General features: G+C 43.5%; 2 protein-coding genes across 3 annotated transcripts in view; both read left to right on the top strand.

The window, feature by feature from the left end:
* Positions 1-34,483: 34,483 nt before the first annotated feature.
* XPO1 (exportin 1) lies at positions 34,484-92,620 on the top strand. Of its 2 annotated transcripts, XM_025353485.1 has the most exons (26): positions 34,484-34,591; positions 35,123-35,148; positions 38,799-38,930; positions 46,144-46,245; positions 49,931-50,003; positions 67,659-67,720; positions 67,937-67,981; positions 70,089-70,270; positions 71,412-71,460; positions 71,536-71,655; positions 73,646-73,774; positions 75,059-75,217; positions 76,538-76,735; positions 77,571-77,709; positions 77,873-78,054; positions 78,140-78,296; positions 78,371-78,534; positions 79,699-79,833; positions 81,044-81,227; positions 81,539-81,645; positions 83,853-84,047; positions 85,725-85,893; positions 86,712-86,846; positions 87,228-87,387; positions 88,808-88,904; positions 91,676-92,620. In XM_025353485.1, the coding sequence occupies exons 3-26, from the start codon at positions 38,805-38,807 to the stop codon at positions 91,820-91,822; spliced, it is 3,216 nt and encodes a 1,071-aa protein (XP_025209270.1). In that variant the 5' UTR covers positions 34,484-34,591; positions 35,123-35,148; positions 38,799-38,804; the 3' UTR covers positions 91,823-92,620. The 2 variants fall into 2 exon arrangements, with proteins under 2 accessions (XP_025209270.1, XP_025209271.1); XM_025353486.1 differs by lacking the exons at positions 34,484-34,591; positions 35,123-35,148 and adding an exon at positions 35,501-35,990 and having other exon boundaries at positions 91,676-92,044.
* A 34,001-nt stretch (positions 92,621-126,621) lies between these two features.
* The window catches only part of USP34 (ubiquitin specific peptidase 34), a 288,446-nt gene continuing 275,067 nt past the window's right edge, over positions 126,622-140,000 (top strand). The window contains exon 1 of the mRNA XM_025405742.1: positions 126,622-126,748. Coding sequence (XP_025261527.1) covers positions 126,706-126,748 — 43 coding nt within the window. The 5' untranslated portion in view covers positions 126,622-126,705. The remainder of the gene's footprint in view (positions 126,749-140,000) is intronic.

Here is a 140,000-nt window from a genome sequence, read left to right as displayed (position 1 = left end):
GAGATCATGTATCATCTCTTCTTTGACTATAAGACGTTGATAATTGCAAGTTCAGTTTCTGAGCCCTGTCATATGGTAGGTTCTTTGGATCCTTGGGTCTCTGGAAATTGTTCCTTCTTGCCGACTGGTCTTACTAATTATGAGCTTCGAGAGAGATGCATCTGACTCATCAACAAATCTAGAAAGTGAACCCATCTTCTCCATTGTCATCCTGGCATAATACTTGACAATTATTCCAATATTATTTTCAGTGACTTGATTAAGTCTTTCTACCTTTTCCCTCCACACCTTTCCCTGCATAACCAAAAACATCAGTTGAAAAATTATCAAGAATCTTTTCTTACTTCCATTCCACAAATATGGCCCAAAGCATCAACTCCATGGTGACAAAAAAAAAAAAGCTTGCAAAGAACTATATGCTAGAAACTTCTAGCTATTTGTCACTGCTTATTCAGTAAACTTTATCTTCTTGCCAAAGAGGAGCCAGGATAACAAGAAAAACAGCTGGATCTTGAATACAGGAGCATCACAGAAGTGCTTGGGTATAGTATGGGAGCCTTTGTGCTGACCCGATCGAACTGCTAAGTTATAAACTGACCGTTTAAAGACTAGTGAACCAGAGAGGTTCAAGATTCTGAGCAAGAATGATTAATTGCGCAGAGCCCAAGAGGACGGGGGTGGAGAGAGTGTGATCCACAGCATAGGTAGAAAAAATAGCCTTAATAGGTGGAAAGGAAGGGTGTTATTTTGGAGGCAGGAAGTTGGGGGAGTTCCTTTCAAAGACTTCTGTTTTCTGTAAAGTTGGAGGTGAGGTCATTCTTGGAGGGAGGGGTGGGTGGGTCAGAGGTTTGTGGAGACTTGAAATGGCTGTTGTGGATAATGGGAAGCACTGGCTTAGCCTGGGCCCCTTTACAGGTGAAAAGGCAAAGGAATGAGCAAGGTGATAGGCCAAGAGCTACAGGATGGAGAAGGAAGAGATAAAGGCAGAAGGGACTTCAAAGGGAGAAAGGAGAAGGGCCCAAACACTAGAGTACAGAGAGCAATTGAGGAAAGGGCTGAGTGGGAGAAAGTTTGGGAAAAGGATGGGATGTCCAAATTCTGCTTGTCATTTTAAGTTCAACAAACAGTATCAGCTTAAAACAAAATTAAATATAATGCAATTTTTTTGGTTTTGTTTTGTTTTTGGAGACAGGGTCTCCCACTGTTGCCCAGGCTGGAGTACAGTGGCATAATCACTGCTCACTGCAGCCTTGACCTCCCCAGGCTCAGGTGGTCCTCCCACCTCAGCCTCCTAAGTAGCTGGGAATACAGGCCTACCTATGCCACCATGCTCGGCTAATTTTCGTATTTTTCGTTTTCTGTGGGGTTTTTGTTGTTGTTGTTGCTGTTGTTGTTTTTCTGAGACAGAGTCTTGCTCTGTCGCCCAGCCTGGAGTGCAGTGGCACAATCTCGGCTCACTGCAACCTCTGCCTCCCAGGTTCAAGCGATTCTCCTGCCTCAGCCTTCTGAGTAGCTAGGACTACAGGTGTGTGCCACCATGCCCAGCTAATTTTTGTATTTTTAATAGAGACCGGGTTTCGCCGTGTTGGCCAGGCTGGTCTCGAACTCCTGACCTCAAGTGATCTGCCTGCCTCAGCCTCCCAAAGTGTTGGGATTACAGATGTGAGCCACCAGGCCTGACCCAGTTTTTGTATTTTTTGTAGAGACAGGGTCTTACTATGTGTATATATGTAAATATATGTGTGTATAATATATGTAAATATATGTATATATAATATACATATATGACATATATAGGCATATACATATATAATATATGTAGGTATATATAATATATACATATGTTATATACATAATACATAAATTAAAATATTTTTACGAGATGGAGTCTTGTTATATTGCCCTCCAACTCCTGGCCTAAAGCAGTCTTCCTGTCTCAGACTCCCAAGTAGGTGGGACACCAACTACTGTAGTATTGTACTCTTAATATAATATAAAAAGATAAGACAGAAAACTTACTTTAGTTCTGGGACTGTACACCACCATACCCAGCATTCTTTTTCTTCTTGGACTTCTGAGTTGGGCAGCTGCTTAGGTTTCTCTAACCACAAGTTGATATAAAAATTTTTTGTCTGTAACCCTAGCACTTTGTGAGGGTGAGGGGTGAGGAGTGCTTCAGGCTAGGAGTTCAAGACCAGCCTGGGCAACAGACTGAGACCCCATTTCTTTCTTTCTTATTCTTTTTTTTTTTGAGACAGCATCTTGTTCTGACACCCAGACTGGAGTGCAGTGGCACAGTCATGCCTCACTGCAGCCTCGAAGTCTTAGGCTCAGGTGATCCTCTGCTTCAGTCTCCTGAGTAGCTGGGATTACAGGCATGAGCCGCCGTGCTTGGCCTAATTTTCTTTGTTTTGTAGAGATGGAGGTCTTGCTATGTTTCCCAGGCTGGTCTCGAACTCCTGGGCTCAAGCAATCGTGCCTTGGCCTCCCAGAGTGCTGGGATTACAGGTGTGAGCCTGTACAGTGCTGGGATTACAGGTGTGAGCCACTGCTGACTATCATGCTGCTTTTTAACAACAACAACAACAACAACAAATATATATAATATATGTATATTATATTATATATTAATATAGTATATATATTTTGATTTATATTTATATATACATACATATATACACATACATAAGTGTGTATATACATTATATATGTATATGTGTATATATACACATATGTTATGTATGTATATATACACATATATAATATGTTATACATAAAATACACATGTATATATGTATTATACATATAATATATGTACAACATAATATATATATGTAGGTATATATAATATATACATATGTACGTATATGTACACATATATGCATGTATAGACATACATATTATGTGTGTATATACACATGTAACATATATGTGTATACATATATAATGTATGTACACTTATGTATGTGCATATATACATATATAATGTATGTACACTTATGTATGTGTATATATGTATGTGTGTATATATAAATATAAATCAAAATATATATACATATATTAATATATAATATACATATGTACATATATTATATATATATTTGTTGTTGTTGTTGTTGTTAAAAAGCAGCATGATAGTCAGCAGTGGCTCACACCTGTAATCCCAGCACTGTACAGGCTCACACCTGTAATCCCAGCACTCTGGGAGGCCAAGGCACGATTGCTTGAGCCCAGGAGTTCGAGACCAGCCTGGGAAACATAGCAAGACCTCCATCTCTACAAAACAAAGAAAATTAGGCCAAGCACGGCGGCTCATGCCTGTAATCCCAGCTACTCAGGAGACTGAAGCAGAGGATCACCTGAGCCTAAGACTTCGAGGCTGCAGTGAGGCATGACTGTGCCACTGCACTCCAGTCTGGGTGTCAGAACAAGATGCTGTCTCAAAAAAAAAAGAATAAGAAAGAAAGAAATGGGGTCTCAGTCTGTTGCCCAGGCTGGTCTTGAACTCCTAGCCTGAAGCACTCCTCACCCCTCACCCTCACAAAGTGCTAGGGTTACAGACAAAAAATTTTTATATCAACTTGTGGTTAGAGAAACCTAAGCAGCTGCCCAACTCAGAAGTCCAAGAAGAAAAAGAATGCTGGGTATGGTGGTGTACAGTCCCAGAACTAAAGTAAGTTTTCTGTCTTATCTTTTTATATTATATTAAGAGTACAATACTACAGTAGTTGGTGTCCCACCTACTTGGGAGTCTGAGACAGGAAGACTGCTTTAGGCCAGGAGTTGGAGGGCAATATAACAAGACTCCATCTCTTAAAAATAATTTTTTAAGATTTAACTGGGCTGGGCACGGTGGCTCACGCTTGTAATCCCTGCACTTTGGGAGACTGAGGTGGGCAGATCTCTCGAGGTCAGGAGTTCAAGACCAACCTTCAACATGGTGAAACCCCACCTCTACTAAAAATACAAAAATTAGCTGGGCATAGTGGTATGGTGGTGGGCACCTGTAATCCCAGCTACTCGAGAGGCTGAGTCAAGAGAATTGCTTGAACTTGGGAGGTGGAGGTTGCAGTGAGCCAAGATCACGCCGTTGCACTCCAGCTTGGGCAACAAGAGCAAAACTTCGTCTCAAAAAAAGAAAGAAATAAAGAAAAAGATTTAATTGGCAGGGCATGGTGGCTCACGCCTGTAATCCCAGCATTCTGGGAGGCCAAGATGGGTGGATCACAAGGTCAGGAGATTGAGACCATCCTGGCCATCATGATGAAACCCCGTCTCTACTAAAAATACAAAAGTTAGCTGGGCATGGTGTCACGTGCCTGTAATCCCAGCTACTTAGGAGTCTGAGACACTTAAACCTGGGAGGCAGAGGTTGCAGTGAGCCGAGATCAAGTCATTGCACTCCAGCCTGGTGACAGAGCGAGACTCCGCCTCAAAAAAAAAAAAAAAAAAAAAAAAAAAAAAGACAGGTAAAGCAAGAGAAGGAGGCAAAGAATATGAACAGAAGAGGAAACATAGCCACAAGAGAGGAAATCCAAGTGATCAGCAAATATATGAAAACAGTAGTCAGGAAAATAAAAATAAAAATAACAACCCATGCTGGAGGGAGAATTATGGAAATGGGTATTTTAATTTTTTTTTCAGAGTTTCGCTCTTGTCACCCAGGCTGGAGTGCAGTGGTGCGATCTCAGCTCACTGCAACCTCCACCTCCTGGGTTCAAGTGATTCTCCTGCCTCAGCCTCCCAAGTAGCTGGAATTACACCTGCTCACCACCACACCCAGCTATTTTTTGTATTTTTTAGTAGAGATGGAGCTTCACCACGTTGGTCAGGCTGGTCTTGAACTCCTGACCTCAGGTAATCCACCTGCCTCAGCCTACCGAAGTGCTGGGATTACAGGCGTGAGCCACCTTGACCAGCCCGGGCACTGTAAAATTTGTTGAGCGTGCGTGTGTGTGCATGCATGTGTGTGCGTGTATGTGTGTATTACTAGAGCCTTCTAAAAGTAATCTAACAATATCTATAAAATAGAAAAGTTAGTAAGATTAAAATAAAAGTACACATATGCTTTGTCTTTTGATGTTGTTTTGAGACAGGGTCTCCTTTGTTGCCCAGGCTGGAGTGCAGTGGTGAGATTATAGCTCTCTATAGCCTCAAACTTTTGGGCTCACACGATCTTCCTGCCTCAGCTTCCCAAGTAGTCAGCATTACAAGTGTGTGGCTCCCACATCTGGCTAATTTTTAAAATTTTTTTGTACAGATGGAGTCTCACTAGTTGCCCAGGCTAGCCGCAAACTCCTGGCCTCAAGCGATCCTCACACCTGCCCCTCCCAAAGCCACCATGCTCCGCATATCTTTTAACCTTTAAAAACTTTTCATCAGGTACGGTGGCTCATGCCTGTAATCCCAGCACTTTGGGAGGCCAAGGCGGGCAGATCTCCTGAGGTCGGGAGTTTGAGACCAGCCTGACCAACATGGTGAAACCCCCTGTCTACTAAAAATACAAAAAAATTAGCCAGACGTGGTGGCACATGCCTGTAATTCCAGCTACTCTGGAGGCTGAGGCAGGAGAATCGCTTGAACCGGGAGGCGGAGGTTGCAGTGAGCCGAGACTGTGCCATTGCACTCCACCCTGGGCTACAAGAGCAAAACTCTGTCTCAAAAAAAAGTTTAAATCTATGGAAAAGTTGCAATAATAATACACTGAATAACCATATACCTTTCACAGATAGTCACCAGTTAACATTGTGTTACATTTACTTTCTCTCTCTCTATATATATATAAACACACACACACATATAATACATAAATATGCCTATATAAAAAGTACTTTTAACATACAAACAAGAAAATGTGGCCGGGCGCGGTGGCTCAAGCCTGTAATCCCAGCACTTTGGGAGGCCGAGACGGGCAGATCACGAGGTCAGGAGTTCGAGACCATCCTGGCTAACACGGTGAAACCCCGTCTCTACTAAAAAATACAAAAAACTAGCCGGGCGAGGTGGTGGGCGCCTGTAGTCCCAGCTACTCGGGAGGCTGAGGCAGGAGAATGGCGTAAAAACCCGGGAGGCGGAGCTTGCAATGAGCTGAGATCCGGCCACTGCACTCCAGCCTGGGCGACACAGCGAGACTCCGTCTCAAAAAATAAATAAATAAATAAAAAATAAATAAATAAATAAACAAGAAAATGCTTAAACAAAGATATTTTTATGATGAGGTCTAGGTCTGTCAGTGTCAACTAAAAAATTAAATGTAATCAAGTTGTATGCTCTGCGCAAAACAAACTATTAAGACAAGTGGTTTTATTTTTGCAGTAGGAATTAGGCAGATGGGATGACATTCTAGTCAGAGGAAGCAGCATTCATTCATTCCAACATTTACAGTGCTTACCATGTACCAGTTAGTGTTCTAGGACCTGGTGAACAAGACAGAAAAGTCTGTGTCCTCCTAGGGGAACAGATAACAGATAAGTAAACAGGGAAGCAGGATAAGGGGTGAGAGGAGGTCTGGAGTGGTGTGTGTCATTTTAGATAAGGTGGTCAATGGAAGGACTCTCTGAAGAGACAGCATTTGAGCTTTAGCAGACGTTTGAGTGAAGTAAGGGAGGAACCATGGAAGGAGGAACAGCGAGTGGAAAGGCCCTGAGGTTGGCAGTGGGTCCAGAAATGAGAGAGTGGGAGAGCAATTCATCAGGAGATTAAATCAGAGAGCCATTCAGAAGAGGTCATGGAGAGCCTGGGACTCATCATCATGGGACTCTGATGCAATCAGCGAGGAAATAAGCGTAGAGCTATAAGAGCAGCCTCAGAACCAATATTTAGCAGTCTGGGAAAAGAGAAGGATCCAGAAAAGAAAACCAATGTAGGAGGAAAGCCAGGCATGAATGATGCTCTGGAAGGGAAGTGAGATTTGTGTTTTAAAATAGAGGTTAAGCCTATAATCCCAGGACTTTGGGAGGCTGAGCCAAGAGGAATGATTGAGGCCAGGAGTTTAAGGTCAGCCTGGGCAACAAAGTGAGACTCTGTCTCTACAAAAAAAAATTTTAAAACTTAGCGGGGCATGGTGACCCACACCTGCAGTCCCAGCTACTTGAGAGGCTGATGTGAATGGACTGCTTGAGCCCAGGAGATCGAGGCTATGTGAGCTACGATCATGCCGCTGTACTCCAGCAGGGGTGACCAAGCAGACCTTGTCTCTAAAGACTAAAAAAGGAAAAATTGGGCTGGGCACGGTGACTCACGCCTGTAATCCCAACACTTTGGGAGGCTGAGGTGGGTGGATCACGAGGTCAGGAGTTTGAGACCAGCCTAACCAACATGGCAAAACCCCGTCTCTACTAAAAATACAAAAATTAGCCAGGCGTGGTGGCACGCACCTGTAATCCCAGTTACTCGGGAGGCTGAGGCAGGAGAATCGCTTGAACCTGGGAGGCAGAGGTTGCAGTGAGCCGAGATCGTGCCATTGCACTCCAGGCTGGGCGACAAGAGCAAGACTCCATCTCAAAAAAAAAAAGAGAAGAAAAGAAAAGAAAAGAAAAAATTGGCCAGGTGTGGTGGCTCACGCCTGTAATCCCGGCACTTTGGGAGACCAAGGCAGGTGGATCACTCAAGCCCAGGAGTTTGAGACCAGCCTGCCCAACATGCAGAAACCCTGTCTCTACTAAAAATACAAAAATTAGCTGGGCATGGTGGCACGCACCTGTAATCCCAGCTACTCGGGAGGCTGAGACAGGAGAATCGCTTGAACCCGGGAGGCGGAAGTTGCAGTGAGCTGAGACTATGCCACTGTACTCCAGCCTGAGAGCAGAGTGAGACTCCGTCTGGGGAAAAAAAAAAAAAAATTAGCCAGGCATGATGGTGCCTGTAGTCCCAGAAGGCTGAGGCAGGAGAATCACTTGAGCCCAGGAGGTGGAGGTTACAGTGAGCCAAGATTATGCCACTGCACTCTAACCTGGGTGACAGAGTGAGACTCTCTCAAAAAAAAAAAAAAAAGAGGAAAAATTAAAACAAAAAAAAATTAAGAGAAATTTCTACCCCACAACTGAATACATGTATGGGGTGTCTTTTTCATTTCAGATTTTAATTTTAATTATAACTACTGTACTGTCCAGACCCAGGCCGGAAGTTTTTTGTTTTTGTTTTTGTTTTTTTATTTTGAGACAGGGTCTCACTGTGTGTCCTAGGCTGGAGTGCACTGGCGCAATCTCAGCTCACTGCAACCTCCACCTCCTGCTCTCAAGCTGTCCTCCCACCTCAGCCTTCCGAGTAGCTGGGATTACAGACCTATGCCACCATGCCCAGATAATTTTTGTATTTATTTTATTTATGTATTCATTTATTTATTTATTTTTGTAGAGACAGGGAAGTAACAGAGTACAGCTTAAAATAAACCATTACATCTGTAGTCTTAACGATTTGTAATTAGAACTACTAGTTACAATTTGTAAAAAGGAAAAAAATAAGAATATAGGAAAAGAATACTATAATGATGCATATTTGTTTTGTCTTTTGTTTTTTCCAGACAGAGTCTTGCTCTGTCACCCAGGCTGGAGTGCAGTGGCATGATCTCAGCTCACTGTAGCCTCTACCTCCCAGGTTCAAGTGATTCTATTCTCCCTGCCTCAGCCTCCTGAGTAGCTGGGGCTACAGGCATGAGCCACTACACCCAGCTAATTTTTGAATTTTTTGTAGAGACAGGGTTTTGCCATGTTGGCCAGGCTAATCTCAAACTCCTGACCTCAACTGATGCACCCGCCTCGGCCTCCCAAAGTGCTGGGATTACAGGCGTGAGCCACTATCTGCTCCCCCATCTCCATTTTTCATCATATTTTCTAATTACTAGTATCAAAATGGTCTTAAAGAGTGTATTTTCTTGCATCTTATTGAACCCAGCAATATTTTTCATTTATCTGGAGGTATTTCAATTAATTCTATTAATTTGAATCAATTTTAAACAATCTAGCTATATAATCAGTTTTGAATAATGATATTATTGCCTTCTTCGTTTTACTTTAATTTTTTAAATTTAATTTAATTTTTTCTTTTTTTAGAAAAAGTAGAGGCCAGGCACGGTGGCTCACACCTGTGATCCCAGAACTTTGGGAGGCCGAGGCGGGCGGATCACGAGGTCAGGAGGTCGAGACCATTCTGGCTAACAGGGTGAAACCCCGTCTCTACTAAAAATACAAAAAATTAGCCGGGCCTGATGGCGGGCGCCTTAGTCCCAGCTGCTCGCCTATAGTCCCAGCTACTCGGGAGGCTGAGGCCGGGGAATGGCGTGAACCCGGGAGGCAGAGCTTGCAGTGAGCCGAGATAACAACATTGCACTCCAGCCTGGGTGACAGAGCGAGACTCCGCCTCAAAAAATAAATAAATAAAATAAAATAAAATAATAAAAAAAATAGAGACGGGGTTTCACCACGTTGCCCAGACTGGTCTCTTAACTCCTGAGCTGAAGCGATCTCGCCTCAGCCTCCCAAAGTGTCAGGATGACAGGCGTGAGCCACAGCACCCAGCCTGGGTTGTTTGGTTTTGTTTTGCACCATTGGTTTTGATCGCAACATTGCACCTGGGGGATTAGAGCAACACTTCGTCTCAAAAAAATAAAATAAAGTGAGAATTGAAGATAAACAAAATTACTGTAGCCAAGATTATGAAGAAAGTGTTGCAGGCAGAGGCAACTGCCTACCCAAACAACAGGCTTCCTACCTTTGGAGAGCCACAAGGCCTACATGGCTGACCCCTAGGAATGAGGGGACTAACGTCTGCAGTTTGAAGTCTGACTTGACAAAACTTATTAATGTGGGTGGGCTTGATAAGAACAATGCGTTTCCACTGAAGGGTTTTAGGTAGGATAAATTATTGATTAGATTTGGATTTCTTAAAATCTTTCTGAGCCTGGCGTTTTGACTAGTGCCTGTAATCCCAGCAATTCGGGAGGCTAAGGAGAGAGGATCCCTTGATTTCAAAAGCTTGAAACCATCCTGGGCAATATAGTGAGATCCCATCTCTATTAAAAAAAAAAAAAAATTCACCAGGTCTGGTGGCATGTGCCTTGTAGTCCTAGATACTTAGGAGACTGAGGTGGGAGAACCTGGGAGTTTGAGGCTGCATTTGATCCATGATGGTGCCATTGCACTCCAGCCTGAGCAATAGAGCAAGACCCTGTCTGAAAAGAAAAGAAGAAAGAAAAGAGGTTTTCTAGTTGCTCTAGAAAGGTTAGGAGACTTTTGTAATAGTTTCAGATAATGATGGTGAATAGATAAACCCCAAACAGTTCATCACCAATTGTCTTCAAGCAGTCTATAATACAAATTTACTTAGTTGGCACATTCCTTTATATTTCCCTGAGACTATATCCTCTTTACTTTAGATCTAGGAATTTTTGCTTTAGATCTAGGAATTCACAGATTTCTTCAGCTACAGATTATTAACTATTTTTAGGATGATTACATCCAGTTACCTGTAGATATCATTATGCTGTAGAGGACAATCCGATCTCGAAGCCCTGGAGAGACTTCTCCATCATACACATGCAGTTAGACCACACAGTCTTCATTCCACCCCTACCCCAACTGCTGCAACATGGCTCACTGCTCAAACATCACATAGTTACTCTACTTAGGAGAAGCATTTAAGAACTTTACCAAAAAATATGCAAGTATGTGATTCTGGCAGGTTGCAAAAGCAAATATGGAAACTGGGAAATACCAGAATAAAGTTAGTTTTTATCTTTGTTTTTTATTTATTTATTTTTTATTCCTGGGATGAAGACTAACATAGTTTTTGTTTTGTTTTGTTTTTTGTTTTTAATTTTTTTTGAGACAGAGTCTCACTCTGTCGCCCAGGCTGGAGTGCAGTGGCGCCATCTCGGCTCACTGCAACCTCCACCTCCCAGGTTCAAGCAATTCTCCTGCCTCAGCCTCCCAAGTAGCTGGGATTACAGGCGCCCACCACCATGCCTGGCTAATTTTTGTATTTTTAGTAGAGACGGAGTTTCGCCATGTTGGCCAGGCTGGTCTTGAACTCCTGACCTCAAGTGATCTGCCCACCTTGGCCTCCCAAAGTGCTGGCCAAGAAGACTGACATAGTTTTTGTCTTAATTAGTATCATTACAACAGTAACTCCTTGCCTGCTTTAAGCCTCTAGAAATCAATTTGGGTGACAGTTCAGAAAGCGGTGCTCTTGGAATTATCACACCATTAGGGAGTTTCTAGTCCATCAATAGCTATCTAATATAGTTGGCCAAAGTTAAGAGAATTAAAATAATAGGCCAGGCTCGATGGCTCACGCAGGTAATCCTAACGCTTTGGAAGATTGGGGAGGGAGGATTGCTTGAGGCCAGGAGTTTGAGACTATCCTGGGCAACATAGGGAGACCTCATCTCTACAAAAATAAATAAATGAAATGATATAACAACAGATTTTGTTATCTTACCAAAATAAAAATAACAGTACGAATACACAACTTAAAACTCTGGATTTACTTTTAGTCTGTTCTTCATCTTGTAAAGAATTTAGGCCAGGCGCGGTGGCTTACGCCTGTAATCCCAACACTTTGGGGGGCTGAAGCAGGTGGATCACGAGGTCAGGAGTTTGAGACCAGCCTGGCCAACACGGTGAAACCCCATCTCTACTAAAAATACAAAACTTAGCCAGGCATGGTGGCACATGCCTGTAGTCCCAGCTACTGGGGAGGCTGAGGGTAACAAAGTGAGACTCCATCTCAAAAAAAAAAAAAAAATAGAATTTAACAGTATTGCTGATACAGGTGCTGAGTAATAAAGTTCTGAATCTCTGATTAGAAGGTTATGACTTTAAAGGAAAAATACTTTTTTTTTCTTCCTGTGACATTCTAAAAAAGGGAAAGAGGCCGGGCGCAGTGGCTCAAGCCTGTAATCCCAGCACTTTGGGAGGCCGAGACGGGCGGATCACGAGGTCAGGAGATCGAGACCATCCTGGCTAACACAGTGAAACCCCGTCTCTACTTAAAAAAATACAAAACACTAGCTGGGCCAGGTGGCAGGCACCTGTAGTCCCAGCTACTCGGGAGGCTGAGGCAGGAGAATGGCGTAAACCCGGGAGGTGGAGCTTGCAGTGAGCTGAGATCCGGCCATTGCACTCCAGCCTGGGCGACAGAGCAAGACTCCGTCTCAGAAAAATAAAAATAAAAAATAAAAAAGGGAAAGAAGCCATTGTTTTATAATATAATTAGTGCTGTAGATATCAAATGTGGTGCTTCAAGCTGTGTAAATCTGAATCAATAAAAATTCTAAAGACAATGATCAAGATTTTAAATGTCTTCTTAAAACACATTTCCTCAACAGAGGGACTGTAAACACCAACTGAAAATGAATCTTAAATACTAGGATCCCCTTTCGGAGTGACTTGTTGAGAATGATAAGCACTCCCAATGACAAAATTATTCTTTGACCTTGAGGGATAGTTATTTGGTAATCTCTTTTTTAATTTTTTTTTTTTTTTTTTTTAAGACAGTCTCACTATCACCCAGGCAGGAATGCAGTGGCACAATCATGGCTCACCACAGCCTCAACCTCCTGGACTCAGGAGGTGATCCTCCCACCTCAGCCTCCTGAATAGCTAGGACTACAGGCACCCACCACCATGGGTGTAGTTTTGTATTTTTGTAGAGACAAGGTTTTGCCATGTTGCCCAGGCTGGTCTCGAACTGCTGGGCTCAAGCAATGCACCTGCCTCAGCCTCCCAAAGTGCTGAGATTACAGGCATGAGCCACCTTGCCCCATCTATTTGGTAATTATATAGAACTTCATTTTCTTGTTTTGTTTGTTTTTTATTTTGCTCCTTTCTTTTACAGGTTCTTAGATTTTTTGTTGTTGTTGTTTTGAACCAAGGAAAACACTGTGCATATTGGTCAAGTGACAAATATAATATTTTGTTAATATCTGAGTAGTTTATCATGGTTATTATTTATCAGTCAAATAAAAGCCAAATCATGAAAGCAGCATGTCTTTGGAATGCCTGAGAGTGCCTGGTACCATGGACATAGACATAGACCACCAAAAAACACTTAGTGACTGATAAATAGTGTTAATAACAGTACTTAATATTGGGTGCTTACTAAGTAGTAGTCAGTTTCATGTAAGCAATACCAGTATTACATGTGTTAACTAAGAATCCTCGCAACAGTACTATGGAATAGGTCATGTTGTTATCCTCATTTTACAGATGGGGAGGCTGGGCCAAAAGAGGGTGGATAATTTGCACAAGGTCATAGAGCAAGGAATACAGGAGTTGGGACTCAAAATCACATACTGACCTCCAGAGGTTTTGTTTGTTTGTTTGAGATGGAGTCTTGCTCTGTTGTCCAGGCTGGAGTGCAGTGGTGCAATCTCAGCTCACTGCAACCTCCGCCTCCCGGGTTCAAGCGATTCTCCTGCCTCAGCCTCCCAAGTAGCTGGGATTACCAGCACCTGCCACCACGCCCGGACACTTTTTTGTATTTTTAGTAGAGACAGGGTTTCACCATGTTAGCCAAGATGGTCTCGATCTCCTGACCTCATGATCCGCCCACCTCGGCCTCCCAAAGTGCTGGGATTACAGGCATAAGCCATCTTGCCCGGCCTGATCTCCAGAGTTTTAAATCGCGATGCTGCTGCTGCTTCTTGAAGTGTTATCTTGCCCAACCTGGGTGACACAGGGAGACCCTGTCTCTACAAAAACTAAAAAATAAATTAGCCAGATGTGGCAGCACATGCCTGTGGTCGCAGCTACTCAGGAGGCTGAGGTGGGAGGATAGCTGGAGCCCAGGAGATCAAGGCTGCAGTGAGCTCTGATCCAGCCACTACACTCCAGGCTGAGCAATAGAGAACTACTCTGTCTCCAAAAAAAAAAAAAAAAAAAAAAAAAAATGTTATCTCACTATGTTGCTCAGGCTGTTCTCAAATTCCTGGGCTAAAGTGATCCTCCCACCTCAGCCTCCTGAGTACCTGGGAGGATTTTTAATGTTCTCACCACAAAGAAACAATAAGTATTTGAGGTGAGAGATATGCTAATTACCCTGATATTATCATTATACAATGTATATATGTATCAAAACATCACACTGTTCTCCATAAATATGTATAATCATGTGCAATTAAAAATAAAATAAAATTGGCCGGTCATGGTGGCTCACGCCTGTAATCCCAGCACTTTGGGAGGCTGAGGCTGGTGGATCACCTGAGGTCAGGAGTTCAAGACCAGCCTGGCCAACATGGTGAAATCCCATCTCTACTAAAAATACAAAAATTAGGCATCGTGGCGCACACCTGTAATCCCAGCTACTCAGGAGACTGAGGCAGGAGAATTGCTTGAACCCAGGAGGCAGAGGTCGCAGTAAGCCAAGATTGCGCCATTGCACTCCAGCCTGAGCAACAGAGTGAGACTCTGTCTCAGGAAAAAAAAAAAAATTTAAATTTAAATATCATAGTTTAAAATTGTTTCCGTCTTTGGTTCTTCTTGTGACTTTCAATATTTTCAAGAAAGCATAAGCCAAGAGCAGTGGCTCACACCTGCAATTCAGCACTGTGGGAGGCTGAGGTGGGAGGACTGAGACCAGGAGACTGAGACCAGCCTGGGATACAAAGGGAGACCCCCATGTCTACAAAAATTAAAAATTAGCTGGGTGTGGTGGCTTGTACCTGTGGTCCTAGCTACTTGGGAGGGTGAGGCACGAGGATCCCTTGACACCAGGAGGTCAAGGCTGCAGTAAGCCACCATGTTTATGCCACTGCACTCCAACCAGGGCAACAGAGCAAGACTCTGCCTCAAAAAAATAATAACGGCCAGACGTGGTGGTGCATGCATGTAGTTCCAGTTTTTGAGAAGCTGAGGTGGGAGGATCACTTGCTCCCAGGAGCTCAAGGTTACAGTGAATTGTGATTGAGCCACTGCACTCCAGCACAAGACCTTGTCTCTAAACAACAACCAAAATAATAATAATCATAATGATACTCCTTTCCCAGTTTACTACCAAGAGTTATGCAAATGGAAGATGAATTAGTCTTCATGATTTTGTTTCTTTTCTGTGTATATGATTAATCATGACCTTGTTTGAAGATGTTTTGACAGGATATTGAATTTCAAAATTTAAGATTTTGCCATCACTTCTTTGATTGTGGAAATAATTAAGTAAAAGTTGAAGAATGAATCAAAGCATTCATTATGTAGGCTAAATGTGTTTATTATGTTAACTGTTAAGATTATTACTGGTTTTCACTAATGGGTTATTGATTAACTATAATGACCTCCTCCACCATACCTGGCACATCTTTTTGTGGGTTAGTTAGCCCTATAACTTCAGGAATCACAGTTCAATATTTTATGAGTTACAAGATTTGCAGAGGGAATCTGAAAAGCATACAGAATTTTTCTGTACAGAAAGTACAGAACACTTCTTCTGACATTTCTGACATATCTAAGTGACAAGATTTCTCAAAACATACATACTATATACTTTTATATTGCACGCCAGGCACGTGACTCATGCCTGTAATCCCAGCACTTTGGGAAGTCCCAGGCAGGTGGATCACTTGAGGCCAGGAGATTGAGACCAGCCTGGCCAACATAGTGAAACCCAGTCTCTACTAAAAACAGAAAAAATTTGCCAGGCGTGGTGGTACATGCCTGTAATCCCAGCTACTTGGGAAGCTGAGGCATGAGAATGGCTTGAACCCAGGAGACAGGGGTTGCAGTGAGCCAAGATCGCACCACTGCACTCCAGCCAGAGTGACAGAGTGAGACTCTGTCTCCAAATATATATATATGTATGTATTTTAATATATGTACTTGTAAATATATGTACTTTTCTGTATTTATAATATATAATACATTTTAAAATATATTTTTAAAATATATATACTTTTATATTGAATTGTACAAGGGATCTCTACATAACAGAATTCTAAGTGGCTGGTTGTATAGATTTTTCTCTTTGTACAAATTGTGTGAAATAGGATCCATTTAAGCATTTAGTTTATAATAAAAGTCTTTTTTCCTCCAAAGATGGAGCCTTGCACTATTCCCCAGGCTAGAGTACAGTGACACAATCTTGGCTCACTGTAACCTCCTCCTCCCGGGTTCAAGTGATTCTCCTGCCTCAGCCTCCTGAGTAGCTGGGACTACAGGCACGTGCCACTATGCCCGGCTAATTTTTGTATTTTTAGTAGAGACAGGGTTTCACCATGTTGGCCAGGTTGGTCTTGAACTCCTGACCTCAAGTGATCTGCCTGCCTCGGCCTCCCAAAGTGTTAGGATTACAGGCGTGAGTCACCCTACCTAACCTGGAAAAAATATTTTAAAGTTGTTTTTCTTTTAGAGACAGGGTTTTGCTCTGTTGCCCAGGCTGGAGAGCAATGATGTGATCATAGCTCATTGTAACCTCGAATTCCTAGGCTCAAAGGATCCTTCTGCCTCAGCCTCCCAAGTAGCCAGGAGTACAGGTGCACACCACCATGGCTGGCTAATTTTTTTATGTTCGGGTAGAGATGGGGGTCTCACTATGTTGCCAGGCTGGTCTTGAACTCCTGGGTTCAAGTGATCCTCCTTCCTTGGCCTCTGAAAGGGCTGGGATTACAGGCATGAACCACTGCGTCCATTTGTTTTATTTATTTATTTTTTTATTTATTTATTTTGGAGACAGAGAGTCTTGCTCTGTTGCCCAGGCTGGAGTGCAGTGATTTCTGCTCACTGCAACCTCTGCTTCCTGGGTTCAAGCGATTCTCCTGCCTCAGCCTCCCAAGTAGCTAGGACTACAGGTGTGCACCACCATGCCTGGCTAATTTTTGTATTTTTAGCAAAGACGGGTTTTCCATGTTGGCCAAGCTGGTCTTGAACTCCTGGCCTCAAGTGATCTGCCCACCTCAGCCTCCCAAAGTGCTTGGATTACAGACGTGAGTCACCATACCCGGTCAGTTTTATTTTTAAGAGAAGAATTTATCAGATGTCTTGCATGTAGCCATAAGTTTCATTCATTCAGTAATTCAACAAATATTTATTGAACACCTTATCTATATAGGTAGGCCCTGTAGCTAACTCAGTAGAATACAAAGACATAAATTGCAGAATTTCTGCTCTTCAAAAGTTTATCACTCAACTGGGGAGGGAAGGGCTGGGCTGGGTGGCTCATGCCTGTAATCCCAGCACTTTGGGAGGCCGAGGCAGGTGGATCACAAGATCAGGAGATTGAGACCATCCTGGCTAACACGGTGAAACCCCATCTCTACTAAAAATACAAAAAATTAGCCAGGCAAGGTAGCGGGCGTCTGTAGTCCCTGTTACTTGTGGGGCTGAGGCAGGAGAATCGTTTGAAGCTGGGAGGTGGAGGTTGCAGTGAGCCGATATCGTGCCACTGCACTCCAGCCTGAGCGACAGAGTGAGACTCAATCTAAAAAAAGAAAAAAAACCCAAAAAACTGGGAGGGAAGATGCACAGCCAATGAACCACCAAGTTCTGACAATTCTTTTTTTTTTTTTTTTTTTTTTTTTTTTTGAGACGGAGTCTTGCTGTGTCCCCCAGGCTGGAGTGCAGTGGCGCGATCTCGGCTCACTGCAAGCTCCGCCTCCCGGATTCACGCCATTCTCCTGCCTCAGCCTCCTGAGTAGCTGGGATTACAGGCGCCCACTACCGCGCCCGGCTAATTTTTTGTATTTTTAGTAGAGACGGTGTTTCACCGTGGTCTCGATCTCCTGACCTTGTGATCCGCCCGCCTCGGCCTCCCAAAGTGCTAGGATTACAGGCGTGAGCCACCGCGCCCGGCCAAGTTCTGACAATTCTGATTCCTTAACATTTCTTCAATCTTTCCACTTCCTGCCATCCTCAAGGCTGCTCCATTACTTCAATCCAGCCCCAGCTCTCCCTTGGTTTTCCGTAATAGTCACTACAACGTATCTCCTTGTCCTCAGTCTTATTTGCTTCAAATCTGTTCTTCAGAATGTTTTTTTTTTTTTTTTCGTTTCCCCCTTAACATGAGACAGGGTGTTGCTCTGTCACCCAGGCTGGAGTGCAGTGGTATGGTTGCAAACTGCACCCTGGACCTCCCAGACTCAAGCAATCTTCCCACCTCAGCCTCCCAATTAGCCAGGATTACAGCTGCACACCACCACACCCGGCCCAGAATGTTCTTTCTAAAATGCTAATCTAAAGCTCTTTAATAAATCACCATTGTCCTCAGGATGAAGTCTAAGTTGTCCAACTGACTGAAAGTATTCTTGCTTCTCCTTTTTGTCGCATCTCTGAATGTCCCCAGCCATTCTGAATTCCTTTTAGAGTCCCCAGTTCACCTTGCTTGCCTTCCCTCATGCTGTTCACCCTGCTTGGAGTGTTATCTGAAGAAATATATTCATTACTTCATTTATTTCCTCAAAACATCTTTTATTAAAGGCATCTTCATGTTAGGTCCTATGCACCACCCTGGAACTTCTCCATGTAGTCAGGAGATGGATGTTTAAGTAGGCCATTGCACTGCAGCAGGCAAGTCCCAGGATGGATGTAGGCACAGTAACAGTGAGGGTCATGGATGAATCAAGTCCAGGTAATCAGCAAAGACACTGGAGGGATGGGGTGAAGAACATTCTGGATTGAGGGAGTTGAATGCATAAAGGCCCAGAGCTGGAGAGCATGTTACTCTGGGAAACAGCAATCAGTGTGGCCTAAGTGGACAGCACGAGCAGGACTGAGGGAGCCAGTGCCCAGTCACCAAGCACCTTGTCTGATTTGTTAGGGAGTTGGGGTTTCTTTTCTTTCAAGGTAATGAGTAGCCACTGAAGGATTTTTTTATTTTTATTTATTTATTTATTTATTTATTTATTTATTTATTTATTTTTTGAGACAGAGTTTCGTTCTGTCTCTACGCTGGAGTGCAGTGGGGTGATCTCGGCTCACTGCAACCTCTGCCTCCCAGTTCAAGTGATTCTCCTGCCTCAGCCTCCCGAATAGCTGGGACTACAGGCACGTGCCACCACACCAGCTAAGTTTTTGTATTTTTAGTAGAGGCCAGGATGGTCTCAATCTCTCGGCCAGGATGGTCTCAATCTCTCGGCCAGGATGGTCTCAATCTCTTGACCTCGTGATCTGCCCGCCTTGGCCTCCTGAAGTGCTGGGATTACAGGCGTGAGCCACCACGCCTGACCGGGATTATTTTTTAAGATGGGGTCTCTGTTGCCCAGGCTGGAGTGCAGTGGCACAATCATAGCTCACTGCAGCCTCCTGGGATTCTGGGGCTCAAGTGATCCTCCTGCCTCAGCCTCTCCAGTAGCTGGCTACAGGCACACCATTACACCCAGCTAATTTTTGTATTTTTTGTAGAAATGGGGGTCTTGCTATGCTGCCCAGGCTGGTCTTGAACTCTTGGCCTCAAGTGATCCATCCACCTCAGCCTCCAAAAGTGCTGGGATTACAGGCATGAGCCACCATGCCTGGAAGAAGGATTTTTTTTTTTTTTTTTTTTGGCAGGGGGTAGTGGGAGGGAGGGATGAAGAGCTGGGGAAGAGAAGAGAAAATGGCATGGTCACATTCATTTTCTTAAAATGAACACTCTAACAGCAGTGCTAGAAAAAGTGGCGATTTGTCACAAATTGTTTAAATAAAAAAACAGTCTTAAATTATTTTTAAAAATCACTTTTAAAATTTCAGACCCATCTTATGAAGCTTGGGCAATTGACTAGCATGCTACAGAATTTTAATTGCATAAATGCATACTAGTTTAAAATTATCATATTTTAATGGACCCAAAAGTATGAGTTCTTGGAGGGCAGGGGCTCTGCCTGACTTATTTCCTACCCTATCCTCACCACCTACAACAGAGCATGGCACGGAGTGGATTATCAATACATATTTTTAACCAAGTGATTCTGAACTCTCTTCAAAGACTTCTTTCAAGATTATTCAGTGAAAAAACTCCCTGGTGGCTAGGCATGGTGGCTCATGCCTGTAATCCCAGCACTTTGGGAGGTCAAGGTGGAAGGATCCTTTAAGCTCAGAAGTTGAAGACCAACCTGGGTAATACAATGAGACCTCATCTCTACACATAATTTTTTAAATTAGCCAGGCGTGGTGGTGCACATTTGTGGTCCTAGCTACTTGGGAGGCTGAAGCTGGAAGATGGCTTGAGCCCAGATGGTCAAGGCTGCAGTGTGTCATGATCATACCACTGCACTCCAGCCTGGGAGACCAAACAAGACCCTGTCCCACTACCCACCACCCAAAAACAAAAACAAATAACAAAAAAACAAATAAAACACAACAGGCCAGGTGTGGTGGCTCATGCCTGTAATCCCAGCACTTTGGGAAGCCAAGGTGGGTGGATCAATTGAGGTCAGGAGTTTTGAGAACAGCCTGGCCAAGGCCGATGAATCACTTGAGGTCAGGAGTTCAAGACCAGCCTGGCCAACACGGTGAGACCCTGTCTCTACCAAAAATTAAAACACTTGGCTGGGTGTGGTGGTTCAAACCTGTAATCCCAGCACTTTGGGAGGCCGAGGCAGGTGGATCACCTGAGGTCAGGAGTTCGAGACCAGCCTGTCCAACATGGCGAAACCCCATCTCTACTAAAAATACAAAAATTAGCCAGGTGTGGTGGCATGTGCCTGTAATCCCAGCTACTGAAGAAGCTGAGGCAGGAGAATCGCTGGAACCCTGGGGGCAGAGACTGCAGTGAGCCAAGATTGTGCCACTGCATTCCAGCCTGGGCAACAGAGCAAGACTCCATCTCAAAAAAAAAAAAGAAAATTAGCCAGGTGTGGTGGTGAACACCTGCAATCCCAGCTACTTGGGAGGCTGAGGCATGAGAATCCCTTGAACCCAGGAGGCAAAGAATGTGGTGAGCCAAGATCATGCTACTGCACTCCAGCTGGGAGACAGAGTGAGACCTTGTCTCAAAGAATAAATAAATAAATAATAATTCCCAGGTATTTAACAACAAAAAATCCAACAATACAACTAAATGAACCCCCCACTTGTTAAGGATAAAACTTTAAAATTTAAACAATTAAATTTTAACAAATCTAAACATTAAATTTATAAAACAATGTGTGATTACTTTATTATAGATCCAATTATTGGAAAAACATTACTATTGTTCGGTCCTTTTCTGCCTACGGAAATAATCATTGTCTTCCCAGCCCCAGCACAGCACATAAAACATGGTGGGACTCAAAAAAATATTATTTAAGTGAATAATTGACTGAATTAGTATGGAAAATGCTTCCTTAAACTTCCTTAAGCTTCACATTCACAAAATTCCCAGTAGAAAAAAAGGTCTACACTTCTCTTTATATGCTTTCATCTTTAAGAAGAAAAGAATACACAGAAGTTAAGTATTATCATTGAGCCAGAAAAGATCTTAGGAACCTTCTAGTGGTTTGATCATAAAAGGCAAAGAGCTCTAATAAGGGCAGAACTGGGAGGAGAATCCAGATCTTCTGATTCCAAACATTTTTCTCTGTCCCATTTTACTACTACAATTTTTTTTTAATGTGGCAACATTTATAAAAATATTGTTTGGTCCTGTGAAATTCACTTTTTCTGGTACAGCTCAAACCTCTCTCTCCACATTGTGGAGTTATTGCACAGTCATATGTCTCCTGTAGGAGCAGAATTTGAAATATAGATGTGGAATTCATAAATAAAGGTGTTCTTGTCCTCTGAGTAAATCTTGTGTGTTTTTCTGTATGTCAGTTATTTCCACAGTATAAGTTGTTTGGTTGCAGCCTTCAACAACCAATGAAGTTATGTCATGCATAAGACCTTGCGCATTTCATGTTTGCTGGGGCCAATAAAAGCAAATTCTCTCATGCTCTCCTACCGAGAACCTCATTATGATGTCCGGCTGGTTGCCTTTTTAGATCTGCATGTGATTCTACTTCTTTCTCTAGATTCCAGGACAGGCAGAGTTTGTCTTGGAAGCTCCGTTTACTCTGTCCTCCTTACTGGCTCTCTTTTTGACCCTTTAGGTCCTTTAGGGGTCCTCTTTTCCTCCCCTAGCTACCCTTCCCCTAACCCCCACCCTCACCTGGCAATGTATCTTTCTTTTTTTTTTTTTTTTTTTTTTTTGAGACGGAGTCTCGCTCTGTCCCCCAGGCTGGAGCATAGTGGCTGGATCTCAGCTCACTGCAAGCTCCGCCTCCCGGGTTTACGCCATTCTCCTGCCTCAGCCTCCCGAGTAGCTGGGACTACAGGCGCCCGCCACCTCGCCCGGCTAGTTTTTTGTATTTTTTTTTTAGTAGAGACGGGGTTTCACCGTGTTAGCCAGGATGGTCTCGATCTCCTGACCTCGTGATCCGCCCTTCTCGGCCTCCCAAAGTGCTGGGATTACAGGCTTGAGCCACCGCGCCCGGCCGGCAATGTATCTTTCACTTGCAAATTTTTCAGTCCCACTCAAGCTTAAATGTCTGAAAGCACTCTTCTCACCCACACCATTCATCTGTGAGAAAAACTATAAGGGAGAAAAAACACTGGCTTCATCCTCAGTTTTGCTTCCCTAAAGGAAGAGACCAGAAGATAATTCTTCTAGGAGTTGCCCCTGATGGCCTTAGGGCTGCCTACAGTCCTCTGGGTCCTCTCTGGAGAGAACTGCTTTGGAATGTGAAAAGACCATGGCAGAAAGGAAAGGGAAGGCTTGTTCTTCCTTTCTTGGTTCCAGTCCATGGAAGGGCACTCACATCACTCACAACAAGGATTCAGCCAGAGCGTCCAGATAGCTGTGCTGAGCTCTGTAACAGGATAATAGGAAGGTTAAAGCCCCAACAGGCCACATTCCACATTTTCAATGAGGTGTTAGGAACAAGTAAACTCTTTTGATGGAAAGGTGATGAAGAGTTGTTTAAACGTCCAACGACCCCTTGCTGGTCTTTCCCAGGCTTACTTATTTCAAGGACTACCTTTTGTCTCTTTGTATCTTTCTCTAGCATCAGAGCTGACCCTACTAGAAAATAAGATTGTACACGACTGGGTGAAGAATTCCATTGACCTGCCTCCAGTCTTTTCTAGCCATGGAGTGGAAGCATGAACTTACAAAACAGGCCATTGTGGACCACCCTGGATTTTGAAAATGCTGGAAAGAGTCAGTGGATGGAAGCTCTCTAAACCTTTGGACTAATCTGTGTACAGCATTGATTTCTTGGCCTCCTGGAAATCTGAGAAGTTTGCATGTGATGGGGAGGTTTGTATCCTGGTAAGAGAGGAAGGGAGGAAGACGCTGCAACTGTTTATACTGCTGTCATTCACAAAATCTTCTTACTTCTTCTCCATAGCTTCCTTGAGTTGAGCCCACTGGCCTATCACAACCATGATGCTTCTGCCTGGAGGAATGCAAATACCACCTGGGTAATTAAGTCTGTGATCTTAATTATCTCCCACTTAATTGCCTCTGAAGGACAACCCTGCGCTGTTTTCTATTTCCTCAGCCTGGCATGTCTGCTTGTTTTGACTCAGCCTTCTGGATAGCATATGGCTTCCACTAAGCCTGAGCCGCCCAGCCTGCAATTACACAGCCCCTCCAGCCGCAGAGGTGGCCCAGTTGTTTCAGTGTTGCCATTCTGCCCCAGCCTCGGCTTCATGCACACTTGCCCATCTTACATGCTCATTTTGTGCTCTCGTTTTCTCAAATTCACTGTCAAACTCTTTTTTTTTTTTTTTTTTGAGAAGGAGTCTGTCACCCAGGCTGGAGTATGGTGGTGCAATCTCGGTTCACTGCAACCTCCGCCTCCCTGGTTCAAGTGATTCTCCTGCCTCAGCCTCCCAAGTAGCTGGGACTACAGGCCCGTGCCACCACGCCCGGCTAATTTTTTTTAGTAGAGACAGGGTTTGGGGTTTCACCATGTTAGCCAGGATGGTCTCGATCTCCAGACCTCGTGATCCACCCGCCTGGGCCTCCCAAAGTGCTGGGATTACAGGCATGAGCCACCACGCCCGGCCCACTGTCAAACGCTTGTTGGGGAATTCTGTTCTTACCTCATAAAGAGAAAGAAGCGCTGCTTGTCATGGTGTAAACACAATCTGGAAAGAAAAGACTATGTAGGACATTAGCAATTATATTTAGGTTCTATAGAAAACTTATAGTTAAATTATTAGGCAAATTACTTTCAATGTGTTCTTTGGTATAATTTGATATACATAGGAAAGACTTATGAAATATTTTCAAATACTTCAGCCTTCAATCTCAGAGTAGGTTTAAAAATAATTAAAATATATTAAAATACTTTTATTAAGGGTCCAATGAACTGGATTTTGGTAGGCAAAGAAAAATGTCATGAGCCCGGGCATGGTGGCTCACACCTGTAATCCCACTACTTTGGGAGGCCGAGGCGGGCAGATTGGTGAGCTCAGGAGTTCGAGACCAGTCTGGACAATATGGTCTCTAACAAGAAGTTGTTTGAGACTAGCCTGGGCAACATAGTGAAACCCCATCTCTACAAGAAATACAAAAATTAGCCGGGCATGGTGATGCATATCTGTAGTCCCAACTACTTGGGAGGCTGAGGTGGGAGGATTACCTGAGCCCAGGGAGGTTGAGGCTGCAGTAAGCCATGTTCGTACCACTGCACTCCAGCCTGAGTGATAATGCGAGACACTGTCTCCAAACAAACAAACAAAAAAACCCAAAAAACAAAAAGGCCGGGCACCAGCGGCTCATGCCTGTAATCCCAGCACTTTGGAGGCCAAGGTGGGTGGAACACCTGAGGTCAAGAGTTCAAAACGAGCCTGGCCAACATGGTGAAACCCTGTCTCCTCCAAAAATACAAAACCTAGCCGAGCATGGCTGGGCGCAGTGGCTCACGCCTGTAATCCCAACACTTTGGGAGGCCGAGGTGGGCAGATCACGAGGTCAGGAGATCGAGACCATCCTAGCTAACACGGTGAAACTCTGTCTCTACTAAAAATACAAAAAAATTAGCCGGGCATGGTGGCAGGTGCCTGTAGTCCCAGCTACTCGGGAGGCTGAGGCAGGAAAATGGTGTGAACCCGGGAGGCGGAGCTTGCAGTGAGCTGAGGTCACTCCACTGCACTCCAGCCTGGGCAACAGAGGGAGATGCCATCTCAAAAATAAATAAATAAATAATAAAAACTAGCCAGGCATGGTGGCGCACGCCTGTAATCCCAGCTACCTGGGAGACTAAGGGCAGGAGAATGGCTTGAACCTGGGAGGCAGAGGTTACAGTGAACCGAGACCATGCCATTGTACTATAGCCTGGGCAACAGAGCAAGTCTCTGCCTCAAAAACAAACAAAAAAGGTGTCATGAAATACTTATCTGGATAAATCAGGAAAATATTTTAGTTTAAATTTATAAAATCATACATTCTCTGGATTCATAGTGTTATGGCATAAGCAAGATTTCACTGTAAACAAGATTTTTAAAATCTCACTTTTAATTTTATTAGACATTCAAACATTTAGAAATTTTAAATGACTTTGGCCCTATTTCTGAGTTATTTATGACTCTCTCTCTCTATATATATATATATACACACACAAAGCATCTGGCAAGTAGTAGATACTGATAAATGGTAAATTCAGTTGTTTTCTTACAAGCAACAACAACTACTACTTGATATCCAGCAGATTATTGTATTCATCTAGAAAAGAGTAAGTATCCAAGATTCAGAGCCTAGTTTTAAAAAAAGCCCCTTTGACAACCTTCACAATGTTTTTTGGGGAAGTGTTTAGTGAGAAGAGAATTTTCCTTGATTTCTTCAATTCCAAGAGCCCTCCTTTTTTCTTTTTTAATATTACCAAGTGAAAAGAAAGAGGGAAGCTGGGCATGGTGGCTCACACCTGTAATTCCATCACTTTGGGAAGCTGAGGTGAGTGGATCACTTGAGGCCAGAAGTTCTAGACCAGCCTAGGTAACATGGCGAAACCCTGTCTCTACCAAAAATACAAAAATTAGCCAGGCGTGGTGGTGGGTGCTTGTAATCCCAGCTACTCTGGAGGCTAAGGCACGAGAATCAGGACCTTGAACCCAGGAGGCAGAGGTTGTATTGAGCCAAGATCATGCCACTGCACTCCAGCCTGGGTGACAGAATAAGACTCTGTATTTAAAAAAAAAAAAAAAGAAGAAGAAGAAAAAAAAAAAGAAGGAGAAAAGAAAAGAAAAAGAAAAAGGAGAAGAGGAATGAATGTATTCATAAACAAAAAATGTTTTACATACCCATGGAATTGAATAAATATTATAAAAAGAGCTGGTAAATAAGGATATTATGATCTTATGCTTATACAAATGCTCCTGGACTTAAATGATGGGTTACATCCCAATAAACCCATTTCAACTTAGGAGCTGAAAATTTTACTTTTTTGAAACAGAGTTTCACTCTGTTGTCCAGGCTGTAGTGCAGTGGTGCAATCTTGGCTCGCTGCAACCTCCCACTCCCGGATTCAAACGATTCTCCTGCCTCAGCCTCCTGAGTAGCTGGGATTACAGGCATGTGCCACCACGCCTAGCTCATTTTTGTATTTTCAGTAGAGACGGGTTTTTACCATGTTGGCCAGGCTGGTCTTGAACTCCTAACCTTGTGATCCACCCACATCAGCCTCCCAAAATGCAGGGATTACAGGTGTGAGCCACCGCACCCGGCCAAGTAAGTTGAAAATGTATTTAACACACATAACCAGGCTGGGCGCGGTGGCTCACGTCTATAATCTTAGCACTTTGGGAGGCTGAGGTGGACAGATCACCTGAGTTCAGGAGTTCAAGACAAGCCTGCCCAACACGGTGAAAACCTGTCTCTACTAAAAATACAAAAAATTAGCCGGGCATGGTTGCAGGCGCCTGTAATCCCAGCTACTTGGGAGGCTAAGACAGGAGAATCGCTCGAACCCAGGAGACGGAGGTTACAGTGGGCCAAGACCCCACCATTGCACTCCAGCCTGGGCTACAAGAGCAAAACTCTGTCTCAAAAAAAAAAAAGAAATACACATAATCTACCAAACATCATAGCTTAGGCTGGCCTACAGTAAAGGCACTCAGAACACTTACAATAGCCTATAGTTGGGCAAGATCATCTAACACAAAGCCTATTTTATAATAAAGTGTTGGATATATCAGCCGGCTGCGGTGGCTCACGCCTGTAATCCCAACACTTTGGGAGGCCGAGGCAGGTGGATCACGAGGTCAGGAGTTCAAGACCAGCATGACTAATATGGTGAAACCCTGTCTCTACTAAACATACAAAAATTAGCCGGGCAGTAGTGGCGCATGCCTGTAATTCCAGCTACTCAGGAGACTGAGGCAGGAGAGTCGCTTGAACCCAGGAGGTGGAGGTTTCAGTGAGCCAAGATCATGCCATTGCACTCCAGCATGGGTGACAGAGCAAGACTCTGTCTGAAAAAAAAAATAAAAAACAGTGTGGAATATGTCATGTAATTTATCGAATACTGTATGGGGACTCAAAGTACAGTTTCTACTGAATGGAAATTACTTCTATACCCCATCATAGAGGTGAAAAATTGTGTCACACCATCCAAAGTTAGGGTCAGGGATCCTTTTTACATATATATCATTTTACTTTTTTTTTTAGCTAACTGGCATACACTTTCATCTACAGGGGATTCAACTGCTGAAATTACGACTGTAATGGCTCATATATTTATGTAATTTTTTCATTTCACTTTTCATGTTAGAAGTGTTTTAAATATTGAAAATCTTCAGATTCTAGTAACGTTACGAATAAAGAGTTGTACTGCCAAATCATGCTATACCACTCTTAAGAAAATATTTCATGAACTGTGGCAATTTTCAGTGCCTGGGCAAATGTTATACCAGTTATTGAAATAAATTTTTTACTTTTGCATTTCCCTAGGTAAAGATAATAGGATTGAGCACGATGACTCATGCCTGTAATCCCAGCACTTTGGGAGGCCCAAGCAGGTGAACTGCTTGAGCCCAGGAGTTCGAGGCCAGTCTGGGCAACATGGCAAAACCCTGTCTCTACAAAAAATACAAAAATTAGCTGGGTGTAATTGCATGCACCTGTAGTCCCAGCTACTTGGGAGGCTGATGGGGGAGGATTGCTTGAGCCTGGGAGGTTGAGGCTGCAGTAAACTGTGGTTGTGTCACAGCACTCCCAGCCTGGTCGATAGAGTGAGAGCCCCATCTCAAAAAAAGAAAAAGAAAAAAAGACAATAGAATGGTTAAATAAATATTAAATAAATAAGTAGTAGTGAACAGAATTTCTTTTACTCAATATTCTGGAATTTATATTTGAATAGAAAGGAAGGGAAGGAAATAAAAACTAAAAGTTTATTCCTTCTAGGAAACTACTTCACATTTCATTCATTCAATTAAGTTATTAATTATTTTCTGGGATATCCTTGAATTCTTTTCATTTTATTTTCAAATACCTTAACTTTCTGTATTTATTTCCTCATCTTAAAATGGCAATAATAATGACTACATCATTGGACTGTTGTGAAAATTAAATGAATAGATATCATAACATGTTTAGAAAAGTTCCTGGCACAGGACGGGCATGGTGGGTCACACCTGTAATCCCAGCACTTTGGGAGGCCAAGGTGGGTGTACCACGAGGTCAGGAGATCAAGACCATCCTGGCTAACGCGGTGAAATCCTGTCTCTACTAAAAAAATACAAAAAATTAGCCAGGTGTGGTGGCAGGTGTCTGTAGTCCCATCTACTCGGGAGGCTGAGGCAGGAGAAAAGCGTGAACCCAGGAGGCAGAACTTGCAGTGAGCCAAGATCGCGCCACTGCACTCCAGCCTGGGTGAGAGAGAGAGATTCCATCTCAAAAAAAAAAAAAAAGAAGAAAAGAAAAAAAAGAAAGTTCCTGGCACATAATAAGTGCTCAGTAAATGTTAGCTATTATAATTACCTTCACCTCCTCATCTGTCTGGGCTTATAGTCTATCTGCTGTTTGATCTGACATTCTCAATAAGCACGTAGAAACCAGCTTGAAATGGTTTAAACATAATACCACCTGAAAGCAGGGGAAGTACTGAGAATTTGCTATTAATGCATTTACTATGATGATTTGATCTCTTCAGAGAGGAATTCCTTCAGCTCTAAAAACACATTTTAAAACATCTCCCAGGGCTGGGCACTGGGGCTCATGCCTATAATCCCAGCACTTTGGGAGGCCAAGGCTGGAGGATTGCTTGAACTCAGAAGTTTGAGACCAGCCTCAGCAACACGGTGAGACCCTGTTGCTACAGAAAATAAAACAAATTAGCTGGGTGCAGTGGTGCACACCTGCAGTCTCAGCTACTCAGGAGGCTGAAGCAGGAGGACCACTTGAGCCAGGGAGGTTGAGGCTTCAGTGAATTGTGATTATGCCACTGTACTCCAGCCTGGGTGACAGAACGAGCCCCTGCCTCAAAAATAAATATATAAAAATAAAAATAAAAGAAGCACTGACCTTGTTGAGGTACAGTGTACTTGCTCATGTACTCGTTTTCTCTCGCTCTCTCTTCTCCCCTTTATTGGGCTAGGATAATTTAAAATATTTATAAATAGATCAGGGTTTCTCAATCTCTGCATATTGACATGTAGGCTTCTCATTCTTTGATATAGGGGGCTATCCTGTGCATTGCAATATGTTTCACAGCACTCCTGGCCTCTGCCACTAGATGTCTATGGCACCCCCTCCCCAACCAGTTGCAAGAACCAAAAGTGTTTCCATGTTAGCTGTTATTATACTTCTGATATACTTCACCTTCTGATCTACCTGTAGTGTGCTCTGATTCTGACATTAGCTGACAGTGTTGTTTTGATAGACAACACTTAATTGCTAAATGTCTTGGGCGGGGGGGAACTGCCCTAACTTTGAGAACTACTGAAATAGATTCACTGACTTTGCTGTAGATTCTTCATTTTTTTCTAGTCAGAGCACCTGATAAGACAGGGTTTTTTCTGATTTTTCTCTTTTTTTCTTTTATTTTTCACATTTTTCCATGACTCCCTATACCATTTTTCTTTTTTTTAAAGACAGTCTTGCTCTGCTGCACAGGCTGGAGTGCAGTGGCTTGATCATAGCTCATCGTAGCCTGACTCCTGAGCTCAGGGGATCCCCCCGCCTCAGCCTCTTGAGTAGCTAAGACACAGGTATGCGTCATCATGCCTGGATTAATTTTTTTAGTTTTGTAGAGCCAAAGTCTTATTTATGTTGCCCAGGCTTGTCTTGAACTCCTGGCCTCAAGTGATTCTCCCATAATAGTCTCCCAAAGCACTGATATTACAGGTGTGTGCCACCACATCTGGCTAATTTTTTGTATTTTTGTAGAGATGGGATTTCACCATGTTGGCCAGGCTGGTCTCAAACTTCTGACCTCAGGTAATCTGCCCACCTCAGCCTCCCAAAGTCCTGGGATCACAGGCCTGAGCCACCTCACCCAGCTCATTTTTTTTTTTTTTTAAATTTATTTTATTATTATTATTTTTTGAGACAGAGTCTCACTCCGTCACCGAGCCGCAGTGCAGCGGCATGATCTCAGCTTACTGCAACCTCTGACTCCCTGGTTCAAGCGATTCTCCTTCCTCAGCGTCCCGAGTAGCTGGGATTACAGGCACGCACCACCACGCCCAGCTAATTTTTGTATTTTTAGTAGAGACAGGGTTTCACCATGTTGGCCAGGATGGTCTTGAACTCCTGACCTCGTGAGCCACCCGCCTTGGCCTCCCAAAGTGCTGGGATTACAGGCCTGAGCCACCACCATGCCTGGCCCATAATGAGATGTTTTTGTGCAAGAAAGAAATGGCGTATCTTTTCAACCCACAGGTACCAATTTTAGTTTACCTACTCTATTTTGCTTCTTATATATTGCAATGGACTGAATGTTTGTGTCCCCTGAAAACTATTATGTTGAAATCCTAAACCCTAATGTGATGGTATTAGGAGATATGGCCTTTGGGAGATCAGTAGATCATGAGGGTGGGGTCCTCATGAATGAGATTAGCGCTCTTTTATAAAAGAGACCCCAGAAAGCTCTCTAGCCATTTTTTTCCCCTTCACAAGAAAGTACAGGAAGAAGTCACCAGTCTGCAACCCTGAAAAGGGCTTTTGCCAGAACCTAAACCATGCTGACACTCTGGCCTCACACTTCCAGCCTCCAGAATTGTGAGAAATCAATGTTGTTTAAGCCACCCAGACTATGGGACTTTGTTACAGCAGCCTAAACTGACAGTTGCAGCAGACATATAACCCCATGTCATTATTTTTATTTTTGGCCTAGAAGTACTTCAAACAAAACAGCTATAGCTTCCTCCGTCCTGTCTGAGAATGGTCCAAGTTAAGTGATATACTTCTCTCATTTCTCCATGAGTAAGAGAATCTTGGGATCCATTGTTGAATGTCACCTCGTAGAATAACTGTACAGATTTCTCAGACTATCAAACTGTATCTCCTAGATTTAGCAGCCTTGTCACATACTTTTTCACTATGTTCTCAAAAGGCAGCAACTCACCTGCAGGCAACTGCTGATTCTGCTCCTGATTGACTTGAGGCTTCACAGACTGTACGTAGATTATTCACTGACAGAATACTCATAATTTTCTATAAACATTCTCCACACTAAATTGAGCTTGATAGAAATAGGGGTGCAACCCAGACTTTATCTTCCCAGGTCAAGTTTTTCTTGAAATGAGTATCCTGTCTGGGCAAGGTGGCTCAGGCCTATAATCCCAGCACTTTGTGAGGCTGAAGCAGGAGGATCGCTTGCCTACAGGAGTTTGAGATCAGCCTGGGTGACATGGGAAAACCCCTTTTCTACAAAGAAAAAAAAAAAATACACACACACATATATATACACACAAAACTAGCTAGGCATGTTGGCATGTGTTTATAGTCCCAGCTACTCAGATGGCTGAGTCAGGGAGGATCCTTTCAGCCTGGGAGAGACACAGTGAGACACTTTTTCCAAAAAAAAAAAAAAAAAAAAAGAGAGATCCTTTCTCTCTCTCACCCTGTTTTAGCATCATACACAATCATACTTTTGCCAGTGTTAGATTGGTAATTTTTTTTTTGAGACAGGGTCTCGCTCTGTCACCCAGGCTGGAGTGTACAGTGGCATGATGGCATCATCACAGCTCACGCAGCCTCAAACTCTCGGGCTCAAGTGATCCTTTCACCTCAGCCTCCTGAGTAGCTGAGATTACAGGCGCATGCCACTATGCCCAGCTAATTAATGTATTTTTGGTAGAGACCACGTTTTGCCATGTTGCCCAGGCTGGTCTTGAACTTCTGGGCTCAAGTGATCCTCCCACCTTGGCCTCCCAAAATGCTGGGATTACAGGCCTATGGTAAAATTGATTTTGTTATATGTCCTTCCAGGGTTTTTTTGTTGTTTGTTTTGAGGAGTCCCATTCTGTTGCCCAGGCTAAACTGCAGTAGCGTGATCTTGGCTCACTGCAGCCTCTGCCTCCCAGGTTCCAGCCATTCTCCTGCCTTAACCTCCCGAGTAGCTGGGATTACAAGTACCCATCACCACGCCAGGTTAATTTTTGTATCTTCAGTAGAGTGGGGTTTCACCATGTTGGCCAGGCTGGTCTCGAACTCCTGACCTCAAGTGACCTGCCGAGCTCCGCCTCCCAAAGTGCTGGGATTACAGGCATGAACCACCATGCTTGGCCTATCCTTGTGTTTAAAGTGGCAGTTTCCAAGATCCTCTCCATGACCATGTTAAGTGAGGATTTACTGTATTTGCATATACTGTATGTGTAAACTTCCCATTACACTTCAGTCTCTAGATTGCTTATAATAGCTTATATGATGTAAACTTTAAATCATCTCAACATTGCTTATAATGCCTTATACAATGTAAATGCTATATAAATATACTGCATTGCGTTTTATTTTGTATTATTTTTAAAATATTTTCCACCCAGGGCTGGTTGAAATTGAGGATGGGGAACCCACGGATAGAGGGCCAACTGTACATCACATATCATACATAGTACTTTATATATGTATGCATATATGTATATAAAATGGCTTGATATTATTCATTTATGTAATGAATAAAAACTTAGGTCTGAAAATCATCCAAAATCATTCTGGTGCATCTAAACATTGAGTTGTTGGGTTTTTCTTTATTGGAGGGGGAGTTAGAATAAGTGGTGCTTTGAAGTTAGTCATAGTCCATCGTGAACGAACATTTGCTAAAGAAAATTGTATTACTTCAATAAACCATTTATCTACCTCTTGGTGGCACAAAGGGCCTAGTAAATTTTGGTGGGCTATTTGCTCTTAAGCAAAGAACAATCTGTAAAGCTGATTTGGAGGACGCTTGGGAACAAACAAGAGACGCAACCACGTGAAAGACAACGTGCATGTGACTTTCACAGAAAATACTATTTGGTGATGATTTAGTACGTGAAGTGCCGCTAGGGTGAAAGGAAAATCTGAGTGTTGCAGATCAAGGGCACCAGGTGGGACGCAGTTGGCATGCAAGCTCACCCAGCCAAAACATGCGCTGTCAAACCAATCACCTGGGATTACAATGTTTTGGTTTTCAGGAAAGGTTGGTTGTCGAAGCGGCCAAATTCCAGCCTGGGGAGGCACAGTTGAAATTTTAAGACTTTCCCAAGAAGTATTTCGATATATTTTCCGAGACCCTGAGAAGATCACGAGGCGCCAAGAATGCACGCCCTGCGCCTCACCCCAACCTCTCTCTCAGCTACCTGGCCCAACCCAGGCCTCTAAAATGGATTAGAGGTCTGGGGCCTACAATTGGCCTCGGAAGTGTTCCTTTCCCTCCTTTCTCCACCCCTCCGAGAGTTCAAAACAACTGGGTGTGCCATCCCTTTTCCGAACGCATCCCCCATCTAAGGGGCGGATCCTAATTCCCGCGGGCTCAGGCCCCCGCAGGTTGGCGGGAGCCGGTGGGGGCGGGCCGGCCGAGTCGGGGGAAAGCAGATCGAACACCGCCGCGCGCCGCGATCAAACTCGCGCCGCCACTAGCTCACGAGCTGCGCCCCACCCTCTCCGTCACCGAAGGCGCCCAGCCAATGAGCGGGCGGGAAAGGCCGGGCCTGCGAACTAGGCACTGGGAGGGTGAGGGCCGCAGGGGGAAGGGAAGTCGAGAGCTCGAGGGCGGGCTGCACTTGATTGACAGCTCGTTCGAACGAATCCTCCACGCGGCTTTCCTTCGCTCTCTTTTCTACTCAGCCCTGCTCTTCGTCCCACCTCCTCCTCCTCCACCCCTCTCCTCTTGCCTTTCGACCCTCCCCACTTCCCCTCCCCCACTCTGCGGGCAAATCGCTGCTGAAAAGAGGCGGGGGCCGAAGCGGCGGGCTCGTGTGGAGCCTTGAGGTGGGATTGACTGGCGCTCAGGCCAATGAGAGATAGGCTCATGGCGCGGCTGTAGCTGGAACTGACCAATAGGAGGGCGGGCTGGGGGCGGAGGCCCAGGTTCCAAACGCTCCGCGGCGCCATGGGCTGAAAACTCAACCGAGATGGAATCTCCCAGTCTGAACCGGTTTCAACCGGTTCCGAGTTTGAGGCACTAGGAGGAGGGGGAGAAGCGGCTGCAGCGGCCGCGGCAGGAGCAGCGGGAGCTACAGCATCAGCAAGAGCAACAGTAGCTACAGCCCCGGCGGCGGTGCCTGTTCCAGTCTTTGCTGCTGCAGTCCGTGCAACCACCCAGAGGGGGAGGGGGGAACCACCAGTCGCTGAGGAGCAAGAGAAGGGGGGAAAGTTTAGGCGAGCCTGGGGGGGGCCCAGCGCCGGAGCCGCGTGAGAGAGGGAGCCGTGTTTTGGTAGGGGGGAGTCGGACTGCAACTGGCAGCAGAGCGTCCCCCCGGCCGTGTGGACTCTACACCCTCTACTCCTGCCGCTTCTGCTGCTGCCTGTGGCTGGAGGGTCCCCCTGGGGCTGAATCTTTGGGACTTGACCCGGTTCCCTCCCCCTTCCCTCACTCCCCAGCCGGGCGGGAGCATTTATTCCCCAGATTAATTCCCCTTCTTTTTTGGGGGGCGGGTGGGTGTGTGTGTTGGGGGGAAGCGTCCCTGAAATAGTAAATATTATTGAGCTCTTTTTGCCCTTTTCCTCTCCGTTTTTTTAATTTCCTTTTTTAAGGTGGGAAAACTGTGAAACCCACCTTGATTCGTCCCCTCTCCCCCTCCCCACCTTCCCTGGCCCTAATCCCCCGACAAGGAAGGAAGGAGCAGTTGGTTCAATCTCTGGGTAAGTCGACTGTGTCTTTGGGGCCGAGGGTCGGGCGGCGGCGCGGCCGGGCGGGAGGAGGCCAGCGTGGGGCGCGGCGGTCGCGGGAAGCGAGCCCAGGAGGCGGCGGGCGGGCCGGGGGCGCGCCGGGCCCACAGCGGAGCCTGCGATTGAATGGAGCCGCTTTTGCCGCTGGGGGATGGAGGCGGGGAGGCGGCCGCGGGAGGGGAGCGCTTGCTGGGTCATTCGCGTGTGCGGGTGGCGGTGGAGGAAGGCGAGGAGCGTGATAGTGAAGCGGGGCCCCGCGCGGGGTGGAAGGGCTTCCCCAGCCCCACGGGCTGGGGAGAAGTTGGGGTGATTTCAGGAACATCTCTGTAAATTATTAGGAGTGGAAGTTTCCAGAAATATTTAGTGCAGCAGCATTGAAACGTCCGCCTGCATCACGTGGCCCCCTCGGTGGAGAGCTTGGGATGGGGGAGGGAGGGGCTGCCGACTCCCTGTTCCTCCAGCAAGGAAACTCGAAAGCTCTCCGGTTTTTTGCAGAGTGGCATGTGAAGTAGGAAAGATGAATTTTTCAGGGGCCTGCACATGGGATTCCGTCTTGTAGTTCCTTTTCAGGGGTTTGAGTGTGATAAGTTGGTTAAACCATTTACTGCTGGCCTCGTACAGTGGAGGATGCCCTGATTCTCCTTCATTCCGATGTCTGAGTTTGGGTTGGGTGGGAGGAAGTGGTGTAGTAGAGGAAGCATTCAGTACTGGCTCAGCCCGGACCTCCTCTGATCACGCCGAGGCCATGCTGCATAGAGAAAGGGGCGTTGAACTTAAGGCGCCTGGTCTAAATGCCTCCTCCGAGTATGGGCGGGGTGAGTGCGTGCTCCCGTGTGCTATAGTTAGAAGGGCTGCAAATCGGTTCGGGTGGGAAGCCAGGGGAGGGCGGGCCCTAGTGAGGTGTGTTTCTCCTGAATGAAGCAGGCGGTTGCCCACACACCTTAGGAGCAGTCAGTCTTTCGCCTTGTAGCGACTTGTTTTTTTTTTTTCACCTAGTGTGAAGTTATTAAGCAACGGTTATGATTTCCTGGGTTTTGGATAGGAACTGGCATTGGGGGTCACTTGTAGAGTCACAACATTATCCATTAAGCTGGATAATCCCTAGTGTATGTTATCCAGTGAGTGGATTTTAGGATTGAAGAGCCCAATGGGAATGAGCGTTCGTGGTTACACCTCTCCCTCTTTGACTTGTTTGCTGTCTGATTGTATATCTTAAGTGTGGGACGCTGCTGTTAGTGGAAAGAATGTTTTGGAAGCGGCTTGATTTGGGGGACTAAATGTGCTTGGCATTGACCACAAAGCCGCCATTTCTGTACTATGTACAGTTCAAGAATAGGTAGGTCATTTCGAAGACAGCCGCTAGTTCTAAGGATGGCAAACTACTGTATTTAAATCCTTCTATTCTAAATCTCGTTTTTCACATCAGTCTAGTTCGGAGAATTCTATAAGGACAGTGTATTTGAAAGTGAAACTTGGAAGAGTCATTTTCTTAATCCTTTTTTGTTTTGGCATTAAACTATTGTAGGAGTAAATAGGTGAAAAGTTTGTTCAATAATTAACCGAAATATTTGAAAACTTCTGATACGTAGATCTTGATGCTTTGTGGACATTGCTTTTAAGCCTCAAATAATTAAGATTGTTCTGATCTTTTAAATTTTATAGTAGTTGAAGGTGGAGAGTTTACACATTCATTTGTGGAATATATATTTCCTCTCAGTTTTTAGATCTTAAGGGTTTTTTTGTGGTGTGTAACAAGTATCCTGCTGTTTAAAAAAGTTTGTTTAATGCCTACTACAAAATATTTTGAAGTCTCATCAGTTTTGTCAATAATGGACCAATTCTTGAACTCCTAATTTCTTGAGTTTCACATTATTTTTACATCATGTCAGTCATAGGTGACTCATTTTTTGGAGTTCTAATCTGTTGTAACAGGCGTTATATTTAAATAAGACATTTGCATTAAAATTGAAATTGCTGCCATTATTGTTATGGACATTTTTAAGCTGTTATAAAATAGCCAGGAATTAACGCCTTTTTTTCCCCCCTGCCAAGCTAGTTTGTCCAAATACAGTGTAAAGAAATTAGCTACTCATTTTCTGGTCCACGAAAGTTCCTAAAATGGGAAGAAGCGGAGATCTGACCTTGTTAGTTCTAAATACACTAAACCGGGGGTGCCATGGATGGCTTTCAGGATGTCCTGAGTCCTCTACAATTGTATACAAAATCATGAGTTTTTAAAAACTAGGTTAGAGCTATTGGTTCCTCAGATTCTCAGGCATCTTAGACCCCAAAAAAGGTTAAGGACCCCTGACTTAACCAGTTAGGTTTGAGTGGCATTGGCTTTGAAGAAAAGCAGAGGAAAGATATTTTTTATAATTCTGGGCAACAAAAAGTTGGATGTGTGCCAGCATCTTAGAGTAGAATCCTCTTAAAAGGATAGCGTTGCATATGAACTAGTAGGTTTTAACCAGTACATATTTTGGCGAAGTAGCTCATTTTTCTCTTAGAATTCTTTTTTATTTGGGAATGGGCAGGCTTTTACAGCTTTTAACTTGCCAATGAATCTTGTTAGGCATATTGCCCGTAAAGTTTTTTTTCCTAGATTATATATTCAGTAAATATGTTTGTAGATGTAATTTCAATCCCCCAATTCATTGAGGGTTGAAACAATTTGAATGGTTTGAGTGTAGAAACTAAGTTATTTCTGTAGAGGCTAAGGGCATTTATACCAAGATATGTTAGACTTGTGGTTCCTGCTAACCATTGCTGTAGACGATAGGAATTACTGTATATCCACATTTTGATTTTTAACGTCGTTCTGTCTTTTTTTGTTTGTTTGTTTTTTGAGATGGAGTCTCAATTCTGTTGCCCAGGCTGGAATGGGGTGATGCATCTTGGCTCACTGCAACCTCCATCTCCTGGGTTCAAGCAGTTCTCCTGCCTCAGCCTCCTGAGTAGCTGGGATTACAGGCGCCTGCCTCCACGCCTGACTAATTTTTCTATTTTTAGTAGAGATGGGGTTTTGCCATTGTTGGCCAGGCTGGTCTGGAACTCTTGACCTCAAGTGATCCGCCCACCTCGGCCTCCCAAAGTGCTGGGATTACAGGTGTGAGCCACTGCGCTCAGCCCATTCTGTCTTTATAGAATTATTTTTATAAAGTTAAGATAATGTGAAGTGAGCTTTTACTGAGTTATCCAGAAGACCCTAGTTGGGAGGAAAAGAAAAACACATTTACTTGAACTTAATCCTACTTGCTTAAGAAGTTTGGACATCAAGATACTGAACTGTATCATGTTTTAGGACCATAAAATCCTAATAGTGGATGCATTTAAATAATAGGTTAGCATACTTTATAAATGTTAGTAGAATAGGAGAGTCTTTCTGGTGTATAAACAAAACACTAGAAAAGTTGAATGGACCATAATAATTTATGTAATTATCAAATAGCTAAGTAATTTCAGCTTATGTTACTTGCTTTTACTCTCTGTTTTTTGTAATTAAAGTCTCTAAAGTATTCATTAAAATATTTGTAATAACATGGTTGAAGTAAAATAACTTGTAGGAAGTTTTTGATAATTCCAAAACTTCATAGGCAGCTTCAATGTTTTTTCTTTATTTTCAGTAATCTATGCCAGCAATTATGACAATGTTAGCAGACCATGCAGCTCGTCAGCTGCTCGATTTCAGCCAAAAACTGGATATCAACTTATTAGATAATGTGGTGAATTGCTTATACCATGGAGAAGGAGCCCAGGTAAAGTAGCCAACGAAAACTTTATAACATTTTGACAGTGTAACAGAGTTGTTGGGTTTAGAATAAAATTTTAAATTATCACCTTTAAAAAAGATATTCCGTAGTTTGTGTTAATTTGGAATTCTATATTAACCATAATGAGAATTGGTTTGGAGAAAAAAATTGCATAATGTTTGATATGGTTACATTGGGTTGTTTTGGAATACTATTCTTATACTTATTCTGTCCTTAAGAGCCGAATGTTATTAAATACTTTGTAGGTATTAAAGGTTCTCTGTACTTTTATATATACTTAATATGTTTGGAGCTAATATGATTCTTCTACTTTTAAAACATTTACAGAAGTACTTCACAGACATGTTTGTTTAGTTAAAAACAGGAATACCAAGTATTTTTATGTTAGTTGAATTTCGTACACTTTTCTAAGTGGTACTGTTAATGTAGGGAATTATGTTGAACATAAACCATGCTTTGATCAGTTTAAGTTTTTCGCTTTTTTGAACCCAACGAAAAGGTGAAACAGAAATGTGTGTAAAATTTTAAATTGTATGTGTCACAAGAAAAAACTTGATTTTTTACCTGTGGGGCCAAACTTTTTTTTTGTTTTTTTTTTTGAGACAGAGTCTTGCTCTGTGTCCCAGGCAGGAGTGCAGTGGCATGATCTCGGCTCACTGCAACCCCTGCCTCCTGGGTTCAAGTGATTGTCTTGCCTCAGCCTCCCTGGTAGCTGGGATTACAGACGCACGCCACTATGCCTGGCTAAGTTTTGTATTTTTAGTAGAGACGGGGTTTCACCATGTTGGCCAGGCTGCTGGTCTTGGAACTCCTGACCTCAGGTGATCCACCTGCCTCGGCCTCCCAAAGTTCTGGGATTACAGGCACGAGCCACCTTACGCCAGCCCAAACATGTTTTTGAATGAGTAAAAAGTTCTGCAGTTGGGTCAGAAATCTTTTTTTTGTTTGTTTGTTTGTTTTTTTAAGATGGAGTCTCGTACTGTCACCAGGCTTGAGTGCAGTGGCACAATCTTGGTTCACTGCAACCTCCACTTCCCAGATTCAAGCAATTCTCCTGCCTCGGCCTCCCGAGTAGCTGGGACTACCGGCGCACTACCACGCCCAGCTAATTTTTTGTATTTTGGTAGAGATAGGTTTCATATTGGCCAGGATGGTCTCCATCTCCTGACCTCGTGATCCGCCTGCCTTGCCCTCCCAAAGTGTGGGGATTACAGGCATGAGCCACCACGCCTGTCCAGAAATCTTTTAAGGTAGTTTTGTTGCCCGAACAGTAGATTTCTGGTTAGATGAATGTTCAGCTAATAGATATGAGGTTACTTATATTGTCAAGATACTTGTATTTGCATAATTAAGAAACTGAGTGCCATTACACTTTTTGAAAACATGTAAGATGCATATAGTACTATCTTTTATAGGTAGTCCAAAAAGCATCATGTATAAATGTTTCCATTCCCTTGTGAAATCTAACAATACTGCTTTCACTATAGTGGAAACTTGAAAAAGGGCTGTGGAAGCTCTAAAAGCAGAAAACATTACTCTGCAGTGATTCTGTAAGCTTGTTAGTCCGGGTTTATACTCTTAGGGCGTTTTGATCAGTACTTTATCTCCAAAAGCATTCTTGAAAAAATTATCCGTCAGTATTTATTATCCCTGTCATTTAGTTGTTACTCATGCTGTACATTCAATATGAAGCTTTAAGCTTCATTTCTTCTAGCATGGATGCATAGAAAACAGCTGCTTTTGGAGGAAGCTATGAAAGTAAGGTTGGGTTCAATTTTGAATATAATATTGGAAGCACAGGTCTGTAGCCATTGGGGAAAAAGGCATTTAATTTTTTCCACATAGATTCAGCTACTAATACTATTTAATCTTTGCACTAAGCTAGTTCACTACATCTAAAGGTATGATAAATAAACCAACAGAGCAGTGTTCTTCATGGCTTATAACAGAATTAGTGGTAATTTTTATAATTGAGAATATATTACAGTAATACTGCTTTTAATAATGTTTCATAGTGTTAAGAAATTTAATGGTTTGTTTTAAAATTGACTTCTTAATAAAAAGTAGATTAAGAAAAGTGTTTCTGGCCGGGTGCGGTGGCTCAAGCCTGTAATCCCAGCACTTTGGGAGGCCGAGATGGGCGGATCACAAGGTCAGGAGATCGAGACCATCCTGGCTAACCCGGTGAAACCCCGTCTCTATTAAAAAATACAAAAAACTAGCCGGGCGAGGTGGCAGGCGCCTGTAGTCCCAGCTACTCGGGAGGCTGAGGCAGGAGAATGGCGTAAACCCGGGAGGCGGAGCTTGCAGTGAGCTGAGATCCGGCCACTGCACTCCAGCCTGGGCGACACAGTGAGACTCCGTCTCAAAAAAAAAAAAGTGTTTCTAAATTTTTTTTTTTTTGTTTATAAGGACAATAGGTTAGCTTTCCTTTTCTTGTTTATAAGGACAATAGGTTAACTTTCCCAAAGTAGAAGGATTTTGTCTGCAGTAGTTAATAGATCATGTGACAATCAGTTGCGTAAAAATAACTAGCAAACATATTGTATTATAAATGAAGATTTAGAGCTTAAAGCTGGTTAAGGAGTCCTTTTGGTCTCTAAAAGTCCTGTGTTGTTAGTTCAGTCTACTTTTTGTTTACCACCTCCTTGGGGGTCTTATTTCAAAGGAAAAGGAGTAGTAGCAGAGAGCTGCTGTGGTGGAAAACATGTTTTTAGTGTTAGATGTCTTAATTTGTTTCCTGGAAGCTCTCTCTAGTCATTGCTTAAGTCCCATGTACAAATGTGACCTGCCCTACAAGAGATTGGAGGGTTAGTAATGATGAGGTTTATAAAGCACCTATTACAGTGCTTGGTAGGTAGAAGGCACTCTGTTTAAAGGTTACATTTAGCAGTATAATGAAAATGATTTAGCATATGTGATAGTCATTGCTTGAAATTAAAAAAAAAATTTTGCTACTCATAAAATATCATGCACTAATAATGACAAGAAAAATTTATTATACTAATTAAGCTTTTAAAGTCAACTGGGAAGAAAGCTGTAGGTAGCCTTTTTTTTTTTTTTTTTTTTTTTAAAGGAATGTGTAACTTGGGGAGGAGAAGAAATTGTTTACAAGGGTGACTTTTAATCTGTAGACAACTTTTGCATACATGATTAGTATAGTAGGCTATTTAGCACTGTTACATTAGGACTACTCTCTGTTACAAGTATTTTTCTATTTTTAGCCAAGTAGACACCTAGAAAAAAGATACAGAAAGAGTTGGATGTTGTCTCCAATATTGTGTTCTGTTAAAGATCTTGAACTCTATTGCTTAGCAACTAAAACGCTTTCACCACTCAGTAGCACAAGGGAGATGCTAGGTTTTCTCTCTCTTTAGTTTGCTTTTGTGTCTTTTTTTTTAAACCCCTACTGGGGTTTTAAGTTTATAAAGAACATTATGTAAGAATGGTGGGATTAGAATACATTAGAATGCAAATACTAGAAGTAACATCGGAGAGTAAAATTACAACTAACAGGAAAGAACACGATTTATGTAGAGATTGAAGTGAGTGGTGATAGTGTGGGAAGTATTTGATTCTGTGTAGAATGCTTATCACTTCAAAGCATCTGACAAAATGGCAACTTGACCAAGTAACTTTTACTGTGTGAGGATCTTTGATACAACTTTTCCTCTAGTTAGATAAAGTTATCTAGCTAGATATTCTCAGGGAGAAGATCAAAACACTGCTAAAATGTGCTTTGGCCCTAGATAGATCATTATTCTTTCTGCCTTCTATAATTTCTCATATGACACATTATACCCATCAGTCCTTTAATGAAATCAAATAAAAATGTGTATAATTGTATTTTAAAATATACACATTAACTCTTCTAACCACAGACTCACAATGGAAGCAGGCATCTGATCTTTTCAGGTGACCACAGTGGTTCTGGTGGGTTTCTGGGTAGAGAACAACCATATAAGTTATTGAGTGTGTAGCGGTGTGTTTTGCTGATTGTGTATGGGATAGTCGTGAATGTGGTATTATGTTTACTACCTGAGGAAAAGATCGTGGTTAAAATAAAGCATCAACGCCAGGATAAGCATATGATTTCTCTCTCTCTCTCTTTCTTTTTTTTAATGAGACAGAATCTTACTCTGTAGCCCAGGCTGGAGTGCAGTGGTGTGATCTCAGCTCACCACAACCTCTGCCTTCTGGGTCCTGGTTCAAGCAGTTCTCCTGCCTAGCCTCCCGAGTAACTGGGATTACAGGCACGCCCCATCATACCCAGCTAATTTTTGAATTTTTAGTAGAGATGGGGTTTCACCGTGTTGGCCAGGCTGGTCTTGAACTCCTGACCTTGTGATCCTCCCACTCGGCTTCCCAAAGTGCTAGGATTACAGGTCTGAGCCATGGTGCCCTACCAAGCATACTATTTTTTTAAAAAGACTAGAATAAAAGTCAGGCTAAAGATTATAAGGTATCTTCGTCGGAAATGGTTGTAAGAGTGCTTCCTACCCTGTTTTTGATGCTTTGTTGTTTATAACCACATAATTAAACCCATGATAAAGTAAAGTATAAGAGAAAGGTAATTGACAGATTTTAAAGTCATCAAACCTTTTTCTTGCTCTGTCATACAGGCTGGAGCACAATGGCATGATCACAGCTCACTGCAGCCTTGACCTCCCAGGCTCAATCTTCCCACCTCAGCCTCCTGAGTAGCTGGGACCATAAGTGCATGTCCCACCACACCTGGCTCATTATTTTTTCTTTGTTTCCCAAGCTGATCTTGAACTCCTGGGATTACAGACATGAGCCACCACACCTGGCCCAAACTTTTTGCTTACAACTTTTAATAGAAATAGGTAATAGGAAGGATCTAATTGAGTTATTAAAAAAACCTTTAAAGATATAAAAATGAAAAGGATTAAGCCATTGCTTTTTGTCAGTAGAATTAAAAGGTGTTTGGTAAAAATATATTAATGTTGTATGAAAAACTTATTGAAATGAAAAAACTAAATAAAATGTTGACATGGCTGGATCTTAAAAACTGTCAAATGGAAAAAACTAATTGCAGAAAAGTTTCTTTTGTTTTGTTTTGTTTTGGAAAGGGAGTCTCAGTCACCCAGGTTGGAGTGCACTGGGACAATCTTGGCTCACTGCAACCTCTGCTCCCGGGTTCAAGCGATTCTCCTGCCTCAGCCTCCCGAGTAGCTGGGACTATAGGCGCACGCCACCATGCCCAGCTAATTTTTGTGTTTTTAGTAGAGATGGGGTTTCGCCATATTGGTCAGGCTGGTCTCGAACTCCTGACCTCGTGATCCGCCCACCTCGGCCTCCCAAAGTGCAGGGATTACAGGCGTGAGCCACTGTGCCCAGCCTGAAAGATTTTTTAAGTATAAACATAAAATTTGGTAGCCATACAACTGTATTCATGAAATTTACACACATGCCATGAAAATGAGGACAGGAAAAGACAGACCAAGTTTATGAAAGCCATTACTTTTTAAAGAAGGAACAAAGGTGTACTCCCAGCAGTTTGGGAGGCTGAGGCGGGCAGATCACGAGGTGAGGAGTTTGAGACCAGCCTGGCCAACAGGGTGAAACCCTGTCTCTACTGAAAATACAAAAATTAGCCAGGCGTGGTGGCACGTGCCTGTAGCCCCAGCTACTCGAGAGGCTGAGGCAGGAGAATTGCTTGAACCCTGGAGGTGGAGGTTGCAGTGAGTTGAGATCCTGCCACTGCACTCCATCCTCGGTGACAGAGTGAGACTTCAAGTAAAAAAAAAAAAAAAAAAAGAGAGAGATAGTAAAAAGAAGGAGCAAAGGAAGGAAATGGCACTAGGGAAAGGCACAAAGATGACTTTCATAAACTTTAGTTATTTTATGTTCAAAGAAAAACTGATACAAGCACAAGGTGATGGCTACATAGATTAGTATTTCTGGGTTTGCATGTTAAAAATATGAAAATAAAAACGGAAATAGTTTCCAAAACAAATATTTTATATATTAAATTAGTGAAATTTCAAAATGGAGAAAGGATGGTTACAATAAATTTTAAGAGCCCTTTTTAAAGAGCTCAAAGGGTATGTAAGTATTTGGGATTTGTGGTCTTACTTAGACCTAGTTTTCAGTAGTCTTTCTATGAAATGTATTTTTGTAGTTAGAGAGCTCTTGGTAACTCTTGTAAAGGGGAGTGTCCTGCTACATTACATAACTTACCTAAGTAGATGTGATTTTTTTGTTTTTCTAGAGGCAGAGTCTCTGCTCTGTCACCAGGCTGAAGTGCAGTGGCACCATGATAGCTCAGTGCAGCCTTGATTTCCAGGGCTCAAGTGATCCTCCCACCTCAGCCTCCTGAGTAGCTAGGACTACAGGTGCAAGCCACCATGCGCAGCTTTTTTTTTTTTTTTCATTTTTGGAGAGTCATGGCCTCATTACCTTGCCTGTCTCCTAGGCTGGCCAGCTGGTCTTGAACTCCTGACCTCAAGTGATCCTCCTGCCTCAGTCTCCCAAAGTATTGAGAGTACAGGCATGAACCACTGCAACCGGCCTAGATAAGAATTTTTATGTTGTTTTTGGTTGATTTAAATGCTGATAACTCATTTGCTTCAGAATAGATCTTTGGTTGAAATCCAGTGCAGTTTTGAGACTAAAAAATAAACCAGATCTACTCCCAAAAATGTTACTCTGTTTCAAAAAAGTAAAATATTTGCACCTTTAAAGATTAGGAGTTGGCTGGGCATGGTGGCTCACTCCTGTAATCGCAGCACTTTGAGAGGCCGAGGCAGGCGGATCACCTGAGGTCAGGAGTTCAAGACCAGCCTGGCCAACATGGTGAAACCCCAGCTCTACTAAAAATACAAAAATTAGCTGGCTGTGGTGGCACCCGCCTGTAATCCCAGCTACTCAGGAGGCTGAGGTAGGAGAATCGCTTGAACTCAGGAGGCAGAGGCTGCAGTGAGCTGAGATCGTACCACTGCAGTCCAGCCTGGGCGATAGAGCAAGACCGTCTCCAAAAAAAAAAAAAAAAAGATTAGGAGTCATATTTAAACAATTTTATTTCTATTTCTGTAAAGTCTAAATTTGGAATATTTCTGAACATTGATGATAGAATCTCTGTCCAATTAGAATTTGTGCCTTGCTCAGTAGTTTTCATTTTAATGAATGCTTCAAAAGAACACATTAGCTTAATTTTTGTTTTATAATATTTTAGCAAAGAATGGCTCAAGAAGTACTGACACATTTAAAGGAGCATCCTGATGCTTGGACGAGAGTCGACACAATTTTGGAATTTTCTCAGAATATGAATACGAAAGTAAGCAAGTGGTGGTTTTAAAATCTGTTATTTCTTTTCTTCCAGTCATAAACTTTGAGGAAGGTATCTCATTTTTAGTATTAGTATTTGTTATCTCAAATCATTTTATATTGTTAATTTGTTTCAAAATTTAGTCTGAAGCATATAATTAATTCTTGCAAATAGTCCTAAGAATTATGAATGAAGTTTTGTAATGGGACTAGTATGCAAGGTGGCTTTTTTGGTTGTCTGATTTTGTTTTTTTCTTTTTAGAATATGTATACAGGTCTAAGTAGCATAAATTCTGAATGTTATTCAGAGATGAAACATAACATTAAGGAATTATTTTGGGCAAGTAATCAATATAATACAGGCCAGGCACCTCTGACACCAAGTTGTGTGGACAGCTTAAAACCCTACTCCATGGCATTGGGCTTCTAATGGGACAGCACTCAGTTTTTATTTACAATGGAAAATGTTATAATTCGGGTCTTTTTTTAAGTTTGAACAGAAGGGTTGATCAAAATGTGTTTTGTCTGTTTTAGGCTTGATGATTCACGCTTCTCTTTAAACTGCCTTAAAGTAATAAAATACTATGGCATTCTGTTTAATACACGAAAGGTTTCCACTTGATATACATTGTGTTAAAACAGAAGATAGCCATATTCACATCTGTTTCTGAAACCAGACTTTGTTAATTAACAGTTTTAAAATATTAATTAGTTTTGACAGCTTGTAAATTTTAGGTCAAAAATACAGTCCAGAACTTCCTCAAAGTGCTAACCTTAAGTAACATAACAGTGTTTGCCTGTTTGCTTGCCTGGTAAATTTTGCTTTTTATACTGACAGACATTACTAATGTTTAAGTTGATTTATCAACAGTATTTTTAAAAACTCAAATTTGTCTTGTGAAAAATGAGATGATTAGAGGAACAGAAAGAAAGCAACAGGTAAAGAATTCTTCAATTTACATAAATTACAAATGATTTGGTGCTAAATTTATGCACTATGACATTTGGCTTTTATGCAATCATTTTTTTTTCTTTAAAGATGTTAACACTACCTGATATTAATCATAATGTTCCATTATGTTGATTGCTTGTAATAGGAAGAAAAAGGGTGTCTTCCTGTGCAACTGACACAGCTAGGCTTTGACGGCAGGCCTCCACAAGGTCTACCCTTTTGATTCCCTTTAACTGAATTCTGTTCATCAATTGTTTTTGTTTCATGGGCGGTGGGAGGGGAAAGGGGAATTCGATGCATAAAATAAGTATTTCTAAGGGCTCAGTAGAAATTTCTACCATAGGGATCATTTCATGCATTTATCTTTTCATTTAGTCTTTGCTGTTATCTGTCCCTCATCTTCATAACTCAGCAGTGGATTTCTCAAGTTCTGAGATGTAATGCAAAAGTATAATTCTTTGGAATGTTTGGATCATAGTGATTGATCATTTGCTTTCAGATTTGACTGTCACTTCAGATTTTGAGCAAAAATACTAAAAAAAAAAAAAGTTATTTGAAGAGACATGACCTCTGTTGCCCAGGCTGGAGTGGAGTGGTGTGATTATAGCTCACCGTAACCTCAAACTCCTGGGCTTAAGTGACATTCTGCCTAGCTTTCTGAGTAGCTAGGGCTACAGGTGCATGCCACCATGCCTCGCTAACTTACCAATTTTTTTTTATAGAGGCGGGGTCTCCCTGTGTTGCTCAGGCTGATCTTGAGCTCCTGGCCCTCCCACCTTGGCCTCCCCAAAGTGTTGGGATTACAGGCGAGGGCCACTTTGCCTGGCGCCAAATAACATTTTTTCAAAGGAATGTAAGTTTTCTTTGTTTCAGTTTCATAGGCCAAGTCTTTATGTCTGGGAGAGATTGGATTTTAGATATTATGGTAACAGATGTATTCCTCTGACCTAACCTGGGCAAAGCTTTTATTGGGCTCCCTGCTTCAACTTGGCAGAAAGATGAATTGTATCTTCATCAAGCTTATGCTACCTTTATACAGTTGTAGAAAATAACTACAGGTTAGTAAATAGTAACTTTAGGTGACAGTGTCTTTCCAATAAATATGTAAACAAAAAGTTTGGTTAAATAAGATGAAGTTATCTTTAAGATTTTTATTTCTAACTATATGGTGGGTTTTGTTTCTTAGTGTTTTAAAGGCTTTTTAATTGATTTTTGGCAAGAGGATACATTGTAAGCAGTGCGTTACTTTGACTTACTGAGTCTTGACAATCTGATTTTGTGCCTATAAAATTGTTTAGGGTAGTATGTTTTAAAAGCTAATTAAGAACTTCAGGCATTTGGAAAATTCTCTTTTTTGCTTATTTACATATTTCTCAGACCTAGACATAATAAATAGATGTGCTTTTAAAAATGAACAGGTTAGAAAAATCGCTATTTACTGCTGATTATGAAACATTGTAATAGCATCAAATTTGTAATTTTAGAATTTTGCTTTGGCCTTGTTTTGATTTTGAAAGTTTTTAAGGAATGTTTGCAAATGTAGTACTTTAGTTGAAATGGCAAAATTTTCCTGAAAAGTGTGAAATGTTAAAATGAAAGAAAACAGCAAAAACATTCACTGTTTGAGCACAATGTAGTTTGGGACAGTCTATATTGTGCTTTGGATAAAATGAGCATTCACATGATCCCTTTGGTTGAAATACTAATGCTCCTATTTTATTGTGTAATGACTAACCATTTTAAAGATGAACTCTTATTCTCAGCCAAAACTTGCAATCTGAGGTTATATGTCTATATATGAATGAGTTTACCTTTCAGGTATTATAGCTGATTCTTCCCTAATTCTCTCAGTTGAAATGTACCACAACAGTTTTGTCCCTTTTCTTCCTCCTGCCTATCCACACTAATTGGTCATAGTAATTCAGGTAGTAACTCCTGGAGCTTTATAAATTATTATAAATATTGTTAAATATTGTTGACTATTTAGAGTGAGTAATCAGCAGGAGGGACAAAATGGCTTGAAAGTGGTATCTGTTTTTTAATTTTTTATACTTTAGTTATAACTTTCAGTATTTAGGAAGAAATACCTGAAAGGTAGATACAGATTGCAACATGCATTTGTGATTATTTTGACTGTGCACAAAAGTTTATCTTTAAATTAGTAGAAATAGCAACTATAAGGGTGGGGTTAAAATATAAAATAAACCCATGGGTTGTCTTGCTGCTCCTTAAGTAACACACCAGTGATGCTTGTAAACACTTTTTATAGAAAGTATCTGTGACAATACTTTAATATTTGGCCAAAAGCTTGTAACTCCTAGAGGATGGTAGGAAGCTTGATAGCATCCAAACTGCTAAATTCTTAGGAGCCTGTTCGTGTTAAAGTACGTGAGCCTATGAGCAGTCATTTATGCTGTGAATTCGTATCTGGCTGCTACTTTTCCTTCGACAGATAAGCCTATTTGGCTGCTAAAGGGCTTTTTATTTGGTTCTTCCTCCTGGTGTGAGCATGTATAAACAGCAGGACGTTATATAGAGTAGTAAACAATAAAATGAGGAAAATGCATGAAAACTCAGTATATGGGTGAATAGATACTTGTTTAATATATGTAATTAAACTTGGTAGCATAATGTTTTTGAAACTTTAGATGTAAATGTGTGAATGTCTGTCCATTTGTGAATCCTGAGAGTTGCCAGTCCTATATAGCAATATATTCACATGCTTCTATTCTCCAATTTTCAGTATTATGGACTACAAATTTTGGAAAATGTGATAAAAACAAGGTGGAAGATTCTTCCAAGGAACCAGTGTGAAGGTAGGAAAATATATTAAAGAATTATAAATTCAGAATTTTGTTATTCCTGGCATTTTTATTATAGTTGTTTGAGGGGGCATATAATGAATATTTAGTATATTTTGCTCTAATGGAGCTTATTGCTTTTATCATGAAGCAAAGCAGGTTCTGTTTGTATTGGTGGGTACAGGAAGGCCACTTATAGGTTATCTTTTGGGAGAAAGAGGAGACTGGACTGTTAAATTCTTGACTATAAATATTCTAGTTAAAAATATGGACTATGGCACAATGGCTCACGCCTGTAATCCCAGCACTTCAGGAGGCCGAGGTAAGTGGATCACTTGAGCCCAGGAGTTCCAGACCAGCCTAGGCAGCATAACAAGACCTCGTCTGGACAAAAATTTTAAAAATTTTCTGGGTATGGTGGTACATGCCTGTGGTCCCAGGTATGTAGGAGTGTTGCTTGAGCTCAAAAGGTCGAGACTGCGGTGAGCTGCAGTGGGCCGTGATCCTGCCACTGCACTCCAGCCTGGATGACAAGAGTAAGACCCTGTCTCCAAAAAAACAAACACGCAAATATAATATGGGCCGGGCACAGTGGCTGAAGCCTGTAATCCCAGGACTTTGTGAGGCTGAGGTGGGAGGGTCATTTAAGGCCAGAAGTTTGAGACTATCCTGGGTAACATAGTGAGACCCTGTGTTTACGAAAAATTTAAAAATTAGCCAGGTGTTGTGGTGCAGGTGGTGGGGAACAGGGGTATTGGTGGGGTGAGGTAGGAGGATCCCTTGAGCCAGGAGGTTGAGACTGCAGTGAGCCATCATTGTGCCACTGTACTCTAGCCTGGGCAACGAGCGAAACTCCGTCTCAAAAAAAAAAATATATATATATATATATATATGGTTAACCCAGGGATGGAAAAGCCAAGTGCTAAAAATCACAAAGCTTTTTTTTTTTTTTTTACCTTTTTGTGGTTCTGGGAATGCCTTGTTAGAGGTTGGCTTCTGAAAGGAAGAAAGATCAGAAAATGAAGGTGTAGTGATACCTGTTAATTAATTTAACTTTTCTGTCTGTGGTACCTTGAGGAATGTAGTAATATTTTGAGAAACCTGAGGTAAGGTTAGTTTCTTATGATTCTTTGATACAGCTAATTTCAGTTACGATACACTGCATTTTTACCTACTCTTATTTCTTTGTTTATCTCTGAACAATAGAAATTTTTTTTTCTTGGCTTTATTATGGGGCACATGATACTTCTAGTAGCAGTTTCATTTAAAATATGTCTCATTTCTTTGATTACTTGTCTGTAAGTATTTCCTTCACCTGCATTCTCTTATCATTATGGTAGAATAGTGACGTGGATTTACTTATTTAATCTGACTTAAACCTTGACAAAGTTTGAGCACATTTAGAGTTGGATATGATGAAATTTTAATGCCAGTATCTTTTTTTAAGAATATTAAGGATAATCAATGGCAATATCTTTAATACATCATAAATCATAGATTAAGAGTGATAGTGCAGGAGCAAATAGTGTGCCTGCCCTAAAAGAGGTTCTCATTTTTTAAAATGTTTAATTATGGTTTGAAACTATTTTAGATCATGTTCTGTGATGGACTGAGAAATTAATAAGCACAATTTGACTATGTGGTCCAAGTAAGTCCTAAATACTTTATCTCTATTCTTCAGGGATCTTTAGTGTAGTCATTCCTTGTTTCTTTACTACTATTTATTGTTTTTACTCATGTGTTACAAGCCCCAGATTTGATTTCGGCCATGGTCTGCCATACCACCAAAAGGTGTTCTACTTCTGTTCCATTTTACTGTTGTATAATTTTAAATCCTCATTTTGTTAACTCTACATCTGTTTTTTATCACATTTGATTGTTCTGGAAGATCTTTTCCAGGTTTGAAATATATATGATTATACTAGTTTATCAACATCATAGTTACATTTGTTATAGAAAAAAGTAATTTAAAAAATTTTTCTTTCTTCCTTTCTTTTTTGTTGAGACAGGTTCTAAGTCTTTTCCCCAGGCTGGAGTACATTGGCAGGCACCATCTCTGCAACTTCAAATAGCTGGGGTCAAGCAGTCCTCCCACCTCAGCTTCCCAAGTAGCTGGGAACACAGGCATGCCCTACTAAATTTTTTTTTTTTTTTTCCCCCAATGTTTTGTAGGGATGGGGTCTCGCTGTATTGCCCATGCTGCTGGCTGTTAGGCTTGAGCAATCCTCCCACCTTGGCCTGCCAGAGTGCTGGGATTGTAAGCATGAGCCACCACACCTAGTCAACATGATTAGCTTTTTAATTTTAACTGGGAGGCTTCTGTAACCTGAAGATTTATTTCACAAAATACACTATAACTTCTGAACATTAATTTTCCTTCATCTTTAAGTAACTTTGGTATTGGAAATTACATAAATTAGTTTTAAAATATTTTATTTCCTTTGTCCGTAAGTATCCTGTGTTTTAAAGGTGGTATTCTTGCTTGTTAGCTATAGCTATACCCTTTGTCCAACTACCATAGCATATATATTTGTTTACCTGGGGTACATATTGTGCATTTCCTTTGTACCAATTACTACTAAATTTTAAGGTTATAAAAATACTTGTACATCAAAGTGCTGTATGTCATAGTTACAATTAGGAAAGACAAAACACATATAAAAGAGGAATCATAAATCAGCAGTAAATTAGGTGTATATAATGAGTGCTTCACAAGCTAAAGGAACAGAATGATGTCTAAGTCCGGCCTTTTAAGCCAAGTTTCATTCACATGATTGGAAAGAAGTGCCTGGTGTATTTTAAAGGAAGGAAAGGTTTCACTGCGTAAGAGTATACAAAAACTAGATTCCTGCGTTTTTTTGTTTGTTTGTTTGTTTTTCTGATCTAGAATTTCTTATATCTGCTTTTAGGTTCTTTTCCACAGCATATGTTAATTTTTATTTATTTGTTTGTTTTTTATTTTTGAGACGGAGTCTCACTCTGTCGCCCAGGCTAGAGTGTAGTGGCACGATCTCAGCTCACTGCAAGCTCTGCCTCCCGGGTTCACGCCATTCTCCTGCCTCGCCTCCTGAGTAGCTGGGGCTATAGGCGCCTGCCATCACACCCGGCTAATTTTTTTTTTTTTTTTTTTTTTTTAAGTAGTAGTAGAGACGGGGTTTCACCATGTTAGCCAGGGTGGTCTCGATCTCCTGACCTTGTGATCCTCCCGCCTCGGCCTCCCAAAGTGCTGAGATGACAGGCGTGAGCCACCACACCTGGCCAACATGTTCTTTTAAATTAATAGCATTTTCAATTTAGGCCTCTTGTGTAAATACTGTCAGGAAAATCTCATGATTCTTGAGTCGGTTAGGTGTCTCTTGCTGTGTTATACTTTACTGTATCCTGTACTAGTGGGTCACAGGAGAATAAAATTTTAAAGAGCAAAAGATAGGTCCGGCACAGTGGCTAACGCCTGTAATCCCAGCATTTTGGGAGGCCAAGGGAGGCAAATCACGTGGTCAGGAGTTCAAGACCAGCCTTACCAACATGGAGAAACCCCATCTCTACTAAAAATACAAAAATTAGCCGGGCTTGGTGGCGCATGCCTGTAATTCCAGCTGCTCAGGAGGCTGAGGCAGGAGAATTGCTTGAACCTGGGAGGCAGAAGTTGCAGTGAGCTGAGATCACACCTTTGCATTCCAGCCTGGGCAGCAGAGCAAGACTTCGTCTCAAAAAAAAGAGCAAAAGATAGACATAATTAGAAAGTAAGGATGTTTAAAAGAACATTTAATTTTCCATAAGATATTTTTATAGCAAGAGAAAGGGAGAGATAATAAAACATTTAAATAGGTTGAGATTTGTGTTATGTAAAATTTATTACGTTTCTCTGGATTTTCATTTAGCTTTAGGCCATTAAGTATGTGTCTGTTTGTGTGTGTTTTATGTGTTTTGTCCTTCGCACCCCACATTACACTTGGCTGTTTTAGTCACTTTTTTCCCCATCCTCCGAACTGTAAGCTCCTTGATAGTGGAGCTCAGAGTGTCTTTTTTTCTTTGGTTGGTTGTTTTTGTTTTGTTTTTTGTTTTAGACGGAGTCCGTCGCCCAGGCTGGAGTGCAGTGGCGTGATATTGGCTCACTGCAAGCTCCGCCTCCCGGGTTCATGCCATTCTCCTGCCTCAGCCTCCTGAGTAGCTGGGACTACAGGCGCCCACCACCACACCTGGCTAATTTTTTGTTTTTTGTTTGGTTTTTTTGTTTTTAGTAGTAGAGACGAGCTTTCACCGTGTTAGCCAGGGTGATATTGATCTCCTTACCTCGTGATCCACCCACGTTGGCCTCCCAAAGTCCTGGGATTACAGGCGTGAGCCACTGTGCCTGGCTTTTTCTTTGTATTTTAAAGATGTAGGGGTTCACTCTGTTCCTCAGGCTGCAGTACAGTGGTGCAATCATGGTTCACTGCAGCCTGGGCTCCAGTGATCTTGCCTCAGGCTTTTTTTCTTTTTCTTCTTTTTTTTTTTTTTTGAGACGGAGTCTCACTCTGTCACCCAGGCTGGAGTGCAGTGGTGCAGTCTTGGCTCACTTCACCCTCTGCCTCCTGGATTCAAGTGATTCTCCTGCATCAGCCTCCTAAGTAGCTGGGATTACAGGTGCACACCACCATGCATGGCTAATTTTTGTATTTTTTTTAGTAAGGACGGGATTTTGCCATGTTGACCAGGCTGGTGTCAAACTCCCGACTTCAGGTGATCCTCAGCCTCCCAGAGTGCTGGGATTATAGGTGTGAGCCATTGTACCCTGCCCTCTTGCCTCAGCCTTGACTGGGTCAACACCACCATGCCCAGCTAATTAAATTTTTTTTTTTTTTTTTAAGAGACAGAGTCTCACTGTGAAGCCCAGGCTGGTTTTTTATTTATTTATTTATTTATTTATTGAGACGGAGCCTCGCTTTGTTGTCCAAGCTGGAGTGCAGTGACACGATCTCGGGTCACTGCAAGCTCCGCTTCCCAGGTTCATGCCATTCTCCTGCCTCTGCCTCCCAAGTAGCTGGGACTACAAGCGCCCGCCACCGCACCCGGCTAATTTTTTTTTGTATTTTTAGTAGAGCCGGGGTTTCACCGTGTTAGCCAGGATGGTCTCGATCTCCTGACCCCGTGATCTGCCCGCCTCGGCCTCCCAAAGTGCTGAGATTACAGGCTTGAGCCACTGCACCTGGCCCCAGGCTGGTTTTAAACTCCTGGGCTTAAAGCAGTCTTCCTACTTTGCTGTCCCAAATTGCCACCATGCCTGGCTGGGAAATTTTAATAGGTGAAATGGAAGAATTTCCTAATAAAGAGTGGTTGCTATTTATGGTAGTCTTTTATTTATGCATCTGTTTTGAGACAAGATCTCACTGTGTCACCCATGCTGGAGTACAGTGGCACAATCATAGCACACTGCGGCCTCAAACTCCTGAGCTCAGGCAGTTACCCCTGCCTTAGCCTGCCAAAATAGCTAGGACTACAGGCATGCGCCACCACACCCAGCTAAGTTTTTCTAATTTTTATAGAGACACAGTTTGCCCATGTTGTCCAGGCTGGTCTTGAACTCCTGGCCTCAAGTGATGCTGCAACCTCAGCCTCCCAGAGTGCTGGGGTTACAGGTATATCACCACCCCTAGCCATCACTGAAGTCTTAAAGGTCCTCTAGGACTACCAGTGGTGGTGATTCTCTGTCAGAGTCATGATCCAGATAATTCCCCATCGCTTTTTAAAGGAGGCATTTAGGCTGGGTATGGTGGCTCACACCTGTAATCCCAGCACTTTGGGAGACTGAGGCAGACAGATCACCTGAGATCAGTAGTTCGAGACCAGCCTGGCCAACGTGGTAAAACCCTGTCTCTACTAAAAATACCAAAATTAGCTGAGTGTGGTAATGGGCGCATTTAATCCCAGCTAATTGGGAGGCTGAGGCACGAGAATTGCTTGAACCTGGGAGGTGGAGGTTGCAGTGAGCCAAGACAGCACCACTGTACTCCAACCTGGGCAACAAGAGTGAAACTCTGAAATAAATAAGTAAATTAATTAATTAAAAATGGCATTTAGATAATTCAAATCATAAAAAAGAGAAAGCCTCCTTTGTCTGTTCCTGGTGGGGGAAAAGATGATGCTATATAAAGGTATTTCTGTACTTTTTATTTAAACCAAGAGATTGTCTTAATCAGTTAATGTGTATGGCTTATAGATCATTTCATTGATTGATAAAAACTTGCTTACAGGCGGGGCGTGGTGGCTCATGCCTGTAAACCCAGCACTTTGGGAGGCCGAGGCAGGTAGATCACCTGAGGTCCGGAGTTCGAGACCAGCCTGACCAACATGGAGAAACCCTGTCTCCAAATACAAAATTAGCCAGGTGTGGTGGCGCATGCCTGTAATCCCAGCTATTGGGGAAGCTGAGGCAGGAGAATTGCTTGAACCTGGAAGACGGAGGTCGCAATGAGCTGAGATTGTACCATTGCACTATGGCCTGGGCACCAAGAGCGAAACTCCATCTCAAAAAAAAACCCCACACTTGCACACATTGAATAGAGAAGAAGCGAATTTATGGAAAAAATAGTCCAAAGATCATAATTACAAGGTTTGATTTTGTTTTGTTTCGTTTTGGTTTTTTCGAGGCGGAGTTTCGCTCTTGTTGCCCAGGCTGGAGTGCAGTGGCTCAATCTCCACTCACTGTAACCTCTGCCTCCTGGGTTCAAGTGATTCTCCTGCTTCGCCTCCCAAGTAGCTGGAATTACAGGCATGCGCCACCCCGCAAGTTTGGATTTTTGTTGTTTTTGTTTTAATTTATTTTGAGACAGAGTCTCGCTCTGTCGCCCAGGCTGGAGTGCAGTGTCATGATCTTGGCTCATTGCAACCTCTGGCTCTAGGGTTCAAGCGATTCTTGTGCCTCAGCCTCTTGAGTAGCTGGGGTTACAAGCATGCACCACCACACCAGCATAATTTTTGTTTTTGCAATAGAGATGGAGTTTCATCATGTTGGCCTGGCTGGTCTCAAACTCCGACCTCAGGTGATCCGCCCACTTCAGCCTCCCACAGTGCCGAGATTGTAGTTCGAGACCAGCCTGGTCAACAGGATGAAACCCCATCTCTACTAAAGATACAAAAATTAGCCAAGTATGGTGGTGAATTGCTTGAACTGGGGAGGCAGAGACTGCAGTAAGCCTAGATCACACCACTGCCCTCCAACCTGGCTGACAGAGCGAGACCCTATCTCAAACAAAAAAAGATGTTCTGTAAGTTTTCTTACAGAACCTTTATAGTTTTAGCGCTTGCATTAAGATCTGTGATTTGGCTGGCACAGTAGCTCACAATTGTAATCCCAACACTGGAAGGCCAAGGCAGGCGGAAATAATACAAGCAAATTAGCCAGGTGTGGTGGCATGTACCTGTAGTCCTGACTGCTGGGAAGCTGAGGTGGGAGGAATGCTTGAGTTCAGGAGGTGGAGGTTGCAGTGAGCCGAGATCATGCCACTGCATCCAGCCTGGGCGACAGAGACCCTGTCTGAAAAAAGCATCCTGTGATTCATTTTACTCAATTTTTGTATATGAGGTGAGGTAAGGGTCAAGGTTTGTTTGTTTGTTTGTTTGTTTATTTGCAACAGTCATGCTGTCGCCCGGCCAGAGTGTAGTGGCGCGATCTTGGCTCACTGCAAATTCCACCTCCTGGATTACAGGCACACACTAGCACACCCAGCTAAGTTTTGCATTTTTAGTAGAGATGGGGTTTCCCCGTGTTGGCCAGGCTGGTCTTGAACTCGTGACTTCAAGTGATCCGCCCGTCTCAGCCTCCCAAAGTGCTGGGATTACGTGAGCTACCACACCCAGCTCCCCAACTTTGTTTCCAAAAGTTTTGACTATTGTTGGTTCTTTGCTGTTCCATAATAATTTTAGAGTGAAATCTGGCAGATTTCAACAAAAACTGTCCTGAAATTTTCATTGAGATTGCTATGAATCTATGGATGCATTTGGAGAGAATGAACATCTTTAATGTCAATTCCTGATTATTTCTTGTTAACATAGGGAACTGTCATTGTTCACTTATCTCTGGAACATGTAATTTAATCCAGCTAATCAAAGCCCAGTTTAAACTCACTTTCCCTTCCTGTTGTGAGAAAACACCTCAATTCTGCAAAAGCTCTTGGAATTTAATATTTCTGCTGCTTTTCCCTATGCATGTGGTGTTTAGTCGTTTCATAGTTCCTTGACTATGGGATTCAGAGCAGAAACCCTATTTCCTAATTTTCTTGAGAAATTTTCAGAACTAGGTGATAATATAAGTTTCTAGTAAGTTGATAGTGTTGCTCAGAGGTGATTGTTTCATTTGTGATTTTGAAAAGAAAATGTAAATTTTTAGACTTAAGCCCTTGCATCTAAAACAAATTCATGAGAAATCCCACAGAATACAATGTTAGAGACGAGCAAAAATAATCAGTCTAATCTCAGAGAGTTGACAGGCATTCCAGATCATTTTTGTCAGTATTCAACCATGGTAGGATAATGTAAGAAATATACTTAAGGCCAGGTGCGGTGTCTCACGCCTGTAATCCCAGCACTTTGGGAGGCCTAGGCGGGCAATTGTCTGAGGTCAGGAGTTCGAGACCAGTCTGGCCAACATGGTGAAACCCCATCTCTACTAAAAGTACAGAAAAATTAGCTGGGCGTGGTGGTGCATTCTTGTAATCCCAGCTACTCTGAAGGCTGAGGCAGGAGAATTGCTTGAACCTGGGAGGTGGAGGTTGCAGTGAGCCGAGATTGCGCCATTGCACTCCAGCCTGGGCAACAGGAGCAAAACTCTGTCTCAGAAAAGAAAGCAGTATTTCCAGGTACATTGTATATGATTGACAGGAATAATATTTCCATTTCTGATTAATGTAACAATTTGCCCCATCCCAAGTATTTTTGATTACAGGCCTCCATAAAAGGCCTATACTTGATACCTAACAGTGTTTAATCCCTAGCTTACATCCATGTAACTTTTTTTTTTTTTTTTAGATAGGGTCTCACTCTGTCGCCCAAGCTAGAGTGCAGTGGCGGGATCCTGGCTTACTCTAGCCTCAGCTTCCAGGGCTCAAGCAATCCTCCTGTGTCAGTCTCCTGCATAACTGGGAGTACGTGCGCATGAATCATACCCGGCTCACTGTTTCTATTTTTTGTAGAGATGGGATCTCACTATGTTGCCTTGGCTGGTCCTGAGCTCCTGGGGTCAAGCGATCCTTCTGCCTCAGCCTCCCAAAGTGTTTAGATTACAGTCAAGAACTGCTGTACCCGACCTGCTTTCACTTTTTGGCTCTCATGAGTGATGCTCCTGTAAATTTTAATAAAATTTTAATCTTTTAGATTTTTTGCTCACTATGTTTGAGGTCATAAACATCCATTTAAGAATGGTGGATGTTCATATAGATCCATTTCTCTTAACATTATCAAAGCAGGTTAAATTCTAGATTATCTGTGGGAACCCTAAGAACTCCTGCTTTAGAATTATTGTTAGCTGTTTGTCTTCCATCTGGCATTGTTCTCAACTATTAATATTTCATTGAGAGAACAGTAGTAACAATATCCTGTATACCCTTGTATAAGTAAAGAGAGCAGATCACTATCTTATTGAACATCTTTCCAAAGATCGATTTTGTGGTTTTTGTTTGTTTTTGAGATTGAAATCGGTTGAAGGGATTCTTGTGCCTCAACCTCCCAAGTAGCTGGTAGTACAGATGCGCACCACCCACCATGCCTGGCTATTTTTTTGTGTTTTAGTAGAGACAGGTTTCACCATGTTGGCCAGGCTGGTCTCAAACTCCTGGCCTCAAGCGATCCACCCACCTTGGCCTCCCACAGTGCTAGGATTACAGGTGTGAGCCACCACATCCAGCCAATTTTGATGTTTTCATGGAGTGATACTTGTAATAAACATTTCAATTATATATAGCATTGATGTAGAAATGTATCAAATTTACGTTTTTTTAGCTTATGGAATAAACAAATGTTTAAACTGAAATTGATTCGAAACTGGATTGAACTTTTTCTTTTTCCTGTTTGTAATTTACATTTTTAATAGTGTGTTGAAAGCCTTAAACTATTTTCTGTGGTGCAGGTTGACTGCCTGTTATTGGAAATGCTTGGTATGAGAAGTGTTCCAGTCTTCAGGCTTTTTCAGATTTTGGAATATTTGCATTATGCCTACTAGTTAAGCATCCCAAATCTGAAATACCCTAATGAGCATTTGATTATGGTTTTTTTGTTTTTTTTTTTGAGATGGAGTTTCGCTCTTGTTGCCCAGGCTGGAGTGCGATGGCATAATCTCAACTCACTGCAACTGCTGCCTCCTGGGTTGAAGCTCCCAAGTAGTTGGGATTACAGGCATGTGGCACCACACCTGGCTAATTTGGTAGTTTTAGTAGAGACAGGGTTTCTTCATGTTGGTCAGGCTGGTCTCAAACTCCAGACCTCAGGTGATCCACCCACCTTGTGTTGAGATTACAGGCGAGAGCCACCTCACTCGACTTGAGCATTTCCTTTTAGTGCCATGTTGGTGCTTTAAAACTTGCAGGTTTGCGGTCGGGCGTGGTGGCTCACACCTATAATCCCAGCACTTTGGGAGGCCGAGGTGGGTGGGTTGCCTGAGGTCAGGAGTTGGAGAACAACCTGGACAACATAGTGACACCTTGTCTTTACTTCAAAACAAAACAAAAATTAGCTGGGTGTGGTGGCGGGCACCTGTAATCCCAGGTACTCTGGGAGGCTGAGCCAGGAGAATCGCTTAAACTCGGGAGGTGGAGATTGCAGTGAGCTGAGATTGCACCATTGCACTCCAGCCTGGCCCACAAGAGTGAAACTCCATCTCAGTCAGTCAATCAAAAGAGTTTTTCTAGGAATGCATCTTTCTCTTAATAAGTCAGATCCTTATTTGGTTGAAAATGTTTACTGCATGACTATCACTGACTATGTAAGATGCTGATGTACAACTGTATGACTTGAAGGTTGAGTTTTGCTTCTATGGGAATATGACACCATTTGAATTGTTCTCAATATTTTAAAGAGTTTTAGTGAATTCTGTTCATATAAAAATCAGGTTCAATAATGCGTGCTTTTTACACTATCATTGAGTATCCAGTGTTTACAAGGTGTTTTTGAGGGATAAGATTATTATTGCTGTGTAAATTAGATGGTGTGTACCTTCTAAGTTAGCATGAGATTTATTTAAATCTCATCTTTTTAGCTTGCTGAAGTTGATACTATGCAGTTGCAAGTTTATATTGACCATTTAATATTGCTCTGTTTTTTTTGAAATGGGACCGTTAAACACATTTTTCTTTATATTGAGACAATAGAGCTGGAATATTAAAGATGTATGCATTAACCCTTGCATTTGGAACATTTACATGTCATAAGCTGCCTTTCAGTGAGTGGTTAGGCATTTTTACAGGTGTGTATTATATTTTGAATAAATTTTATATGGCTTTCCAAGAAACAATTAGAGCATTTGACCCACCAACTTTGTTTTTTATTTTTATTTTTTTGAGACAGAGCCTCCCACAGTAGAGACGGGGTTTCACTATGTTGGCCAGGCTGGTCTTAAATTCCACCTCAGGTGATCCACCTGCCTTGGCCTCCCGCAGTGCTGGAATTACAGGTGTGAGCCACTATGCCCAACCTGTCCTACCAGCTTTGGATGTGAATTTTTTTCATTTATATTGAGAAGAATAGGGTCTTGGGGCACTATGATTGTACGAGTGCTAAGTCAGTGTTTGAATCCATTGAAGATCCTGACGGCAACATCAGGACTTATCAAAGACACACAACTTCAATGAGAACCTTTCTTTGAAATTAATTAATTAATGATATGGAGTCTTGATCTGTCACTCAGGCTGGAGTGCAGTGGCACAATTTCAGCTTACTAGGAATGCATCTTTCTCTTCTCTTTCTCCATCCCCCAGGTTTAAGCACTTCTCCTGCCTCAGCCTCCCAAGTAGCTGGGACTGCAGGCGTGAGCCACCATGCCGAGCTAATTTTTGTATTTTTAGCAGAGACGAGGTTTTGCCATGTTGGCCAGGCTGGTCTCGAACTCCTGGCCTTGTGATCTGCCCACCTCAGCCTCCCAAAGTGCTGGGATTACAGGCTTGAGCCACTGTGCCCGCCTGCCTTTTTTGATTTTTTTAAAGAGACAGAGACCCCCTCTGTTGCCCAGGCTGAAGTGCAGTGGCACAATCATAGCTCATTGTAACTTCAGTCTCCTGGATGATGGGTAGAATTCTGCCACAGCCCAACTAGCTAGGAGTATAGGACGAACCACTGTGCCCAGCTAGTTGTTTTATTTTTTTGTGGAAATGGGGCCTTGCCGTGTTGCCCAAGCTGCTCTCAAACTCGTTTCCTCAAACCCTCCTCCCATGCCATCCTTCCAGAGCTCTAGGATTACAGGTGTGAGCCATCATGCGTGACTTGTTTTTGATTTTTAGATCATTTTCTTCCTTTTTTTTTTTTTTTTAAATGGAGTCTTCCTCTGTCACCCAAGCTAGAGTGCAGTGGCGCGATCTTGGCTCACTGCAACCTTTGCCTCTTGGGTTCAAGCGATTCTCCTGCCTCAGTCTCCCCAAGTAGATGGGACTACAGGCACGTGCCACCACGCCCAGCTAATTTTTTTTTGTTGTTTTTATTTTTTGTATTTCTAGTAGAGACGAGGTTTCACCATGTTGGCCAGGCTGGTCTCAAAGTCTTGACCTCAGGTGATCTGCCCGTCTCAGTCTCCCACAGTGCTGGGATTACAGGTGTGAGCCACCACGCCCAGCCTTCTTCACCTTTTATATCAAACTTTTTAAGGAAGAGCTTAGAAAGCCAATTTAAAGAAATTGAAATGTGTTATGTAAATGTCTATTTTGCAACTGAGACACACCAATTTATTTAGCACAAAAAGTCAGAGACCAGTAATGGGTCATTTTCTGTCAAATCTCAAGCTGAGCTGTTTAAGTGCAGTTTACAGTTGGATTGATTGATTGGTTGGTTGGGTGTTTTTTGTTTTTTTTTGAGATGGAGTCTTGCTCTGTCACCCAGACTGGAGTGCAGTGACACGATCTTGGCTCAGTGTAACCTCTAGCTCCCGGGTTCAAGCGTTTGTCCTGCCTCAGCTTCCCAAGTAGCAGGGATTACAGGCGTGAGCCACTGTTCCTGGCCTACAATTGGAATTTTTTGTTGTTGTTTTTGAGACGGAGTCTCGCTCTGTCACCCAGGCTTGATTGCAGTGGTGCGATCTCAGCTCACTGCATTGTCCACTTCCTGGGTTCAAACGATTCTCATACCTCAGCTTCCTGAGTAGCTGGGATTACAGGCACATGCCACCATGGCTGGCCAATTTTGTTGTATTTTTATTTTTATTTTTATTTTTATTTTTATTTTTATTTATTTTTTTTTTTGAGACGGAGTCTCGCTCTGTCGCCCAGGCTGGAGTGCAGTGGCCGGATCTCAGCTCACGGCAAGCTCCGCCTCCCGGGTTCACGCCATTCTCCTGCCTCAGCCTCCCGAGTAGCTGGGACCACAGGCGCCCGCCACCTCGCGCGGCTAATTTTTTGTATTTTTTTAGTAGAGACGGGGTTTCACCGTGTTAGCCAGCATGGTCTCGATCTCCTGACCTCGTGATCCGCCCGTCTCGGCCTCCCAAAGTGCTGGGATTACAGGCTTGAGCCACCGCGCCCGGCCTTGTTGTATTTTTATTAGAGACAGGGTTTCACCATGTTGGCCAGGCTGGTCTAGAACTCCTGACCTCAAGTGATCTGCCTCCCTCGGCCTTCCAGAGTGTTGGGATTACAGGCGTGAGCTACTGCGCCCGGCTGGAATGCTATTCTTAATTGAGCTGCTTTTATTTATTTATTTATTTATTTATTTATTTGGCAAGCCTTGAGGAAGGGCTTTAGGGAATGAACAATGGTACTTGATCAAATAATCCTTGCACTAGGCAATCAGAGCTTCTAGGACCACTGTACCTGGCCATGGGGGTTTTATTAATGATAATCTGTAAGGAACAAAAGGGTAGGTACTATCGAAATTATTGATTAGATGTAGGGAGCATTAAGGACATATGGAAAGTAGTTTGAAGTGAAATATTACTATAAGAGAATCGGCCAGGCGCAGTGGCTCATACCTATAATCCCAGCACTTCGGGATGCCGAGGTGGGCGGATCACCTGAAGTCAGGAGTTCGAGACAGCCTGGCCAAAATGGTGAAACCCCATCTCTACTGAAAATACCTAAAAAAGCCAGGTGCAGTGGCTCACGCTTGTAATCCTAGCACTTTGGGATACTGAGGCAGGATAATCGCTTAAACCCGGAAGGCAGAGGTTGCAGTGAGCTGAGGTCGCGCCACTGCATTCCAGTCTGGGGGACAGAGTGAGGCTCTGACTCCAAAAAAACAAATACAAAAAAAGTAGCCGCATGTAGTGGCACACACCTGTAGTCCAGGCTACTCAGGAGGCTGAGGCAGGAGAATCGCTTGAACCCAGAAGGCAGCCGTGTCAGTGAGCTGAGATCATGCCACTGCACTCCAGCCTGGATGACAGACGGAGACTCCGTCTCAAAAAAAAAAAGTGAGAATGTTGCATAGATTACCCAAGTTAATTCTTATAATTTAGTGTTCATTTAAAAGGAAAATTGATTTCCTACTTTTTGTTTTTAAAAGTAGTATTAGGCCGGGTATGGTGAGTCAGGCCTGTAATCCTAACATAAAATGTGGCCAAGGTAGGAGGATTGCTTGAGGTGTGGAGTTCAAGGCCAGCCCCAGCAACAGTGAGACCAGGAAGAATTAGCCAGGCGCATGGTGCTAAGCACCTGTGGTCCCAGCTACTCAGCTATTTGAGGCAGGAGGATCGCTTGAGCCCAGGAGTTCAAGGCTGCAGTGAGCTGTGATGGCACCACTGCATTCTAGTGTGGGCAACAGAGCAAGGCCCTGTCTCTAAAACAAAATGTAAAAAATGTATTTTCCATTTCCCTATTCATTTTATGTATTTGTAGCATAAATGTTACTGCGCCTATTGACACTTGACAGCATTAGATTTCTATTACATGTGTTATGTTGCTTTACTGTATTAGTAATATTTTTTCGTAATTAGGAAAATCTTTCCATAATTACTTTTAACAGAATTTTTTTATTTGGGGTATTGTGGGAAATGGCTAGTTTTGTCATCGTTAATAAAAATTATGTAATTAAGTGCCAGTGAAGAACCATAGTTTGAAAGTGAATTTAATACATTAACTCATAGTTATGCAATCTCACAAGCATTTTGCTGCCTTCAAGTTGTCTGTTTCCAGCTAATTCTAATGACTAAATTTTGTATTTTCCTTCTCAACAAAAATTTCACTGAGTTCTATATGTATGTTAGATGAGACTTGGAACATACAGCTCTACAACCTTAAACTGCTTTTCCAAAAATCTGAAAGCTATGAAAACAAAAAATCTTCATAATTTAACTGATTTGGTGACAAAGCCTAAATTGAACAGATGTGGGAGTATTTATAATTGTTAATTTTACATAGCAGGAAATAGTAATTTGTTCAATTAGGGTTGCTATTTCATATCCTTTTAGTGTTTCAATATAGGTGTACCACACTACTTTTCCTTTAAAAATGTTCTAAGAATTTAATATTCTGCAACACTCTTGAACCCTGTGATTTTGGAGAATGGAACCTATAGTAGATGCTCAGCAAATTCTACATGATGCAAATTAAAATCAAGGATATGAGTATGAGTATCATGTCCTAACTGTTTAAAGAGTAGGTTTTAGTATGGAGAGATCCATAAGAGCATTTGAAATGAAAGCTTTTTCCTAAACTTCCCTCTTTTTTTAAAAAAATTGTATGTGTGAAGTTAATGTTGTATTTCTAATATGAGCTTAATGTTGCAGTTAATGTGTAGTGGAAAATAATAACACTTACATTGATTTTTGAGACAAGAGCTTGCTCTGTTGCCCAGGCTGGAGTGCAGTGGCACGATCTCAGCTCGTTGCAGCCTCCACCTCTAGGCCTCAAGCGATCCACCCACTTCATCCTCCCAAAGTGCTAGGATTATAAGAGTAAGCCACTGTGCCCAAGCCATCAATAAATTTTTATGGGTTAGAAGTTTGGGCCAGGTGTGGTGGCTCATACCTGTAATCCCAGCAGTCTGGGAGGCTGAAGCAGGCAGATACTTGAGGTCAGGAGTTCCAGATCAGCCTGGCCAACATGGTGAAAACATGTCTTTACAAAAATACAAAAAGTAGCTGGGTGTGCCAGGCGCGGTGGCTCACGCCTGTAATCCCAGCACTTCAGGAGGCCGAGGCGGGGTGATCACGAGGTCAGGAGATCGAGACCATCCTGGCTAACACGGTGAAACCCCATCTCTACTGAAAATACAAAAAATTAGCCAGGCGTGATGGCAGGCACCTGTAGTCCCAGCTACTCGGGAGGCTGAGGCAGGAGAGTGGCGTGAACCCAGGAGGCAGAGCTTTCAGTGAGCCGAGATCTTGCCACTGCACTCCAGCCTGGGCGACAGAGCGAGACAGTCTCAAAAAAAAAAAAAAAAAAAAAAAAAAAGGTAGCTGGGTGTGGTGATGCATGCCTATAATCCCAGCTGCTCAGGATGCTGAGACAGGACAATCGCTTGAACCTAGGAGGTGGAGGCGGAGGTTGCAGTGAGCCAGGAACGTGCCTCTGTAATCCAGCCTGGGCAACAGAGCAAGACTGTCTCCAAAAAAAGAAAGAAAGGGCCGGGTGCAGTAGCTCACGCCTGTAATCCCAGCAATTTGGGAGGCTGAGGAGGGCGGATCACTTGAGGTCAGGAGTTCAAGATCAGCTTGGCCAACATGGTGAAACCCTGTCTCTTATTAAGAATACAAAAATTAGTCAGGCGTGGTGGCGGATGCCTGTACTTGGGAGCCTGAGGCAGGAGAATCACTTGAACCTGGGAGGCGGAGGTTGCAGTGAGCCAAGATTGTGCCACTGCACTCCAGTGTGGGTGACATAGCAGGACTCCATCTCGAAAAAAAGACACGTGAAACCAAATGATGATGAGAGAAACTGAAATAACAGTTTGTTACAGGCTGGGCGTGTTGGCTTGCTCCTGTAATTTCAGCACAGAGGGAGGCCCAGGCAGGAGGATCACTTGAGCCTACGAGTTTAAAACCAACCTGGGCAACAATGCCAGATCCCATCTTTAAAAGTATGAATAGCACATTGAATTCATTGGTTTTTTTTTTTTTTCTACGAGTCTCACTCTGTTGCCCAGGTTGGAGTGCAATGAGGTGATCTCTGCTCATTGCAACCTCTGCCTCCTGGATTCAAGCGATTCTCCTGCCTCAGCCTCCTGAGTAGCTGGGGTTATACAGGTGCCCGCAACCACGCCCAGTTAATTTTTGTATTTTTAGTAGAGACAGGGTTTCACCATGTTGGTCAGGCTGGCCCTAAACTCCTGACCTCAAGTGGTTCACCCACCTCAGCCTCCCAAAGAATTGCTGGGATTACAAGCGTGAGCCACTACACCTGGCCAGAATTTTTTTGTAATGCCAATACTGGTGATGGGATTAGAGTATATTAACTGATTTTACTTAGTCCCTCCATTCCCACATTAATTAGTTCTCAAAATTTATTTGCATGCTACAAAAGAGCTCAACAATTTTCTTATTATGTGCAATTTTTTTAATAGGAATAAAAAAATACGTTGTTGGCCTCATTATCAAGACGTCATCTGACCCAACTTGTGTAGAGGTAAGAGTTTATTTTGGAGATTATTGGGAGAGCATAAAATCATTTAGATATTGAGTCTTTGACTACAACCTAATTCTGTCAAGACACATAGTCACACATACGCACAGTCAGTCATTTGCAGTAGACTGTAATCATTTGTTTCTTAGGAGGATTGTCTATGGTTATATTCTTATTTATTATACTTAGGCTCTCACTGAATCTTTTATTTTTCCTTAGAAAGAAAAGGTGTATATCGGAAAATTAAATATGATCCTTGTTCAGGTAAGCTTTAACTTAACTGTTTTCCTCAGAAGAATTATGCTTACTATTTGAACAAAATGTTTGACCTACTTAGAAAATAAAGTATACTAATATTTGCAGAAGTAGTTATAGTATTCTTACAGTATTAGGTGACCTACTGTCTAGTATTTGAATGTTAAAATTTGCTGTGGCAGGGATCATCAAATAACGTTAAAGCCATCATTTATGTGGCTGCGGTGTAGACTGGACTTTATGTTGAATTCTTTTCTTTTTATTTTCTTTTTTTATTTTTTATTTTTTTTTGGAGACTGTCTCACTCTGTTGCCCAGGCTGGAGTGCAGTGGTACTATCTCAGTTCACTGCTGTCTCCGCCTCCTGAATGGCTGGAATTACAGGTGCCTGCCGCCATGTTTGGCTAATTTTTTGTATTTTTAGTAGAGACAGGGTTTCACCGTGTTGTCCAGGCTGGTCTCAAACTCTTGACCTCAGGTGATCCACCCACCTCGACCTCCCAAAGTGCTGGGATTATAGGTGTGAGCCAGCACCTAGTCGGATTGTTTTTTAATTTTGTGATATGCCTGTGCATGTTCCTTTGCACGTTATCTCTCTCAGTCCTTTGATTTCCTTGTCCTTCTAATTGATTTCCATGCTTAGTCCTTAAACTATCTATGTAGACTACATTTATAATTTTTGTATTTATCTGTTTTCTGTAGTAATATAATTTTTTTTTCAGAGAACTCTGGTATGTGTTGGAGGAAAAAACAGTAATTTCTATTTAAATAAGATTTAGAAACATCCAAGTTTCCAAAAATTTTAGTGTATTCAGTAATTAACTCCAGCTTTTATTATACTTTAGAGCTTTCTGTCAGCCCGTCTCTGATTGGGGAGAGGGAGGAGAGAATATAAAGAAGGTTAACATGTATTTTTATAATCTGAGAAATCCCTTGTGTGTGATATAAAGAGTCCAGACTTGCATACAAGTATAATGCAGTTGATGAGGCTTTTGGTTAAAAGTTTTTTCAGGCCTGGATTGCAGTGCCTCCTTTCTTCTAAATTCATATATCCAAACCCTACTACATTTCAAGGCTCAAATTTCATCCAATAATAAACTGTCTTAACCTGTCACTTTTTACCACCAGTCGTTAGTTAGATCCTTGAATCTCCTAGGATAATTTCTTTTTTTCTTTTTTGAAATGGAGTGTCATTCTGTCGCCCATGCTGGAGTGCAGTGGCGCCATCTTGGTTCCCTGCAACCTCTGCCTCCCAGGTTCAAGCAATTCTCCTGCCTTGGCCTCCTGAGTAGCTGAGACTACAGACCTGCGCCACCACCCCCGGCTAATTTTTGTACTTTTAGTAGAGTCAGGGTTTCACCATGTTGGCCAGGCTGTTCTTTTCTTTCTTTCTTTTCTTTTTCTTTTCTTTTTTTTTTTTTTTTTTTTTTGAGACGGAATCTCGCCCTGTTGCCCGGGCTGGAGTGCAGTGGCCTGATCTTGGCTCACTGCAACCTCCGCCTCCAGGTTCAAGAGATTCTCCTGCCTCAGTCTCCTGAGTAGCTGGGATTACAGGCGCCCGTCACCATGCCTCACTAATTTTTGTATTTTTAGTAGAGACAGGGTTTCACCGTGTTGGCCAGGCTGGTCTCGAACTCCTGACCTCGTGATCCTCCCACCTCAGCCCCCCAAAGTGCTGGGATTACAGACATGAGCCACTACGCCCTGCCTGACCAGGCTGTTCTCAAACTCCTGGCCTCAAGTGATGTGCCCACCTTGGCTCCCCACAAAGTACTGGGATTACAGGCGTGAGCAACTGCGCCCGGCCTCCTAGAATAATTTCTACGTATCTCTCAGGCAGATATTAATACAGAGACAGACCCATTAGACAGATTGGAGCTTTCATTAGCATAATTGAAAAGGGTCCTACGGTGATTAAGATAAAAGACTTTATCTGTGTTTTGTTTTCTACCCAGTGTGGGGAAGAGGGTGGCACATTTCTTCCTTTAATAAAGGAGGAGAAAATGAAAAGTGGTTTATCCTTACTCCTGCTTTTATCCATTACATAGTTTCTTTGAAGGTTGTTTTATTTGCCTTTGAGAAATGAAGTGCTGTTAACATTTCGTGTCTTATTTTAGATACTGAAACAAGAATGGCCCAAACATTGGCCAACTTTTATCAGTGATATTGTTGGAGCAAGTAGGACCAGCGAAAGTCTCTGTCAAAATAATATGGTGATTCTTAAACTCTTGAGCGAAGAAGTATTTGATTTCTCTAGTGGACAGATAACCCAAGTCAAATCTAAGCATTTAAAAGACAGGCAAGTAATAATTATGTTTTAGAAGTTTAAAGTAATTTCTCAAACAATTTCAAGCAATTTGGACGTAAATTGTAGATATTTTAAGGAACTGGGATCAGTAATACGTTAAATTGCTTGTAGTGGTTTTCAACTACAAATTAAAAAATAGTCCTAGACAGGGCCTAATAATTTGCCTCTGGAGGTTGAAAAGTGAATTGTTCAAGATACACTTTAGGAATTGTTTTGTATGGTAACTAGTTAATAGGTTCTAAGCAAATGATTTGTGCCCAAACATACATATTAGTTATTTTATTTTGTTTTGAGACAAATCTTGCTCTGTTGCCTGGGGTGTAGTGCAGCGGTGCAATCTTGGCTCACCGCAAACCCCGCCTCCTGGGTTGAGGTGATTTTCTTGCCTCAGTCTCCCAAATAGCTGCAACTGCAGGTGGGTGCCACAGCGCCTGGCCTCAAATCAGTTATTATCTCTGCTTCTTGTCATTTCCCCAATTATTATCAATAGTGTTCTTTTTAAAACAAAATAAAACAAAAAACTAGACTTGCCTCTAATAGTAAGCAACCAGTATAAACTATAGGTACACTTCCATTAAGTTTTAAACATTTGTTGTAGTCATTAGGAACACGGGAAAATTTTTCTCCCAGTTTGGTGTATAAGCTCATTTAGGATTTCCGCTGTATGTAATGCCATTTGTCTTATTTTGGAGAGTTTTCAGTATCTTAATTAAAGATACTAGCTTGATTGTATCTATCACCATTAAATCTACAGTCACCATTTAATCTACATTAAATCACTAGAGTGAATGTAGATTTAATACTTGGGTAACTTTTAATGAAGTTATTGGTATTTTAAATGTGTTTAAATAAACGATACAATTTTGCTGAGGGAGAGCATATAAATCGAACATAGTCACATCTTTAATTACCAGATTGCTGAAGTTTGGATCTTTTTTTTCCCCTTGGGTTGCCCAGGCTGGTCTCAAACTCTTGAGCTCAAGCAATCCTTCCGTCATGGCATCCCAAAGTTCTGCGATTACAGACCTGAGCCACTGTACTGGACCTAAATCATTTTTATTATTATAAATAACTGATATTTATTTCTGTGTCCTCTAAACCTGATATTTTTGTGGGTTTTGTTTTTTTTTAGCATGTGCAATGAATTCTCACAGATATTTCAACTGTGTCAGTTTGTAATGGTAAGTGCTTTAAATTTCATGTTTAAAAATAACAATAATAGGAAAGCAATTATTTACAAGTGTGTTTTATTTTAGGAAAATTCTCAAAATGCTCCACTTGTACATGCAACCTTGGAAACGTTGCTCAGATTTCTGAACTGGATTCCCCTGGGATATATTTTTGAGACCAAGTTAATCAGCACATTAATTTATAAGGTACAGTGAATACATTTCAGTTATTTGTCACTGTATAGCTGCATATGTTCTTTTCACATGTAAAGCTCTCATCTCTGCATTCTAAACCATTTTCAACCTTGTTTCTAACATGAGGAAACTGCTCAGAAGAAATTTCCCATGTTTACACCTACTAAATTATTTAAAGTGAGTCTCAAGTCTGATTCTGCCACTTATACCATGTAATTTTATGAATTCATTTTGAACAATATTTGATTATATTGCCATCTTTTAGTTGAGTATATAAGTTACAGTGAGGTAAGTCAAGTGCTATTTCTGAAAAATGAAAAGTTCATCTTTTAACTGATAATTTAAAATTATACCATGTTATGTCTTCTTTAAGTTCTACAATGGTTTAGCCTGGGCAACATGGTGAACCCCCGTCTCTACTGAAAATACAAAACTTAGCCAGGCGTGGTGTGGTGCATGCCTGTAGTCCCAAACATTGGCCCAACCTACTTGGGAGGCTGTGGCAGGAGAATCTCAAACCCAGGAGGCAGAAGGTGCAGTGAGCCAAGATCATGCCTCTGCACTCAAGCCTGGGCAACAGAGCAAGACCCTGTCTCAAAATAAATAAATAGTCGGGCGTGGTGACTCACACCTGTAATTGCAGCATTTTGGGAGGTTGAGACGGGTGGATCACGAGGTCAGGAGATCGAGACCATCCTGGCTAACACGGTGAAATCCTGTCTCTACTAAAAAAAAAAAAAAAAAAATACAAAACATTAGACGGGCATAGTGGCGGACGCCTATATTCCCAGCTACTCGGGAGGACGAGGCAGGAGAACGTGAACCCGGGAGGCAGAGCTGGCAGTGAGGTGACAGAGCGAGACTCCGTCTCAAAAAAAAAAAAAAGTGTATATATACACATATATAATAAATAAAGTTCTACAGTGGTTTATCCAGAGATAATCACTGTTAACGGTTGTATTATATTTTCAGTTGTTTTCTTGACTGATGTAATGAATAAATTAAGTATCTAATTGGAACATTATAACTTAACCTCTTCAACTTCGTAGAGTTTGGTAACATAATAATGGATTTATGGTATTTGAATGATGAGTTTATTGCTTAAGTTATGTAAAAACCTTTCTATTGTCAACAGTCCTATAGAGAACATTCTCAGACATAAGATATTATGCAATTGTTGAAACATTTACTTTCTTTAAATATTTTAATGTTTAATTAACAGATTATTAAGGTTTTAATGCCCCCTGAATTCCCAACCCCAGACGATAGCTGTTTATCTTCTCAACAATAGAATATGTAAGCCAATTTTCCCATATTCTTATTACTCTTAGATATATTGACCATTTCCCAAAATCCTAAGCAATCACAAGTTTTAGGTCCTGTGTAATTACACAGAAAGTATAACATTCCTAAAAGTCATGTCACAGATTCTAGGAAAGTTGTTACGGAGCTTTGTTATTTTAGATGTCTAAGGACACATCAAAAGAAAACAGTTTAGGCCAGGCGTGGGTGGCTCATGCCTGTAATCCCAGCACTTTGGGAGGCCGAGGTGAGTAGATCACGAGGTCAGGAGATCAAGACCAGCCTGGCCCAACATGGCGAAACCCTATCTCTATTAAAAATACAAAAATTAGCCGGGTATGGTGGCATGCGCCTGTAGTCCTGGCTACTCGGGAGGCTGAAGCAGGAGAATCACTTGAACCCGGGAGGTGGAGATTGCAGTGAGCTGAGATCAAGCCCCTGCATTCCAGCCTGGGCGACAGAGCGAGACTCTGTCTCAAAAAAAAAAGTAATTTGCTCCTAAAGCATTTACTGTATATTGGGTAGGCAATAAAATTTCCTCTCAGTATATCTGCAAGATAAAATATGTTCATTCACTTGGCTGTTTTTGACATCTACGCCTATATTTAATTGTTAAAGCTTTTTCCTTTTAATTGTGAATTTTAAGTAAAGTATGTGTCAGGCCAATTAATTTTATGGTTCCCTCCCCCCTTTTAAATAGTTCCTGAATGTTCCAATGTTTCGAAATGTCTCTCTGAAGTGCCTCACTGAGATTGCTGGTGTGAGTGTAAGCCAATATGAAGAACAATTTGTAACGCTATTTACTCTGACAATGATGCAACTAAAGCAGGTAATACAATACTATCTTGAAAATTGACTGGATAATTTTAGTGCCTTAGAAAATACTGAATTCCAAATGAGTTATTTTAGAACAACGTATCATAGATCAGCCATAATCTTATATTTATTACATAAAATTTGTAGTAAGCTACAAATTGTTAATGATGTTTCCAAAAATTTCTTAAAACTCAGGTTTGGGGTGTGTTGTGGTAATTTATTTTTGCACAGTTTTGGAGCTTGGTCTTTTGGGAGATATCTGACCAGACAATGGGAAACCTGGGAGTTGTTCCTAACATTGTGTCTGAAGGAATTCTTTTCAGCCCTAGTTTGATTGGTTATCTATTAAATGATCTAGAAAGTTATTTATAATACTGTGTTCATGGCCAGGTGTGGTGATGAACACTGTAATCCCAGAACTTTGGGAGGCCAGAGTGGGAGGACCAGTTGATGCCAGGAGTTCGAGACCAGCCTGGATAACATAACCAGACCATCTCTACAAAAGATTTAAAAAATAGCTAGCTGTGGTGTTGCATACCTGTAGTTCCAGCTACTCTGGAGGCTGAGGCAATAGAATCGCTTGAGCCCATGAGTTCAAAGTTAAAATGAGCTATGGTCACACTACTGCACTCCAGCCTGGATGACAGGACAAGTCCCTGTCTCTTAGAAAACAAGGAAAGATAGATTACTGTGTGTGTTTGTGATCTGAATGAATTAATTCATTATTTTTACATTTTCAGTGTCAGTGAGAAAGGGATTAAGTCCAATACTAGAAAAAATGTAAAGGCTGTGATAGCCTTACTAGTTGCAATGTAATTTATTTGAGAAGAGTCAAAATCTAGGTCTTAGAGATATAAGAATAGGTATACCGGACCTAGGAGTTCTATATGTGCTTTAATATTAGCAAAAGGGTGTTGGGATCTTAGGGCTTAAAAATAATAGTGTTGGCTGGGTGCAGTAGCTTACACTTTTAATCCCAGCACTTTGGGAGGCTAAGTTGGGAGGATTGCTTGAGCCAGGAGTTCAAGACCAGCCTGGACAACATAACAAGATACGGTCTCTACAAAAACTTTTTAAAAAATTAGCTGGGTGTGATGGCACATGCCTGTGGTTCCAGCTATTTGGGAGGTGCTGAGACTGATTGAGCCTAGGAGGTGGAGGCTGCAATATGCTGTGATCATACTACTGCACTCTAGCGTGAACAGAGTGAGACCTTGTCTCAAAAATAATAATAATAAAATATAAATGTCTTTTGTTTTATGAAATGCAAACTGATCATCCCTTTTTAAATTTGCAGATGCTTCCTTTAAATACCAATATTCGACTTGCGTACTCAAATGGAAAAGATGATGAACAGAACTTCATTCAAAATCTCAGTTTGTTTCTCTGCACCTTTCTTAAGGAACATGATCAACTTATAGAAAAAAGATTAAATCTCAGGGAAACTCTTATGGAGGTAAGCTGTGTGGAGCCTTTGCTCCTAAAATTCTGCTCTACCTACTAATAACTCTTAAAAGTGCCTTTTTTCTAAAATGTATGTACCTTTTGAGATTTCTTATTACTTAATACTTGACCTGTGCATGATACATATTCTTAATTCTGAATTACAGTCATAAGCCCAGTTTTCTGATTTTATGTTCTCCATAAAGCCTAGGACTAAACATTTATAATCAAAATTAAATTACTAATTATTATATCATTTCTAAGGTTAAAATTCCAAAGACTTTATTTTAAAATTTCACTTTTAATTCAAATAACATACATTTGTTCATTTAAAGATACACAATTCAGCGTGTAATCCCAGCACTTTGGGAGGCAGAGGCAGGTGGATCACTTGAGGCAGGAGTTCGAGACCAGCCTGGCCTACATGGTGAAACTCCATCTCTATTAAAAATACAAAAAAATTAGCTGCGCGTGGTGTCACGTGCCTGTAATCCCAGCTACTCAGGAGGCTGAGGCACGAGAATTGCTTGAGCCCAGGAGACTGAGGTTGCAGTGAGCCAAGATCATAGTACTGCACTCCAGCGTGGGTGACAGAGCAAGATTCTGTCTGAAGGAAGAAAATACATATATATATACATAACATAAATATACACACACACTCTTCAGTGGTGTATTAGTATATATACAATGTTATACCACCATTAAAACCTAGATCCAAAACATTTTCATCACTCAAAAATGACCCTTTACCTATAAAACAGTCACTTTCTCCTTTGTTCTCTCCCCAACTTCTGGCAACCATTATTTTGGTTTCTGTCTCTGTAGATGTATCTATTCTGATTATACCATATAAAGGGAATCATACATGTGACCTTTTTGTGTCTGGTTTCTTTTATTTGGCATTGTGTTTTCAATGTTCTTCCATGTTGTAACCTGTATCAATACCTCACTTTTTATCATGGCTGAGTAATATTTTCATTGTAAGAATATTCCGTATTTTGTTTGTTCTCTCCTCTGTAATGGTACATTTGTGTTGTTGATACCACTTGCCTATTGGCACTCAAGGCCTTTTAAATAAATGTCATTCCGTTAGGAGACATGATAAAAATACATATTGATCAACAACTATGTGAGAGATTTTTGATGTGCTTTAGGGCATGTCAGAAGAAGCAGAGTTACTCCAGAGTTTACTGTCTGTTTGATAAGTATTGAAATCTGAGTTGTGATGAATAAAACATGAATTTTTATTTTCCCTTAAGGTGTAACAAGTGAAAAGCAATTTGAAGTTGGTGATGTTTAAGAATTATTTTAATAGTTTTGGTCTTCTCTGTAGGCCCTTCATTATATGTTGTTGGTATCTGAAGTAGAAGAAACTGAAATCTTTAAAATTTGTCTTGAATACTGGAATCATTTGGCTGCTGAACTCTATAGAGAGAGTCCATTCTCTACATCTGCCTCTCCGTTGCTATCTGGAAGTCAACATTTTGATGTTCCTCCCAGGAGACAGCTATATTTGCCCATGTTATTCAAGGTAACAGAGTGGTTGGTTGAGTGTTCTTCCTGTTGCTTGCTGTGGTTTTGAGGTCTGAATGCAAATACTTCTAATCTATCTAAATAAATTAGCTACGAAAAGAGAGCCCAACAACTTCTCCATGAGTGTGGAAAACTAGAACATGAAAGGAATTGAGTCTAGAACCTTGATTCTCAAGAGTGTGATCCTTCTCTCAGTATCAACGTCGCTTGTGATTTTGTTAGGCAAAATTCATTGGCCACCTGCCAATCTACTGAACCAGAGTCTAGAAGTAAGACACAGGAAACTCCTGTAACAAAAGTTGGCTTAAAAAAAAGTCACATTAAAACACATTTAAATAATTGTAAAGCCATTTTTGTAGAATTACAGTGAAAAATTTTCTTCTTTTGGAGACAGGGTCTTGCTCTGTGGCTCAGGTTGGAATGCAGTGGCATGGTCATAGCTCACTACAATCTTGAAATCCTAGGCTGAAGCAATTCTCTTGCATCAGCATCCCAAGTAACTGGTTGCAGGCACACACCACCATCCCCAGCTAATTTTAAATTTTTTAGTTTTACTTTATTTATATTTACATAGTTTTTTCTGTTGTGCTTTAAGCCCCGTATTTTTATTGTTTTAGAGATTGGGTGTCGCTGTGTTGCTCAGGCTCCTCTCAAATTCCTGGCCACAACAGGTCTAGAAAGAACTGCCTCCGAAATAGTTAGAATTATAGGCATGAATCCCTACACATGGCTGGCCTGTGGGTTTTTTTGGTTTTGTTTTTAACTAAGCTTCTACACTAATGATTTCAGTGATCTAATGATTTTTTTCTTGATTGATTTATTGTTGAATATAGGTCCGTTTATTAATGGTTAGTCGAATGGCTAAACCAGAGGAAGTATTGGTTGTAGAGAATGATCAAGGAGAAGTTGTGAGAGAATTCATGAAGGATACAGATTCCATAAATTTGTATAAGAATATGAGGGAAACATTAGGTAAGTTAATAAATACTGTTAATCTTTACCTTTATAAATTTATTCTGGGGTAGAAATATATTTTAGGAAATGCACTGTAGTTTCTAAATATTTTCTAAACATGTTATTCATTGGTAAAACTCTTTGCTCATTATTTGCATTTGAAACAATTTTTTTTTTGTAGTTTATCTTACTCATCTGGATTATGTAGATACAGAAAGAATAATGACAGAGAAGCTTCACAATCAAGTGAATGGTACAGAGTGGTCGTGGAAAAATTTGAATACATTGTGTTGGGCAATAGGCTCCATTAGTGGAGCAATGCATGAAGAGGATGAAAAACGATTTCTTGTTACTGTTATAAAGGTATGCAAGGGATAGGTATGAATTAGAATTGCTAAATAAGTATTATGTTGTTACAATAAATGATATAAATCTGTCTTATTTACAGGATCTATTAGGATTATGTGAACAGAAAAGAGGCAAAGATAATAAAGCTATTATTGCATCAAATATCATGTACATAGTAGGTCAATATCCACGATTTTTGAGAGCTCACTGGAAATTTTTGAAGACTGTAGTTAACAAGCTGTTCGAATTCATGCATGGTAAATCTCTTTCTTTACTATATTTTGTTTTTATTTTTATTGAACAAAATAAATGAATGTTTTTGTCTTGTTAGAGACCCATGATGGAGTCCAGGACATGGCTTGTGATACTTTCATTAAAATAGCCCAAAAATGCCGCAGGCATTTCGTTCAGGTTCAGGTTGGAGAAGTGATGCCATTTATTGATGAAATTTTGAACAACATTAACACTATTATTTGTGATCTTCAGCCTCAACAGGTATGTTAAGCACTGCGCATATGTTATTTTTAGAAAGTAACACCTGTATCAATCTGTATGTATCAGTGGAAATAGGAAGGCAACTGTTGGATCCAATAGAAGTGTTTCTGATTAAACTTTCTTTTTTCCTTGAGAACAGGGTATTACTCTGTTGCCCAGGCTCAAGTGCAATGGCACGATTACGACTCACTGCAGCCTTGAACTCCCAGGCTCAGGTGATCCTCCCACCTCAGCCTCGTGGGTAGCTGGGACTACAGGCGTGCACCGCCTTCACACCCAGCTAGCCTTTTTCTCCCCCCTTGGTAGAGATGGGGTTTTGCCAAGTTGCCCAGGCTTGTCTTGAACTCCTAGCTTCAAGTGATACGCTAGCCTCAGCCTCCCAAAATTATTTTATATGTGTGAGCCACGATGCCCGGCCTCATTAAATTTTCATAGTGAGACAGATTCTTGTTTTTGTTTTTGGGGTGTGTGTGACGGAGTCTCCCTCTATCATAGAGTCCAGGCTGGAGTGCAGTGGCACAATCTCTGCTCACTGCAGCCTCCTGGGGTTAAGTGATTCTCCTCCTCAGTGGCTGGGATTAACAGGTGCGTGCCACCACGCCCAGTTGACTTTTGCCTTTTTAGTAGAGACGGGGTTTCTCCATGTTGGTCAGGCTGGTCTCAAACTCCTGACCTTGTGATCCGCCCGCCTCGGCCTCCCAAAGTATTGGGATTACAGGCATGAGCCACCACCATGCCTGGTTTGGGTTTTGTTTTTTGTTTGTTTGTTTTGTTTTGAGATGGAGTCTACCTCTGTCACCCAGGTTGGAGTGCTGTGGTATAATCTCGGCTCACTGCAACCTCTGCCTCCCAGGTTCAAGCAATTCAAGCCTCCCAAGTAACTGGAATTATAGGCACTTGCCACCATGCCTGGCTAATTTCTTTGTATTTGTAGAAGAGATGGTGTTTCATCACGTTGGTCAGGCTGGTCTGCAACTCCTGAACTCAAGTGATTGGCCTGCCTCAGCTTCTCAAAGTACTGGGATTACAGGAGTGATCCACCGCACCTGGGCCAAAATCAGTTTCAAGATATTTGAGTTGCTTGTGTGTGAATTGCTTGTGTGTGGTTTTCCTTATTAGGATGTATAAGAACATAAAAGTTAAAATGTCTGCTTTTTAAAATAGGTTCATACGTTTTATGAAGCTGTGGGGTACATGATTGGTGCACAAACAGATCAAACAGTACAAGAACACTTGATAGAAAAGTACATGTTACTCCCTAATCAAGTGTGGGATAGTATAATCCAGCAGGCAACCAAAGTAAGTATTCTACTTTTTCTTAAAGTTTTCATGGGATTTAAGAAGACTGTGTTCCTTACAAATATATTGAATTCAAGCCTTTAAACATGTATGTGTGATCCGTAAGTGCTTTTATGTGTGGCTTTGTACATTTTATTATCTGGGCCAGGCGTGGTGGCTCACGCCTGTAATCCTAGCGCTTTGGGAGGCTGAGGCGGGCAGATCACCTGAGGCCAGAAGTTCGAGATCAGCCTAGCCAGCATGGCGAAACCCGATCTCTACTAAAAATACAGAAATTAGCCGGGCTTGGTGGCACATGCCTGTAATCCCAGCTACTCAGGAGGCTGAGGCAGGAGAATCACTTGAACCCAAGAGGCAGAGGTTGCAGTGAGCCGAGATCGAGCCACTGTACTCTAGCCTAGTCGACAGAGCAAGACTCCATCTCAAAAAAAAACAGAAAATCTGGGCCGGGCGCGGTGGCTCACGCCTGTAATCCCAGCACTTTGGGAGGCCGAGTCAGGCAGATCACAAGGTCAGGAGCTCCAGACCATCCTGGCTAACACAGTGAAACTCCGTCTCTACTAAAAGTACAAAAATTAGCTGGGCGTGGCACCGGGCACCTGTAAGTCCCAGCTGTGCTCAGGAGGCTGAGACAGAATGGCATGAACCCAGGAGGCAGAGCTTGCAGTGAGCCAAGATCACGCCACTGCACTCCAGCCTGGGCGAATAAACGAGACTCCGTCTCAAAAAATATTTTACTTCATTCTTAGGTAGATATGGACAAAAAGGCCTTTGTGTTCGTTTTTACCATTTGGGATTATAAATATGATTTAGGGTAAGGGAAGTGTAATGGCTTTTGTTTCAGTAATTATGTGGATAATTTTTTTTTTTTTTTGAGACGGAGTTTCACTCTTGGTGCCCAGGCTGTAGTGCAATGGCATGATCTCGGCTCACTGCAGCCTCTGCCTCCCAGGCTCAAGCAATTCTCCTGCCTCAGCCTTCCAAGTAGCTGGGATTACAAACAAGCGCCACCATGCCTGGCTGATTTTGTATTTTTAGTAGAGAGAGGGTTTCTCCATGTTGGTCAGGCTGGTCTTGAACTCCCGACCTCAGGGTGATGTGCCTGACTCAGCCTCCCAAAGTGCTGGGATTATAGGTGTGAGCCACCTCACCTGGCCATTATGTGGATAATTCTTACATGATAAATGGAATTTGCTTTTTTTCCTCCAAGAATGTGGATATACTGAAAGATCCTGAAACAGTCAAGCAGCTTGGTAGCATTTTGAAGACAAATGTGAGAGCCTGCAAAGCTGTTGGACACCCCTTTGTAATTCAGCTTGGAAGAATTTATTTAGATATGCTTAATGTATACAAGTGCCTCAGTGAAAATATTTCTGCAGCTATCCAAGCTAATGGTAGGTGATTCTGATTTCTTATACGATGCAGTATAAACACTTCTCTTCTACTGCCTCAAGTCAAACATTTGATATTTTTCACAGATTTAAATCAGACCTCCCATTTCCCAGATGACCCTAGACATATTTAAAATAGTTATGTGTACCTTTCCCTTTTAAAATTAGTCTTAAAGCTTATTTTCCCAATAAATCTTGTGTAGTTTTGGCTTTAAACTTTTTAATGGTAAAATGGAATTGCATCTTATGTACACCTGAGTACCGCTGTATAATTTTAGTGGTAAAATTAGATTCCATTTGATTCTATTTTGTAGGTGAAATGGTTACAAAGCAACCATTGATTAGAAGTATGCGAACTGTAAAAAGGGAAACTTTAAAGTTAATATCTGGTTGGGTGAGCCGATCGAATGATCCACAAATGGTAAGTGAGAGATGCTTTGCTTTTGGTTTTTAGTGTTGATGCTGTGTTTTATGGAGTGTGCTATACTCTATTATGTGCATTTTGCTAATTTAAAGCATATCAACTTTGTAGTTATTTTATGGCATTTTATTTATTGTAGTCCTTAATGTTAATATACTGTATTCCATCTTCAAAAGAAACTGCTGTTAATCAATAGCGAAGGGTGGTGATATGTAACAAGATAGCTAAGAAAATTGGGTCATTTTATGTTTCCATAGATAGGTCAGGAGGATTTAGTTAATGGAGTACGGGTGCAGTTTTTGCATTCCTCTTGATTTTTGGAACAATTACTAGAGCTACAAAGTTGTCATTACTTTACCTCTTTGGCAAAGTGCTTCCCAGATTAAAGGCTTGAAAGTCTTTTTTACACTCTTTTTCTTAAATGATTTGCAGAAAAGGAAATCATTTTCAGTAATAAAAACCAGCTGCATATGCCTCAACTTGTAAAATTGTGAATTACTTTTAGGTGTTAACTGTATGGTTTCATTCTTTGTATTCACTTGAGCCTTGGGAGATTCCAAAAAATTCTATTCTGATACTACTACTAGTTGGAATAGTGGTTTTTTTTGTTTTTCTTTAACAAGTGTGCTAGTTATTTTAATAATTTTGGAATTTCAGTATTGTTTCTTGTTAAGGAAATAATTTTCAGTAAACTTGTTCTGAATATAATTCTCATGGAATACTTAAGTTGGCTAACCGAAATATCGAAAGGTTCTGAACATGTGTATTATGTGATCAGAACTGTATTTAAAATGTGAAAGCAGAATGTAAGATGTATTGAAGGAATTGTGATGCTTGTAGTTTACAAGAAGCTTGGGCACATGTCAGGAGCACAGTGGGAATAATACAAAGGGGTATCATATTTTATAAGTAACATTAATGATAAAGTTTGGGATATTTGTTCACATGAAACATTACATTTATTTTTCTTGTCTTGGCTTGTCACGGTGACTCATGCCTGTAATCCCAGCATTTTGGGAGGCCGAGGTCGGTGGATCCCTTGAGGTCAGGAGGCTGAGGCAGGAGAATCGCTTGAACCCAGGCAGTGAGCCTAGATCGCACCATTGCACTCCAGTCTGGGCAACAAGTGTGAAACTTCATCTCAAAAAAAAAAAAAAAAAAAAAAAGAACAAGAAGTTCCTCATTAAGTATAACTGAGTTTACTTAGAACCATGAAAATCCTACTGGGCATCGTAGCATGCACCTGTAATCCCAGCCACTAGGGAGGCTGAGGCAAGAGAATCGCCCCAGCTCTTCAAGTCCAGTTTAGGCAACACGGCAATATTCAGTTTCAAAAAAATAATAGAAATCCATAGTCTTTCTTATTTTCTGAGAGTAATTGATTGATGTTATTTCTGCTTGTGAAAATACAGTTAGCATTCATTAGATTAAAACATTATTCTGAGTTGGGCAGATCATGAGGTCAGGAGATGGAGACCACTCTGGCTAACCTCGTGAAACACCCTGTCTCCCCTAAAAATACAAAAAAATTAGCTGGGCATGGTGGCAGGTGCCTGTAGTCCCAGCTACTCGATAGGCTGAGGCAGGAAAATGGCATGAACCTGGGAGGTGGAGCTTGCAGTGAGCTGAGATGGCACCACTGCACTCCAGCCTGGGCGACAGAGCGAGACTCCCTCTTAAAAAAAAAAAAAAAAAAAAAGACATTATTGAGGGCTCGCTTGCTGCCGTCTTACATATACAGTATACATTGAATCCTGATTGTGCCACACTAACTTGGAGCCACCAATTGAATTTTGAGCCTCACTTTCCTTATTATAAGAGTTTTGTAGCTGGGCATGATGCTATACCTGTAGTCCCAGCTACTCAGGAGACGGAGGCACAAGAATTGCTTAAACCTGGGAGGTGGAGGTTGCAGTGAGCAGAGATTTGCCACTGCACTCTGGTCTGAGTGACAGTGAGACTGTCTCAAAAAAAAAAAAAAAAGTTTTGAATGACACTGTTTCCATGAGACTTCCCAACCCATTGTGATTTCCTGCTTTCTTTTGCTAAAAACTGTTTTAACGTAGGAAAACCTAATACAAACACAAGATTTTCCTATTTTCAGTAGATAATCATGCTACATCTTACAGACACGAATAACCTTGTTGTTTAAAATAGTCACCACGTACCTAGATTAAAACATAACTTTTTTTTTCCCTCCTCAACAGGTAGCTGAAAATTTTGTTCCCCCTCTGTTGGATGCAGTTCTCATTGATTATCAGAGAAATGTCCCAGCTGCTAGAGAACCAGAAGTGCTTAGTACTATGGCCATAATTGTCAACAAGTTAGGGGGACATATAACAGCTGAAATACCTCAAATATTTGATGCTGTTTTTGAATGCACATTGAATATGATAAATAAGGTGTGTAATATTTCAGTTATGTACGGGGAAAATTCTAGCAGATAGCCTTAATTCTTGAAAGCTAAAGTATATCTATGGATATAACATAATTTTAATGCCATGGAGCTTAAATATTTATACTTGTATATTAGGGAAATACTTTTTTGGTTTTCAAGAACTTCCCAGGAGTTTGAAACCAACCTGGGCAATATAGTGAGACTTCATCTCTACAAAAAGTTAAAAAATTAACCAGTCATGGTGGCATGTGCCTGTAGTCCCAGCTACTGAAGTGGCTGAGCGACAGTGAGACTGAAGTGGGAGGATTACTTGAGCCTGGGAATTGCGCTGAGATCATGCTACTGCACTCTAACATGGGCAACAGAGTGAGACCATTTCTTAAAAAAGAAGAATTTACTACACAGAATCTTGATTGGTAAAAAGTAAATGTGGAAAATAGATTTTAACATTCACATGGTATGTAGCATTTATTGAAACCTCATAGCAGGTCGGGGTATCCTTTTATGAACGTAGTTTGTTTGAATACATGAGAAAGTCTGCATGATTCAATTATAAAAGTGTAGTATATGCTTATAAGAAACCGAAAAATGTATTAATCAACAAGAGAAAATAGGCTGGGCATGGTGGCTCACACCTGTCATCCCAGCACTTCAGAAGGCCAAGGCAGGCAGATGATGTGAGGTCAGAAGTTCAAGACCAGTCTGGCCAACATGGCATTAAAAATACAAGGCCAGGCGCGGTGGCTCAAGCCTGTAATCCCAGCACTTTGGGAGGCCGAGACGGGCGGATCACGAGGTCAGGAGATCGAGACCATCCTGGCTAACACAGTGAAACCGCGTCTCTACTAAAAAAAATACAAAAAACTAGCCGGGCGAAGTGGCGAGCGCCTGTAGTCCCAGCTACCCGGGAGGCTGAGGCAGGAGAATGGCGGGAACCCGGGAGGCGGAGCTTGCAGTGAGCCAAGATCGCGCCACTGCACTCCAGCCTGGGCGACAGAGCGAGACTCTGTCTCAAAAAAAAAAAAAAAAATACAAAAATGGCCAGGCGCGGTGGCCCATGCCTGTAATCCCAACAGTTGGGAGGCCGAGGCCGGTGGATTGCCTGAGATCAGGAGTTCAAGACCGCCCTGATCAACATGGTGAAACCCCGTCTCTACTAAAAAACAAAAATTAGCTACTCGGGAGGCTGAGGCAGGAGAATCGCTTGAACCCAGGAGGCGGAAGTTGCGGTGAGCCGAAATTGCACCACTGCACTCCAGCCTGGGTGACAGAGCAAGACTCTGTCTCCAAAAAAAAAAAAAAAGCGAGAGATAAAAGAAATGGTTAAGTGGACACATTCACACGGTAACTTAAGTTTTTTCGTAATCTGTAGTGGTGGTTTCAAATTAAAAACAAAAGTGATAGTAGTAGTGTTACGGTAATAATGGTTTTGATGAGTTCTCTATTAATAAGGATAGCTTTCTCTTTCAATTTGATAACTCATGTGCGTAACAGGGAACAGTTTCATTTTCCATGGGAGGTGGATTGTATTTTGTTTGGGTTTACCTTTCAGGAGGCATTATATCTTCTATGGTTTATTGAAAACTCCAAACATTTTTACTGGATTAAGCCTTGCTTTTCCCCTCCTGCTAGCACAGCGAAGACACTGAAACATTATTTTGTTTCCACCACTTATTTTTAGGACTTTGAAGAATATCCTGAACACAGAACGAACTTTTTCTTACTACTTCAGGCTGTCAATTCTCATTGTTTCCCAGCATTCCTTGCTATTCCACCTACACAGTTTAAACTTGTTTTGGATTCCATCATTTGGGCCTTCAAACATACTATGAGGAATGTCGCAGATACGGGTAAATAAATTTAAAAGATGTTCTTTTATTCATTTGCCTGTCAATCCAAAAATACAAATATAGATAGTTATATACTTGTACATAGGAAAGTATTACTTGTTCGGAGTTTTGAATGCATGAATTACATATATGAACATCTGAGACAATCCTATAAGCAGTTTAATCAACTGTTCCACTGCACTCCAGGTGAGTCCATAGGCAGAATTGAGTTATGGGAGAGGGGCCTAGTAATAATTGGTTTATGTAATACCAACTTCTACTGAGTAGTGATGTTGTAGAAGTTCATACAGAATCAGCTAAGCTTTCAGAAATGGTGAAAGGGTGGTAATGGTCGTAACTTAGATTATAATTTTTCTCCATAGGCTTTTTTTTTTAAATATTCACAAAATTTTTTTTTTTTATTTCAATAGTTTTGGGGCAACAGGTGATTACATGAATAAATTCTTTAATGGTGATTTCTGAGATTTTGGTGCACCCATCAGCCGAGCAGTATGAACTCTACCTTATGTGTAGTCTTATCCCTCACCCCCTCCCACCCTTCCCCACAAGTCCCCAAAGTCCATTATATGATCTTTATGCCTTTACATCTTCATAGTTTAGCTCTCACATAACTTAGATTATAATTTATAAGTAAGCCAGCATTGGATATAGTTGTACTCCATTATCAATTTAAGAAACCTTAGGCAAGTAATTATTAGTCATCATCCCCAAAAAAAGGGAGAATAGGATTAGATTCAGAATACTTTGATAAGAGCTAAATACTATCATGAGTGCTGTCAGTCTGTAGTAACTTTCCATTGGTATTCTATGTCTTTTAGGCTTACAGATACTTTTTACACTCTTACAAAATGTTGCACAAGAAGAAGCTGCAGCTCAGAGTTTTTATCAAACTTATTTTTGTGATATTCTCCAGCATATCTTTTCTGTTGTGACAGACACTTCACATACTGCTGGTAAGAATTTAATACGTTTAAGATTTAAATGTTAAGTGCCGGCCGGGCACGATGGCGCATGCCTGTAATGCCAGCACTTTGGGAGGTCGAGGCGGGGAGATCATGAGGTCAGGAGTTCGAGAACAGCCTGGCCACCATGGTGAAACCATCTATAAAAAAAATTAGCCGGGCATGGTGGCGTGCGATTGCAATCCCACCTACTCGGGAGGCTGAGGCAGGAGAATGGCTTGGATCCGGGAGGCAGAGGTTGCAGTGAACTAAGATTGCACCACTGCACTCCAGCCTGGGTGACAGAGCGAGACTCTGCTCAAAAAAAAAAAAAACACTAAGATCTATGGTTATATTACATTTTGGAGTTAATAATTTTCTTCTTATCAACAGGTTTAACAATGCATGCATCAATTCTTGCATATATGTTTAATTTGGTTGAAGAAGGAAAAATAAGTACATCATTAAATCCTGGAAATCCAGTTAACAACCAAATCTTTCTTCAGGAATATGTGGCTAATCTCCTTAAGTCGGCCTTCCCTCACCTACAAGAGTAAATATGCCTTTTAATAAACGTAGAATGTTCCTGGTCGGGCACAGTGGCTCACACCTATAATCCCAGCACTCTGGGAAGCCTAAGGTGGGAGGATTGCTTGGGCCCAAGAGTTGGAGACCAATCTAGACAACAAAACAAGATCCCGTCTCTACAAAAAAATGAGTCAGATGTGGTGGTGTGCATCTGTAGGGCCAGCTACTTGAGAGGCTGAGGCGAGAGGGTTGTTTGCATCCTGGAGTTTAAGACTACAGTGAGCTATGACCACACCACTGCACACCAGCCCGGGTGACACAGCGAGACCGTGCCTCTTTAAAAAAGCAAAAAAAAAAAAAAAAAAAAGGCCACGCACAGTGGCTCATGCCTGTAGTCCCAGCACTTTGGGAGGCTGAGGTGGGTGAATCACAAGGTCAGGAGTTCAAGACCAGCCTGGCCAAGATGGTGAAACCCGTCTCTACTAAAAATACAAAAAAATTAGTCGGGCATGGTGGCGGGTGCCTGTAATCCCAGCTACTTGGGAGGCTGAGGGAGAGAATTGCTTGAACCCAGGAGGCAGAGGTTGCAGTGAGCCGAGAGCGCACCACTGCACCCCAGTGTGGGCAACAGAGCAAGACTTTGTCTCAAAAAAAAAAAGTAAAAATAGGCCAGGCGCGGTGGCTCGCGCCTGTAATCCCAGCACTTTGGGAGGCCGAAATGGGCGGATCACGAGGTCAGAATATCGAGACCATCCTGGCTAACACAGTGAAACCCCATCTCTACTAAAAATACAAAAAAATTAGCCAGGCATAGTGGCGGGTTCCTGTAGTCCCAGCTACTCAGGAAGCTGAGGCAGGAGAATGGCGCGAACCTGGGAGGCAGAGCTTGCAGTGAGCTGAGATCCTGCCACTGCACTCCAGCCTGGGCGACTGAGCAAGACTCCGTCTCCAAAAATAAAATAAAAATAAAAAGGCTAGGCACGGTATCTCACACCTGTAATCCAGGCACTTTGGGAGGCCTAGGTGGGCAGATCACCTGAGGTCAGGAGTTCAGGATTAGCCTGACCAATATGGAGAAACCCTGTCTCTATGAAAAATACAATTTAGCTGGGCATGGTGGTGCATGCCTGTAATCCCAGCTACTCGGGAGGCTGAGGCAGGAGAATAGCTTCAACCTGGGAGGCAGAGGTTACGGTGAGCCACGATTGTGGCATTGTACTCCAACCTGATAAACGAGCAAAACTCTGTCTCAAAAATAAAAATAAAAATAAATTCTTGATTCAAAAATCCATTATTGGGAGGCTGAGGCAGGAGAATGGCTTGAACCCAGGAGGCAGAGATTACAGTGAGCCGAGATCGCGCCACTGTACTCCAGCCTGGTGACAGAGCAAGACTGTCTCAGAAAAAAAAAAAAAGTTATTTAATAATTGTGTTTTGATTTGCAGTGCTCAAGTAAAGCTCTTTGTGACAGGGCTTTTCAGCTTAAATCAAGATATTCCTGCTTTCAAGGAACATTTAAGAGATTTCCTAGTTCAAATAAAGGTATGTATTTATTTGCTCTTGCAGAAATATTAGGGGTAAATGTGACCACTTAATTGTTACATTGTAGAATTTTTATCACTTGATTTGACATGCCAAATGAATGAGGTTTCAAGAGAATACCTTTATACAGTCTCTCTAATCAAAAAACCTGAGACTGGTAATAGAGTGAAAAACTAAAGTCCAATAAGGATAGATGGGTTTGAGATGTTATTTGGATAAACTTGTTACTAATGTAATTAATTTTAGGTTACTAATGTAATTAATTCTTAAATATATAATGGAATATTGGGTAAGAAAAACAATGGTAGTTCTTTTTATAATTTTATACCAATTTTGTTAGTTGAGAGAACCATGAAAGTTACTAGATAGAATGTCTTCTGTTATACAGTGCTTTATTCATACTTTTGGGAAGGGTTTTTCTTTGAACATCTTGCTTTAAAGAAATGTGGAAGTACTGTGAAATCCTAAGTAGCTGATGAATAGTTTATCCATGATTGTTGAATAAGAATTAGTCTCGTAAGCTCTTAAATATTTTCTCCAAAATACAAAGGTTTTATTTTCTTTAACTGTAAAAATATTTTTTTAAAAACTAATGAAAATTGGCCAGGCGCGGTGGCTCAAGCCTGTAATCCCAGCACTTTGGGAGGCCGAGGCGGGTGGATCACGAGGTCAGGAGATCGAGACTATCCTGGCTAACATGGTGAAACCCCGTCTCTACTAAAAATACAAAAAACTAGCCGGGCGAGGTGGCGGGCGCCTGTAGTCTCAGCTACTTGGGAGGCTAGGCAGGAGAATGGCGTGAACCCGGGAGGCGGAGCTTGCAGTGAGCCGAGATCACGCCACTGCACTCCAGCCTGGGAGCACAGCGAGACTCCGTCTCAAAAAAAAAAAAAAAAAAAAAAAAAAACAATGAAAATTACCTAGGCTTGGCGCAGTTGCTCATGCGTGTAATCCCAGCACTTTGGGAGGCCAAGGTGGGTGGATCACCTGAGATCAGGAGTTTGAGACTAGTGTGGCTGACAAGGTGAAACCCCTGTCTCTACTAATTATACAAAAATTAGCTGGGCATGGTGGTGCACAGCTGTAATCGCAGCTACTTGAGAGGCTGAGGCAAGAGAATTGCTTGAACCCAGGAGGCAAAGGTTGCAGTGAGCCGAGATTGCATCATTGTACTCCAACCTGGGTGACAAGAGTGAAACTCCATCTCAAAAAAAAAAAAAGACCAGGCCCGGTGGCTCACGCCTGTAATCCCAGCACTTTGGGAGGCCGAGGCGGACGGATCATGAGGTCAGGAGATCGAGACCATCCTGGCTAACACGGTGAAATCTCTACTAAAAATACAAAAAATTAGCTAGGTGTGGTGGTGGGCACCTGTAGTCCCAGGTACTCGGGAGGCTGAGGCAGGAGAATGGTGTGAACCCGGGAGGTGGAGGTTGCAGTGAGCCGAGATCACGCCACTGAACTCCAGCTTGGGCGACAGAGCGAGACTCCATCTCAAAAAAAAAAAAAAAAGTTACCTGATAGCTACGAAGACAATAATAATATAACTAAACTTGATTTAATGACAGTCATTAGCCTTAGGAGAAACATCTTTCTTGATATCTTGGCATATGAAGAATTTTTAGCTGGGCGCGATGGCTCACACCTGTAATCCCAGCACTGTGGGAGGCCGAGGCAGATGGATCAATTGAGGTCAGGAGTTGAAGATCAGCCCAGCCAACATGGTGAAACCTCATCTCTACTAAAAACACAAAAATTAGCCAGGTCTGGTGGCGGGCACCTGTAATCCCAGCTACTCAGGAGGCTGAGGTTTCAGTGAGCTGAGATCGTAACACTGCACTCCAGCCTGGGCAACAAGACTGCCTCTCAAAAGAGAAAAAAAGTGTCTGGGTGCAGTGGCTCATGCCTTCTAATCCCAGCACTTTGGGATTGCCTGAGTTCAGGAGTTTGAGATCAACCTGGGCAACATGGTGAAACCCTGTCTCTACTAAAAATGCAAAAGATGAGCCAGATGTGGTGGCGCACACCTGTAATCCCAGCTACTGGGGAGGCTGAGGCAGGAGAATCGCTTGTGCCTTGGAGGCAGAGGTTGAGATAATGTGCTGGGGGGCTATAAAACAAGACTTACCACAAAAAGAACAAAAATTTGTGTGAATACATAGTAGGTGTATATACTTAGGGGATGGGACGCATGAGATTCTTTGGTAGAAGCATACAACACATAATCACATTGAAGAATATTTACTGTATGGTATCACAGTATGAATTTTTTTTTTCTTTATTTTTGAGACAGTCTCGCTCTTATCACCCAGGCTGGAGAGCAGTGGCGTGATCTTGGCTTACTGTAACCTCCGCCACACAGGTTCAAGCGATTCTCCTGCCTCAGCCTCCCAAGTAGCTGGGATTACAGGCGCCTGCCACCACGCCTGCCTAATTTTAGTAATGACAGGGTTTCACCATGTTGGCCAGGGTGGTCTCGAACTCCTGACTTCAAGTGATCTTCCTGTCTCTGCCTCCCAGAGTGTTGGGATTACAGGCGCCTGAGCCACCATGCCTGGGGCCCATGATTCTTTTGTAACCTTTTTCCCCCCAGCTAACAGGTTTGGTTCATTCAGCTATGTACTATACTGTATCACTATCCTATAATTTAAAACCCAGCCAGTTTATGGATAATTATATTCCTTCTCTAAAAAGAAAATTACTCATCTGTGATTTCTGTCTTTGCAAGTTGAAGTTTATTGTGTTGACATTTCAACTATCTGTCTTCACAGGAATTTGCAGGTGAAGACACTTCTGATTTGTTTTTGGAAGAAAGAGAAATAGCCCTACGACAGGCTGATGAAGAGAAACATAAACGTCAAATGTCTGTCCCTGGCATCTTTAATCCACATGAGATTCCAGAAGAAATGTGTGATTAAAATCCAAATTCATGCTGTTTTTTTTCTCCGCAACTCTTGTTGGCAGAGGAAAACAGCATGTGGGTATTTGTCGACCAAAATGATGCCAATTTGTAAATTAAAATGTCACCTAGTGGCCCTTTTTCTTATGTGTTTTTTTGTATAAGAAATTTTCTGTGAAATATCCTTCCATTGTTTAAGCTTTTGTTTTGGTCATCTTTATTTAGTTTGCATGAAGTTGAAAATTAAGGCATTTTTAAAAATTTTACTTCATGCCCATTTTTGTGGCTGGGCTGGGGGGAGGAGGCAAATTCGATTTGAACATATACTTGTAATTCTAATGCAAAATTATACAATTTTTCCTGTAAACAATACCAGTTTTTAATTAGGGAGCATTTTCTTTCTAGTCTATTTCAGTCTAGAAGAAAAGATAATGAGTAAAACAAATTGCGTTGTTTAAAGGATTATAGTGCTGCATTGTCTGAAGTTAGCACCTCTTGGACTGAATTGTTTGTCTAGACTACATGTATTACAAAGTCTCTTTGGCAAGATTGCAGCAAGATCATGTGCATATCATCCCATTGTAAAGCGACTTCAAAAATATGGGAACACAGTTAGTTATTTTTACACAGTTCTTTTTGTTTTTGTGTGTGTGTGCTGTCGCTTGTCGACAACAGCTTTTTGTTTTCCTCAATGAGGAGTGTTGCTCATTTGTGAGCCTTCATTAACTCGAAGTGAAATGGTTAAAAATATTTATCCTGTTAGAATAGGCTGCATCTTTTTAACAACTCATTAAAAAACAAAACAAAACAACTCTGGCTTTTGAGATGACTTATACTAATTTACATTGTTTACCAAGCTGTAGTGCTTTAAGAACACTACTTAAAAAGCAAAATAAACTTGGTTTACATTTATTTTTCCTTTATTGACTCAGATTTATTCCTATATTATTGATAGTGGGTATTTGTGTTTAAGCATCAAGTAACATTTTAAATGAAGTTGGACCCCTTGATTTACAAATAAGATTTCTAAGGTTATTGTTACTAGTAACCGCAGCAGGTGTGTAAAATGAACATGTTCCTAAGACACCTTTTGTTCCCAAGAAACAAATTCCTCCGGTGGCATTTTGACTCATTTTATCTTTTTTTTTTTTTTTTTTTTTTTTGAGACGGAGTCTCGCTGTGTCACCCAGGCTGGAGTGCAGTGGCGCGATCTCGGCTCACTGCAAGCTCCGCCTCCCGGGTTTATGCCATTCTCCTGCCTCAGCCTCCGAGTAGCTGGGACTACAGGCGCCCGCCACCACGCCCGGCTAGTTTTTTGTATTTTTAGTAGAGACGGGGTTTCACCATGTTAGCCAGGATGGTCTCGATCTCCTGACCTCGTGATCCACCCGCCTCGGCCTCCCAAAGTGCTGGGATTACAGGGTTGAGCCACCGCGCCCGGCCCGACTCATTTTATCTTTATTTGAGATTAGAGGGTACTTCTTGTCTAAACTCTAGTTAGCATCTAAGTGTAACAAAGAATAAAACATTAGCCTTAGAATGAGAACATAGATGTAACCTGGTACAAATATCAGTTGTATTCTTATAAATGTAAGTAAGCAAGCTAAGTAGCCATAAGCCTTCTAAAAAGGGTGAGTAGAACTAGGTTTGGTAGCTCACACCTAGTAATCCCAACCCTTTGGGAGGCCAAGGTGGGTGGGTCACATGAGACCAAGAGTTCCAGACCAGCCTGGCCAACATGGTGAAACCCTGTCTCTACTTCCGGTAGGAGCCCAATGTACAGCATGCAAGAAAGAATAAATGAATGTACACACAAAGTAAGAGGGAAGGATTGAGGCAATGGTCCATGGTAGTTGTTTCTGAAGTTACTTGAGCAAGGACATTTTCTTTTTCTTTTTTTTTTTTTTTTGAGACGGAATCTCCCTCTGTCACCCAGGCTGGAGTGCAGTGGCATAATCTCGGCTCACTGCAACCTCTGCCTTCTGGGTTCAAGTGATTCTTCTGCCTCAGCCTCCCAAGTAGCTGGGATTACAGGTGTGTGCCACCACACGCAGGTGTGTGCCACCACGCCCGGCTAATTTTTATTCTTCAGTAGAGACAGGATTTCACCATATTGGCCAAGCTGGTCTCAAACTCCTGACCTCATGATCCGCCCGCCTCAGCCTCCCAAAGTGCTGGGATTACAGGCGTAAGCCACCGTGCCTGGCCTTCCCTATACATTTTATATAATGTGTGTGTAAATGGACAACTAAGGATTATCAGACATCTGAGGGCAGTCTCAATACAGATTTTAAAATGGAAATAGAAAAAAAGGCAAGTTGGAAACAGACGACACAGGCAAAAGTGAACAAGCAAAAACAAAAAACTATCACCAGTACCCTTAAAAAAGTTGAGAGGTTTTTGCAAGCAAGAAAAACAATACCACAGTAAACATACATCAAGAGAACAAAATTTTGGAAATTAGAGAACAGCAGAAATAAAGAGTTGGAGAGGCCAGGCACAGTGGCTCACGCCTGTGATCCCAGCACTTTGGGAGGCCAAGGTGGGCAGATCATGAGGTCAGGAGATCGAGACTATCCTGGCTGACACGGTGAAACCCTGTCTCCACTAAAAATACAAGAAAGGTAGTGGGCATGGTGGCGGGCACCTGTAGTCCCAGCTACTCGGGAGGCTGAGGCAGGAGAATGAGGCATGAACCCAGGAGGCGGAGCTTGCAGTGAGCCGAGATTGTGCCACTGCACTCCAGCCTGGGCGACAGAGCGAGACTCCGTCTCAAAAAAAGAAAAAAAAAAAATTGAAATCTGCCAAAAATAGAGGGAAAAGAGACAAAGATGCAAAATGCAAACTTTTAAAAATTTGAGGACCACTTCATAAGCCAACATGAGTTCCAAATAGAAGAAAATGGAGTGTATGGAAAAAAAGATTCAAGAGAATTTCCCCAAACAAGGATATCAATTTGCTCATAACAAATCACCAAATATCCATCTCATAAGACACAAATAGACCCCCCAGCTGTCCAGGTGTGGTGACACACACTTGTCCTCCCAGCTACCCAGGAGGCTGAGGCAGGAGGATCCCTTGAGTCAGGGAAGTGGTGGAACACACATGTAGTCCCAGCTACTTGGGAGGCTGAGGCAGGAGGATCACCTCAAAGCATACCATTCAAAGCATGCTGAGCCTATGTATTATCACTGCACTGCAGCCTGGGCAACACAGTGAGACCTCTGTGGGGTGCAGTGGCTCACAACTGTAATCCTAGCACTTGGGGAGGTGGGAGGATTGCTGGAGCTCAGGAGTTCAAGACCAGTCTGGGCAACATAGGAAGACCCTGTCTTTTTTTTAAATTTAGGCCAAGCCTGGTGGCTGAGACCTGTAATCCCATCACTTTGGGAGGCTGAGGTGGGTGGATCACTTGAGACCAAGAGTTCAAGACCAGCCTCGGCAACATAGTAAGACCCCTGTCTCTACTAAAAATGTAAATATTAGCTCAATGTGATGGCACACATCTGTAGTCCCAGCTACTTGGGAGGCTGAGGCAGAATTGCTTGAACCCAGGATACAGGAGATTGCAGTGAGCTGAGGTCACACCACTACACTCCAGCCTGGGAGACAGAGCAAGGCTCTGTCTCAAAAACACATTTTTTTTTTTTTTTTTTTTGAGATGGAATCTTGCCCTGTCCCCCAGGCTGGAGTGCAGTGGCACGATCTCAGCTCACTGCAATCTTCGCCTCCCAGGTTCACACCATTCTCCTGCCTCAGCCTCCCAAGTAGCTAGGACTACAGGTGCCCACCACCATGCCCAGATAATTTTTTAAATTTTTAGTAGAAACGGTTTCACCGTATTAGCCAGGATAGTCTCGATAGCCTGACCTCGTGATCTGCCCACCTTGGCCTCCCAAAGTGCTGGGATTACAGGTGTGAGCCACCGTGTCCGGCTTCTTTTTTGAGATGGAGTCTCTCACTGTTGCCCAGGCCGGAGTGCAGTGGTGCGATCTTGGCTCATTGCAACCTCCACCTCCAAGCAATTCTCCTGTCTCAGCCTCCCAAGTAGCTGAGATTACAGGCGCCCACTACCACACCCAGCCAATTTTTTTTTTGTATTTTTACCTAGAGATGGGCTTTCACTATGTTGGTCAGGCTGGTCTCGAACTCCTGACCTTATGATTCGCCCACCTCGGCCTCCCAAAGTGCTGGGGTTACAGGTGTGAGCCATGGCGCCTGGCCATAAATAATTCTTGTGAATGCAGTAGCTTGAAGAAATTTGTACCAAACGTATCAGAATCAGAGGGAGAAATAAAAGGTGGAAGCTGAAGAAACCTTATGCTCACATGAAGGAAACATTTAGGCTTTGACTAAGAAAAATATGCAGAGAAAGAGCAAAAGACATAGAATGAGACTGTGAAGCATAAAAGTGAAATTAAGATGAAAGGTGGCCAGGTGTGGTGGCTCACACCTGTAATCCCAGCACTTTGGGAGGCTGAGGTAGGCAGATCATATGAGGTCGGGGGTTCGAGACTATCCTGGCCAACATGGTGAAACCATGTCTATCAAAAACAAAAAAATTAGGCCGGGCGCGGTGGCTCAACGCCTGTAATCCCAGCACTTTGGGAGGCCGAGGCAGGCGGATCACAAAGTCAGGAGATCGAGACCGCGGTGAAACCCTGTCTCTACTAAAAATACAAAAAACTAGCCGGGCGCGGTGGCAGGCGCTTGTAGTCCCAGCTACTCAGGAGGCTGAGGCAGGAGAATGGCGTGAACCCGGGAGGCGGAGCTTGCAGTGAGCCGAGATCGCGCCACTGCACTCCAGCCTGGGCGACAGAGCGAGGACTCTGTCTCAAAAAAAAAAAAAAAAAAAATTAGCCAGGCATGGTGGTGGGCACTAGTAATCCCAGCTAGTTGGGAGGCTGAGGCAGGAGAATCGCCTGAACCCGAGAGGCGGAGGTTGCAGTGAGCTGAGATCATGCCACTCACTCCAGTCTGGATGACAGAGTGAAACTCGGTCTCAAAAAAAAAAAAAAAATAGATAAATAGGCCGGGTGCAGTGGCTCACATCTGTAATCCCAACACTTTTGGAGGCCAAGGTGGACGGATCACAAGATCAGGAGTTTGAGACCATCCTGGCCACATAGTGAAATCCTGTCTCTACTAAAAATACAAAAAATTAGCCTGATGTGGTGGCTGGCACCTGTAATCCCAGCTACTTGGGAGGCTGAGGCAGGAGAATCGTTTGAACCCAAGAGGTGGAGGTTGCAGTGAGCGGAGATTATACCACTGCACTCCAGCCTGGGTGACAGTATGAGACTCTGTCTCAAAATAAATAAATACATAAATAAATAAAAAGATGAAAGGCACAGGAATGGAGAGATGGAAGGAGACAAAATAGGCTGACTGTACGGTACATTCCAGGGTGAATGTTATTTTGTGATAAAGTGCCTCCTGTTCATTTGAGTTGTGGCAAATAATTTAACTGTCGTAACTGGTCCTCAAAATGTTGATCAACAGTTATACACACTTACTAAACTTTCCGTTGTTTCATACCCATAATGAATGCTTCCTTATTTTTATCTTGCAGTGGCTGGTGCCAGGGCAAGATCACCTAAGGAGGCCAGGTGAAATAAAACTGAAATCTTGTTCCATGAGTCAAAGAGGAAATTTGACATATATCAGTCTGTCTTCAGCATCAACCAGAGTAATTTTCAGAACCTAGTCTTCCAGAATGAATTGAGGGTCAGAATTGTTGCTAGGCACTCCAACTTGATAAAATAGTAAAATTTTATTTCATATTCTACCTTATTCTCAAGTTACCAGATAGCTCTAAAGTCAATGAATTTATGGAAAATAGGTAAAATGAATTGATTAGTTCAGAATATTGCTACTGGATAATTCTTCATATTTAATCATAGACATTAAAGAAAGCACGTAAGGCCGGGCGCGGTGGCTCAAGCCTGTAATCCCAGCACTTTGGGAGGCCGAGACGGGCGGATCACGAGGTCAGGAGATCGAGACCATCCTGGCTAACATGGTGAAACCCCGTCTCTACTAAAAAATACAAAAAACTAGCCGGGCGCGGTGGCGGGCGCCTGTAGTCCCAGCTACTCCGAAGGCTGAGGCAGGAGAATGGCGTGAACCCGGGAGGCGGAGCTTGCAGTGAGCAGAGATCCGGCCACTGCACTCCAGCCTGGGCGGCAGAGCGAGACTCCGTCTCAAAAAAAAAAAAAAAAAGCACGTAGGAGGGCATCTAACCCCACCTTCCTTCTGAGACATTCCAGCTAACTGGACCATCATGTATGTGTAGCTAATACATTCATCATTTGGCACTGCGTAACACAGGGACAAGGAGTGATCTGGATCACTGGAGTACTTCAAATTGATGAGGTTTCTGGGACAAACTTTTCTTTTTTCTTTTTTTGAGACAGGCTTTTGCTCTGTGGCCCAGACTGGAGTGAAGTAGCATGATCACTCAGCCTCAAACTTTGGGGCTCAAGTGATCCTCCCACCTCAGTCCCCCAAGTAGCTGGGACTACAGGTGTGTGCCACCGTGCCCAGTTATTTTTTGTAGTTTTTTTGGTCTTGCCATATTGTTCAGGCTGGTCTTGAACTCCTTGGCTCAAGTGATCCTCTTGCCTTGGCCTCCCAAAATGCTGAGATTACAGGTGCGAGTCACTGTGTTCAGCCTAAAACTGTATAATTTCAATTTTGTTTTTGGCCAGGTGTGGTGACTCACGCCTGTAATCCCAACACTTTGGGAGGCCGAGGCGAATGGATCAGGAGTGGTCAGGAGTTCAAGATCAGCCTGGCCAAGATGGTGAAACCCCATCTCTAGTAAAAATACAAAAAAAAATTAGCCACGCGTGGTGGTGGGTTCCTGTAATCCCAGTTACCTGGGAGGCTGAGGCAGAGAATCGCTTGAACCCGGGAGGCGGAGCTTGCAGTGAGCCGAGATCGTGCCACTGCACTCTAGCCTGGGCAATAGAGCGAGACTTCGTCTCAAAAATAATAATAATAATAATTTCAATTTTTATTATGCTACCATCACATAATCAAGAGTATCTGAAAAGAAACTACAAGGATAATAGTTTGGATGAGAGGCTCTGCATTAAAAAAAAAAAAAGGCTAGGCAAGGTGGCTCACGTCCGTAATCCCAGCATTTTGGGAGGCCCAGGCAGGCGGATCACCTGAGGTCAGGAGTACGAGACCAGCCTGACCAACATGGTGAAACCCTGTCTCTACTATAAATACAAAAATTAGCCAGGCGTGGGGATGGGTGCCTGTAATCCCGGCTATCAGGGAGGCTGAGGCAGGAGAATCGTTTGAATCCGGGAGGCAGAAGTTGCAAGGAGCCAAGATCCAGCTGCTGCACCCTAGCCTGGGCAACAAGAACAAAACTCCATCTCGGAAAAAAAAAAAAGAAAAATTGTTGTTCAACATTGAAATCCAGAAAAAAAAAAGGCCAAGCACAATGGCTCACACCTGTAATCCCAGCACTTTGGGAGGTCAACGCAGGCAGATCACTTGAGGTCAGGAGTTTGAGAGCAGCCTGGCCAACATGGTGAAACCCTGTCTCAACTAAAAATACCAAAAAATTAGCTGGGTGTAGTGGTGCGCACCTGTAACCCCAGTTACTCAGCCGAGATCTTGCCACTGCACTCCAGCTTGGGTGACAGAGCAAGACTCCATCTCAAAAAAAAAAAAAAGTAAGACAATTTTCCATACAGGATGAATAAGATGAAATTCCACAAAAATCAAATTAGTAAATATTAAAATATATCCAGTACAGCCAAGATATAAGAAAATGGGAACTCTGCTGATAGTATAAAATGATACAAAATTAATGCATTTATTAACTGGTAAATATTTAATGACTGAATACCTTGTGCTCAGGATATAATGAAGAATGAAACAAAGGTCCAGCTCCCATGGAGATTACATTGTAGTGGAAGAGGAAGACAGATAACAAACAAATATGTTCATAATAGGTATGGAGATTGACTACGGGGGTGATATTTTACACAGGGTGGCCAAGGAAGGCTTCTCTGTAAGGTAACATTTGAGCGGGAAGTTGGGAAGCAAGCCATATAATTATCTAGGAAAAGTGCATTCAGGTAGAGGGATCAGTGAGTGCAAAGTTCCTAAGATGGAACATACTTGGTGCATTAGAGCAGGATTTCTCAACCTCAGCACAAATGGCATTTTGGGCAGGTTAATTTTTTTTTTCTTTTTTGAGATAGAATCTCCCTCTGTCCCCCAAGCTGGAGTGCAATGGCACGATCTTGGCTCACTCTAATATCCACCTTCCAAGTTCAAGCAATTCTCCTGCCTCAGCCTCCCAAGTGGCTGGGACTACAGGCATACACCACCAAGTCTGGCTAATTTTTGTATTTTTAGTAGAAACCGGGTTTCACCATATTGCTCAGGCTGGTCTCAAAGTCCTGACCTCAGGTAATCCACCTGCCTCGGCCTCCAATAGTGCTAGGATTACAGATGTAAGTCACTGCACCCAATTTTTTCCTTTTTTCTTATAGACAGGGTCTCCCTCTGTTGCCCAGGCTGAGGTGCTGTAGTGCAATCATGGCTCACTGCAGCCTGAAACTCCTGGGCTCAAGCCATCTTCCTGCCTCAGCCTCTTGAGTAGCTGGGATTGCTGGCACAAGCTACTGTGCTTGGCTCTGGGCAGGATAATTCTTTGTTGTGGGGGCTGTCCTGTGCATTGTAAGATGTTTAGCAGCATCCCTGGACTCTCTCCACTGGATGCCAGTAGCACCTCCTTTCTCTTGTTGTGACAACCAAAAATGTCTCCAGATATTGACTAATGTCTCCCAAGGAGAAAATGCTTCTCACTCAAAATCACTGTTTAGAGGAACAGCAAGAGGGTTAGCAGGGCCACAGTGGTATGTGAAGAGGAAATAGTGGAAAACACAGATCAGAGAGGCAATAGAGGCAGGGCCCAGTTGCTTACCCCTGTAATCCCAGAACTTTGGGAGGCTGAGGCAGGAAGATTACTTGAGCCTGGAGACTGAGGCTGCAGTAAGTAAGCTATGATTGCACCACTGCACTGCAATCTGGGTAACAGAGAGAAACCCTATCTCAAAAAAAAAAAAAAAGAAAAGAAAAGAAAAGAAAAGAGGTAATAGAAAGTCAAATCACATTGGGATTTAAAGGTCATAGCAAGGACTATGCATTTTATTCTGAATAAAAGGAGAAGCATGGCTGGGTGTGGTGGCTCATGCCTGTGATCACAGCACTTTGGGAGGCTGAGGTGGGTGAATCACCTGAAGTCACGAGTTTAAGACCAGCCTGGTCAACATGGCAAAAAATACATAAATTAGCTGGTGGCACACACCTGTAGTCCCAGCTACTAGGGAAGGTGAGGCAGAAGAATCGCTTGAACCCAGGAGGCGGAGGTTGCAGTAAGCCGAGATCGTGCCACTGCACTCCAGCCTGGGCGACAGAGCAAGATTCCATCTCAGAGACAGAGAGAAAAAAAGAGAAGCTACTGAAGTTTTGACCAGAGAAATGACATTATTCAATGTGTAATCCGGGTATGAAGTGATTGTGGCTTGCACTGGGTGAAAGTGGTCAGATTCTTGATATAGTCTGAAAGCTGAGCCAACAGGATTTGCATTGTTAATGGAATGTGAGGAAAAGATTTCTGACCCAAGCAACTGGTTAAAGCTGCCCTTTACTGAAAAGGGGTAGGTTGGGAAAGGAGCAGATTTGGCAGAGATAATCAAAAGTTCAAATATGGACCTGTTAAGTTTGAAGTAGTCATTAGATAAGTGAACAGTTCAAGTCAACATTTAGATCCAGTGGAGAAGCTGGATTGGAGAAATGAGTTTATTAGCCAGACAGTATTTCAAACTATGGAACTTGATGTGATCATCTAGGAAGTTAATGAGACTCAGTTGGGCACGGGGCCCTGGGCACCTCAGTGCTTAGAAGTCAGTAAGATGAAAAGAAGCCAACAAAGAAGAGAGAGAACAAATATCCAAGACACAAAGGATCCATGTGAAGACCGTCATTCTAACAATTCCTTTTTTTTTTTTTTTTGAGACTGAGTCTTTCTCTGTCGTCCAGCCTGAAGTGCAGTGGCTCGATCTCAGCTCACTGCCACCTCCACCTACCAGGTTCCAGCGATTCTCCTGCCTCAGCCTCCCAAGTAGCTGGGACTACAGGCACGCGACACCATGCCTGCCTAATTTTTGCATATTTAGTAGAGACGGGGTTTCACCATATTGGCCAGACTGGTTTCGAACTCTTGATCTCATGATCTGCTCACCTCCTTGGCCTCCCAAAGTGATGGGATTTCAGGCGTTAGCCACAGCACCTGGCCAGTTTTAAAAACTGTTTCTAAGACAGTAAATAAAATAGTACACAGAGATGTCTGTTTTAGAAAGTTTATTGTTGGTGTTGCTTAAGAGGGGAAACTTGAAACAATTTAAGGTCTCAACTGAGTCCAATTTAAAGAAATTATTGTGAAACTGGGTGAGGTGACTCACACCTGTAATCCCAGCACGTTGGGAGGCTGAGGCAGGTGGATCACCTGAGGTCAGGAGTTCAAGACCAGTCTGGCCAACATGGTGAATCTCATCTCTACTAAAAATAAAAAAACTAGCCAGTTGTGGTAGCATGCTCCTGTAATCCCAGCTACTCGGGAAGCTGAGAAGGAGAATCACTTGAGCAGAGGTTGCAGTGAGCCAGGATCGAGTCACTGCACTCCAGCCTGGGTGATAGAGGAAAAAAAAAAAAAGAGAGGCCGGGCCCGGTGGCTCACACCTGTAATCCCAGCACTTTGAGAGGTCAAGGCGGGCAGATCATGAGGTCAGGAGTTCGAGACCATACTGGGCAACATGGTGAAACCCTGTCTCTATTAAAAATACAAAAATTAGCAGGGCATGGTGGCACGTGCCTGTAATTCCAGCTCTTGCGAGGCTGAGGCAAGGAGAATCGCTTGAACCCGAGGGGCAGAGATTACAGCAAGCTGAGTTCAAGCCATTGCACTCCAGCCTGGGCAACAGAGTGAGACTCCGTCTCAAAAAAAAAAAAAGACATGAATTAAGATGTTAACTGTGCCTATGATTGGGAATGAGATAATGGTCAGTATTTAGTTTCTTCATATTTTTCTATAGTTTTTACTATAAGCATGTTTTACTTTTATAAGGAGAAAAGTGGTTACAATAATAAACAACTGCAAAATACTGCAGGTATGTTAAAGGAACAATTGTACAAATATAGGGAAAGATTTGGCTTTCCAGCAAAACATGTGAAAAATACCTAAATATTTTAATTAACTATAGTTTAGAATGGCTAAATATTATGATGTGGCTACATTAAAGTGTGTTGCCCAGAGAGATAATATGCTACTCTGTGCTGTCAGACCATACTTTGAGATATTATATTTTAATTAAATATTGCTTATTCTCTAGACAAGACTTAATTTCTCAGTCAGGATCACATACAGACCTGAAGCTATTTTACATGAGGAAGAAGTAAAAGAACTCTGGATGTTCTGAGCCAAAGAAAAATCTCAAGGGAAATCAGACTTCTGCTTTCAAACATAGGAAGAAATTACTTGAGGAAATAGGATTAAACTTGACTATTGTGTTTCTCCTGGGTCAGACAAGGACCATTTGCATTAGAATTACCTAGAGCACTTATTAAAATAGTTTATTTGCACCAGGCCTACATAGTCACAATATTTGGGAAACAGGCAAAGAATAAGCTTTTTTTATGAGACATAGTCTCCCTCTGTTGCTAAGGCTGAAGTGCAGTGGTGCGATCTCAGCTCACTGCAACTGTCGCCTCCCAGGTTCAAGCAATTCTCGTGCTTCAGCCTTCGAGTAGTTGAGGCTACAGGATGCACACCACCGTTTTTTTTTTTTTTTAAACGGAGTCTCTCTCTGTCACCCAGGCTGGAGTGCAGTGGCACAATCTTGGCTCACTGCAACCTCCACCTCCAGGGTTCAAACAACTATCCTGCCTCAGCCTCCTAAGTAGCTGGGATTACAGGTATGTGCCACCATACCCGGCTAGTTTTTGTATTTTTTGTAGAGACAGGGTTTCGCCATGTTGGCCAGGCTGGTCTTGAACGCCTGACCTCAAGTGATTTGCTCACCTCGGCCTCCCAAACTGGTGGGATTACAGGTGTGAGCCACTGCACCCAGCCTAGAATATGTTCTTGTTTTCTTTTTTAAAAACACACGGGGCCGGGCGCGGTGGCTCAAGCCTGTAATCCCAGCACTTTGGGAGGCCGAAACGGGTGGATCACAAGGTCAGGAGATCGAGACCATCCTGGCTAACACGGTGAAACCCCGTCTCTACTAAAAAATACAAAAAACTAGCAGGGCGAGGTGGCGGGCGCCTGTAGTCCCAGCTACTCGGGAGGCTGAGGCAGGAGAACTGGCGTGAACCCGGGAGGCGGAGCTTGCAGTGAGCTGAGATCTGGCCACTGCACTCCAGCCTGGGCCACAGAGCGAGACTCTGTCTCAAAAAAAAAAAAAAACAAAAAAAACACACAAGGCCCTCCAAGGTATTATCATGACAATCAAAGTTTCAGAAAACAGAAATTCCAAGGAGGCAATTTTTTAAATCTCCAAATAGTAGCTTGCATGCTTACATTAAATTATTTGCTTATTATGAGTCAAACACTGTTCTACACACTTCATCTATATTAACCCATTTAATCCTCACAACAATCCTGACGTAAGTACTATCATTAATCTCCATTTTATAGTTGAGGAAACTGAGGCACATAAAGATTAAGTAACTTGCTTAAGGTCATTTAGTGGTAGTTACAGAAAAAGATCCTTCAGATGCAATGAATCTCCCCTAGTCTGTAAGTCCCTGTCTCTACTAAAAATACAAAAATTAGCCCGGCATGGTGGTGGGTGCCTATAATCCCAGTTACTTGGGAGGCTGAGGCAGGAGAATTGCTTGAACCTGGGAGGCGGAGGTTACAGTGAGCCGAGATTACATCACTTCACTCCAGCTCGGGCGACGGAGTGAAACTCCATCTCGAAAAAAAAAAAAAGACAGTTTTGCTACGTTGGCTACACTGATCTCAAACACCTAGCCTCAAGTGAGCCTCCTACCTGGGTCTCCCAAAGTTCTGGGATTACAGGTGTGTGCCTGGCCAACCAAGCACATTCTGTAAATGTGAGGCCACTTCTCTTCCTTTACTCAAATTTTATTTTATTTTATTTATTTATTTTTATTTATTTATTTTTTTTCTTTTTGAGACGGAGTCTCGCTCTGTCGCCCAGGCTGGAGTGCAGTGGCCGGATCTCAGCTCACTGCAAGCTCCGCCTCCCGGGTTTACGCCATTCTCCTGCCTCAGCCTCCCGAGTAGCTGGGACTACAGGCGCCCACCACCTCGCCTGGCTAGTTTTTTGTATTTTTTAGTAGAGACGAGGTTTCACCGTGTTACCCAGGATGGTCTTGATCTCCTGACCTCGTGATCCGCCCGTCTCGGCCTCCCAAAGTGCTGGGATTACAGGCTTGAGCCACCGCGCCCGGCCTCAAATTTTAGATATTAAGAGTCCCTAATGGCCGGGTGTGGTGTGGCAGGATGCAGTCTGAGTGGTTCAAAAAAAAAAAAAAGAAGGCATGGTGGTAGCACATGGATATAATCCCACCATTTTGGGAGGTCGGCCTGGGCAACACAGTCCTCATATTTACAAAAAACAGTGGTGGTGCACATCTGTAGTCCAGGCAGAGGTAAGAGGTGGTCAAGAAGGCTGTAGTGAGCTGTGATGGTACCACCGCACTCCAGCCTGGGTGACAGAGACCCTGGTTCACAAAGACTCCTTCAAAGCTGTCTTTGGTCCTTTTCTTTTCACTGTATTTGCTCTCCTTGTATGATCTTACAGCTTTGTTTACCACTTTTGGCATGTACTGTAGATAAACTCAGTTAACACCCACTGCCAGCTTCCTTTACCATACAGGCTAAAAAGCAGAATATGAATTTTCAAGCATTCCTTGAGGCTAAGGATAGCTTTGTGATAAGAATTTGGGTGGCCAGGCATGGTGGCTCATGCCTGTAATCCCAGCACTTTGGGAGGCCAAGGCGGGCGGATCACAAGGTCAGGAGATTGAGACCATCCTGGCTAACACCGTGAAACCCCGTCTCCACTAAAAATGCAAAAAAATTAGCCAGGCGTGGTGGCGGGCGCCTGTAGTCCTAGCTACTCGGGAGGCTGAGGCAGGAGAATGGCGTGAACCTGGGAGGCAGAGCTTGCAGTGAGCTGAGATTGTGCCACTGCACTCCAGCCTGGGTGACAGAGCAAGACTCCCTCTCAAAAAAAAAAAAAAAAAAAAAAAAAAAAAGTAATTTGGGTAAATGAGGCTAGGAGTGGTGGCTCACACCTGTAATCTCAGCACTTTGGGAGGCTGACGCTGGCAGATCACGAGGTCAGGAGTTCCAGACCAGCCTGACCAACATGGTGAAACCCCGTCTCTACTAAAAATACAAAAATTAGCCGGGCGTGGTGGTGGGTGCCTATAATCCCAGCTACTCGGGAGGCTGAGGCAGGAGAATCGCTTAAACCCGGGAGGCATAGGTTGCAGTGAGCTGAGATTGTGTCACTGTACTCCAGCCTAGGCGACAGTGAGACTCCGTCTCAAAAAATATAATAATAATAATAACAATAATAATAATTTGGGTAAATGAGACCCAAAGTAACGTTAGCTGTAGGGATTTCTGGAAAGCTTTTGCTTTCCTGATAAGAGGGGATAGTTGAGGGACTGGCTCTCTCCTTTTCCTTCATATCTGGAACTTCTAAGTAGTGCTAAAGGTGTAGCAGTTATCTTTCCCCCATAAAGAAAAAAGACAGTGGCTGGGCTCGGTGGCTCATGCTTGTAATCCCAGCACTTCGGGAGGCAAAGGCGGGCTGATCACGAGGTCAGGAGTTCGAGACCAGCCTGGCCAATACAGTGAAACGCCATCTCTACTAAAAATACAAAAATTAACTGGGCGTCGCGTTGGGCGCCTGTAATTCCAGCTACTCGGGAGGCTGAGGCAGGAGAATCGCTTGAACCTGGGAGGCAGAGGTTGCAGTGAGCCAAGATCATGCCACAGCACTCCAGCCTGGGCAATAGAGCTAGAGCCGGGCGCGCTGGCTCACGCCTGTAATCCCAGCACTTGGAAGGCGGAGGCGGGTGGATCACGAGGTCAGGAGATTGAGACCATGGTGAAACCTCGTCTGTACCAAAAATACAAAAAACTTAGCCGGGCGCGGTGGCGGACGCATGTAGTCCCAGCTACCCGGGAGGCTGAGGCAGGAGAATGGCGTGAACCCGGGAGGCGGAGCTTGCAGTGAGCCGAGATCGCGCCACCGCACTCCAGCCGGGGCGACAGGGCGAAACCCTGTCTCCAAAAAAAAAAAAAAAAAAAAAAAAGAAAAGAGACAGTACACAAGTATACTAAGGACTGTTTTCACATTTATCTTTCCAGTCCAGATCTTTTCTCGGACCTTTTTTTTTTTTTTTTTAGACAGAGTTTCTCTCTGTCGCCCAGGCTGGAGTGCGGTGACGCGATCTCGGCTCACTGCAAGCTCCGTCTCCCGGGTTCACGCCATTCTCCTGCCTCAGCCTCCTGGGTAGCTGGGACTACAGGCGCCCGCCACTAAGCCCAGCTAATTTTTTTTTGCATTTTTTAATAGAGACGGGGTTTCACCGTGTTAGCTAGGATGGTCTCGATCTCCTGACCTCATGAACCACCCGCCTCGGTCTCCCAAAGTGCTGGGATTACAGGCGTGAGCCACCCGCGCCTGGCCTTTTTTTCTTTTTTTGAGACAGAGTCTCGCTTTGTTGCCAAGGCTGGAGTGCAATGGCGCGATCTGCACTCATTGCAAACTCCGCCTCAGGTTCAAGTGATTCCCCTGCCTCAGCCTCCTGAATAGCTGGGATTACAGGTGCACGTCATCACACCCGGCTAATTCTTGTATTTTCGTATTTTTAGTAGAGACGGTGTTTCACCATGTTGGTCAGGCTTGTCCCAACTGCTGACCTCGTGATCCACCCACCTTGGCCCTTGGCCTACCAAAATGATGGGATTACAGGTGTGGGCCACCGCGCCCGACCTTCTCTGACCTTTAAATTCAAAAACAGCTGCCTACTCAACAATTCCTTTTAGTAATCTCACAGGTACTTCAAATTGAACACTTTCAAGATAATGCTTCTCATCTTAACTTCATCTCCCTTTGGTGCTCCTTCAAGTGATCTCTATCTTTGCTAAAGGCACTAGTTTATGGGCACTTAGTCAATGGGCATATTAACTCACCTGTGCAAATCACAAATCTGGAGACAGCCCTGATACCGTTTTTTGCCTCTCTTCATACTCATCAACCATGTCTTTTTCCTTTCTCCCCTAAAACATCCTTAGAGTTGACTCTCTTTTCTCCATTTCTTTCCTATTATCCTAGTCCAAGCTATCGTTATCTTTTTGGATTAATATTCTTCGCCCTCCAGTTTTCTACTTTTTTTTTTTTTTCAGACGGAGTCTTGCTCTGTCGCCCAGGCTGGAGGGCAGTGGCGCAATCTCGGCTCACTGCAAGCTCCGCCTCCTGGGTTCAGGCTATTCTCCTGCCTCAGCCTCCCCAGTAGGTGGGACTTCAGGTGCCAGCCACCACACCCGGCTTATTTTTTGTATTTTTAGTGGAGATGGGGTTTCACCTTGTTAGCCAGGATGGTCTCGATCTCCTGACCTCATGATCCACCCACCCAGGCCTCCCAAAGTGCTGGGATTACAGGCGTGAGCCACTGCGCTGGGCCCAGTTTTCTACTTTCAAGTCATGCTCTACAGATTGGTCACAATATTTTAAAATACAAAGCTGGCTGGGCACAGTGGCTCATGCCTGTAATCCCAGCACTTTGGGAGGCTGAGGCGGATGCATCACCTGAGGTCAGGAGTTCAAAACCAGTCTGGCCAACATGGTGAAACCCCATCTATACCAAAAATACACAAAAAATTAGCCAGGCATGATGGTGTGTGCCTGCAATCCCAGCTACTCGCGAGGCTGAGGCTGAGGCAGGAGAATCGCTTCAATCTGGGAGCAAAGGTTGCAGTAAGCTGAGCTTGTGCCACTGCATTCCAGCCTGGAGGACAGAGCGAAACTCAGTCTCAATAATAATAACAACATACAAAATAAAATACAAATCTGATTTTGCTGCTTCCAGACTTCAAAGTTTCCCATTGCTTGTATGATGTAGGCAAAAATCTTGGCAAGATTTTTGTGCTCTGCAACATCTGGCTCAGGTCTTTTCCATCAACCACATTGTAGTCATGATGGCTGTTCCAAGTGTGACAGGCTGGGGCTGGTGTCATGGGCAGGAATTTACCAAGATGGTCATAGGTAAAGAAGGGCAGATGTATTAGTGAAAGTATGAAGATACACTGCAAGGGTGCAACGGTCAGCACAGCAAAGAAGGGGCTGTCTGCAAAGAGGCAGGGGCTGAAGGGAAGTTTTATAAGGTCTTGCTGGAGGGTGCTACATGCGGAATGAGGTTATGCCACTGGGGCTATGTGTGGAGCAAGGTAGTTGTGCTAGTGGGTTGTTTGGGATTAGTAGTCTCTGAGACAAATTGTTCTCCCAGACCTGGCCCCAGTCCCCTTCCTCATTGTTGCTTATTTACCAGGACTCCACAACCCACCCCAAGAACAGTGACAAATCTTTGGCACTGGGGTGGAGATCTCATCTTCCAATTACTTTCTGCTGACCCTGGGCATAGGACTGGCCCTACCTATTACTGTTGGTCTGTTAGGAGACCCTGTGAATCACTGTTCCTGATTGTGGGACTTAGGATATTGCATTTTGCCGGAGGGAGTCATCAGAGAAGGAGAGCATGTCAAAGTGAAACTGGCATTCAGTTGAATCCAGGGGAGATTTGGAAAGGTAGCAGGCATCACTGGGGAGAGACTAATATCCCATTTGCAGCATCACTTGAAGGTAAAACTGTTTTTGAATTCCAGAAGATAGTTTTGTTTCTTAAGCCAGTTACCGAAAAGGCAAAGAAAAATTTTTTGCAGTGTGACTGTTTTACCTTACTGGAAGCCCATTTAGATAACCTGGAAATTAAACTCAATGAAAAAGTGTTTGAATTTAATTAGACACAGCATAGGGAACCAATTTTAGAGTTTTTTTTTTTTTTTTTTTTTGAGATGGAGTCTTACACTGTCACCAGGCTGGAGTGTAGTGAATCTCAGCTCATGTAGCCCTCACCTCTGGATTCAAGTGACTTTCCTGCCTCAGTCTCCCAAGTAGCTGGAATTACAGGCAAGGGTGCAACGGTCAGCACAGCAAATTTTTGTATTTTTAGTAGAGATGGGGTTTCACCATGTTGGCCAGGATGGTCTCGATTTCTTGACCTCATGATCTGCCCGCCTTGGCCTCCCAAAGTGCTGGGATTACAGGCATGAGCCACCACGCCTGGTGATTATTATGCCTTAATTACATACAACATCCCTTTTATAAATTTCCTTTCATGAATTTTCTCATGACTTAGATAATCTACAACATTCTTGGACTTTTACTTGTCCTAAACATCCTTCTTTTAAAACGAGTCATTTCACTTTAGAACAAGAATTTACCATATGAGATCCTTTCTCATATAAAATCTCTTTTAAATAACCTTCCTTACCAAAAATACCTCTTTACCTTTACAACCTTTCTTTGGTAGGAGGGATGGAGTCTTGCTCTGTCTCCCAGGCTGGAGTGCAGTGGCGCGATCTCGGCTCACTGCAACCTCCGCTTCCCAGATTAAAGCGATTCTCCTGCCTCAGCCTCCTGAGTAGCTGGGATTACAAGTACGCACCACCACACCCGGCTAACTTTTTGTATTTTTAGTAGAGAGGGTTTCACCATGTTAGCCAGGACGGTCTCTATCTCCTGCCCTTGTGATCCACCTGCCTTGGCTTCCCAAAGTGCTAGGATTATAGATGTGAGCTACTGCACCCAGCCACCTTTACAACCTTTAAAGTGTAGAAGTTCCCCCTTCTTAAAAAATTGCTTGGTTAGATTTCTTGCCACGGCTTGTTTGAATAAATGTGGGCTTGTTTGAATAAGTATTTTAAACCCCTGAGTTAGGGCTATCAAGGTTGATGTTATTGGTTAAAGATTTAGGTGGCTTTCCTGGGATAAATAGGGCTGTTAGAGGGAAAGATGAATTCAGAGCATGGGTAAATATTAAACAGGCACCCATCTTTGCCCCAGAGGGATGTGGGGTATTTAGACATTACCAGGGACTGGTGGGAGAATGGTAACTGATCCCTTAAGTAATGTAAAGGGGTGTGAATTTGTTTTTTGGAGGGAGGGGTGCCATCTGCCCCAAACCCAACAGGATTTGGAGGAGAGTTGCTCAGAGCAGATAAGTACAGAGTAGGCAGTTCTTGAACCCAAAGGGAAATTTATAACTTTACTTGCTATTTTCAGAGTTGCCCTTGGCTTTGTCCTGCTGCTGATGATGTCTGATTTGCAAGCCAGCTGGAGCAGAGCCTCTTCAGCTCAATGCCATTGAGGGTTGGGATTCTGTCCTGGGGGCCCTTTGGCTCTCAGGGAAGTCCCATTTTCAGTGGCTGAGCTTGTGGCAAAGGGTGCAAGTCACATGGGGCTTTTTCCCATTTATTCCATTGGGGCAGTTTGGCTTCCTTCCAGTGGCCTGTCTTCCTGCACCAATGGCAATTACCTAGAGGAGTGTCTTTAAGGCACCCTGGAGGGGGTCAGGGAGTTCTAGAGCAGCTAACAGTTGAGCCTGCCTCTTGTCCATGTGGGGTTTTTTTTTTTTTTTTTTTTTTGAGACGAAGTCTTGCTCTGCTGCCAGGATGCAATGCAGTGGCACCATCTCAGCTCACTACAACCTCAGACTCCCTGATTCCAACGATTCTCCTGCCTCAGCCTCCTGAGTAGCTGGGATTAGAGGCACGCACCACCACGCCCAGCTAATTTTTGTATTTTTAGTAGATACGGGGTTTCACCATGTTGGCCAGGATGGTCTCCATCTCCTGACCTCGTGATCCGCCTGCCTCGGCCTCCCAAAGTGCTGGGATTACAGGCGTGAGCCACTGTGCCAGGCTTTCTTTTTTTTGAGACGGAGTTTCACTCTGTCGCCAGACAAGTGCAATGGCACAATATAGGTTCACTGCAACCTCTGCCTCCCAGACTCAGGTGATCCTCCCACTTCGGCCTCCCCTGTAGCTGGGAAACCACCACCACACTCAGCTAATTTTTGTACTTTTTTTTTTTTTAATTTGAGATGGAGTTTCACTCTTGTCACCCAGGCTGGAGTGCAATAGTGCGATCTCAGCTCACTGCAATCTCCGCCTCCTGGGTTCAAGCGATTCTCCTGTCTCAGCCTCCCTAGTAGCTGGGATTACAGGCACCTGCCACCATGCCCAGCTAATTTTTGTATTTTTTTTTTTTTTTTTTTTTTGAGACGGAGTCTCGCTCTGTCGCCCAGGCTGGAGTGCAGTGGCCGGATCTCAGCTCACTGCAAGCTCCGCCTCCCAGATTTACGCCATTCTCCTGCCTCAGCCTCCCGAGTAGCTGGGACTACAGGAGCCTGCCACCTCGCCCGGCTAGTTTTTTGTATTTTTTAGTAGAGATGGGGTTTCACCGTGTTAGCCAGGATGGTCTCGATCTCCTGACCTCGTGATCCACCCGTCTCGGCCTCCCAAAGTGCTGGGATTACAGGCTTGAGCCACCGCGCCCGGCCTTTTTTGTTTGTTTGTTTTTGAGAGAGACTCTCACTCTGTCACCCAGGCTGAAGTGGAGTGGCGTGATCTTGGCTCACTGCAACCTCCAGCTCCTGGGTTCAAGCGATTCTCCTGCCTCAGCCTCCTGAGTAGCTGAGATTACAGGCACCCACCACAACATCTGGCTAATTTTTGTATTTTTAGTAGAGGTTTTACCGTGTTGGCTAGGCTGGTCTAGAACTCCTGACCTCAGGTGACCCACCCGCCTTGGCCACCCAAACTGCTGGGATTACAGGTGTGAGCCACCGTGCCCAGCCTAATTTTTGTATTTTTAGTAGAGGCAGGGTTTCACCATGTTGGCCAGCTGGTCTTGAACTCCTGGAGTCAAGCAATCCACCTACCTTGGCCTCCCAAAGTGCTGGGATCACAGGCACAAACCACTGTGTCCAGGCTGTCCCTGTGCTTTTCTTTCTCCTTAGCCTTGTCCTCCTTATTCTGCTCTCATTTATATAAGAATGAGGAGCCAATTTGAGGATTTCTTGCATAGGGGCTATGCTGTATTACCACCACCAACAATAAAAAAACATTTCTTTTTCAGAGGATGAATATCAAATTTATCCCGCCATTGTTTTTTGAGACAGAGTTTCGCTCTCATCACCCAGGCTGGAGTGCAATGGTGCAATCTTGGCTCACTCCAACTTCCATTTCCCAGGTTCAGTCGATTTATCTTGGCTCACGCCAACTTCCACCTCCCAGGTTCAATCGATTTTCCTGCCTCAGCCTCCTGAGTAGCTGAGATTACAGGCGCCCATCACCATGCCCAGCTAATTTTTGTATTTGTAGTAGAGACGGGGTTTCATCATGTTGGCTAGACTGGTCTCGAACTCCTAACCTAAAGTGATCCACCTGCCTCAGTCTCCCAAAGTGCTGGGATGACAGGCATGAGCCACCATGCCTGGCTAGCCAATATTTTATTTATTTATTTTGAGACAGAGTCTCACTCTGTCTTTGCACAGGTTGTAGTGCAGTGGCGCAATCTCAGCTCACTGCAACCTCCGCCTCCCAGGTTCAGGTGATTCTTCTGTCTCAGCCTCCCGAGTAGCTGGGACTACAGGTGAGCACCACCACGTCCTGCTAATTTACGTATTTTTAGTAGAGCCGGGGTTTTACAATGTTGGCCAGGCTGGTCTCGCACTCCTGACCTCAGGCGATCTGCCCATCTGGGCCTCCCAAAGTTCTGGGATTACAGGTGTGAGCCACTGAGATGCACTTTTTTTTTTTTCTTTTTGAGATGGAGTCTCGCTCTGTCGCCCAGGCTGGAGTGCAGTGGCCGGATCTCAGCTCACTGCAAGCTCTGCCTCCCGGGTTTACGCCATTCTCCTGCCTCAGCCTCCCGAGTAGCTGGGACTACAGGCGCCCGCCACCTCACCTGGCTAGTTTTTTGTATTTTTTAGTAGAGACGGGGTTTCACCGTGTTAGCCAGGATGGTCTGGATCTCCTGACCTCGTGATCTGCCCGTCTCGGCCTCCCAAAGTGCTGGGATTACAGGCGTGAGCCACTGTCCCTGGCCAGAGATGCACTTTTCAAAGGGGTGTTCCACCTATTGGAAAGGATCTCCTGGTGCTAGGGCCTCACACTGGATAAACACTGGGTGAGTGGTCCCAGGTTAGTCCAGGTATGAATTATGCTATGTGCTTAATCTAGGTATGAGGGGAAAAGGTTGAGGGACGACTCACAATCCTGGTGCTGTTTGGGATCACCTGGCTTAAGACATCCGGAACAGGATGGCTGGCTGTCTTCACGGGAGAACTAGGGGGTGAGATCCCCAAAACGTGTATAGGCTTGCCCTGGTTGAGGTTCCGCTGCCAATTGAGCTACCAGCAGTGATTGGGGACTTTTGACCAGAAAAGATGAGAGCCTTCTTCCCTTCTGGGCAAGGCAGGCAAACTTGTTCAAACCCTGGCCTTCAGGCTACAACAGGGAGTGGCCCTAGCCAGTTGCCATCAATTGCCAGAGAGATACTGGAGTTCGTCCACCGGAAGCAAACTCTGAACCTCTCACCTGATTGGGCCGTGGTGGTCAGATGTCTTTCCACTGGGATCTTCTGATCTGCTGGGGAGTGGCCCTGGCCGGGGACCTTCAATTGTCCCTCATGGATTCTGTCCACCAAGAAGCTGGAATTGGAGGAATAGGAGAGAAGGGAGTAGTCCCCAATCACTCCCCATATGGCCACCAAAATGTCACGAGTGCGACTGGCTAGGGCTGGTGTCATGGGCAGGAAAAGAATGTACCAAGACAGTCGTAAATGTATTAGAGAAAGTATAAAGAGGCCGGGTGCAGTGGCCCACACCTGTAATCCCAGTACTTTGGGAGGCTGAGGTGGGCGGATTACGAGATCAGGAGATTGAGACCATCCTGGCCAACATGGTGAAACCCAGCCTTTACTAAAATATAAAAAATTAGCCGTGCGTGGTGGCGGGCACCTGTAGTCCCAGTTACTCAGGAGGCTGAGGCAGGGGAATCGCTTGAACCCAGGAGGTGGAGCTTGCAGTGAGCCGAGATTGCGCCACTGCACTCCAGCCTGGTGAGAGAGCAACACTCCGTCTCCAAAAAAAAAAAAAAAAAAAAGATATGTTGCAAGGGTGCAAGGGGCATCACAGCAGAGAAAGGTCTGCAAAGAGGCAAGGGCTGGAGGCAAGTTTTAGAGGGTTGTGCTGGACAGGGCTACGTGTGGAGTGAGGTTATGCTGCTGCGGCTATGTGTGGAGCAAGGTAGCTGTGCCAGTGGGTTGTCTGTGGTTAGTGGTCTCTCAGAACAATTGTTTTCCCCCACCTGGGTCCCCTTCCTTCTTGTTGGTTATCATGACTACATACTTGCTTAGTTTTGTTCCTAGAAACAGCCAAGTTATTTTATGTCTCAGAGGTTTTGCATATGCTGTTCCCTATTTTTGCATGCTACCTGTATTAATTTTTTTTTTTCTGTTTTTGAGATGGAGTTTCGTTCTTGTTGCCCAGGGTGGTACAATGGCGCAATCTCGGCTCACTGCAACCTCTGCCTCCCGGGTTCAAGCGATTCTGCTGTCTCAGCCTCCTGAATAGCTGGGATTACAGGCATGTGCCACCATGCCCAGCTAATTTTGTATTTTTAGTAGAGACGGGGTTTCTCCGTGTTGGTCAGGCTGGTCTCGAACTCCCGACCTCAGGTGATCCGCCTGCCTCGGCCTCCCAAAGTGCTGGGATTACAGCGTGAGCCACTATGCCTGGTGTTACCTCTATTAATTTTCTATTGCTGTTAAATTACCGTAACTCTAGAGGCTTAGGACAACCCACTTACAGGTGGGTTTTTTTTTTTTTTTGAGATGGAGTTTTCCTCTCGTTGCCCAGGCTGGAGAGCAATGGTGCGATCTCAGTTCACTGCAACCTCCGCCTCTCGGGTTCAAGCGATTCTCCTGCCTCAGCCTCCCGAGTAGCTGGAATTACAGGCATGCGCCACCACGCCCGGCTAATTTTTGTATTTTTAGTAGAGATGGGGTTTCTCTATGTTAGTCAGGCTAGTCTCGAACTCCTGACCTCAGGTGATCCACCCGCCTCGGCCTCCCAAAGCGCTGGGATTATAAGCTTGAGCCCCTGCGTCCGGGCGAACAACCCACTTATAGTTCTGTAAGCAAGCAGTACAATATGGGTCTCAGCGGGCTAAAAATAAGATGTCAGCAGTGCTGTGTTCCTTTCTGGAGGTTAAAGGGGAGAATCTATTTTCTTGTCTTTTCCAGCTTCTGGAGACCCACCCACATTTCTTTTTTTTTTTTTTTTTTTTTGAGACGGAGTCTGGCTCTGTCGCCGGGGCTGGAGTGCAGTGGCCGGATCTCAGCTCACTGCAAGCTCCGCCTCCCGGGTTTACGCCATTCTCCTGCCTCAGCCTCCCGAGTAGCTGGGACTACAGGCGCCCGCCACCTTGCCCGGCTAGTTTTTTGTATTTTTTAGTAGAGACGGGGTTTCACCGTGTTAGCCAGGATGGTCTCGATCTTCTGACCTCGTGATCCGCCCGTCTCGGCCTCCCAAAGTGCTAGGATTACAGGCTTGAGCCACCGCGCCCGGCCCACCCACATTTCTTGAGTCCTAGTCCCCCTTCCTACACCTTCAAAGCCAGCAACATTGCATCTTTGGTGTTGTGTAGTCATAGCTCGTCCGAAAAAAGCTGGAAAAGGTACTCTATTTTCAGGGCTCCGTGTAATTAATTGGCCTCACCTGAAAAATCCAGGATACTCTTCCCCATCTCAGGGTTCTTATTGTATTTACACTGGCAAAGTCCCTTTGGCTATGTGAGGTACCCAGATTCTGGGGATTTGGACATGGACATGTGGTGCGCGGAGGAGGAGTTATTATGCTTACCACACTACTCTAATGACTGCATTGGGCTGCAAAAATCCAACCTTGGCTTTTGGGTTTTATTTTTGTTAGATAGTCAAAAGCTTTACACAGCAATAAGAAGGCAGTTGATAGCACTGATAAGCCGATTAACAATGCCAACAGGGACCCAGGACTTTTCTTACCATTTTGCCATCTTCAATGCCTTGACATTTGCTACTCCAGACAGCACACGTATTCAAGGCAGACAGAAGAGGGAAGGGGGGCTGGGCACAGTAGCTCATGCCTGTTATCCCAGCACTTTGGGAAGGCATGGCAGACGGATCACCTGAGGTCAGAAGTTCGAGACCAGCCTGACCAACATGGAGAAACCCCATCTCTACCAAAAATACAAAATTAGCCAGGCATAGTGGCGCATGCCTGTGGTCCTGGCTACTTGGGAGGCTGGGGGAGGAGAATCGCTTGGACCCAGGAGGCAGAGGTTGCAGTGAGCCAAGATTGCACCACTGCACTCCAGCCTGGGCAACAGAGCGACATACCATCTCAGAAAAAAGAGTAGAAAGGTAAGTTGGAGGCCGGGCGCGGTGGCTCAAGCCTGTAATCCCAGCACTTTGGGAGGCCGAGGCGGGTGGATCACGAGGTCAGGAGATCGAGACCATCCTGGCTAACATGGTGAAACCCCGTCTCTACTAAAAATACAAAAAACTAGCCGGGCGTGGTGGCGGGCACCTGTAGTCCCAGCTACTCGGAGGCTGAGGCAGGAGAATGGCGTGAACCTGGGAGGCGGAGCTTGCAGTGAGCCGAGATCGCGCCACTGCACTCCAGCCTGGGTGACACAGCGTGAGACTCCGTCTCAAAAAAAAAAAAAAAAAAAAAGAAAGGTAAGTTGGAGAAGACCCAAGTAGTTTATTCTAGATGCAACAGGAAATTATTGAAGAGTTTTAATCAGCAAAGTGATGTAATCCAATTTGTTTAAATATAATAATTCTAGCAATAACTAGACAGCAATTTGCTAAGCTTATGTACAAACTGCTGTACAACGATGCACTTGACTGGGTGCTGTGGAAAGTATACAATAGCATACCTGCCTTCTAATAATGGCCCTAAGTTGTACAAAATAGTACCTGGAGTGTGGATGTGAGGGAGAAGAGTATACTCCACAGTAATTCTGGTCTTTTTCCCCAAACGTCAGATACAATAAAGACACAAAGGTTAAAGGCCTATGTTCAGGCCGGGCGTGGTGGCTCACACGTGTAATCCCAGCACTTTGGGAGGCCGAGGCAGGCAGATCACTTGAAGGCAGGAGTTCGAGACCAGCCTGACTAACACGATGAAACCTCGCCTCTACTAAAAATACAAAAACTAGCCAGATGTGGTAGCGGGCACCTGTAATCCCAGCTACTTGGGAGGCTGAGACAGGAGAATCACTTGAGCCCAGGAGGTGGAGGTTGCATTGAGTGGAGATCATCAGGCTGGGCAACAGAGCTAGACTTTGTCTTTAAAAAAAAAAAAAAAAAAAAAAAAAAAGCCTATGTTCAATAATAGCAACCAGTACACTAAGAATGACAAATCATTTCCATGGAAATAGTAATTTTCCAAAGTTGTTTATGTGGGGCTGGTTTTCAGACAAGTTCTTAGGAACATACTACAAATTGTAGAATTAGAAATTTCATATAGTACATTATTTTTATTCAGAGGTTAGTTCTACCACTAGATGATGACATATAAACAAAATATTGAAAACAGTCAACTTTAAGCTATCAAAGATAGTATGATTATTGCTGATTATGGTTTTGAAAATTCAAATTTACAAGAAATGATGGGATATTTATAAAATGTAAGACATTCTGCTTCATTGTTCTTTTAGAATGCACACTCTTCAAGAACATTTAAAGGTCCCTGTTGATACATATACTAAGTCAGCATGGCAGAGTGAAGAGTCGAGAGTTAGGAGGCAGTAAAAACCTTGTTTCTACTGGCTTCTGTGCCTTATCTTTTTTTTTTTTTTTGAGATGGAGTATCGCTGTTGCCCAGGCTGGAGTGCAGTGGTACATCTCGGCTCACCACAACCTCCGCCTCCCAGGTTTAAGCAATTCTCTTGCCTCAGCCTCCTGAGCTGGGACTACAGGCGCACACCACCATGCCTGGCTAATTTTTGTATTTTTAGTAGAAATGGGGTTTCACTATGTTGGCCAGGCTGCTTGTGAACTCCTGACCTCATGATCTGCCTGCCACAACCTCCCAAAGTGCTGGTATTACAGGCATGAACCACCACCTCTGTCTTATCTGTTAATCAATTGAAGTAGATACGGGGTTGGTAAATTGCAGCCCAAAGGCTACTTCTGGTCTACTATATGTTTTGTGTGGCTTGTGGGCTAAGAATGGTTTTAACATTTTAAATGGTTGAAAAAAATTAAAGAAAAATATTATTTTATGACACATGAAAATTATACAAATTTCAAAGTCCATAAATAAGGTTTTATTGAAACATAGCCATTTATTCCCCTATTATCTACATCTGCTTTTGTGCTAACAGAGTAGTTGTGATAAGAGACCCATATTATCTACGAAGTATAAAATCTTTACTATTTGCACTTTATACAAAAAGTCTGTTGAGGCTGAGCATGGTGGCTCAACCCTGTAATCCCAGCACTTTGGAAGGCCAAGGCAGGCAGATCACCTGAGCTCCAGAGTTCGAGGCCAGTCAGGGAAACATGGTGAAAACCAATTTCTACAAAAAATACAAAAATTACATGGGTGTGGTGGCGTGCTGAAGCAGAAGTGTTTGAGCCCAAGAGGTGGAGGTTACAGTGAGCCAAGATCATGCCACTGCACTCCAGACTTGGCAACAGAGCGAGACTTTGCCTCAAAAAAAAAAAAAAAAAAGTTTATTCAGCTCTGATGTAGATGATTGAAGAGCAATGACCATTTATGACAACAATTCTCTAAATTCTCAAAGCATGTTAAGCATCATGTATGTTTTTAAAGAAACAAAACCGGCCAGGCGTGGTGGCTCACGCCTGTAATCCCAGTACTTTGGGAGGCCGAGGTGGGCGGATCACGAGGTCAGGAGATCGAGACCATCCTGGCTAACACGGTGAAACCCCGTCTCTACTAAAAATACAAAAAATTAGCCGGGTGTGGTGGTGGGCGCCTGTAGTACTAACTACTTGGGAGGCTGAGGCAGGAGAATGGCGTGAAACCGGGAGACAGAGCTTGCAGCGAGCAGAGATTGCGGCACTGCACTCCAGCCTGGGGGACAGAGCAAGACTCCGTCTCAAAAAAAAAAGAAACAAACAAAACCTAAGAAGCAAGAGATTTTTTTTTTTTTTTTGAGAGTCTTGCTCTGTCCCCCATGCTGGAGTGCAGTGGCACAATCTGGACTCACTGTAAGCTCCGCCTCCTGGGTTCACGCCATTCTCCTGCCTCTGCCTCCCAAGTAGCTGGGACTACAGGTGTCCACCCCCACACCTGGCTAATTTTTTGTATTTTTAGTAGACACGGGGTTTCACCGTGTTAGCTAGGATGGTCTCGATCTCCTGACCTCGTGATCCGCCCACCTTGGCCTCCCAAAGTGCTGGGATTACAGGCATGAGTCACAGCGCCCAGCCGCAAGAGATTCTTAAAAAAAAATTCTGTAAGGATCAGAGTGTGTCTTTAACACATCATATTACTATGCATCTACAATAGTTGTTCTGCATGTTCTTTTTTTTTTTTTTTTTGAGACGGAGTCTCGCTCTGTCGCCCAGGTTGGAGTGCAGTGGCTGGATCTCAGCTCACTGCAAGCTCCACCTCCCGGGTTTTATGCCATTCTCCTGCCTCATCCTCCCAAGTAGCTGGGACCACAGGCGCCCACCACCTCGCCCGGCTAGTTTTTTGTATTTTTCAGTAGAGACAGGGTTTCACCGTGTTAGCCAGGATGGTCTCGATCTCCTGACCTAGTGATCCGCCCGTCTCAGCCTCCCAAAGTGCTGGGATTACAGGCTTGAGCCACCGTGCCCGGCCTCAAGTTCTCCATGTTCTTTTGAGACAGGGTCTCACTCTATCTCCCAGGCTGGAGTGCAGTGGCCCAATCATGGCTCACCCCAGCCTCAACCTCCTGGGCTCAGGTGATCCTCCCACCTCGGCATCTTAAGTATTTAATGGCGAAAACTGCAACTACTGGCTCAGCGCTGTGGTTCATGCCTGTAATCCCAAGCACTTCGGGATGCCGAGGCGGGTGGATCACGAGGTCAGGAGATCGAGACCAACCTGGCTAACACGGCGAAACCCTGTCGCTACTAAAAATACAAAAAATTAGCTGGGCGTGGTAGCGCACACTTGTAATCCCAGCTACTCAGGAGGGTAAGGCAGGGTAATTGCTTGAGCCCAGGAGGTGGAGGTTGCAGTGAGCCAAGATCATGCTACTGCACTCCAGCCCGGGCAACAGAGCAAGACTCTATCTCAAAAACAAAAAATTAAAAAAAAAAACTGCAATTACTTTTGCACCAATTTAAACAGCTGGGACTACAGGTGTGTACCACCATGCCTGGCTAATTTGTAAAATTTTTTTGTAGAGACCAGGTTTCACCATGTTGCCCAGGTTTTCTCAAACCCTTGGGCTCAAGCAATCCTCTAGCCTCAGCCTCCCAAAGTGCTAGGATTACAGGCCTGAGCCACCGTGCCTCGCCTGTCCTGTATGTTTTTTTTTTTTTTGAGACAGGGTTTTTTTTTTTTTTTTTTTTGAGACGGAGTCTCGCTCTGTCGCCCGGGCTGGAGTGCAGTGGCCGGATCTCAGCTCACTGCAAGCTCCGCCTCCCGGGTTCCGGCCATTCTCCTGCCTCAGCCTCCCGAGTAGCTGGGACTACAGGCGCCTGCCACCTTGCCCGGCTAATTTTTTATTTTTTATTTTTTAGTAGAGACGGGGTTTCACCGTGTTAGCCAGGATGGTCTCGATCTCCTGACCTCGTGATCCGCCCGTCTCGGCCTCCCAAAGTGCTGAGATTACAGGCTTGAGCCACCGCGCCCGGCAGAGTTTTGCTCTTGTTGCCCGGGCTGGAGTGCAATGGCACGATCTCGGGTTACCACAACCTCCGCCTCCCGGGTTCAAGTGATTCCCCTGCCTCAGCCTCCCGAGCAGCTGGGATTACAGTCATGTGCCACCACGCCCAGCTAATTTTGTATTTTTAGTAGAGACGGGGTTTCTCCATATTGGTCAGGCTTGTCTTAAACTTCTGACCTCAGGTGATCGGCCCGCCTCGACCTCCCGAAGGGCTGGGATTACAGGCATGAGCCACTTCGCCCTGTAGTCCCAGCTACTCGGGAGGCTGAGGCAGAAGAATCGCTTGAACCTGGGAGGTAGAGGTTGCGGTGAGCTGAGACCACGCCACTGCACTCCAGCCTGGGTGACAGAGTGAGATTTCGTCAAAAAAAAAAAAAAAAAAAAAGAAAAAAAAAAGAAAAATCTCTATCAAGCCAGGTGCAGCGGCTCTTGCCTGTAATCCCAGCACTTTTGGAGGCCAAGACGGGTAGATCACTTGAAGCCAGGAGTTCAAGACCCGCCTGGCTAACACGGTGAAACCCCGTCTCTACTAAAAATACAAAAAATTAGCCGAGCATGGTGGCCGGCACCTGTAGTCCCAGCTACTCGGGAGAATGAGGCAGGAGAATGGCGTGAACCCAGGAGGCAGAGGTTGCAGTGAGCTGAGATCGTGCCACTGCACTCTAGCTTGGGTGACAGAGCGAGACTCCGTCTTAAAGAAAAAAAAAAAAAAAGAAAAAAAGTATCTGTATCAGTTAGAAATGTGTTTTGTTACAAGTAACGAAAATCTGAAAAATGGCTTAAAGAAAAAGAACTTTTTTGACGAGTCTTGCTCTGTCATCCAGGCTGGAGTGCAATGGCAACCGCAGCTCACTGCAACCTCCGTCTCCTGGGTTCCAGCGATTCTCCTGCCTCAGCCTCCCAAGTGGTTGGGATTACACGCGCCCTCTACCACGTCCGGCTAATTTTTTTTTTTTTTTTGAGACGGAGTCTCGCTCTGTCCCCCAGGCTGGAGTGCAGTGGTGTGATCCTGGCTCACCGCAACCTCTGCCTCCCGGGTTCAAGTGATTCTCCTGTCTCAGCCTCCTGAGTAGCTGGGACTATAGGCGTGCGCCACCAAGCCCAGCTAATTTTTGTAGTTTTAGTAGAGACAAGGTTTCACTATGTTGGCCAGGCTGGTCTTGAACTCCTGACCTTGTGATCTGCCCACCTCGGCCTCCCAAAGTGCTGGGATTATAGGTGTGAGCCACTATGCCCAGCCTAATTTTTGTATTTTTAGTAGAAACAGGTTTCATTAAGTTGGCCAGGCCAGTCTCTAACTCCTGACCTCAAGTGATCTGCCCTCCTTGACCTCTCAAAGTTCTGGGAATACAGGTGTGAACCACCACACTCAGCCAAGAAAAATAAGTTTTATTTTTCTCACATAAGCAGTCTGGGCATAGACTGCTGTTCAGATGCATCAGGGATCCACACGTTATGATTCTGTTTTATCATTTTTTTTTTTCTTTTTTTTGAGATGGATTTTTTTTTGCTCGTTGCCCAGGCTGGAATGCAATGGCAGAATCTCGGCTCACTGCAAAAAAACACAAACAAACAAACAAAAAAAAACCCTCCACTCCCTGGGTTCAAGTAATTCTGTAGCCTCAGCCTCCCGAGTAGCTGGGATTACAGGCGCCCATCACCACACCTGGATAATTTTTTGCATTTTTAGTACAGATAGGGTTTCACCATGTTGGTCAGGCTGGTCTTGAACTCCTGACCTCAGGTGATCCACCTGCCTCAGCCTCCCAAAGTGCTGGGATTACAGGCGTGAGCCACTGTGCCTGGCCTGTTTAATCAAATTTTTTAAACAATGAAACTGCAAATGGGATAAAATTGTTAAAAAAATTACAAGATGGGTATTACTTTGTGTATCGAGACCACGTTTCAGGCAGAAATAAGGTTTAAACGGTATGTTAGCTGAATTTGTCCCTTATTGTATCAGGAAAGGGGAATTCTTCCCAAAGAACCCATCCTGCAGATTTCTGCTTACATTTCTTTTTTTTCCAGAGAGGGTCTCACTGTCACCCAGGCTAGACTGCAGTGGTATGATCACAGCTCACTGCAGTCTCAAATCTCCTAGGCTCTAGTGATCCTCCCACCTCAGCCTCCCCAGTAGCTGGGATTACAGGTGTGCACCACGCTAATATTCTTATTTATTGGAGATGGAGTTTTACCATGCTGCCCAGGCTGATGTAGAACTCCTGGGCTCAAGCAATCCATCTGCCTTGGATTCCCAAAGTGTTGTGATTGTAGTCGTGAGCCACCACTACCAGATAAAAACATTTTTTTTTTTTTTTTTGAGACGGAGTTTCACTCTTGTTGCTCAGGCTGGAGTGCAATGGCGCGATCTTGGCTCACTGCAACCTCTGACTCCTGGGTTCAAGCGATTCTCCTGCCTCAGCCTCCTGAGTAGCTGGGATTACAGGCATGTGCCACTACGCCTGGCTAATTTTGTATTTTTAGTAGAGATGAGCTTTCTCCATGTCGGTCAGGCGGGTCTCGAACCCCCGACCTCAGGTGATTGGCTCACCTTGGCTTCCTAAAGTGCTGGAATTACAGGCGTGAGCCAACGCACCCGGCTAATTTTTAAATTTTTGTAGACAGAGGGCTCCCATTGTTGCTCAGGATTGTTGCTTACCTTTCATCAGGAAGAGCTCAAATAATGTATGGCCAGCCCTAGAGAAGTCAGATCACCATGATGGTTGGTTTCAACCGCTACCTGAAAAAATGGGAGACCAGCAAGTTGGCTCACATCTGTAATCCCAACATTTTGGACCGGAGGATCAATTGAGGCCAGGAGTTTGAGACCAGCCTGGACAACAGAGCAAGACCCTATCCCTACTAAAAATAAAAAATCAATTAGCTACGTGTGGTGGAGAGCGCCTGTAGTCCCAGCTACTAGGGAGGTGGGAGGATCCCTTGAGCCCAGAAAATGGAGGCTGTAGTGAACTGTGATCGCAACACTGCACTCTAACCTGGGCGACAGAGTGAGACTCTGTCTCAAAAAAAAAAAAAAAAAAAAAAAACCCAAATAAATAAAAATATTTGGGGTTGTGTTGGGAGGGAAAAAAAGGATAGGTGGGAATGTATGTTGAGTGGACAATGAATGTCAACCTCAGGATCCAAATTAAGTCTGCAAAAACCCAACTCTGTGAGAAAGACAAGGAAGACGGAAGATGATGGCAGAATAGATCTACAATCCTAAGGATCACCTGCTAGTAGGAAACAAAACAGGTTGGGCAGAATGTTTACAGTATCAACTTCAAGCAGCTGAAAGGTAAAGCATTTGGAACCAGGTGGTTCTGGCATGGAGAGATGGGCGCGCCATAACCTCCACAACAGCTATCAACAGAATTACTACAGGGCCTTGATAGACACCTGGTTATCATTCAGAGATTATGCACACAATCTTACGGACTTTGCAGTCAGATGCCTATGTAAACACGTTGGACACAAAAATTAGCAAGCAAGGTGTAATTGCGGGCGGGAGGAAAATTCCCTTACAAACTTCAGTTGACTGACCCCTTCACCTGTTCTTTATCTTAATATCTCGTTATTCGCTCTCAGCTGAGAAGCATTACTTGCTATTTCAGGTGGAGCTGATGGGCACATCGTGAGGGGCCCTCTTCCGTAAAAATGAGGCGATGTCAGGCAAACACTCTTTACTCCGCCATTTCTAGTTACGTCAAGGATCTTACTGCTCCAGGACGGAGGACCTCCAAGGTAATCAGGGTAGCGATAATCACCGATATAGTTAAGCGGGGCCCTGGGATGATGCACTCTCAGACCCCGTGGGGAGTGGCCCTTGCGCCCAAAAGAGAGCAACGGAGTAGCCCCGGCCCGGCACTCCAGTTGACTCCCTGCTTCCCCCACCCCAAAAGCCTGAGCGCGGAGGAGGGGGGACACCAAAGAAACCCGCACCAATTCCCTGACCCGGCCCTGGGGAAAAATGGCGAAGCCCCGGGGGCGGGGGACAGGACGGCACGAGTGACCCGGCGCTCGCCGGGCCTCGGAGCCCCTGGAGTGTGTCGCGGGGGGGCGACGCCGCGCAACTGCTACCCGTTCGTTGCCTCCGCCATCTTCTCTTACTCACCCGGACTCCCCCCGCGGCCGCGCTGGCTTCGCGTTTCCCTTCCGGCCGCTGACAGAGATCCGGGCTGGGCGGGGTGGGCGAGCGCGCGGAGGGGGTGGACCGAGGGCGGGGAGGCCGGACGGAAGAGGAAAGGGAGGGCGGCGAGCCAGTCACGGCGGGGTGTGGAGCGTGCGGCGTGTGTGCGGAGGGAGAGGTGGGGGGCGGAGGAGAGGCGAGGGAGGGAGGGAGGGAGGGAGGGAGGCGGAGGAATGAGAGCGCGCGGCGCCTCTCGGCCGCTCCTAAGCCCGGGCGGAAAGAGCCGAGCGCAGCCCGAGCGCTCTGTTAAAATGGCGGCGGCGTCGGCGGTGGCCGCGGCGTCTGGTCGGTGAAGTGACTCTGCTGCTTCTCTCCCCACCCGCCCCCTCCCTCCCTCTCCCCTTCCCCCGTCCTTCCCCTCCTTCCCCGCCGCCGGCGCCTCCGCGCCCCTCCGGCCTGCGCACCTCCCCTCGCTCCCCTCCTTTCCCCCGCCCGCTGCGGGGACCGCCGGCCCCCTCCCCCATTCTCTTGCTCCCCGCCCCGTCCCCGCCGCCGCCCGCCCTCGTCGCCTCCCCGCCCCGCCGGCCGGCCAGCCCCCTCCTCCGCCTCTCTCCCCTCCCCCCCGCCGGTCGGGATCAGTCAGTGTGATCCGAAGCGGGGGAGGGGGGGGGGCGGCGGCCGAACGATGTGCGAGAACTGCGCAGACCTGGTGGAGGTGTTAAATGAAAGTAAGTAGCCGCGGTAGCGGCCTGTCGGGGTGCACGGTTTGGGGTCCTCGCGCAGCTCTCTGGCTTCCCCGGGCTGCCGCGGCCTGCGGGAGGCGACGGCCGGGCTGGGCGGCGTGCGGGCCTAGCGCCCTGGGAAGGTGCGCGGTGGCGCGGCCGCCGCGGCGCCTCGGGCCCAACCCGGCCGGGTTACCTGGGCGCCCGAGAGGCGGCTGCCGCGGAGCTCCGGCCCGGCGGGGCCCGGGTGCTCTGGGCTCTCGGAAAGTTTCCTCATTACAGGTGTCAATTAATGAAGGCAGTAATGAGACCCTTGCCGCCTTCACCCCTTTCGCCCCTTTCGCCCTGCCAGGAAGGTGCGGGGAGGTGGGGTCGGAGGACGAGGCTTTCCTCCGCAGTCCAAGCCCTCCGGCGGCCCTCTTTGATTTCCAGCGTGCTGCCAAGGCCTCTCTTACCTGTTAATTTTCATTAAACTCCCCGGGAGCAGGGTGGTGGTTTTTCCCTCCCTTGCGGGTGTGTGGGTGTCTTAAACACTTCAGCCAGACCTTAAATAGCTGAAAACGAACTGTGATAGTGATGACTGGAACCTTCATACCTATTTTAAAAATAAATTTGTTAATGATGCTTCTTAGTGTAGCATTCACCGCTTTAATGGTAAATTCTGTTAGGCAGAGCACTGTGCTACACATACCATCCCGGGATAGTTATGGCCTGTCTCTCCTGGAAGGAAAGGCCTTTTACCTGATACTTTACTTTCTATTAAAGAGGGTACGTTGATCTTTTCTGGCCTTTTTATTTTATTTTCGACCCTTGCAAGATGGTATTTCAGCTTATAGAAGATATATGGCAAATCACCTACTTCTGGGCCTAAAGGCCTGGTTGGCAAAGGCGAATTAGATGGATCAATTTACAAAAAGTTGGTTGTTGAAAAATGCTCACTTATGAACAGTTTATGTGGGTTTTGGATTTGTATTCTGTTTGTGATATTTCCACAGATAGACTTTCAGACTATCTAATTTTGTAATACAATTCACTCGATTTATAAAATATACCATGGTGTTTGTGTTTGAATTTTACTTTGTGTTTGAATGTCACTTGAATGACCAAAGACAACAATAAAAGTGGAAGGGTTCTAACTTAATTTCAACTCCGTATTTACTTCCTGATAGATGGAATAGGCTTTTGCACATATTCCAACTATTGGTTCCGGTATTTGTGTCACCCTAAATTATCCTAGAATTTTAAGATTATTTGTGTGTATTTTGAGATGTTTTTATTTCTGGTGCAGGTGGTTTACGATATGATAAACTTAAATCTTCAATACTTACTGTATTTTATATATCAGATACAAGTTGTGTGATTGTTTGTTATGCTGAACTTGGAAAGTTAATAGCTTTGCAGTGTAATATGAGGAACAAGTACTTAATTTCGTTGGTGATTTTAAATATATATATATTTTTCCCCCGAGACAGAGTTTTGCTCTTGTTGCCCAGGCTGGAGGGCAATGGCAGGATCTTGGCTCACTGCAACCTCTGCCTCCCAGGTTGAGGCGATTCTCCTGCCTAAGCCTCCCGTGTAGCTGGGAATACAGGTTCCCCCCACCATGCCCGGCTGATTTTTGTATTTTTAGTAGAGATGGGGTTTCACCATGTTGGTCAGGCTGGTCTCGAACTCCTGACCTTGTTATCTGCCTGCCTCGGCCTCCCAAAGTGCTGGGAATACCGGCGTGAGCCACTGAGCCTGGCTGATTTTAAAATATCTTAAACTTGGAAAATTTTAAACAAAACATCTGAAGAAAGTAAAGTTTATTTTTTGAAAACAGGTGGCATCTTGATCATAATGAAAGCTCTTATTTAAGATTATCTGGGAAACCCCTAGAACTTTGGTTAGAAGCACTGAAAAATGCAATGCATTTATGGAGAGTTAGCAATGTGGAGAATTGAGACAGAATTTAGCTTTTATTACCTTTAAGCAAATACAGTTAGTTCAACCAGGTTCACAAAATCTGGTCATGTGCACCCTCTAAGAAACCTGTTTTAATGAATAAGTAAGGATTTTCTATTTGTATGTAAGCCAGTGCACTCTAAAAATACATAATTTCTTAATATTGCCTTTGAGGCTCAATATAAAAATTTAACTCTTAAACAATAATCTCACAGTGATGCTTCCTTTTTAAAAAAATTTACAGCCGGGGGCAGTGGCTCTTGCCTGTAATCCCAGCAATTTTCGAGGCCGAGATTGGCGGATCACCTGAGGTTGGGAGTTCAAGACCAGCCTACTAACATGGAGAAACTCCGTCTCTACTAAAAATATAGAATTAGCCTGGCATAGTGGCACATGCCTGTAATCCCAGCTACTCGGGAGGCTGAGGCAGGAGAATCGGTTGAACCCGGGAGGCAGACTTCGCGCCATTGCACTCCAGCCTGGGCAACAAGAGCGAAACTCTCTCAAAAAAAATTTTTTCTACTTCAACAATTTTATGTGTAGTTTATACCGCACTATTACAAGTTGGTTTTTTCCCTGTAGTTCTTTACTTATCCATGGCTATGATGGAGCATGATAATGAACATGAGTGGTTGGAGCTTGATAAAACTTGTTGAAGTAGATTATATGTGTTTCTTGTGATCTCATTTGCAGTAATTACCTATAAAGTCTGCCCTTTTCCCCCCTGTAACTTGTACAAAGATGAACATCAGTTCAACCTTGATCTAGAAATTCAGAGTTGGCCAGGTGACTCTGAATACAGCTCACGCCTGTATTCCCAACACTTTGGGAGACCGAGGTGGGCGGATCACAAGGTCAAGAGCTTGAGACCAGCCTGGCCAATATGGTGAAACCCCATGTCTACTAAAAATGCACAAATTAGCTGGGTATGGTGGTAGGCGCAGGTAGTCCCAGTTGCTTGGGAGGCTGAGGCTGGAGAATTGCTTGAATCCCAGTAGGCAGAGGTTGCAGTGAGCCGCGATCGTGCCACTGCACTCCAGCCTGGGCGACAGAGCAAGACTCCATCTCAAAAAAAAAAAAAACAAATTCACAGTTACAGTCCTCCCAAAATGTGCTCAGAATTTATCTTTAAATATAACACCCTGTAACAGTTTAGCCAGCTAAGAGAAGCAATAAAATTGTGCATATTTTTGGGTGGTGTGTTTCCAGGTTATGTTGAAAAATATGTAATTAGTGTTAAACCAACCTCACAAAACAGATGTGGTGATGCGCCCCTGTAATCCCACTAGGCAGGAGGCTGAGGCAGGAGGATTGTTTGAGGCTGGGAGTTCGAGACCAGCCTAGACAACATAGTAAGACTGCTTTTTTTTTTTTTTTTTTTTTTTTTGAGACAGAATCTTGTTCTGTCACCCAGTCTGGAGTGCAGTGGCATGGTTTCGGCTCACTAGAACCTCTGTCTCCCTGGGTTCAGCAGTTCTCCTGCCTCGGCCTCCCAAGTGGCTGGGATTACAGGCACAAGTCACCATGCCCAGCTAATTTTTGTATTTAGTAGAAATGGGGTTTCACCATATTGGCCAGGCTGGTCTTGAACTCCTGACCTTGTGATCCACCCGTGTTGGCCTCCCAAAGTGCTAGGATTAACAGGCATGAGCCGCCGCACCCGGTGAAGACAGCTTTCCTTAATAAACAAACCAAAAGCCCTATTTCTTGTGAAATTTACACTGATCACTCTTAGAGAAGGCTACCTGGACAAACAAGAGTGTAATAACTTTTTTTTTTTTTGACATGGAGTCTAGCTCTCACCCAGGCTGGAGTGCAGTGTCGGCTCGCTGCAACCTCCACCTCCCGGGTTCAAGTGATTCTTCTGCCTCAGCCTCCTGAGTAACTGAGACTACAGGCACCTGCCACCTCGCCCAGCTGAGTTTTGTATTTTTAGTAGAGATGGGATTTTGCCATGTTGGCCAGGCTTGTCTCGAACTCCTGACCTCAGGCGATCTGCCTGCCTGGGCCTCCCAAAGTGCTGCAATTACAGGAGTGAGCCAACGTGCCTGGCCTAAAAATTTTGTTTAAAAAAATTTTAGTTGATAAGTAATTTTTACATATTCATGGGGTACATAGTGATGTTTCAGTACATAAAAAGTATAGTGATCAGTTGAAGACAATTAGTATATCCATCATCTCAAACATTTAGCATTTGCGTTAGGAACATTGAATGTTCTCCTAGCTATTTTCAGCTGTATCATATATTATTGGTTTTTTGAGACAGGGTTTCTCTCCCGTTGCCCAGGCTGAAGGGCAGTGGTATGCTCTTGGGTCACTACAGCCTCCGCTTCCTGGGCTTAAGCAGTCCTCCTGCCACATCCTCCCAAGTAGCTGGGGCTACAGGTGTGTGCCACCAAGCCCAGCTGATTTTCGTGTTTTTAGTGGAGATGGGGTTTCACCATGTTGGCCAGGCTGGTGTTGAACTCCTGAACTCAAGTGATCTGCCCGCCTTGGCTTCCCAAAGTGGATTAGAGGCATGAGCCACCATGCCCGGCTTGTGTAATATATTATTGTTAACCGTAGTCATTCTGTAGTGGTATAGAACACTAGAACTTAATCCTCCTATCTCACTGTAATTTTGTATCCTTTAACAAATCTCTCCCTATCTCTCCCCTCCCTCTACCATTCTCAGCAAATTTTGTGTGTGTTTTTGTTTATTAATAGAGACAGGGTCTCGCATTGTTGCCCAGGCTGGTCTCAAACTCCTGGCCTTAAGCCGTTCTCCTGCCTAAGCCTCCCAAAGTACTGGGATTACAGGCATGAGCCACCATGCCTGGCTAGATAATTGTGTTTCAAATGAAAGGGTAGACATAGTGTGGGTAGTACAGCTTTATATCAGATATGCAGTCTTTTTGATAAGAGTAACGACTTCATGTGGAATGTTTAAAGTTTGGCAGAATGCAATATCATTAAAATAAAAATTAGTAACAAAGATTGTGAACAGTTCCTTTTGTCATCAGTTTTTGGTGAGAGTATTAGTATTATTAGTTATACCTCTAGTCCTGAGAATTTTTTTTTTTTTTTTTTTTTTTTTTTTTGAGACGGAGTCTTGCTCTGTCGCCCAGGCTGGGGTGCAGTAGCCGGATCTCAGCTCACTGCAAGCTCCGCCTCCCGGGTTGACACCATTCTCTTGCCTCAGCCTCCCGAGTAGCTGGGACTACAGGCGCCCGCCACCTCGCCCGGCTAGTTTTTTGTATTTTTTAGTAGAGATGGGGTTTCACCGTGTTAGCCAGGATGGTCTCGATCTCCTGACCTTGTGATCCACCAGTCTCGGCCTCCCAAAGTGCTGGGATTACAGGCTTGAGCCACCGCGCCCGGCCTAGTCCTGAGAATCTGAAGCTGTAAAGTTTCACTATGGAAACATGCAGAGGCATACAGATACAGAATTGTGCTTACAGGTTGAGGACCCATTGAAGTGTGTTCCTGGAAGCAGACTGAGGATCCTATCATAAGTACCGTGCTCCCCCCCTCCCCCCCTCCCCTGCTGCACCCACCCTTTTAAAATATAATCTTGACCCATATCATAAAAGTTGAAACTACATTTCAAAATCATGTTTGACTTTAGTGTTAGAATGACCAATCCCAACAATACTAAAATATTGGACTTGCCATTTTCTTTTAATGCTTCATTTTTAAAACATTTAAAAAGCTTGGATGTATTGAGTAAATTTTGCTGTTATCATTTTGTGGGCTTGCATTCTGTTAAATTTCTATTCCTCTGCTTCTGCTTGTTCTGTTGAGTTTGTATGAGAACTGCTTTTGTAGTTACTTTTGTGAACCAGTTTACAAAGGCCAAAGCATTTCTAGATCTTGGTGAGGAGTTGGAGGCCTAAAGTTACATACTTTAAGCCATCACCATAGCAAACTCACTAGTAAATTGAGGTTATTTACCTCATAAGGTAAATTTCTCTGAAAGCAGAGTGAAAATTATATCGTACATCTTTTTTTTTTTTTTTTTTTTTGAGATGGAGTCTCACTCTGTCGCCCAGGCTGGAGTGCTGTGGCACGATGAGCCACCGTGCCTGGTGTATGTCATTGTTTTAAACCATTTATATGTTGTAGATTTTACTCTCTATATTCGTTTAGTGGGTTATAGTTTACCAAATTGTCCAAAATGGATAATTCATGTGAGATAGGCAAGAGCAGTATTGTATCCCAATACCAATTGGTGAAAAAGTTGAACTTCACAAAGGATAAGTAGTTTGCCAAGATCATTTGTCAACCTGCATAGTCAAATTTGAGATGGAACTCAGCTACTCTATCTGTATTTGCAGAATAATTCTGTTGTGTTTATTTTGTTGGTGGTGGTGGTTTTGAGACGGAGTCTTACTCTGTTGCCCAGGCTGCAGTGCAGTGGCTCCACCTCAGCTCATTGCAACTTCCGCCTCCTTGGTTCAGCTACTCTGCCTCAGCCTCTCGAGTAGCTGGGATTAGAGGCGCCTGCCACCACGCCCAGCTAATGTTTGTATTTTTAGTAGAGATGGGTTTTCACCAGTTTGGCCAGGCTGGTCTCGAACTCAGACCTCAGGTGATCCACCCGCCTCAGCCTTTCAGTATGTTTTATTATTAAAGCAGATTATTTTATTGAGGAGTTTGTGTTGGGTACTTCAGTACTTTGCATGCTGCTGATTTAATCAGTTCTTTGAGGGAGGTACTCTATCCTTTTCAGATGAGAGAACCAAGATTTATAGAGTTTATGTGACTTGCTTAGGGTCGCATGTGACTGTGTTTGGTGGAACCACAGGACTTAATCCCAGATTAGGCTAACAGTTCTTTTTTTTTTTTTTTTGAAAAGGCGTTTCACTCTTGTTGCCCATGCTGGAGTGCAATGGCATAATCTAGGCTCGCTGTAACCTCCACCTCCTGGGTTCAAGCGATTCTCCTGCCTCAGCCTCCTGAGTAGCTGGGATTACAGGCATGCACCACCATGCCTGGCTAATTTTTGTAATTTTAGTCGATGTGGGGTTTCACCATGTTGGCCAGGCTGGTCTTGAATTCCTAACCCCAGGTGATCCTCCTCCCTTGGCCTCCGAAAGTGTTGGGTTTACAGGCGTGAGCCATCCTGCATGGCCTAAAAGTTCTTGCTAGTTACATTGTATAAATTTTATGATGATCTGTCTGAATCATCACTGTTCAGTTGGCAAAGTAAAAATACCATGTTTTATGTATCTTCAAAAATTCAGACAAATTTCTGTGGTAATTGTAGTAGGAATTCAAAAGTGGTAATAAATACAGCTGAATAAGAATCTTTTTCATTGAAAAAAATTTTTAATTTTTTGATTTTTAATTTTTTAAGAGATAGTGTATCACCCGTGCTGGGGTGCAGTGGCTCAATTATAGCTCACTGCAGCCTTAAGCTTTTGGGCTCAAGTGATCCTCCTGCCTCGGCCTCCCAAGGTATTGGAGTACACTGTATCCGACTGAGAATCTTTCTTAATACTGTTATTCTGCAGTGAGCCGTTCAATAAAACTACATGTTTCCAGGGCTTTTTAGATACTCTAAGTATATGGGTACTAAAGCAATTAATAACATACCTTTTTCAGTAGACATTTAATCTAAAGTTAGAATTTTTTTTCCCCCCTGTTTAGAGATGGGGTCTTACTCTGTCATCCAGGCTGGAGTGCAGTGATGTGATTCTTGTACACTGTAACCTCGACCTCCTGGGCTCAAGCAAGTTTCCTGCCTCACCCTCCTGAGTAGTCGGGAACTATAGGTATATGCCAGCACACGTGGCTGCCCTTTTTTTTTTTTGAGACAGAGTTTCCCTCTGTCTCCCAGGCTGGAGTGCAGTGGTACAGTCTCGGCTCACTGCAACCTCTGCCTTGGGGACTCAAGCAGTTCTTGTGCCTCAGCCTCCCAAGTAGCTGGGATTATAGGCATGTGTCATCATGCCGGGCTAATTTTTCTATGTTTAGTAGAGATGGGGTTTTGCCATGTTGGTCAGGCTGGTCTCAAAACTGCTGGCCTCAAGTGATCCGCCTGCCTCAGCCTCCCAGAGTGCTGGGATTACAGGTGTGAGCCACTCTGTCCAGTCCTCCTGAATTGATATATTTTTTTTTTTTTGAGTCTCACTCTGTGGCCCAGGCTGGAGTGCAGTAGCATGATCTTGGCTCACTCAACCTCCACTTCCTGGGTTCAAGTGATTCTCCTGCCTCAGCCTCCTGAGTAGCTGGGATTACAGGTGTGTACCACCATGCCCAGCTAATATTTGTGGTTTTTGTAGAAATGGGGTTTCACTATGTTGCCTAGGCTGTTCTCAAACTCCTAGCCTCAAGTGATTCACCCACCTTGGCCTCCCAAAGAGCTGGCATTACAGGCATGAGCCATCACACCTGGCTGATTTTTTTTTTTTTTTTTTTCTTTTTTTTTCCTGAGATGGAGTCTTGCTCTGTCACCCCAGGCTGGAGTGCAGTGGCGCGATCTTGGCTCACTGCAACCTCCACCTCCTAGGTTCAAGTGATTTTCCTGCCTCAACCTCCTGGGTAGCTGGGATTACAGGCACCCACCACCACGCCTAGCCAATTTTTGTTGTGTTTAGTAGAGACGAGGTTTCACCATGTTGGCCAGGCTGGTCTTGAACTCCTGACCTTGTGATCTACCCTCCTTGGCCCCCCAAAATGCTGGGACTACAGGTATGAGCCACTGCATCTGGCTGAAAACATGTTTTTATATAAGATTTCATTTTGTATGAAATTTAATGTATCTGTTTCCAGTTCTCCCATATTATGAATAATGCTGAAAATGTACATCTTTCTACTTAAATCTTTTAACTACATCCGTGGTTCTTTTAGATACCTAGAAGTGACTTTACTATGTCAAAAAATATAAACATTTTTCATTATTTGCATACTCTTTGCTTGCGAGAAAGGATATATTGATCTTTTAGTCATGCCTGTGTAAGGATACTTTCACCTGTGTTGAATATTATCCTTTAGAAAGTGTTATTTTAGCAGGGCATGGTGATGTGTGCCTCTAGTATTCCCAGCTACTCAGGAGGTTGAGGTGGGAGGATCACTTGAGCCCTGGAATTCCAGGCCAGCCTGGGCTACATAGCAAGACTTAATCTCTTAAAAAGAAAGTTATTTTGGCAGAAAATGTAATAAGCAATTACTAGTAAATTTAACCATTCGTATTTTTATTTAATGAATTGTATGTGTTCTTTTTCTGTGTTTCAGATTTCAGTGTTTTGGGTTTTTATTTTTATTTTTTTGAGACGGAATTTCACTCTTGTTCCCTAGGCTGGAGTGCAATGGTTTGATCTTAGCTCGCTGCAACCTCTGCCTCCCAGGTTCAAGTGATTCTCCTGCCTCAGACTCCCGAGTAGCTGGGATTACAGATGCCTGCCACCACATCTGGCTAATTCTTTTGTATTTTTAGTAGAGACCGGGTTTCATTCTGTTGGCCAGGCAGATCTTGAACTTCTGAGCTCAAGTGATCCACCTGATTCAGCCTCCCGAAATGCTGGGATTACAGGTGTGAGCTGCCGTGCCCGGCCCCTCTTACCTTCTTTCAAAATTCAAAGCTCACTTTTTTTATAACTTGTAAGTTTTCTTGATAAGAATGAAACAACAAAAAGCTCACCTTTACCAGTTTTTTTTTTTTTTTTTGAGATAGAGTCTTGTCCTGTTGCCAGGCTGGAGTGCAGTGGCGCAATCTTTGCTCACTGCAACCTCCGCCTCCTAAGTTCAAGCGATTATCCTGCCTCAGTCTCCGGAGTAGCTGGGACTGCAGGCGTGCGTCACCACGTCCAGCTAATTTTTATATTTTTAGTAGAGATGAAGTTTCTCCATGTTGGCCAGGATGGTCTCCATCTGACCTCGTGATCCACCTGTCTCGGCCTCCTGAAGTGGTGGGATTACAGGCATGAGCCACCACGCCTGGCCTACTACCTGTTTTATAAATCGGAATTCTATGTAAGATTTCTTTTGAGGAGAAAAGGGTATACTGTAGTCCCCCCTTATCCAAGTGGGATGTGTTCTGAGACCTGCCGTGGATACCTGAAACCACAGATGGTGCTGTATCCTATATACTGTTTTTTTCCCTCATTATTTTGAGAACTTTGACCTTTTCACTTCAAATAAGCTTTTCTTTGGCATATCTGAATTACTGGTATCGCTGCTCTTGCACTCTAGGGCCATTATTGGGTAAAGTAAGGGGTACTTGAATACAATCATTGTGTACTACCACAGTGGATCTGATAACCAGATGATTCACGTCCTAGACGGGACAGCACAGGATTTCATCATGCCAGTCGGAATGGCAGACAATTTAAAACTTATAAGTTGTTTATTTCTGGAATTTTCCATTTATTCTTGGACCATGGTTGATTGTGGGTAACTATGGAAAGCAAAGCCAAAGATAAGAGGGGGACTGTTGTAGTTTCTTAATAAGCTTGAAAACTGTTAGTAATATTATGTGGGTGCTCAAAAAAAGCCAACATAACATAAAACTGTTTTCAAGTATCTTTGTTTTTTTGAGGTGGAGTCTCACTCTGCCGCTCAGCTTGGAGTGCAGTGGTGCGATCTCGGCTCACTGCAAGCTCTGCTTCCCAGGTTCACACCATTCTCCTAACTCAGCCTCTCGAGTAGCTGGAACTATAGGTGTCCGCCACCACACCTATCTAATTTTTTTGTATTTTTAGTGGAGACAGGGTTTCACTGTGTTAGCCAGGATGGTTTCGATCTCCTGGCCTCGTGATCTGCCCGCCTTGGCCTCCCAAAGTGCTGGGATTACAGGCGTGAGCACGCCCGGCTTTTTTTTTTGAGACGAGAGTCTTGCTCTGTCGCTCAGGCTGGAGTGCAGTGGCTTAATCTCAGCTCACTGAAGCCTTCACCTCCTGGGTTCAAGCGATTCTCCTGCCTCCTCCTCCTGAGTAGCTGGGATTACAGATGCCTGCCACCACGCTCGGCCAATTCTTTTGTATTTTTAGTAGAGATAGGGTTTCACCGTGTTGGCCAGGCTGGTTTCGAACTCTTGACCTCAAGTGATCCATCCGTCTTGGCCTCCCTAAGTGCTAGGATTATGGGTGTGAGCTACTGTGCCCGGCCTGTTTTCAAGTATCTTAAGAATTGTGCCCAAATTTTAGGAGGTGGTGTCATGCTTATGAAGTTGGAATACTGTGATGAATTACATTTAGTACAGTGATGATCATACACTTCTGTAGCTATTTGAACACTGAAATTTCTTAGTGTTTTCCTTGAAGGTACTTCCTTTGTAAGAGTCATGAGAAATAGAATGATTTATCTAAGGTCACACAGCTAAGAAGTAGCAGGGGTAGGACTAGAATTTAGTTCTTTCTTTTTCTCAGTGTACTTTTCATTAACCAAGCTATCTTTATTTTTATTTTTAAATTTTTATTTATTTATTTATTATTTATTTTTTTGAGACGGAGTCTCGCTTTGTCGCCCAGGCTGGAGTGCAGTGGCGCAATCTCAGCTCACTGCAAGCTCCGCCTCCCGGGTTCACGCCATTCTCCTGCCTCAGCCTCCTGAGTAGCTGCGACTACAGGCGCCCGCCACCGCGCCCAGCTAATTTTTTCTATTTTTAGTAGAGACGGGGTTTCACCGAAGTCTCGATCTCCTGACCTTGTGATCCGCCCGCCTCGGCCTCCCAAAGTGCTGGGATTACAGGCGTGAACCACCGTGCCTGGCCTGTATATACCTTCTTATGCTTTCAAGTTTTGACTTAAATGATTCTTTTTCAGAGAGGTCTTTCCCGAACACCCTGTCTGAAGTAGCTCTGGTTCTTTTTGTTCATAGGATTTACCACAATTTAGAATTATGTATTTATGTAACTAATTTTTTTATTCTATGAGACTATCAGTTCTGTGATTGTGACTGTTATTACTGTTTTACAGTGCCTGCATGTGGTAGGATCAATGTTTATTTAAGGTATCTGAAAAATCTTAAGATCACTGTGGGTTGATAATAGAAGGGAAAACAAGAGTAGGCTAGATGTGGTGTTTTTTTTTTTTTCAGTTTTCTTGGATATATCAAGTACTGTCAGTCCATTTTTTTTTTTTTTTTTTTGAGACGGAGTCTTGCTCTCTCCCCCAGGTTGGAGTGCAGTGACCGGATCTCAGCTCACTGCAAGCTCCGCCTCCCGGGTTTACGCCATTCTCCTGCCTCAGCCTCCTGAGTAGCTGGGACTATATGCGCCTGCCACCTGGCCTGGCTAGTTTTTTGTATTTTTTAGTAGAGACGGGGTTTCACCATGTAGACCAGGATGGTCTTGATCTCCTGACCTAGTGATCCGCCTGTCTTAACCTCCCAAAGTGCTGGGATTACAGGCTTGAGCCACCACGCCCGGCCTACTGTCAGTCCTTGATTTTGTGATGTCTTGTTTGCCACCTCCTTCATAAAATGGTACTTTTTGTTGCTGCTGCTCTGTGTTTTTGGAGACAGGGTCTCACTCTGTTGCTCAGGCTGGAGTGCAGTGGCGTGATCCTAGCTCACTGCAGCCTTGACCTCTTGGGCTCAAGAGAGCCTCCTAAGTAGCTGGCACTACGAGTGCTCATGATGACACCTGCCTTGCTTGCTTATTTATTTGAGAATGGGTTTTACTATATTTCCCAGGCAGGTCTCGAACTTCTGGTCTCAAGTGATTCTCCCACCTCAGCCTCCCAAAGTGCTGGGATTGCAGGCATGAGGCGCCACACACACTGCTTTATTAGTTTGTGTTTTTAGCACCTGTGGGTTAAATTTAAGGTTGAGAATTATTATTCTTTTTGAATTAGTTGGGATTCTGTCTCAAGGACCAGAAAAAACAGCTTCTTTGGCAGAAACAGAAAGGGTTTTTTTTTTTTTTTTTTTAAAGATGGAGTTGTGCTCTTGTCGCCCAGGCTGGAGTGCAGTGGCCGGACCTTGGCTCACTGCAAGCTCCGCCTCCCGGGTTCACGCCATTCTCCTGCCTCAGCCTCTGAGTAGCTGGGACTACAGGCGCCCGCCACCTTGCCCGGCTAGTTTTTTTGTATTTTTTAGTAGAGGCGGGGTTTCACCGTGTTCGCCAGGATGGTCTCAATCTCCTGACCTTGTGATCCGCCCGTCTCGGCCTCCCAAAGTGCTGGGATTACAGGCTTGAGCCACCGTGCCTGGCCTTGTATTTTCAATAGAGACGGGGTTTCTCCATGTTGGTCAGGCTAGTCTCAAACTCCCAACCTCAGGTGATCTGCCCACCTCAGCCTCCCAAAGTGCTGGGATTACAGGCTGAGTCACCGCGCCCAGCCGAGAAAGGGTTTTTCTTTTTTTTTTTTTTTTTTTTTTTTTTTTTTTT

The sequence above is a fragment of the Theropithecus gelada genome, chromosome 13 (assembly GCF_003255815.1).
Source record: "Theropithecus gelada isolate Dixy chromosome 13, Tgel_1.0, whole genome shotgun sequence".
In the NCBI taxonomy this organism is placed as follows: Eukaryota; Metazoa; Chordata; class Mammalia; order Primates; family Cercopithecidae; genus Theropithecus; species Theropithecus gelada.
Note: the sequence above shows the minus strand (reverse complement) of the source record. Positions and strands in the feature narration are given on the sequence as shown.

What these genes read in the sequence shown, in the direction of transcription:
- XPO1 (XM_025353485.1), top strand. Translation starts at nt 38,805, where the DNA reads ATGCCAGCAATTATGACAATGTTAGCAGACCATGCAGCTCGTCAGCTG. An exon ending in TCAGCACATTAATTTATAAG is followed by an intron (nt 71,656 to 73,645) that starts GTACAGTGAATA and finishes CCTTTTAAATAG; the next exon opens with TTCCTGAATGTTCCAATGTT. An exon ending in TTCTTGTTACTGTTATAAAG is followed by an intron (nt 78,055 to 78,139) that starts GTATGCAAGGGA and finishes TCTTATTTACAG; the next exon opens with GATCTATTAGGATTATGTGA.